Source organism: Azolla caroliniana, unplaced genomic scaffold, assembly GCF_043228905.1.
Source record: "Azolla caroliniana isolate FFs.n. ecotype wild unplaced genomic scaffold, voAzoCaro1.0.p SCAF_3, whole genome shotgun sequence".
NCBI classification, from domain to species: domain Eukaryota; kingdom Viridiplantae; phylum Streptophyta; class Polypodiopsida; order Salviniales; family Salviniaceae; genus Azolla; species Azolla caroliniana.
The window spans coordinates 21,037,218-21,180,434 of record NW_028230438.1 but is presented as its reverse complement, the minus strand read 5'-3'; the positions used below and the strand labels follow the sequence as shown (position 1 = coordinate 21,180,434).

The 143,217-nt window shown below is 37.9% G+C and overlaps 13 protein-coding genes and 1 pseudogene across 21 annotated transcripts in view; 7 read left to right on the top strand and 7 right to left on the bottom strand.

Moving 5' to 3' along the window:
- LOC147866533 (inositol-pentakisphosphate 2-kinase-like) overlaps positions 1-9,381 on the bottom strand; it is a 9,626-nt pseudogene extending 245 nt beyond the window's left edge. The window contains exons 1-7 of the transcript XR_015529481.1: positions 9,322-9,381; positions 3,145-3,243; positions 2,913-3,066; positions 2,185-2,289; positions 633-676; positions 287-397; positions 1-181 (exon numbers count right to left, since the gene is read on the bottom strand). The exon at positions 1-181 is cut by the window's left edge and continues 245 nt beyond it. The product of XR_015529481.1 is annotated as an inositol-pentakisphosphate 2-kinase-like (transcript). The remainder of the gene's footprint in view (positions 182-286; positions 398-632; positions 677-2,184; positions 2,290-2,912; positions 3,067-3,144; positions 3,244-9,321) is intronic.
- LOC147866532 (inositol-pentakisphosphate 2-kinase-like) lies at positions 9,188-16,922 on the top strand. 3 transcript variants are annotated; one of them, XM_087316985.1, is made up of 8 exons: positions 9,188-9,286; positions 10,272-10,412; positions 12,160-12,378; positions 12,457-12,610; positions 14,847-14,890; positions 15,126-15,236; positions 15,342-16,043; positions 16,525-16,922. In XM_087316985.1, exons 2-8 carry the CDS (start codon positions 10,299-10,301, stop codon positions 16,648-16,650), a joined length of 1,470 nt encoding a protein of 489 aa, XP_087173111.1. In that variant the 5' UTR covers positions 9,188-9,286; positions 10,272-10,298; the 3' UTR covers positions 16,651-16,922. The 3 variants fall into 3 exon arrangements, with proteins under 3 accessions (XP_087173111.1, XP_087173113.1, XP_087173110.1); XM_087316987.1 differs by lacking the exon at positions 9,188-9,286 and adding an exon at positions 9,470-9,578; XM_087316984.1 differs by lacking the exon at positions 9,188-9,286 and adding an exon at positions 9,683-10,008.
- A 5,998-nt stretch (positions 16,923-22,920) lies between these two features.
- On the bottom strand, positions 22,921-31,882 carry LOC147866531 (inositol-pentakisphosphate 2-kinase-like; the record flags this gene model as incomplete). The annotated part of the gene is made up of 6 exons (XM_087316762.1): positions 31,863-31,882; positions 26,310-26,343; positions 26,078-26,231; positions 23,798-23,841; positions 23,452-23,562; positions 22,921-23,346 (listed from the first exon to the last, which is right to left on the bottom strand). Coding segments are annotated over exons 1-6 (789 nt in total), but the record flags the coding sequence as incomplete, so codon positions are not given.
- Positions 31,883-32,367: 485 nt separating this feature from the next.
- On the top strand, positions 32,368-40,103 carry LOC147866530 (inositol-pentakisphosphate 2-kinase-like). 3 transcript variants are annotated; one of them, XM_087316989.1, is made up of 8 exons: positions 32,368-32,467; positions 33,453-33,593; positions 35,341-35,559; positions 35,638-35,791; positions 38,028-38,071; positions 38,307-38,417; positions 38,523-39,224; positions 39,706-40,103. In XM_087316989.1, the coding sequence occupies exons 2-8, from the start codon at positions 33,480-33,482 to the stop codon at positions 39,829-39,831; spliced, it is 1,470 nt and encodes a 489-aa protein (XP_087173115.1). In that variant the 5' UTR covers positions 32,368-32,467; positions 33,453-33,479; the 3' UTR covers positions 39,832-40,103. The 3 variants fall into 3 exon arrangements, with proteins under 3 accessions (XP_087173115.1, XP_087173116.1, XP_087173114.1); XM_087316990.1 differs by lacking the exon at positions 32,368-32,467 and adding an exon at positions 32,651-32,759; XM_087316988.1 differs by lacking the exon at positions 32,368-32,467 and adding an exon at positions 32,864-33,189.
- Positions 40,104-46,008: 5,905 nt separating this feature from the next.
- On the top strand, positions 46,009-53,578 carry LOC147866529 (adagio protein 1-like). Its single transcript, XM_087316983.1, has 3 exons — positions 46,009-46,088; positions 46,184-46,562; positions 51,368-53,578. Exons 2-3 carry the CDS (start codon positions 46,255-46,257, stop codon positions 52,968-52,970), a joined length of 1,911 nt encoding a protein of 636 aa, XP_087173109.1. The 5' UTR covers positions 46,009-46,088; positions 46,184-46,254; the 3' UTR covers positions 52,971-53,578.
- Positions 53,579-60,030: 6,452 nt separating this feature from the next.
- LOC147866528 (uncharacterized) lies at positions 60,031-63,714 on the top strand. The gene has a single exon (XM_087316982.1). It carries the CDS (start codon positions 60,138-60,140, stop codon positions 62,940-62,942), a length of 2,805 nt encoding a protein of 934 aa, XP_087173108.1. The 5' UTR covers positions 60,031-60,137; the 3' UTR covers positions 62,943-63,714.
- A 3,934-nt stretch (positions 63,715-67,648) lies between these two features.
- Positions 67,649-75,963, top strand: DET3 (vacuolar ATP synthase subunit C (VATC) / V-ATPase C subunit / vacuolar proton pump C subunit (DET3)). Its single transcript, XM_087316981.1, has 11 exons — positions 67,649-67,834; positions 67,964-68,032; positions 68,359-68,486; positions 68,582-68,681; positions 68,764-68,831; positions 68,931-69,072; positions 73,017-73,133; positions 74,746-74,871; positions 75,334-75,417; positions 75,503-75,582; positions 75,668-75,963. Exons 1-11 carry the CDS (start codon positions 67,727-67,729, stop codon positions 75,768-75,770), a joined length of 1,125 nt encoding a protein of 374 aa, XP_087173107.1. The 5' UTR covers positions 67,649-67,726; the 3' UTR covers positions 75,771-75,963.
- Positions 75,964-77,591: 1,628 nt separating this feature from the next.
- Positions 77,592-79,748, bottom strand: LOC147866526 (uncharacterized). Of its 2 annotated transcripts, none has more exons than XM_087316980.1 (3): positions 79,478-79,723; positions 78,307-78,646; positions 77,592-77,821 (listed from the first exon to the last, which is right to left on the bottom strand). In XM_087316980.1, the coding sequence occupies exons 1-3, from the start codon at positions 79,630-79,632 to the stop codon at positions 77,765-77,767; spliced, it is 552 nt and encodes a 183-aa protein (XP_087173106.1). In that variant the 5' UTR covers positions 79,633-79,723; the 3' UTR covers positions 77,592-77,764. The 2 variants fall into 2 exon arrangements, with proteins under 2 accessions (XP_087173106.1, XP_087173105.1); XM_087316979.1 differs by lacking the exon at positions 77,592-77,821 and adding an exon at positions 77,837-78,103 and having other exon boundaries at positions 79,478-79,748.
- A 3,594-nt stretch (positions 79,749-83,342) lies between these two features.
- On the top strand, positions 83,343-90,962 carry LOC147866525 (uncharacterized). 2 transcript variants are annotated; one of them, XM_087316977.1, is made up of 9 exons: positions 83,344-83,833; positions 86,672-86,916; positions 87,067-87,151; positions 87,611-87,796; positions 88,263-88,433; positions 89,740-89,895; positions 90,003-90,174; positions 90,283-90,454; positions 90,550-90,962. In XM_087316977.1, exons 1-9 carry the CDS (start codon positions 83,372-83,374, stop codon positions 90,653-90,655), a joined length of 1,755 nt encoding a protein of 584 aa, XP_087173103.1. In that variant the 5' UTR covers positions 83,344-83,371; the 3' UTR covers positions 90,656-90,962. The 2 variants fall into 2 exon arrangements, with proteins under 2 accessions (XP_087173104.1, XP_087173103.1); XM_087316978.1 differs by lacking the exon at positions 90,283-90,454 and having other exon boundaries at positions 83,343-83,833.
- Positions 90,963-92,345: 1,383 nt separating this feature from the next.
- LOC147866524 (putative potassium transporter 2) lies at positions 92,346-100,224 on the bottom strand. Its single transcript, XM_087316976.1, has 9 exons — positions 100,094-100,224; positions 96,754-96,997; positions 96,176-96,421; positions 96,044-96,094; positions 94,533-94,793; positions 94,400-94,452; positions 94,184-94,298; positions 93,708-93,962; positions 92,346-93,630 (listed from the first exon to the last, which is right to left on the bottom strand). The coding sequence occupies exons 1-9, from the start codon at positions 100,124-100,126 to the stop codon at positions 92,546-92,548; spliced, it is 2,343 nt and encodes a 780-aa protein (XP_087173102.1). The 5' UTR covers positions 100,127-100,224; the 3' UTR covers positions 92,346-92,545.
- A 6,140-nt stretch (positions 100,225-106,364) lies between these two features.
- On the bottom strand, positions 106,365-109,328 carry LOC147866523 (pentatricopeptide repeat-containing protein At1g79490, mitochondrial-like). Its single transcript, XM_087316975.1, has one exon. The coding sequence runs from the start codon at positions 109,181-109,183 to the stop codon at positions 106,397-106,399; it is 2,787 nt and encodes a 928-aa protein (XP_087173101.1). The 5' UTR covers positions 109,184-109,328; the 3' UTR covers positions 106,365-106,396.
- Positions 109,329-112,097: 2,769 nt separating this feature from the next.
- On the top strand, positions 112,098-119,591 carry LOC147866522 (putative prolyl 4-hydroxylase 3). Of its 2 annotated transcripts, none has more exons than XM_087316974.1 (7): positions 112,098-112,402; positions 114,774-114,855; positions 117,188-117,285; positions 117,396-117,493; positions 117,617-117,740; positions 118,906-119,093; positions 119,164-119,591. In XM_087316974.1, exons 1-7 carry the CDS (start codon positions 112,161-112,163, stop codon positions 119,235-119,237), a joined length of 906 nt encoding a protein of 301 aa, XP_087173100.1. In that variant the 5' UTR covers positions 112,098-112,160; the 3' UTR covers positions 119,238-119,591. The 2 variants fall into 2 exon arrangements, with proteins under 2 accessions (XP_087173100.1, XP_087173099.1); XM_087316973.1 differs by having other exon boundaries at positions 117,617-117,746.
- Positions 119,592-120,397: 806 nt separating this feature from the next.
- PSB28 (photosystem II reaction center PSB28 protein) lies at positions 120,398-122,490 on the bottom strand. The gene is made up of 2 exons (XM_087316972.1): positions 122,344-122,490; positions 120,398-121,152 (listed from the first exon to the last, which is right to left on the bottom strand). Exons 1-2 carry the CDS (start codon positions 122,441-122,443, stop codon positions 120,674-120,676), a joined length of 579 nt encoding a protein of 192 aa, XP_087173098.1. The 5' UTR covers positions 122,444-122,490; the 3' UTR covers positions 120,398-120,673.
- A 3,969-nt stretch (positions 122,491-126,459) lies between these two features.
- Positions 126,460-130,684, bottom strand: LOC147866520 (uncharacterized). The gene is made up of 5 exons (XM_087316971.1): positions 130,439-130,684; positions 128,339-128,497; positions 127,942-128,205; positions 126,805-127,551; positions 126,460-126,692 (listed from the first exon to the last, which is right to left on the bottom strand). The coding sequence occupies exons 1-5, from the start codon at positions 130,646-130,648 to the stop codon at positions 126,597-126,599; spliced, it is 1,476 nt and encodes a 491-aa protein (XP_087173097.1). The 5' UTR covers positions 130,649-130,684; the 3' UTR covers positions 126,460-126,596.
- Positions 130,685-143,217: the final 12,533 nt, after the last annotated feature.

Genomic DNA, 143,217 nt, shown 5'->3' with positions numbered 1-143,217 from the left:
CCATTAAAGCTTCATTCATCGGTTGTGAGTTTGGAAACTCAATGTGTTCAATGATTTTTCCTTCAATAAAAACACGCAAGTTGTTTTGCGGATTCTCAAACAAATCATTGACAGCTTGGCTTATCCTCTCCAGATTTCCAGAGAATAAGTCTAATGGGGAATACTAGCTAATCTTCTTTATCTACATAAAAAAAAAGAAGAGTTTGAAAGCATGTATTTCAACTGGTTATTTTTCAATATGAGTTATTTGATTTTTCTTTTTTGAAAAATGCATATTTGGAAATACCTGTCCTTTCGAATGTTTCAATGTCTGATGCATTGAAAAGCGAGAAACCTTCTTCTTGATGATGTTTTTGGCTGCGATGAGGTCTGAATCTGGTAAGAAGCCACATTTCGGCTGGGTGGCATTTAAAACATTTTATGCAATTTCAGGGCATTCTCAAAGTTCTTTGACTTACTCAACAAAAAAGATCAATGTGGATAAATGTTTTCTTTTTTTACTACTAAATATTCACCTTACTTTATTCAATAATTTTTGACATATGCATAATGACCTTAATTCATTTATTATTTTTAAAGGCATGAATAGTTATCTTAATTTATTTGTAAATTCTAAAAGTTAGCATAATGACCTTGATTTCTACTGAAATGCTTGGAGGAGCTTTGTTCCCAGGCTCTGTAAAACAATTAAGCAATGATAATAGTAAGCACCATCCAAACAAACAGCAAGTAACATACTCTCTCTCTCTCTCTCAAATACTATATGGCAAATGTCAATCCTGAATGTTGGTGTCAATATAAAGCAAGAATGCCTATTGATCGTATCCAACCTTATCTCATTACCAATATGAGTAGTAATGCTCGTAGAGCCCTTACACTACTTTGCACTCGATCTCACAAGTTAGGTATTGAAGTTGCATCATGGTATCAAAATGTAACTAATTTGAAGACATGCAAAGTATGCAATGGAGGCATGGTAGAGGATGAATGTCACTTGCTCTTCACATGCTTGACATATAGTGCAATTTGTTCAAGATATGCTGACATACTAAGAGGGAGTGATAACTTAAGTTCCATACTTAAGACACCACCGAGAAGGTTGAGCTGTTGAGCTCATATGTGTATGCTTTATTCACACATAGAGACTTTGTGCTTCAATGTATGAATACCCCTTCTTAGGAAGGAGACACATATCAAGAACACATGTATACTCTGGTTCCATAGGTCAAAATTGGCTTCTTTATGGATGATAAAAATTCAAATTCTCTCTTTCTACCTGCATAATATAATAGTATATGTATAGAGAGAATAAGCCATATCTATATCTGTGTCTACTAGAAAGAAAGAGTAATGTAACCATTTGGCATAACCCAACATGATCAATGAGACCAAGTCATTTTTCCAAATGTATAAAATTGACAAAACTGTATCTCATCATAAATACGCTACACTTTGCAGAAATTAAAAGCCGAGATTGAGGTGAGTCTTCAATATGTCCCTAACTGAATATTTTAGATCGAAGGGGTTAAAATAATATGACAACCAAGACTCCTAAGAATGGCAATGATGGTTACTATCATTTTGAGGTTGTGAGGTTCTGGAAGAGGTCCCAAGGTCATGACCTTTTTACACAGAGAGCCAGTCCATGCTCCATTGTCTATTGATGCTGGAGGGGAAGACATGGGTGGAGTTGTAGTTATGAAGAAGTTAGTGATGGTTCTTTCTGGCTGAATTGATTTGTATCTCTTCTCCTGGAAAGTGTATTCTATTGCGGCAGTGCTATCTTTCTCGGATTTTGTAATTTACAATGCAGGAAGTGCTTCTCTATTTCAATCTGTAGACAGCAAATTTAGCAGAGGCAGTCAATTCATTCCAGGCATTTATACCTTCTTGTCTCCATATGCAGTTGATGTGACGACGTATGGAAATAATGCTTTATATGTATATGTTGTGCCGAAGGTGAGTGTTCATGTGGTTGGGACAGGTGATAAACCCATCTGGTGGCATGTGTAGGAAGTTACTCTGTTAAAGTTTCATCCTGCATGAAGGTGAGTGGTGGGTTCAACCAAGCTGGTTCGGTATCCAGCTTCACAATGATCATTTGATTACTCAATTCAATTCAGTGCAATGGAGATCCAAAAAGGTTCAGTCAATGATGTATCGGAAGGGGGGGTTCATGAGTACCTTTGTGTGAGAAGTTCCCATAATCTGCATAAAGCTGATCACTTGAATAGAGGGCTCTACTGACCACTACTAATGTAGTTCCTAGTTCTGCTCTAGTAGTTTCATGTTAGGGGATTCCATCCAAGATAAAGTTCCTCTGGCCTATAATTATGTCCAACCAGTGATTCCTTCCCTGGACGGTAGAAACTGGCTCCCCACACTTGTGTGTGTTCAGTTCTTGGATCCTGAATGTAGATAATGTTAGAAATATTGAGAATCGATTAGATAGGCATATAGAGTTACAAGCACAAAGATGAATATCTGAAAACAAACTTTCTATTACAAATGAGAGTAGCTCACAATGGTAGTCCACCCATGCACTCACACACCTTAGAGCTTAGATGGACTACAAAATTAGTGGGGACAGATAATAGTCACAGACACTGTGTAAGAGGTACAAAAATTGTAATAATTTGAAATGCCCATATCATGTATTCATTTTTTTTCTCTTCCAGAAAACAATATAATCATCTATAATGCAGCTCCCACTTCTATCCTCACTTCTGTGAAGTGCCTTTCCCTAAACCTAAACCCTCACATTCGTATGTTTTATTCAGAAATTTGGTAGTAACAAAAGTTTCCAAGCATTTATTCAGCACGTATGAAAAACATATACATGTGTTAAAAACAAGTAACCTCTTATGTACCCCTCAGATAACTCAATAGATGAGTATCTATATAAAAAATACCTTTGGTGGACCAGAACACTGAATGATCTGACATCAGCAATGCATGGTGACTGCAAGGGTCAATTTGACTAACTTCTGCTCTCCAACTAGGCCGTGCATTCTCTACACGAGATGCTAAAATTTCCAAGAATTCTGAAGACACACAAACAATGACCTGAAATAAAACCCCAAATCAAAAAACCAAACATGACACTACTCGCTTTACAAAAATATAGAAATGAGATATCCATACCCCAGGATCAACAAGTTCATGACCCAAAAGTGGCCTTATCACATTCTGTGCATATGTTTGAACTAGGATTTCGATACTAGTTGCAATTGCAACAGATGGCTAGTCAGCCCAAAGAACATTCTAGGTCTAGAACATTCTAGAACATTCTAGAACATTCTAGAATAATCTAGAGTTTTTACAATAATCAATGTAATACAAGAAGTAGCTTTATTGTTTCATATAACAATAAGCTATCTTAATGGTTGAGGTTTTCAAGTATGAATTACAAGGTTCGAGGTTCAAGTCCGAGTGACGCCATAATGGTCATGTGTTCATGACAGTGAGCACGAGGTCGTTGCCTCTGTGAACTCACTGTTTGTACATTACTACATAGTGACAGTTTGCAGCCTGTGGGCTGCCGTGGTTTTTCCCCTAGTTTGGGGTTTTCCACATAAACCTTCTGTGTAATTTCTCTCCTTCGTGTCGAGCATTTGTTTCCCGTTTTTCTATGTATGAAAAGACGCTCGGTTGTGGCCAAGCGTTGGACATAAGGAGCGTTTGAGTTCCCGTCAAGTGGTATCAGAGCAGGTTACACAGAAAATGGACGAATCGTTTGGCGGCATGTTCAAGCTCACCGGCTCCAACTACTCAGTGTGGAAGTCGAAGATGAGGGACATGCTCGTGGTTAAAGACCTCTGGCTGCCGGTTCAGTTCGGGGACAAGAGACCGGACAAAATCGATGCCGCGATATGGGAGGTGATGCACATGAAGACAACGACGTACATATGGTGCTTCATCGACATGAGCCTGTACAACAACTTCAATGAAGAGAGCAAGGCTCATGAGCTCTAGGAGAAGATCGGTATAATGTTTCAAAACAAAAATGTTGTTAACCAGGTTTCGGTATTCCGGAAGCTCGTAAGACTCCGGTACCAAGATGGCTCCAGCATGGCGGAGCACATGAATGCCTTCCAGGGGCTAATCCACCAGGCAACTTCATTAGAAGTACCTCTTGCAGATGAGGTACTTGCGCTACTCCTGCTCGGTTCCCTCCCGGATAACTGGGAGATGTTGGTTGTCACTTTGGGCAACGCCGGGCCGGAAGGAAAGAGGTTATCCCTAGCAAGAGTAAAGTCGAGCCTGCTAGATGAGGAGGCGCGTCGGAAAGATAAGGATACGAGCTCCGACTCCAAAGCGCTCCTTACCGAATCGGAACGCAGAAGACATAGAAACCGTAGTCCCCAGAACCGGGAGAAGTCGGGGACACGGTCAAAGTCAAGGGGGAGGCCCACTTGCTTCTATTGCGGCAAGCCGGGTCACTTCCAAAAGAATTGTCGGCATTTCCGTAAAGATAAGGAGAACGACGGTATCGATTCGAAGCAAACCCCGAACCGAAACGGTAAAGACCGGAGGGGGACGGACCGGAAGGGAACGACGGCAATCGCGGCAAGTGAGGAAGAGTTGATGCTCATCATCGAGGAGAGTGAGATAAACCTTTCCGGCGACGAGATGACCTGGGTGGTAGACTCTGGAGTGTCGTTCCACCTTACCCCGGACCGGAAATGCTTCTCATCCTATTTAGCCGGTGATCACGGTTGTGTCCGGATAGGGAATGAAGGAACATGCCGAATTGTCGGCATAGGAGACGTGTGGCTGACAACACCAACCGGATGCAAGTTGCTGCTGAAGGATGTCCGACACGTTCCGGAAGTTCGTCTAAACCTGATATCAGTCGGTCGGCTAGATGATGAAGGCTACACGGGTAGCATCCGGAACGGTGTCATGAAGTTCAGCAAAGGGAGCGTTATTGTGGCTCGGGCCCGGAAGGTAAACACACTATACCTGATGAATGCCCGGTTATGTCCGGAAGAAGTGAACGTGGCATCCGACACTGCCGGTGAGCTGTGGCACAAGAGGCTATGTCATATGAGTGAGAAGGGGATGAAGAGGCTTGCAGACGACAACCTCATTCCAGTGAAGAACGTGCACTTAGAGAAGTGCACTGATTGTCTGACCGGTAAGCAGAACCGGACCTCCTTCCGACCAAGACCACCGATGAGACGTAATGCACCATTGGAGTTGGTGCATACGGATGTGTGTCAAGTAGACACGAAGTCACATGCCGGAGCGTAGTACTTCGTGACGTTCATAGATGACCACAGCTGGAAGTTGTGGGCCACACCGTTGAAGACAAAGGATCAGGTGTTATCCGTCTTCAAAGAGCTCCACGCGAGAGTGGAAAGAGAAACCGGCCGGAAGCTGAAGGCGGTTCGAGCAGATAACGGAGGAGAGTACCGGGGGCAGTTCGAGGAGTACTGCCGCTCGAAGGGAATCCGGCTCGAATTTACCGTGCCGAAGACGCCGGAACTAAACGGACTGGCCGAGAGGATGAACCGAACCATAATGGAGAGGGTCCGGAGTATGCTAGCGCATTCAAAACTACCCAAGAAGTTTTGGGCTGAGGCACTGTCGACGGCGACATATGTGATAAATAGATCACCCTCAGTACCCTTGGACGGAGACACGCCACAAAGAGTGTGGACCGGTAAGGAAGTATCCTACCGGCATCTGAAGGTGTTCGGGTGTCTCGCGTACGTGCATGTAGCTAAGGACCGGAGAGGTAAGTTAGATCCAAAGACCCGGCCATGCATATTCCTCGGTTACGGTGACGATGAGTTCGGCTACCGAGTGTGGGACCTGGTCGACAAGAAGGTATTCCGGATTCGAGATATTATCTTCATGGAGAACAAGACGCTCGCCGACTGGGAGTCGGAGAAGAAGATAATGAACTCCGAGTCGACCGGTAAGGATAGACTCTACGATGAGCAGACCCAACCGGCAAGAGACCGGTTAGCATTCGAGGAACCAGCCGGTTACGGTGAGGATACCGAACCGGTATAAGAAGAAGTAGAGGAAGCTGAAACCGGAACCGGCCAAGACCCCGAATCGGATTCGGATGAAGAGCAGATGGATGAGCCGGTCACCAAAGCCCAGAGACGGAGATATCCTCTCAGAGAGAGAAGGGCCCCCTGGAGATTTCCGGATGCAGAGCATGTTCTACTGATCGATTAGGGGGAGCCGGAAAGCTTCGAAGAAGCGAAGGAAGACACCCACAGCCGAAAATGGTTAAGTGCCATGCAGGATGAGATGGATTCCCTGCATGAAAACCATATGTACGAATTGGTGGAGTTGCTGAAAGGAAAGCGGGCACTCCCAAACAAGTGGGTGTACAAGTTGAAATCGGGAGATGCCGGCAACCCCCCGAGATACAAAGCCAGGATCGTGGTGAAGGGGTTCCAGCAGAAGAAGGGCGTGGACTTCGACGAGATATTTGCCCCGGTAGTAAAGATGACCTCCATCCGGACGGTGTTGAGTATAGCAGCAAGCATGGACCTCGAGGTAGAGCAGCTAGACGTGAAGACGACATTCCTTCACGGCGACCTCGAAGAGGAGATCTACATGCAGCAACCGGAAGGATTCGTGGAGAAAGGGAAGGAGCACCTGGTATGCCGGTTGAAGAAGAGTTTGTACGGACTGAAGCAGGCTCCCCGACAATGGTACCGGAAGTTCGACTCCTTCATGACCGATCAAGGGTACCACAAGACGTAGGCCGATCACTGCGTGTTTGTGAAGAAGTTCGAAGGAGGCGACTTCCTGATACTCCTTCTGTACGTGGATGACATGTTGATCGTTGGACGGGATCAAGTCAAAATACGGATGCTGAAGAAGGCCCTCAACCAGACCTTCTCAATGAAAGACTTGGGTTCGGCAAGACAGATGTTGGGGATGCACATCATCCGGAACCGGTCAGCGAAGGAATTATGGTTGTCACAGGAGAAGTACGTGACAAAGGTGCTTCACCGGTTCAACATGTCAGATGCGAAACCGGTCGGATCGACACTTCCGGCAAACTGCAAGCTATCCGGTAAGCAAAACCCGAAGACAAAAGCAGAGAAGGCGGATATGATGAAGATTCCATATGCCTCTGCCGTCGGGAGCTTGATGTACGCAATGGTTTGTACCCGACCGGACATTGGATACACAGTCGGAGTAGTGAGCCGGTTCTTGAGTAATCCCGGCAAGGAGCACTGGAACGCGGTCAAATGGATACTCCGGTATTTGAAGGGCACTTCAAATATGTGTCTCCGATTCGGCTCCGGAAAACCTCAACTGGACGGTTTCACCGATTCGGACATGTCGGCTGATGTGGATACCAGCCGGTCTACATCCGGGTATGTAATGACATATGCAGGGGAGCTGTTTCGTGGCAGTCGAGACTGTAGAAGACGGTTGCATTGTCAACCACGGAGGCGGAGTACATGGCAGCTGTGGAAGCCGGCAAGGAAATATTGTGGATAAAGGACTTCATCGGAGAGCTCGGTATCCGGCAAGATGAATACCGACTCTATTGCGACAGTCAAAGTGCCATCCACCTTGCTAAGAATGTGGCCTACCATTCCCGGACGAAGCATATCCAGCGGAGGTACCACTGGATCCGGGAAAGAGTAGATGACCAGGAGTTCGCGCTGATGAAGATCCACACGGCCAAGAACGGGTCAGATATGCTGACCAAAGTGCTGATACCCGACAAGCTGGATGCATGCCGGAAGAGAATCAGACTGGTAAGACACCCCATGCCGGAGTGAAGGGGGAGTTTGTTGGGAGACAGGTCCCTCCGGATGGGAAGGGAGAAGAACAGTGTCGATGAACAAACTCGGCCTCGGCCGAAACCGCTACGGAGAGCCGGATGATGCAGACCCGGTATGAACCGGATGAGGAGTGCCTGGCTACGGAGGGCCGGATGGTGCAGACCCGGTATGAACCGGATGACGAGTACCCGGCTACGGAGAGCCGGATGATGCAGACCCGGTGAAGACCGGATGAGGAGTACCCGGCTACGGAGAACCGGATGAAGAGACATATTCGTAAATATGTTTCTGATAGTCCATCGAGGCTATATTTGTAAATAGCCGAAAAGTCATATTAGTATAAATATGACTTAGGGCAAACTTTTAGTTATGGTTGTTGTCATTTCTGTTTTGCATGAGATCAGTGTGCATAACTGTACAGAGAGAGAGAGAGAGAGAGAGAGAGAGAGAGAAGAGGTCGCTGCCTCTGTTGTAATCGCCGCCTGTGGCGAAGATCGTGAGCACGAGGTCGTTGCCTCCGTGAACTCACTGTTTTGTACATTACTACATACCCTTAAGCCTCACCCGATCGAAGATGAAGAAGAAAGACAATAGGAGACCCGCAACACGTGTAGAGTATGTATATGCCGACAACACACGGTTCTTTGTTTCTATCAGCGCTACCAATACAGAGCACCAATTTAAACTTGCTATATATATCATTACAAAGGTCTAACCGAGGGCTTTCCAACGCTTGCTTGTCTTCGTGTGAAATTCCGTCACCAACAGAGAGACCGCAACTTAAGAGCAAAAACAAAGTCTCGTCTTCTTTTTCTTCCTTTCTCTATTTCTATTTATTGTAATTGTAAATTTGTAAGTTATTACACTCTATTAATCCTAAGGTTTTAGGTTCGAATCACAATTTCTTACCTTTCTATTGCTCCATACATAATATCCTCTTCATTCCTCCCATCTCTGTCTCTGTCTCTGTCTCTCTTTTGGGTGTTTTGTCACATCCATCCTCTTCTTTTCCTCTTGTCTGTCTCCTCTTCATCCCTGCATGTCCTTGTCTCCATAGCTACGCGAAGAAACTTCTCCTTCATGTGATTCCAAGGTAAGTATCTCCCCTTCTCTCTCTTTAACTCTCAACAACATCATACACAACTCCGTCGTGCTTCTGATATCTGAGTTTCCTATCAACTTTTTTAAGGTCTCTGTAGAAAAATCAAAAGCGTCTTCTCCTATGTGTAAATGGTGTCAAATTTAGGGTTTTCAAACTATCCTAATGTGGATAGGCTGCAAGTGGACTGTGTTAGGAAGGCAATACTCACGAATTGTGTTGTAAGTTGTAACCTCACAAATGCTTCCTGGTGGAAGAAAGCTCAGGAGGGATTATGAAATGCCATGTCTGCTCTTATGGAGTACACCCATGTTGGTATTCATCTCTCGGGAATGGCGCTTCTCATTCCTATGTTTGGGGGAGAAGAAAGAACCCCAGCTGAAAGGTTATTGGATGGCAAATATTTCATCGCAAAGTAAGATAGAGATTCGTATCGGAGAGCTTTTTTACTTGTAGGCTCTGATAGAGAGTGCCCCACGTATAATCTATGCCCAGCAATGGCATTGCCATTGCTTGATGCTAATTGTCTTTGATACTTCAAGACTGGCAATTCAAGTTTGTACACTCGAGGAAAAAGTCAGGCAAACCTATAAGCTTTTGCTCCTGGAGTAAGCCACAATGGGCTTCTTGTTGTTCCCAAATACTGAGCTCTTCTATACCCTCGGCAAGGTCCTGGTGAAGATCTCTCACAAATTGTGAACATATGGGTGGGTTTGGCTTATTAAATTATTTGTACTGTTCCTAAGAGCCAGGAAATGTATTACTCATTTGGGCTCGTGCCCTTTCACCTTTTCTTGTGATTTTTCCCCTTGATTTTTTCGTCATAGTTCATAAACGCAACAAACTCACAGCATTATATATCAACGGCAGTGTTCACCCATCCGCTTGGCTTTAAGGCTACACAAGTGAGTCTGTGAAGGGTTGCCAAACTCTAGGTTTAATTTTCTGACGCACTGTCTCTCTCTGATTCAAGACTTGTAATAGGCTTATGTCTTGGACCTTCCTGGCCAATGAACGGAGCTGATCATCTGAAAAGTGTTTAAAAATCGTGTATATTTGGAAGAAGAAATTTCAAGGATTCTTCTTGTTCATGATTGTATCATCCAACATAATATGTCTTATTGTCCTGTATTTATGGTGCTGCTCTTTTATCAGACTTAAATAAAATTCATATGGATTGAACTTTTGGTCTCATAGGTCACTTTGGCCTTTTGAAGATGTTAATAGACTGATCGTTTCTTGCTGTGATCCATGTCTTTTGGGTATAGAGTTGCAATAGGTTTTGCCGCAATACCTTGTTCTGTTCATAATTTGGGTGAGTTATAGATATCAGTTTGGAGGGAGAGATGTTATCTCCATTAGTGTGTATTGCTGAATCCATGAATCGTGTTCACATGCAGATTTTGTGCTCAAGTTTTTTGATAATCATGGAGGAGGATATTGCATTGCGATTGACTGCTGAAGATGCCTTGGAATGGTACTACAGAGGAGAAGGAGCCGGCAACATCGTGCTCTATCACCTCAACTCTAATCCACTTCTAGTAAGTTTCTTCTCGCATGGCTACTAATTAGAATGGTCACTACGCTCTATTTTAAATTCTATATACTTGTTTTCCTAAAAACAAATGCCTTTTCTTTCCTGCACTTCTAGGTTTTAGCAAAACTAGGTTTCTTTTCATGTTGTCTTTTGATATTGGCCTCCTGTAGATGAATATGTATAACTACACATGTGCCTTTTCTTTCCTGCACTTCTAGGTTTTAGCAAAACTAGGTTTCTTTTCATGTTTTGTCTTTTGATATTGGCCTCCTGTAGATGAATATGTATAACTACACATGTGCCTTTTCTTTCCTGCACTTCTAGGTTTTAGCAAAACTAGGTTTCTTTTCATGTTTTGTCTTTTGATATTGGCCTCCTGTAGATGAATATGTATAACTACACATGTGCATGCGTGCTTTTGCATATTTCTTTGTGTTAAAGAAAGAGAACATTTATTAATGTTTTTTAAGAGGCCAAAATGGCCTACAAAACTGAACTAGGGATTATATCTTAAAAGATTCTCTCTTATTTTATGTTTTCTCATCTTTAAAGAAGAGTGGAATGGGAAAAATATATCTATGCTATCCCACAGAAAAAGGTAGCGTACTTGTTCAGTGTGGAGAAATGAAGATTGGAAAATTGTTTGAACAGAGTTTATGGAGATTCAATGAGTGTTCTAGCTTTCCTTTTCAAGAAAATGTAGGAGGATTATAATGTGGTTGAGTGTGACAAAAGACTATTCAATGCATTATTGTACTTAATGTTGGCATTGACTAGAGGCATTGTAAGTGAGTGGAAGACATGTGGGTTTCATATCGTTTTTAGTTTTTTTTGTGTGAAATGAAATTAATTTAACTTGCATGTCTCAAAGTGATGCTCATGACCTGAAAGTCGATTTATATTACAAATGAAGACAAATTGGTTATCCATTCACTTGGTAACTGCAAGCCATAGATGCCGCCATCAAGAGATGCGTGCTAGGTTCAGACCTTTACCGACATTCATCTGATGTTTTTTGTATGGACTCTATAGAGCATCTTTTGTTATACACATTTATAGGGGTTATCCATCCACTAGTATCAATGGATATGCTGCAACTTGAGCGAATATCAAAACATGTAGAAGGCAAGTTCCACAGTATTTATCTCTCAAGAGGGTATTCATCCCAATCAACACCTACTATGGTTAAGACAATGGAGAACTCACAAGGAACTTTCCTAAAGGGATAGAAAATAGACAATATTCTTTGGTGACAAAAGCAATCTTTCATTTTAATGGGCCTTCCACTGTGCTAAGTAGAAAACAGAAACAAAACTTGTGATGTTCGATATCACACCAATCATAATATCTGGGTTGGTATGATCTATTAATGCTTTGCTTGTGTGCTTGGAAGGCGTCCATGTTCATTTTGCTCCTCTAATTGTTGGGCATTTTTCTCTGCTTTCCATATGCGAGCAACAATATCATGTTCCACAGGTAGCATGTAAGCCACTGGTTTCGATATTCATATGGTAATCCTCTTAAGACGTTTTTATAAAGAGTTTCTTCTTATAGGTTGTCTATATCATATCATTTTTGTTTAATCAAATGCCACACCTATTTTTGAACATTTTGATTTTCCAATTAGTGTCTAAAGTTATTGAGGATTCACATTGATGCCAATGCAGGATTTAGCTTATAACTTGAAGTTTATTTAATCTTTTCCATACAACTGTGATGTTTACTCACTAGAGACATCTATGCCTTTCAAGGTAGGAAAAGTACTTCGGCTAAAGAAGGTATCCTTTAATTCAAATCATTTGAAGAAGAGACTGCATGTGCGTGGAAAGCCTGTTTTGTCAAAACAAGAGCAGATTCTTTGGGCTGACTGGCCATCTGTTGCAATTGCAACTAGTATCGAAATCCTAGTTCAAACATATGCACAGAATGTGATAAGGCCACTTTTGGGTCATGAACTTGTTGATCCTGGGGTATGGATATCTCATTTCTATATTTTTGTAAAGCGAGTAGTGTCATGTTTGGTTTTTTGATTTGGGGTTTTATTTCAGGTCATTGTTTGTGTGTCTTCAGAATTCTTGGAAATTTTAGCATCTCGTGTAGAGAATGCACGGCCTAGTTGGAGAGCAGAAGTTAGTCAAATTGACCCTTGCAGTCACCATGCATTGCTGATGTCAGATCATTCAGTGTTCTGGTCCACCAAAGGTATTTTTTATATAGATACTCATCTATTGAGTTATCTGAGGGGTACATAAGAGGTTACTTGTTTTTAACACATGTATATGTTTTTCATACGTGCTGAATAAATGCTTGGAAACTTTTGTTACTACCAAATTTCTGAATAAAACATACGAATGTGAGGGTTTAGGTTTAGGGAAAGGCACTTCACAGAAGTGAGGATAGAAGTGGGAGCTGCATTATAGATGATTATATTGTTTTCTGGAAGAGAAAAAAAATGAATACATGATATGGGCATTTCAAATTATTACAATTTTTGTACCTCTTACACAGTGTCTGTGACTATTATCTGTCCCCACTAATTTTGTAGTCCATCTAAGCTCTAAGGTGTGTGAGTGCATGGGTGGACTACCATTGTGAGCTACTCTCATTTGTAATAGAAAGTTTGTTTTCAGATATTCATCTTTGTGCTTGTAACTCTATATGCCTATCTAATCGATTCTCAATATTTCTAACATTATCTACATTCAGGATCCAAGAACTGAACACACACAAGTGTGGGGAGCCAGTTTCTACCGTCCAGGGAAGGAATCACTGGTTGGACATAATTATAGGCCAGAGGAACTTTATCTTGGATGGAATCCCCTAACATGAAACTACTAGAGCAGAACTAGGAACTACATTAGTAGTGGTCAGTAGAGCCCTCTATTCAAGTGATCAGCTTTATGCAGATTATGGGAACTTCTCACACAAAGGTACTCATGAACCCCCCCTTCCGATACATCATTGACTGAACCTTTTTGGATCTCCATTGCACTGAATTGAATTGAGTAATCAAATGATCATTGTGAAGCTGGATACCGAACCAGCTTGGTTGAACCCACCACTCACCTTCATGCAGGATGAAACTTTAACAGAGTAACTTCCTACACATGCCACCAGATGGGTTTATCACCTGTCCCAACCACATGAACACTCACCTTCGGCACAACATATACATATAAAGCATTATTTCCATACGTCGTCACATCAACTGCATATGGAGACAAGAAGGTATAAATGCCTGGAATGAATTGACTGCCTCTGCTAAATTTGCTGTCTACAGATTGAAATAGAGAAGCACTTCCTGCATTGTAAATTACAAAATCCGAGAAAGATAGCACTGCCGCAATAGAATACACTTTCCAGGAGAAGAGATACAAATCAATTCAGCCAGAAAGAACCATCACTAACTTCTTCATAACTACAACTCCACCCATGTCTTCCCCTCCAGCATCAATAGACAATGGAGCATGGACTGGCTCTCTGTGTAAAAAGGTCATGACCTTGGGACCTCTTCCAGAACCTCACAACCTCAAAATGATAGTAACCATCATTGCCATTCTTAGGAGTCTTGGTTGTCATATTATTTTAACCCCTTCGATCTAAAATATTCAGTTAGGGACATATTGAAGACTCACCTCAATCTCGGCTTTTAATTTCTGCAAAGTGTAGCGTATTTATGATGAGATACAGTTTTGTCAATTTTATACATTTGGAAAAATGACTTGGTCTCATTGATCATGTTGGGTTATGCCAAATGGTTACATTACTCTTTCTTTCTAGTAGACACAGATATAGATATGGCTTATTCTCTCTATACATATACTATTATATTATGCAGGTAGAAAGAGAGAATTTGAATTTTTATCATCCATAAAGAAGCCAATTTTGACCTATGGAACCAGAGTATACATGTGTTCTTGATATGTGTCTCCTTCCTAAGAAGGGGTATTCATACATTGAAGCACAAAGTCTCTATGTGTGAATAAAGCATACACATATGAGCTCAACAGCTCAACCTTCTCGGTGGTGTCTTAAGTATGGAACTTAAGTTATCACTCCCTCTTAGTATGTCAGCATATCTTGAACAAATTGCACTATATGTCAAGCATGTGAAGAGCAAGTGACATTCATCCTCTACCATGCCTCCATTGCATACTTTGCATGTCTTCAAATTAGTTACATTTTGATACCATGATGCAACTTCAATACCTAACTTGTGAGATCGAGTGCAAAGTAGTGTAAGGGCTCTACGAGCATTACTACTCATATTGGTAATGAGATAAGGTTGGATACGATCAATAGGCATTCTTGCTTTATATTGACACCAACATTCAGGATTGACATTTGCCATATAGTATTTGAGAGAGAGAGAGAGAGTATGTTACTTGCTGTTTGTTTGGATGGTGCTTACTATTATCATTGCTTAATTGTTTTACAGAGCCTGGGAACAAAGCTCCTCCAAGCATTTCAGTAGAAATCAAGGTCATTATGCTAACTTTTAGAATTTACAAATAAATTAAGATAACTATTCATGCCTTTAAAAATAATAAATGAATTAAGGTCATTATGCATATGTCAAAAATTATTGAATAAAGTAAGGTGAATATTTAGTAGTAAAAAAAGAAAACATTTATCCACATTGATCTTTTTTGTTGAGTAAGTCAAAGAACTTTGAGAATGCCCTGAAATTGCATAAAATGTTTTAAATGCCACCCAGCCGAAATGTGGCTTCTTACCAGATTCAGACCTCATCGCAGCCAAAAACATCATCAAGAAGAAGGTTTCTCGCTTTTCAATGCATCAGACATTGAAACATTCGAAAGGACAGGTATTTCCAAATATGCATTTTTCAAAAAAGAAAAATCAAATAACTCATATTGAAAAATAACCAGTTGAAATACATGCTTTCAAACTCTTCTTTTTTTTTATGTAGATAAAGAAGATTAGCCAGTATTCCCCATTAGACTTATTCTCTGGAAATCTGGAGAGGATAAGCCAAGCTGTCAATGATTTGTTTGAGAATCCGCAAAACAACTTGCGTGTTTTTATTGAAGGAAAAATCATTGATAACATTGAGTTTCCAAACTCACAACCGATGAATGAAGCTTTAATGGATTGCTTTCCATCATGTGAGACACTGGAAGATGCGATCAAAGTCTTGAAATCTCTCATTTCACAGAGTCTATATGAAAATGATGTGTTAAAAAATCTACTGGCAGCCCAGAAGCTTGACAAATATGACATAGAAGGAGTGATGTGTGCCTACTGGAAAGCTTTTCCAGATGATCATGTTTCAAATGGAAATACCATGGATGATAAAAAAATCTTGGATGAGAAGGTGATCGAGGCTAGAAACAGTTTTCCTGGTGATGTATGGGATAGGATGGACGTGGCTGATGGGCGTGGAAGTGTGGATGAGGAGACAATGAAGAATAGAAAAACTTTTGTGGATAACCTCAGCCTCATGGATTGTATCAAAATTGTGAGGGACTATTTAATTGCTGCCACAACAAAGGATTGTAGTCTTATGCTCACATTCCAGCGATCACTTGATATGGTAACAATGAGTTCTGATAATCAGCAGCATTATAAGATGTTTCACTCGTCACTTACTGGAGAATGCTTCCATTTGAAGGTTGGTACAGCATTCAATCTTTGTGTAATATATTTAATCAACTGGAGAATGCTTCGATTTGAAGTTTGGTACACTTTCAATATTCCATAATATATTTGATATCTCTTACTCAAATTTTAATTTTCTTCATATAATTCATAAGGAAAAATAATCTGGAATACCATCGAACTTTTCATTATTTCTCCAACTACCCCTGAATTTTACAATTTCCCCAAACGCCCCTGGAGTCAACCCTTGAAAGAGAGAAGGGGATGAATTTTCTGTATAAACTTTTGTGTGAATAGCAAATCTGAGTTCACTTGGGGGTGTTTGGGGAAATAACACTTGTGACTTGGGGAAATAATAATATTGGGAATTTTCCCTAGAGAGTGATCATATTTGCTATTAGATGGTCTATCCATCCCAGTTTTCTTAAATATGTATATAACCTGTCATTATTTGCAGATCTCTCATTTTAATTTGTTTGATTTTATGCATGCAGATTCGTTTTGTAGATTTGGACTTGAAGCCATTGGGGAAAATGCAATATTATTATGATCTTGATCAACAGATTGTGAGAGCTTATTTATGTGCCAATCCAAACAAGGCTGTTTTTCATTCTTCATAGTTATTTTGAACATGAAGATTGTCTTGATTTTAAAGCATGCAAAATTATCAAGATTCTTACCCCAATATGTTGAAGGGTTTCTAAATAATAGAAATACATTTTTTAGAACCAGTGAACAGATGGATGTAACTATCTTGCTGAAGAAGGGACTATTTTTGCTCTTTTACTTTAGCAACATATTTTCAAGGTTCTTATATTGATATTGAAGGGTTTGTAAAGTATGTGTACCAATGATTGGAGAAATCATGCAAAGGATACTTGTATTAAGTTGAGTTAAATGGTAGAATTTGAAGAGTAAGATCAAGAGTATGATAAATTGGTCATTATCAACCCTTCTCATGTCTTCTTGGCAAGACACTCAATAACCATCAACTCCGTAAATTTGGTAGGGTATTGAACATTGATTGTTAGGGAATCTGAACTTTCCTTGGAGGCATATACAATGAGTATGATAAATCAATCATTGACAAGATACTTGATAACCACTAACTTCATAAATTTGCTAGGGTATGCATGTTGATTGCTATCAACTTTCTTTGAAAGCATAGTCAACAAGTACGACTAAGTGGTCATAGTCAATCCTACTCATGCCTTTGCAGCTCAATAACCACTAACTCCAAGGAAATTTGATGGAATATTAAACATTGATTTCTAGGGAATCTCAACTAGGAAGCATAGGCACAACCAACCTGCTCCTTTTGTAGATTGTTATGCTTGGTTCAAAGGATAGACAACTCTTAGCTTGGTTTGTAATTGCTTTACCATTTAACCCTTCTCTAAGGTCAATTGTAGGTGGCTCAAAGCTTTGAAGAAGTCACCCATCTTACTAATGTCTATCCATCTAGAACATGTAGGCATTTGAAAGATTTATTGGCCAAATAGAAGCAACTTCATCAATAGGTACATTAGAAATCCAAGTTCCTTTTCAACAATTTGCACGTGGTACATCCATTACCAATGGAACACTATTTCTTCAATTTTAATTCAATACTTGTAATTGGACAATGGGTGGTTTAATTAGCTACCTTGAACTTGATCTCACAAATGCACCAACAAAGTTCCAAAATACATGAATGATATCTGCAACAAGTACCTCTATTATATCCTTGTTGTTTATCTCTATCAAATATTTGGGTATTCCAATGACCTCATTGGATACACAAAGTACGTCTAGACACCTAGTCCTACTCTAACTCTGTTAACATGTCTTCTATGCAAAGCTCAACAAGTTTGAATTCAATTTCTTGGGCTTGTCATCTCTACTAGTGGAGTCTCTAAGAACTCAAAGAAGATAGATGCAATATTTGATTGGCCAACTCCATGGACAATCAAGGATATCCAATACTTCTAAATGAGGTTGTAACTTATTCTTGTATTAAAGCTTCTTATGTGACATGTAGAGTGGCAATTTTTGCATTCTCCCATCGATTTGATCGTCTTCCTGAAAGAAGACTTTGGGGTATAAAGGATGATATCATTATAAAATACATGTTGGGGTCAATACAATATGTGAAGTTGTTTTGATGATTGTTTTGCTTTTAGAAATAATATGGCATCCAAAATCGTCCTAATGCATGGAAAGAATTATCATTGTCCACTGAGTGCAAGGAACTTCTATAGATATTGTACGCCATATAATTCACAAATAGATGGAAATATCCACATGTAATTGACCTCATTATAAGGTGAGGGTTTCGTTGTCATAGCCAATGACTATTCACATTCAAAATATGCTCATTGAGTACAATAAAGAATATTATAGCTGAAATGCGCCTATTTGTATAAAAAATAAGAAAGTATGAATCGTTATTTTTGAAGTTATGTTATGTTATGTGTGTGTGTGCTTGGTCAAGGATAACTTTGAATCACTTGAAAATAAATAGTAAGTACGTAATTATAGCTTAAACAAATACATGTAAAACTATGATAATATGGAAATGTGTCTCGCTAATGACAATTTAAATGTCAGAAAATGAGTTATGTCTTTATTAGAAAAAATTGTTCATTAATGACTTTAGTTAGACACTAAATTGGTCAAGATTATTATGTGATTAAGCTAGTGCATAGTCTAATTGTATATGTTGTGCTTTAGGTTACACTATATTATGTCCTTAAGCTTAATTTTTCATTTCATGCCTTGACCAGCTTCACAGTGCACATATATTATAGCGTAGTTCTGAAAACATGCTAGCATACTTTTTGAATTTTTAATACATATAAAGGGCGTATGTTTTTTAATACATGTACATTTTTAATGTGTATAAAAGTTTTGCCCTTTCACAAGGTTATGACATAAGGCTAGGGATTGGATCCCTTGCACACATATTTCTTCCTTTATCGCCTCACTTGTTGCATAACATTTAATAGAACCAACTATGTCGATGCATATTTACGTTGATGTTGGTTGGCGTTAATTGACACGTGGCTAGGAAATTTGTATTTTTACTATGAGAATACACATTTTCCTCCTTGCATTAATTGGTTGGGGCGCATGGAGATGCCTAGTGAAAGAATCTATTTCACATGTCCATAAAGTGTCGTTAACGTCTTAAAGTAATGAAAACATTGAAACAGAATAACTTTAAGAAACCATTGAAGCTCCTTTTGAAGTTAAGAAGGTTGATGAGATGTAGAAATCTACAGAACAACGAGTGAAATCACATATAAACTTACACCTTCAAGTTTATATTATTATATGTGTCGAGAGGGTGGACTCTACCCATGAACAACAACAATTGAGACAACTACAACTAGACATTTAGGTTATAAAACACATTTACGCCACACCTTGAACTATAAATGTTTTTACAAATGCTACCGTATATATGTACCATATATATATATTACAGATGTTACCATACGTATGTACCTTTTTTGTTTTGTTTTGCATGTACGGGCAATTGCAACATAACCTTATGATGTCATGTGTACATACAACACAAGCCATTTCATATTATCATACAAAAACATTAATATAGATAAAGAGGGAGAAAGGAGGATTGGGTTTGTCGTTTGAGAATACAATCAAACCATCACAACGAATGCTTGAAGTGGTTCATTCCATACAATGAACAAATAAGTGCACAAGGGTAGCTACCTAACCCTTTTATGCATATACAACCTAGGTAGTTTCAGCGAGAACTTGTATATATACATCTACATGTGTTTATCATCACAAAATTTAAACTTCCTTTTCTTGTTTCATATGCAGTGTAAAGACATGCGGTAGAATAAATGTTTGCAGGCCCCTTTCAATGCTTGCAAGAAGATGTGTGCCATTCATTGCCCTATAGATCCCATGAACCCAAAAGGGGTGTATGTGATGAAGAAAGTAGTTGGATGTGATACTAAGGAATGAACGTGTATAAGAGCTTGTCACAGTCAAATGGTCCATCACCTTATGGTGTCCACCTATATGTTTTAATGCAATGATATGTGTAAAGCATTCATGGTTGAGGTAAGAGTAAAATTGTTATGACAAATTGTCATATATTTTGTCGATACAAATACAATACATAGGTCAGGAGGAAATCCACGTACAAATAATTCTAAGAAAAAACAAATTGTATTGAAATTACAAAATTACCATTTTGTGTCCTGGTGTTGTCTTCCCCCTCCCTTCACTCTTCTCTTAGTTTCTAGGTACTAAAAGTTTCTCTCTCTCAAGTTCCTCCATTTCTTTGCTTACCATTTCTAGATTCTCAATGAATTCCCTATATCTATTTGGCATCGCCAAATTCTAAAGTCTCCCTCACCCTCTATCTTTGTAACTCCATTTCTTAGGAAGGAGTGACATACAAGACGATATGTTGATTTGGTCCCATTGACATCATCGTGGACAATAAAACATCAATTCTATTCTCTCTTTCAAACCCCAAATTTCTCACCTCTCTATTACTTCATACATATCCTCTTCGTTTACTAGATGCCACTCTGGAATATAGGGGTTCAACCCAAGATCTCCTGGTCTCCATTGGGCAACCTTAACAACTAAGCTACATCCATATCGGCTCACACACACATGATTTTTGTTTCTCCATCAATTGACATTCCGAAAGTTCGCACAATGTATGAGGGGATATTTTAGTAACTCTCTTTGAATAACATTAAAAGGCTTTGACTTTTAACCATTGTGTACTATGAGGCTAAAGCTTAGATCTAATCCAAATGTCTTATCCTCGGGATTTTAACTTCAAATAGTTTTAAGACACATTGATAGTTTCTAAACTTCTTTATTAGCTCCCTTTCGGACCCAACTTAACTCATCACATGTGCTATTATGACGGATTTGTATCATAATGTGTTGGTGATAACAAGGAGAATGTGTCATTCATGTCTTGGTTTGGGCTTTGTCCCCAGTGCCCACCTAATACTGTTTCATGTAATGAGTTAAGTTACTCCTTACGTATGATGACGTACCCGTTCATCGCTCGAACAATGTTGTTCTCTCTCTCTCTCTTACTTTTGATGATTGGATAAATACCCAATTCTGTTGTACACCAATTGTCTCATGGGCCAATTTTGGCCTTAGAAGATGTTAATATCTCTCTCTCTCTCTCTCTCTCTCTCTCTCTCTCTCTCTTACTCATAGATTGCAATTCATCTCCCGTGGACCTTAAATATATATATCACCTGTTCGTAACGAGCATAATGATTGGGCACATGGAGCTTGCCGAACGAGAACGAAACTGCTCTCTATCAACGATAGCGTGGCAAGCAGGTGAAGATGGTCAATCGGGCGGACAAATGAGGGGGACAAAAAGTCCGAAAAAAGTGCTTCTCTCTCTATCTCTCTCTCTCAATGTGCATTTTTTTTTGTTGTATTTATTCCTTCTCTCTATATGTATTTGTGTTTGTATGTTTTGTTAAATTGGGGATTGGATTGGAGATATTTTCTCTTGTGCGTCTCAGAAAAAGTGCAAGCAAAAAGAAAAAGCGTGACATGGAGAAAAGCAGAAAAGCAAAAAGCAAAAAGCAAAAAGTGCCTCCCTCTATTCTCCCCCTTCCCCTTCCCCGTTCTTCTGTCTGTCTTTCTTTTCTTTTGATCTTTTGCCCTAAACCCATCTCTCTCTCTCTCTCTCTCTCTCCTCTTCTTTTCCCCCCTTTCTCTGCGCCATGGCTTCCTGATAAGAGATCCATATCCATAGCTCTCTCTCTCATCTCACTAACCACAGACGAAAAGCTCCCTCGGCTCTGCATCAATCGTCTTCGTCTTCATCATCGAGATACAACAGGTATGTGATCGTCTTCTTCTCCTTCTTATTCATGTTCATCTTCTTCATCACCATCATGATTCATCATCTTCATCATGTTCTTCTTCTTCGTCTCCATCATGATCATCAACATGTATTCCTCCTTCCTTCCTTCTTTTATCCTCATTGTACCAACATGTATTTCTGCTTACTTTTCTTCATTCTCCGCTTGGCTGATTTCGCAGTCCTATGAGTTTGTTTTCTTCTTTTCATGGTCGTTGAAGGACCTTCTCTCTCTTATGCGTTTCTCCTCCTCCTCCTCCTTCTTTGAAGAAACAACTTAGGCTTGTCCCCCACGTGTAACCTCGTTTCTGTGAGTCGTCCATATTTCACCATTTCCCCGCCATTCAGATTCATTCTTGAAATTGGGATATCGATAACCACAAATCTTACCTGATCTCTGCAGATATAAGAATACACAGAAGAACGATCTGCATCGGTTTTACATGAAGAAAATCCTTTCAACAGGTTAACATAGTATTTGCTAGCAAAACAAAACTCAAGTTGTGAAAGTTTTGCTCCACGTAGCCTTTTGTTCAAAGAGAAACAGCTTATAGATTTATCACTGTGAGCAGGATAAGGAAATAGGTCATCGTATTTCGCCAATCCATTATTCTACTAGAAGAACTTGCAGTCTTTTTGAGTTTCCAATCCTTAGCAGTTTCTTTCAAGGGATTATACACTAGCAATCATTTGGCACAAAAGCAAACAAAATTTATGTTTTTGTTCCAGATTCAGTTTTGTTCAAAGAAAGGACTATAGCTTAAGAATGAATGTCTTGCAATGAAAGTGGAATGAAGTTCTTTTGCTCAAAGTTATAAATTCATTCAAACCAAGAAAGGGTCAATCATTTGCAATCAACATAGCGGAACCAGTGCAAAGCAAAGCAAAAGCCAAGTTGTGTTTTGAAGGTATAGTTTTGGTCACTGAGGCAAACCTCTCTAAAGAGTCATCCACTTGCAAGCAAACCAAAAGTCAAGTTTCCCTGTTCAAGGGTGTAGTTTGGTACAGAGAGGAAACTATTTCTAGCCTCGATCACCTTCTCATCCAAGATTTTTTTATCATCCATGGTATTTCCATTTGAAACATGATCATCTGGAAAAGCTTTCCAGTAGGCACACATCACTCCTTCTATGTCATATTTGTCAAGCTTCTGGGCTGCCAGTAGATTTTTTAACACATCATTTTCATATAGACTCTGTGAAATGAGAGATTTCAAGACTTTGATCGCATCTTCCAGTGTCTCACATGATGGAAAGCAATCCATTAAAGCTTCATTCATCGGTTGTGAGTTTGGAAACTCAATGTGTTCAATGATTTTTCCTTCAATAAAAACACGCAAGTTGTTTTGCGGATTCTCAAACAAATCATTGACAGCTTGGCTTATCCTCTCCAGATTTCCAGAGAATAAGTCTAATGGGGAATACTGGCTAATCTTCTTTATCTACATAAAAAAAAAGAAGAGTTTGAAAGCATGTATTTCAACTGGTTATTTTTCAATATGAGTTATTTGATTTTTCTTTTTTGAAAAATGCATATTTGGAAATACCTGTCCTTTCGAATGTTTCAATGTCTGATGCATTGAAAAGCGAGAAACCTTCTTCTTGATGATGTTTTTGGCTGCGATGAGGTCTGAATCTGGTAAGAAGCCACATTTCGGCTGGGTGGCATTTAAAACATTTTATGCAATTTCAGGGCATTCTCAAAGTTCTTTGACTTACTCAACAAAAAAGATCAATGTGGATAAATGTTTTCTTTTTTTACTACTAAATATTCACCTTACTTTATTCAATAATTTTTGACATATGCATAATGACCTTAATTCATTTATTATTTTTAAAGGCATGAATAGTTATCTTAATTTATTTGTAAATTCTAAAAGTTAGCATAATGACCTTGATTTCTACTGAAATGCTTGGAGGAGCTTTGTTCCCAGGCTCTGTAAAACAATTAAGCAATGATAATAGTAAGCACCATCCAAACAAACAGCAAGTAACATACTCTCTCTCTCTCTCTCAAATACTATATGGCAAATGTCAATCCTGAATGTTGGTGTCAATATAAAGCAAGAATGCCTATTGATCGTATCCAACCTTATCTCATTACCAATATGAGTAGTAATGCTCGTAGAGCCCTTACACTACTTTGCACTCGATCTCACAAGTTAGGTATTGAAGTTGCATCATGGTATCAAAATGTAACTAATTTGAAGACATGCAAAGTATGCAATGGAGGCATGGTAGAGGATGAATGTCACTTGCTCTTCACATGCTTGACATATAGTGCAATTTGTTCAAGATATGCTGACATACTAAGAGGGAGTGATAACTTAAGTTCCATACTTAAGACACCACCGAGAAGGTTGAGCTGTTGAGCTCATATGTGTATGCTTTATTCACACATAGAGACTTTGTGCTTCAATGTATGAATACCCCTTCTTAGGAAGGAGACACATATCAAGAACACATGTATACTCTGGTTCCATAGGTCAAAATTGGCTTCTTTATGGATGATAAAAATTCAAATTCTCTCTTTCTACCTGCATAATATAATAGTATATGTATAGAGAGAATAAGCCATATCTATATCTGTGTCTACTAGAAAGAAAGAGTAATGTAACCATTTGGCATAACCCAACATGATCAATGAGACCAAGTCATTTTTCCAAATGTATAAAATTGACAAAACTGTATCTCATCATAAATACGCTACACTTTGCAGAAATTAAAAGCCGAGATTGAGGTGAGTCTTCAATATGTCCCTAACTGAATATTTTAGATCGAAGGGGTTAAAATAATATGACAACCAAGACTCCTAAGAATGGCAATGATGGTTACTATCATTTTGAGGTTGTGAGGTTCTGGAAGAGGTCCCAAGGTCATGACCTTTTTACACAGAGAGCCAGTCCATGCTCCATTGTCTATTGATGCTGGAGGGGAAGACATGGGTGGAGTTGTAGTTATGAAGAAGTTAGTGATGGTTCTTTCTGGCTGAATTGATTTGTATCTCTTCTCCTGGAAAGTGTATTCTATTGCGGCAGTGCTATCTTTCTCGGATTTTGTAATTTACAATGCAGGAAGTGCTTCTCTATTTCAATCTGTAGACAGCAAATTTAGCAGAGGCAGTCAATTCATTCCAGGCATTTATACCTTCTTGTCTCCATATGCAGTTGATGTGACGACGTATGGAAATAATGCTTTATATGTATATGTTGTGCCGAAGGTGAGTGTTCATGTGGTTGGGACAGGTGATAAACCCATCTGGTGGCATGTGTAGGAAGTTACTCTGTTAAAGTTTCATCCTGCATGAAGGTGAGTGGTGGGTTCAACCAAGCTGGTTCGGTATCCAGCTTCACAATGATCATTTGATTACTCAATTCAATTCAGTGCAATGGAGATCCAAAAAGGTTCAGTCAATGATGTATCGGAAGGGGGGGTTCATGAGTACCTTTGTGTGAGAAGTTCCCATAATCTGCATAAAGCTGATCACTTGAATAGAGGGCTCTACTGACCACTACTAATGTAGTTCCTAGTTCTGCTCTAGTAGTTTCATGTTAGGGGATTCCATCCAAGATAAAGTTCCTCTGGCCTATAATTATGTCCAACCAGTGATTCCTTCCCTGGACGGTAGAAACTGGCTCCCCACACTTGTGTGTGTTCAGTTCTTGGATCCTGAATGTAGATAATGTTAGAAATATTGAGAATCGATTAGATAGGCATATAGAGTTACAAGCACAAAGATGAATATCTGAAAACAAACTTTCTATTACAAATGAGAGTAGCTCACAATGGTAGTCCACCCATGCACTCACACACCTTAGAGCTTAGATGGACTACAAAATTAGTGGGGACAGATAATAGTCACAGACACTGTGTAAGAGGTACAAAAATTGTAATAATTTGAAATGCCCATATCATGTATTCATTTTTTTTCTCTTCCAGAAAACAATATAATCATCTATAATGCAGCTCCCACTTCTATCCTCACTTCTGTGAAGTGCCTTTCCCTAAACCTAAACCCTCACATTCGTATGTTTTATTCAGAAATTTGGTAGTAACAAAAGTTTCCAAGCATTTATTCAGCACGTATGAAAAACATATACATGTGTTAAAAACAAGTAACCTCTTATGTACCCCTCAGATAACTCAATAGATGAGTATCTATATAAAAAATACCTTTGGTGGACCAGAACACTGAATGATCTGACATCAGCAATGCATGGTGACTGCAAGGGTCAATTTGACTAACTTCTGCTCTCCAACTAGGCCGTGCATTCTCTACACGAGATGCTAAAATTTCCAAGAATTCTGAAGACACACAAACAATGACCTGAAATAAAACCCCAAATCAAAAAACCAAACATGACACTACTCGCTTTACAAAAATATAGAAATGAGATATCCATACCCCAGGATCAACAAGTTCATGACCCAAAAGTGGCCTTATCCAAAAGTGGCCTTATCACATTCTGTGCATATGTTTGAACTAGGATTTCGATACTAGTTGCAATTGCAACAGATGGCTAGTCAGCCCAAAGAACATTCTAGGTCTAGAACATTCTAGAACATTCTAGAACATTCTAGAATAATCTAGAGTTTTTACAATAATCAATGTAATACAAGAAGTAGCTTTATTGTTTCATATAACAATAAGCTATCTTAATGGTTGAGGTTTTCAAGTATGAATTACAAGGTTCGAGGTTCAAGTCCGAGTGACGCCATAATGGTCATGTGTTCATGACAGTGAGCACGAGGTCGTTGCCTCTGTGAACTCACTGTTTGTACATTACTACATAGTGACAGTTTGCAGCCTGTGGGCTGCCGTGGTTTTTCCCCTAGTTTGGGGTTTTCCACATAAACCTTCTGTGTAATTTCTCTCCTTCGTGTCGAGCATTTGTTTCCCGTTTTTCTATGTATGAAAAGACGCTCGGTTGTGGCCAAGCGTTGGACATAAGGAGCGTTTGAGTTCCCGTCAAGTGGTATCAGAGCAGGTTACACAGAAAATGGACGAATCGTTTGGCGGCATGTTCAAGCTCACCGGCTCCAACTACTCAGTGTGGAAGTCGAAGATGAGGGACATGCTCGTGGTTAAAGACCTCTGGCTGCCGGTTCAGTTCGGGGACAAGAGACCGGACAAAATCGATGCCGCGATATGGGAGGTGATGCACATGAAGACAACGACGTACATATGGTGCTTCATCGACATGAGCCTGTACAACAACTTCAATGAAGAGAGCAAGGCTCATGAGCTCTAGGAGAAGATCGGTATAATGTTTCAAAACAAAAATGTTGTTAACCAGGTTTCGGTATTCCGGAAGCTCGTAAGACTCCGGTACCAAGATGGCTCCAGCATGGCGGAGCACATGAATGCCTTCCAGGGGCTAATCCACCAGGCAACTTCATTAGAAGTACCTCTTGCAGATGAGGTACTTGCGCTACTCCTGCTCGGTTCCCTCCCGGATAACTGGGAGATGTTGGTTGTCACTTTGGGCAACGCCGGGCCGGAAGGAAAGAGGTTATCCCTAGCAAGAGTAAAGTCGAGCCTGCTAGATGAGGAGGCGCGTCGGAAAGATAAGGATACGAGCTCCGACTCCAAAGCGCTCCTTACCGAATCGGAACGCAGAAGACATAGAAACCGTAGTCCCCAGAACCGGGAGAAGTCGGGGACACGGTCAAAGTCAAGGGGGAGGCCCACTTGCTTCTATTGCGGCAAGCCGGGTCACTTCCAAAAGAATTGTCGGCATTTCCGTAAAGATAAGGAGAACGACGGTATCGATTCGAAGCAAACCCCGAACCGAAACGGTAAAGACCGGAGGGGGACGGACCGGAAGGGAACGACGGCAATCGCGGCAAGTGAGGAAGAGTTGATGCTCATCATCGAGGAGAGTGAGATAAACCTTTCCGGCGACGAGATGACCTGGGTGGTAGACTCTGGAGTGTCGTTCCACCTTACCCCGGACCGGAAATGCTTCTCATCCTATTTAGCCGGTGATCACGGTTGTGTCCGGATAGGGAATGAAGGAACATGCCGAATTGTCGGCATAGGAGACGTGTGGCTGACAACACCAACCGGATGCAAGTTGCTGCTGAAGGATGTCCGACACGTTCCGGAAGTTCGTCTAAACCTGATATCAGTCGGTCGGCTAGATGATGAAGGCTACACGGGTAGCATCCGGAACGGTGTCATGAAGTTCAGCAAAGGGAGCGTTATTGTGGCTCGGGCCCGGAAGGTAAACACACTATACCTGATGAATGCCCGGTTATGTCCGGAAGAAGTGAACGTGGCATCCGACACTGCCGGTGAGCTGTGGCACAAGAGGCTATGTCATATGAGTGAGAAGGGGATGAAGAGGCTTGCAGACGACAACCTCATTCCAGTGAAGAACGTGCACTTAGAGAAGTGCACTGATTGTCTGACCGGTAAGCAGAACCGGACCTCCTTCCGACCAAGACCACCGATGAGACGTAATGCACCATTGGAGTTGGTGCATACGGATGTGTGTCAAGTAGACACGAAGTCACATGCCGGAGCGTAGTACTTCGTGACGTTCATAGATGACCACAGCTGGAAGTTGTGGGCCACACCGTTGAAGACAAAGAATCAGGTGTTATCCGTCTTCAAAGAGCTCCACGCGAGAGTGGAAAGAGAAACCGGCCGGAAGCTGAAGGCGGTTCGAGCAGATAACGGAGGAGAGTACCGGGGGCAGTTCGAGGAGTACTGCCGCTCGAAGGGAATCCGGCTCGAATTTACCGTGCCGAAGACGCCGGAACTAAACGGACTGGCCGAGAGGATGAACCGAACCATAATGGAGAGGGTCCGGAGTATGCTAGCGCATTCAAAACTACCCAAGAAGTTTTGGGCTGAGGCACTGTCGACGGCGACATATGTGATAAATAGATCACCCTCAGTACCCTTGGACGGAGACACGCCACAAAGAGTGTGGACCGGTAAGGAAGTATCCTACCGGCATCTGAAGGTGTTCGGGTGTCTCGCGTACGTGCATGTAGCTAAGGACCGGAGAGGTAAGTTAGATCCAAAGACCCGGCCATGCATATTCCTCGGTTACGGTGACGATGAGTTCGGCTACCGAGTGTGGGACCTGGTCGACAAGAAGGTATTCCGGAGTCGAGATATTATCTTCATGGAGAACAAGACGCTCGCCGACTGGGAGTCGGAGAAGAAGATAATGAACTCCGAGTCGACCGGTAAGGATAGACTCTACGATGAGCAGACCCAACCGGCAAGAGACCGGTTAGCATTCGAGGAACCAGCCGGTTACGGTGAGGATACGAACCGGTATAAGAAGAAGTAGAGGAAGCTGAAACCGGAACCGGCCAAGACCCCGAATCGGATTCGGATGAAGAGCAGATGGATGAGCCGGTCACCAAAGCCCAGAGACGGAGATATCCTCTCAGAGAGAGAAGGGCCCCCTGGAGATTTCCGGATGCAGAGCATGTTCTACTGATCGATTAGGGGGAGCCGGAAAGCTTCGAAGAAGCGAAGGAAGACACCCACAGCCGAAAATGGTTAAGTGCCATGCAGGATGAGATGGATTCCCTGCATGAAAACCATATGTACGAATTGGTGGAGTTGCTGAAAGGAAAGCGGGCACTCCCAAACAAGTGGGTGTACAAGTTGAAATCGGGAGATGCCGGCAACCCCCCGAGATACAAAGCCAGGATCGTGGTGAAGGGGTTCCAGCAGAAGAAGGGCGTGGACTTCGACGAGATATTTGCCCCGGTAGTAAAGATGACCTCCATCCGGACGGTGTTGAGTATAGCAGCAAGCATGGACCTCGAGGTAGAGCAGCTAGACGTGAAGACGACATTCCTTCACGGCGACCTCGAAGAGGAGATCTACATGCAGCAACCGGAAGGATTCGTGGAGAAAGGGAAGGAGCACCTGGTATGCCGGTTGAAGAAGAGTTTGTACGGACTGAAGCAGGCTCCCCGACAATGGTACCGGAAGTTCGACTCCTTCATGACCGATCAAGGGTACCACAAGACGTAGGCCGATCACTGCGTGTTTGTGAAGAAGTTCGAAGGAGGCGACTTCCTGATACTCCTTCTGTACGTGGATGACATGTTGATCGTTGGACGGGATCAAGTCAAAATACGGATGCTGAAGAAGGCCCTCAACCAGACCTTCTCAATGAAAGACTTGGGTTCGGCAAGACAGATGTTGGGGATGCACATCATCCGGAACCGGTCAGCGAAGGAATTATGGTTGTCACAGGAGAAGTACGTGACAAAGGTGCTTCACCGGTTCAACATGTCAGATGCGAAACCGGTCGGATCGACACTTCCGGCAAACTGCAAGCTATCCGGTAAGCAAAACCCGAAGACAAAAGCAGAGAAGGCGGATATGATGAAGATTCCATATGCCTCTGCCGTCGGGAGCTTGATGTACGCAATGGTTTGTACCCGACCGGACATTGGATACGCAGTCGGAGTAGTGAGCCGGTTCATGAGTAATCCCGGCAAGGAGCACTGGAACGCGGTCAAATGGATACTCCGGTATTTGAAGGGCACTTCAAATATGTGTCTCCGATTCGGCTCCGGAAAACCTCAACTGGACGGTTTCACCGATTCGGACATGTCGGCTGATGTGGATACCAGCCGGTCTACATCCGGGTATGTAATGACATATGCAGGGGAGCTGTTTCGTGGCAGTCGAGACTGTAGAAGACGGTTGCATTGTCAACCACGGAGGCGGAGTACATGGCAGCTGTGGAAGCCGGCAAGGAAATATTGTGGATAAAGGACTTCATCGGAGAGCTCGGTATCCGGCAAGATGAATACCGACTCTATTGCGACAGTCAAAGTGCCATCCACCTTGCTAAGAATGTGGCCTACCATTCCCGGACGAAGCATATCCAGCGGAGGTACCACTGGATCCGGGAAAGAGTAGATGACCAGGAGTTCGCGCTGATGAAGATCCACACGGCCAAGAACGGGTCAGATATGCTGACCAAAGTGCTGATACCCGACAAGCTGGATGCATGCCGGAAGAGAATCAGACTGGTAAGACACCCCATGCCGGAGTGAAGGGGGAGTTTGTTGGGAGACAGGTCCCTCCGGATGGGAAGGGAGAAGAACAGTGTCGATGAACAAACTCGGCCTCGGCCGAAACCGCTACGGAGAGCCGGATGATGCAGACCCGGTATGAACCGGATGAGGAGTGCCTGGCTACGGAGGGCCGGATGGTGCAGACCCGGTATGAACCGGATGACGAGTACCCGGCTACGGAGAGCCGGATGATGCAGACCCGGTGAAGACCGGATGAGGAGTACCCGGCTACGGAGAACCGGATGAAGAGACATATTCGTAAATATGTTTCTGATAGTCCATCGAGGCTATATTTGTAAATAGCCGAAAAGTCATATTAGTATAAATATGACTTAGGGCAAACTTTTAGTTATGGTTGTTGTCATTTCTGTTTTGCATGAGATCAGTGTGCATAACTGTACAGAGAGAGAGAGAGAGAGAGAGAGAGAGAGAGAAAGAGGTCGCTGCCTCTGTTGTAATCGCCGCCTGTGGCGAAGATCGTGAGCACGAGGTCGTTGCCTCCGTGAACTCACTGTTTTGTACATTACTACATACCCTTAAGCCTCACCCGATCGAAGATGAAGAAGAAAGACAATAGGAGACCCGCAACACGTGTAGAGTATGTATATGCCGACAACACACGGTTCTTTGTTTCTATCAGCGCTACCAATACAGAGCACCAATTTAAACTTGCTATATATATCATTACAAAGGTCTAACCGAGGGCTTTCCAACGCTTGCTTGTCTTCGTGTGAAATTCCGTCACCAACAGAGAGACCGCAACTTAAGAGCAAAAACAAAGTCTCGTCTTCTTTTTCTTCCTTTCTCTATTTCTATTTATTGTAATTGTAAATTTGTAAGTTATTACACTCTATTAATCCTAAGGTTTTAGGTTCGAATCACAATTTCTTACCTTTCTATTGCTCCATACATAATATCCTCTTCATTCCTCCCATCTCTGTCTCTGTCTCTGTCTCTCTTTTGGGTGTTTTGTCACATCCATCCTCTTCTTTTCCTCTTGTCTGTCTCCTCTTCATCCCTGCATGTCCTTGTCTCCATAGCTACGCGAAGAAACTTCTCCTTCATGTGATTCCAAGGTAAGTATCTCCCCTTCTCTCTCTTTAACTCTCAACAACATCATACACAACTCCGTCGTGCTTCTGATATCTGAGTTTCCTATCAACTTTTTTAAGGTCTCTGTAGAAAAATCAAAAGCGTCTTCTCCTATGTGTAAATGGTGTCAAATTTAGGGTTTTCAAACTATCCTAATGTGGATAGGCTGCAAGTGGACTGTGTTAGGAAGGCAATACTCACGAATTGTGTTGTAAGTTGTAACCTCACAAATGCTTCCTGGTGGAAGAAAGCTCAGGAGGGATTATGAAATGCCATGTCTGCTCTTATGGAGTACACCCATGTTGGTATTCATCTCTCGGGAATGGCGCTTCTCATTCCTATGTTTGGGGGAGAAGAAAGAACCCCAGCTGAAAGGTTATTGGATGGCAAATATTTCATCGCAAAGTAAGATAGAGATTCGTATCGGAGAGCTTTTTTACTTGTAGGCTCTGATAGAGAGTGCCCCACGTATAATCTATGCCCAGCAATGGCATTGCCATTGCTTGATGCTAATTGTCTTTGATACTTCAAGACTGGCAATTCAAGTTTGTACACTCGAGGAAAAAGTCAGGCAAACCTATAAGCTTTTGCTCCTGGAGTAAGCCACAATGGGCTTCTTGTTGTTCCCAAATACTGAGCTCTTCTATACCCTCGGCAAGGTCCTGGTGAAGATCTCTCACAAATTGTGAACATATGGGTGGGTTTGGCTTATTAAATTATTTGTACTGTTCCTAAGAGCCAGGAAATGTATTACTCATTTGGGCTCGTGCCCTTTCACCTTTTCTTGTGATTTTTCCCCTTGATTTTTTCGTCATAGTTCATAAACGCAACAAACTCACAGCATTATATATCAACGGCAGTGTTCACCCATCCGCTTGGCTTTAAGGCTACACAAGTGAGTCTGTGAAGGGTTGCCAAACTCTAGGTTTAATTTTCTGACGCACTGTCTCTCTCTGATTCAAGACTTGTAATAGGCTTATGTCTTGGACCTTCCTGGCCAATGAACGGAGCTGATCATCTGAAAAGTGTTTAAAAATCGTGTATATTTGGAAGAAGAAATTTCAAGGATTCTTCTTGTTCATGATTGTATCATCCAACATAATATGTCTTATTGTCCTGTATTTATGGTGCTGCTCTTTTATCAGACTTAAATAAAATTCATATGGATTGAACTTTTGGTCTCATAGGTCACTTTGGCCTTTTGAAGATGTTAATAGACTGATCGTTTCTTGCTGTGATCCATGTCTTTTGGGTATAGAGTTGCAATAGGTTTTGCCGCAATACCTTGTTCTGTTCATAATTTGGGTGAGTTATAGATATCAGTTTGGAGGGAGAGATGTTATCTCCATTAGTGTGTATTGCTGAATCCATGAATCGTGTTCACATGCAGATTTTGTGCTCAAGTTTTTTGATAATCATGGAGGAGGATATTGCATTGCGATTGACTGCTGAAGATGCCTTGGAATGGTACTACAGAGGAGAAGGAGCCGGCAACATCGTGCTCTATCACCTCAACTCTAATCCACTTCTAGTAAGTTTCTTCTCGCATGGCTACTAATTAGAATGGTCACTACGCTCTATTTTAAATTCTATATACTTGTTTTCCTAAAAACAAATGCCTTTTCTTTCCTGCACTTCTAGGTTTTAGCAAAACTAGGTTTCTTTTCATGTTGTCTTTTGATATTGGCCTCCTGTAGATGAATATGTATAACTACACATGTGCCTTTTCTTTCCTGCACTTCTAGGTTTTAGCAAAACTAGGTTTCTTTTCATGTTTTGTCTTTTGATATTGGCCTCCTGTAGATGAATATGTATAACTACACATGTGCCTTTTCTTTCCTGCACTTCTAGGTTTTAGCAAAACTAGGTTTCTTTTCATGTTTTGTCTTTTGATATTGGCCTCCTGTAGATGAATATGTATAACTACACATGTGCATGCGTGCTTTTGCATATTTCTTTGTGTTAAAGAAAGAGAACATTTATTAATGTTTTTTAAGAGGCCAAAATGGCCTACAAAACTGAACTAGGGATTATATCTTAAAAGATTCTCTCTTATTTTATGTTTTCTCATCTTTAAAGAAGAGTGGAATGGGAAAAATATATCTATGCTATCCCACAGAAAAAGGTAGCGTACTTGTTCAGTGTGGAGAAATGAAGATTGGAAAATTGTTTGAACAGAGTTTATGGAGATTCAATGAGTGTTCTAGCTTTCCTTTTCAAGAAAATGTAGGAGGATTATAATGTGGTTGAGTGTGACAAAAGACTATTCAATGCATTATTGTACTTAATGTTGGCATTGACTAGAGGCATTGTAAGTGAGTGGAAGACATGTGGGTTTCATATCGTTTTTAGTTTTTTTTGTGTGAAATGAAATTAATTTAACTTGCATGTCTCAAAGTGATGCTCATGACCTGAAAGTCGATTTATATTACAAATGAAGACAAATTGGTTATCCATTCACTTGGTAACTGCAAGCCATAGATGCCGCCATCAAGAGATGCGTGCTAGGTTCAGACCTTTACCGACATTCATCTGATGTTTTTTGTATGGACTCTATAGAGCATCTTTTGTTATACACATTTATAGGGGTTATCCATCCACTAGTATCAATGGATATGCTGCAACTTGAGCGAATATCAAAACATGTAGAAGGCAAGTTCCACAGTATTTATCTCTCAAGAGGGTATTCATCCCAATCAACACCTACTATGGTTAAGACAATGGAGAACTCACAAGGAACTTTCCTAAAGGGATAGAAAATAGACAATATTCTTTGGTGACAAAAGCAATCTTTCATTTTAATGGGCCTTCCACTGTGCTAAGTAGAAAACAGAAACAAAACTTGTGATGTTCGATATCACACCAATCATAATATCTGGGTTGGTATGATCTATTAATGCTTTGCTTGTGTGCTTGGAAGGCGTCCATGTTCATTTTGCTCCTCTAATTGTTGGGCATTTTTCTCTGCTTTCCATATGCGAGCAACAATATCATGTTCCACAGGTAGCATGTAAGCCACTGGTTTCGATATTCATATGGTAATCCTCTTAAGACGTTTTTATAAAGAGTTTCTTCTTATAGGTTGTCTATATCATATCATTTTTGTTTAATCAAATGCCACACCTATTTTTGAACATTTTGATTTTCCAATTAGTGTCTAAAGTTATTGAGGATTCACATTGATGCCAATGCAGGATTTAGCTTATAACTTGAAGTTTATTTAATCTTTTCCATACAACTGTGATGTTTACTCACTAGAGACATCTATGCCTTTCAAGGTAGGAAAAGTACTTCGGCTAAAGAAGGTATCCTTTAATTCAAATCATTTGAAGAAGAGACTGCATGTGCGTGGAAAGCCTGTTTTGTCAAAACAAGAGCAGATTCTTTGGGCTGACTGGCCATCTGTTGCAATTGCAACTAGTATCGAAATCCTAGTTCAAACATATGCACAGAATGTGATAAGGCCACTTTTGGGTCATGAACTTGTTGATCCTGGGGTATGGATATCTCATTTCTATATTTTTGTAAAGCGAGTAGTGTCATGTTTGGTTTTTTGATTTGGGGTTTTATTTCAGGTCATTGTTTGTGTGTCTTCAGAATTCTTGGAAATTTTAGCATCTCGTGTAGAGAATGCACGGCCTAGTTGGAGAGCAGAAGTTAGTCAAATTGACCCTTGCAGTCACCATGCATTGCTGATGTCAGATCATTCAGTGTTCTGGTCCACCAAAGGTATTTTTTATATAGATACTCATCTATTGAGTTATCTGAGGGGTACATAAGAGGTTACTTGTTTTTAACACATGTATATGTTTTTCATACGTGCTGAATAAATGCTTGGAAACTTTTGTTACTACCAAATTTCTGAATAAAACATACGAATGTGAGGGTTTAGGTTTAGGGAAAGGCACTTCACAGAAGTGAGGATAGAAGTGGGAGCTGCATTATAGATGATTATATTGTTTTCTGGAAGAGAAAAAAAATGAATACATGATATGGGCATTTCAAATTATTACAATTTTTGTACCTCTTACACAGTGTCTGTGACTATTATCTGTCCCCACTAATTTTGTAGTCCATCTAAGCTCTAAGGTGTGTGAGTGCATGGGTGGACTACCATTGTGAGCTACTCTCATTTGTAATAGAAAGTTTGTTTTCAGATATTCATCTTTGTGCTTGTAACTCTATATGCCTATCTAATCGATTCTCAATATTTCTAACATTATCTACATTCAGGATCCAAGAACTGAACACACACAAGTGTGGGGAGCCAGTTTCTACCGTCCAGGGAAGGAATCACTGGTTGGACATAATTATAGGCCAGAGGAACTTTATCTTGGATGGAATCCCCTAACATGAAACTACTAGAGCAGAACTAGGAACTACATTAGTAGTGGTCAGTAGAGCCCTCTATTCAAGTGATCAGCTTTATGCAGATTATGGGAACTTCTCACACAAAGGTACTCATGAACCCCCCCTTCCGATACATCATTGACTGAACCTTTTTGGATCTCCATTGCACTGAATTGAATTGAGTAATCAAATGATCATTGTGAAGCTGGATACCGAACCAGCTTGGTTGAACCCACCACTCACCTTCATGCAGGATGAAACTTTAACAGAGTAACTTCCTACACATGCCACCAGATGGGTTTATCACCTGTCCCAACCACATGAACACTCACCTTCGGCACAACATATACATATAAAGCATTATTTCCATACGTCGTCACATCAACTGCATATGGAGACAAGAAGGTATAAATGCCTGGAATGAATTGACTGCCTCTGCTAAATTTGCTGTCTACAGATTGAAATAGAGAAGCACTTCCTGCATTGTAAATTACAAAATCCGAGAAAGATAGCACTGCCGCAATAGAATACACTTTCCAGGAGAAGAGATACAAATCAATTCAGCCAGAAAGAACCATCACTAACTTCTTCATAACTACAACTCCACCCATGTCTTCCCCTCCAGCATCAATAGACAATGGAGCATGGACTGGCTCTCTGTGTAAAAAGGTCATGACCTTGGGACCTCTTCCAGAACCTCACAACCTCAAAATGATAGTAACCATCATTGCCATTCTTAGGAGTCTTGGTTGTCATATTATTTTAACCCCTTCGATCTAAAATATTCAGTTAGGGACATATTGAAGACTCACCTCAATCTCGGCTTTTAATTTCTGCAAAGTGTAGCGTATTTATGATGAGATACAGTTTTGTCAATTTTATACATTTGGAAAAATGACTTGGTCTCATTGATCATGTTGGGTTATGCCAAATGGTTACATTACTCTTTCTTTCTAGTAGACACAGATATAGATATGGCTTATTCTCTCTATACATATACTATTATATTATGCAGGTAGAAAGAGAGAATTTGAATTTTTATCATCCATAAAGAAGCCAATTTTGACCTATGGAACCAGAGTATACATGTGTTCTTGATATGTGTCTCCTTCCTAAGAAGGGGTATTCATACATTGAAGCACAAAGTCTCTATGTGTGAATAAAGCATACACATATGAGCTCAACAGCTCAACCTTCTCGGTGGTGTCTTAAGTATGGAACTTAAGTTATCACTCCCTCTTAGTATGTCAGCATATCTTGAACAAATTGCACTATATGTCAAGCATGTGAAGAGCAAGTGACATTCATCCTCTACCATGCCTCCATTGCATACTTTGCATGTCTTCAAATTAGTTACATTTTGATACCATGATGCAACTTCAATACCTAACTTGTGAGATCGAGTGCAAAGTAGTGTAAGGGCTCTACGAGCATTACTACTCATATTGGTAATGAGATAAGGTTGGATACGATCAATAGGCATTCTTGCTTTATATTGACACCAACATTCAGGATTGACATTTGCCATATAGTATTTGAGAGAGAGAGAGAGAGTATGTTACTTGCTGTTTGTTTGGATGGTGCTTACTATTATCATTGCTTAATTGTTTTACAGAGCCTGGGAACAAAGCTCCTCCAAGCATTTCAGTAGAAATCAAGGTCATTATGCTAACTTTTAGAATTTACAAATAAATTAAGATAACTATTCATGCCTTTAAAAATAATAAATGAATTAAGGTCATTATGCATATGTCAAAAATTATTGAATAAAGTAAGGTGAATATTTAGTAGTAAAAAAAGAAAACATTTATCCACATTGATCTTTTTTGTTGAGTAAGTCAAAGAACTTTGAGAATGCCCTGAAATTGCATAAAATGTTTTAAATGCCACCCAGCCGAAATGTGGCTTCTTACCAGATTCAGACCTCATCGCAGCCAAAAACATCATCAAGAAGAAGGTTTCTCGCTTTTCAATGCATCAGACATTGAAACATTCGAAAGGACAGGTATTTCCAAATATGCATTTTTCAAAAAAGAAAAATCAAATAACTCATATTGAAAAATAACCAGTTGAAATACATGCTTTCAAACTCTTCTTTTTTTTTATGTAGATAAAGAAGATTAGCCAGTATTCCCCATTAGACTTATTCTCTGGAAATCTGGAGAGGATAAGCCAAGCTGTCAATGATTTGTTTGAGAATCCGCAAAACAACTTGCGTGTTTTTATTGAAGGAAAAATCATTGATAACATTGAGTTTCCAAACTCACAACCGATGAATGAAGCTTTAATGGATTGCTTTCCATCATGTGAGACACTGGAAGATGCGATCAAAGTCTTGAAATCTCTCATTTCACAGAGTCTATATGAAAATGATGTGTTAAAAAATCTACTGGCAGCCCAGAAGCTTGACAAATATGACATAGAAGGAGTGATGTGTGCCTACTGGAAAGCTTTTCCAGATGATCATGTTTCAAATGGAAATACCATGGATGATAAAAAAATCTTGGATGAGAAGGTGATCGAGGCTAGAAACAGTTTTCCTGGTGATGTATGGGATAGGATGGACGTGGCTGATGGGCGTGGAAGTGTGGATGAGGAGACAATGAAGAATAGAAAAACTTTTGTGGATAACCTCAGCCTCATGGATTGTATCAAAATTGTGAGGGACTATTTAATTGCTGCCACAACAAAGGATTGTAGTCTTATGCTCACATTCCAGCGATCACTTGATATGGTAACAATGAGTTCTGATAATCAGCAGCATTATAAGATGTTTCACTCGTCACTTACTGGAGAATGCTTCCATTTGAAGGTTGGTACAGCATTCAATCTTTGTGTAATATATTTAATCAACTGGAGAATGCTTCGATTTGAAGTTTGGTACACTTTCAATATTCCATAATATATTTGATATCTCTTACTCAAATTTTAATTTTCTTCATATAATTCATAAGGAAAAATAATCTGGAATACCATCGAACTTTTCATTATTTCTCCAACTACCCCTGAATTTTACAATTTCCCCAAACGCCCCTGGAGTCAACCCTTGAAAGAGAGAAGGGGATGAATTTTCTGTATAAACTTTTGTGTGAATAGCAAATCTGAGTTCACTTGGGGGTGTTTGGGGAAATAACACTTGTGACTTGGGGAAATAATAATATTGGGAATTTTCCCTAGAGAGTGATCATATTTGCTATTAGATGGTCTATCCATCCCAGTTTTCTTAAATATGTATATAACCTGTCATTATTTGCAGATCTCTCATTTTAATTTGTTTGATTTTATGCATGCAGATTCGTTTTGTAGATTTGGACTTGAAGCCATTGGGGAAAATGCAATATTATTATGATCTTGATCAACAGATTGTGAGAGCTTATTTATGTGCCAATCCAAACAAGGCTGTTTTTCATTCTTCATAGTTATTTTGAACATGAAGATTGTCTTGATTTTAAAGCATGCAAAATTATCAAGATTCTTACCCCAATATGTTGAAGGGTTTCTAAATAATAGAAATACATTTTTTAGAACCAGTGAACAGATGGATGTAACTATCTTGCTGAAGAAGGGACTATTTTTGCTCTTTTACTTTAGCAACATATTTTCAAGGTTCTTATATTGATATTGAAGGGTTTGTAAAGTATGTGTACCAATGATTGGAGAAATCATGCAAAGGATACTTGTATTAAGTTGAGTTAAATGGTAGAATTTGAAGAGTAAGATCAAGAGTATGATAAATTGGTCATTATCAACCCTTCTCATGTCTTCTTGGCAAGACACTCAATAACCATCAACTCCGTAAATTTGGTAGGGTATTGAACATTGATTGTTAGGGAATCTGAACTTTCCTTGGAGGCATATACAATGAGTATGATAAATCAATCATTGACAAGATACTTGATAACCACTAACTTCATAAATTTGCTAGGGTATGCATGTTGATTGCTATCAACTTTCTTTGAAAGCATAGTCAACAAGTACGACTAAGTGGTCATAGTCAATCCTACTCATGCCTTTGCAGCTCAATAACCACTAACTCCAAGGAAATTTGATGGAATATTAAACATTGATTTCTAGGGAATCTCAACTAGGAAGCATAGGCACAACCAACCTGCTCCTTTTGTAGATTGTTATGCTTGGTTCAAAGGATAGACAACTCTTAGCTTGGTTTGTAATTGCTTTACCATTTAACCCTTCTCTAAGGTCAATTGTAGGTGGCTCAAAGCTTTGAAGAAGTCACCCATCTTACTAATGTCTATCCATCTAGAACATGTAGGCATTTGAAAGATTTATTGGCCAAATAGAAGCAACTTCATCAATAGGTACATTAGAAATCCAAGTTCCTTTTCAACAATTTGCACGTGGTACATCCATTACCAATGGAACACTATTTCTTCAATTTTAATTCAATACTTGTAATTGGACAATGGGTGGTTTAATTAGCTACCTTGAACTTGATCTCACAAATGCACCAACAAAGTTCCAAAATACATGAATGATATCTGCAACAAGTACCTCTATTATATCCTTGTTGTTTATCTCTATCAAATATTTGGGTATTCCAATGACCTCATTGGATACACAAAGTACGTCTAGACACCTAGTCCTACTCTAACTCTGTTAACATGTCTTCTATGCAAAGCTCAACAAGTTTGAATTCAATTTCTTGGGCTTGTCATCTCTACTAGTGGAGTCTCTAAGAACTCAAAGAAGATAGATGCAATATTTGATTGGCCAACTCCATGGACAATCAAGGATATCCAATACTTCTAAATGAGGTTGTAACTTATTCTTGTATTAAAGCTTCTTATGTGACATGTAGAGTGGCAATTTTTGCATTCTCCCATCGATTTGATCGTCTTCCTGAAAGAAGACTTTGGGGTATAAAGGATGATATCATTATAAAATACATGTTGGGGTCAATACAATATGTGAAGTTGTTTTGATGATTGTTTTGCTTTTAGAAATAATATGGCATCCAAAATCGTCCTAATGCATGGAAAGAATTATCATTGTCCACTGAGTGCAAGGAACTTCTATAGATATTGTACGCCATATAATTCACAAATAGATGGAAATATCCACATGTAATTGACCTCATTATAAGGTGAGGGTTTCGTTGTCATAGCCAATGACTATTCACATTCAAAATATGCTCATTGAGTACAATAAAGAATATTATAGCTGAAATGCGCCTATTTGTATAAAAAATAAGAAAGTATGAATCGTTATTTTTGAAGTTATGTTATGTTATGTGTGTGTGTGCTTGGTCAAGGATAACTTTGAATCACTTGAAAATAAATAGTAAGTACGTAATTATAGCTTAAACAAATACATGTAAAACTATGATAATATGGAAATGTGTCTCGCTAATGACAATTTAAATGTCAGAAAATGAGTTATGTCTTTATTAGAAAAAATTGTTCATTAATGACTTTAGTTAGACACTAAATTGGTCAAGATTATTATGTGATTAAGCTAGTGCATAGTCTAATTGTATATGTTGTGCTTTAGGTTACACTATATTATGTCCTTAAGCTTAATTTTTCATTTCATGCCTTGACCAGCTTCACAGTGCACATATATTATAGCGTAGTTCTGAAAACATGCTAGCATACTTTTTGAATTTTTAATACATATAAAGGGCGTATGTTTTTTAATACATGTACATTTTTAATGTGTATAAAAGTTTTGCCCTTTCACAAGGTTATGACATAAGGCTAGGGATTGGATCCCTTGCACACATATTTCTTCCTTTATCGCCTCACTTGTTGCATAACATTTAATAGAACCAACTATGTCGATGCATATTTACGTTGATGTTGGTTGGCGTTAATTGACACGTGGCTAGGAAATTTGTATTTTTACTATGAGAATACACATTTTCCTCCTTGCATTAATTGGTTGGGGCGCATGGAGATGCCTAGTGAAAGAATCTATTTCACATGTCCATAAAGTGTCGTTAACGTCTTAAAGTAATGAAAACATTGAAACAGAATAACTTTAAGAAACCATTGAAGCTCCTTTTGAAGTTAAGAAGGTTGATGAGATGTAGAAATCTACAGAACAACGAGTGAAATCACATATAAACTTACACCTTCAAGTTTATATTATTATATGTGTCGAGAGGGTGGACTCTACCCATGAACAACAACAATTGAGACAACTACAACTAGACATTTAGGTTATAAAACACATTTACGCCACACCTTGAACTATAAATGTTTTTACAAATGCTACCGTATATATGTACCATATATATATATTACAGATGTTACCATACGTATGTACCTTTTTTGTTTTGTTTTGCATGTACGGGCAATTGCAACATAACCTTATGATGTCATGTGTACATACAACACAAGCCATTTCATATTATCATACAAAAACATTAATATAGATAAAGAGGGAGAAAGGAGGATTGGGTTTGTCGTTTGAGAATACAATCAAACCATCACAACGAATGCTTGAAGTGGTTCATTCCATACAATGAACAAATAAGTGCACAAGGGTAGCTACCTAACCCTTTTATGCATATACAACCTAGGTAGTTTCAGCGAGAACTTGTATATATACATCTACATGTGTTTATCATCACAAAATTTAAACTTCCTTTTCTTGTTTCATATGCAGTGTAAAGACATGCGGTAGAATAAATGTTTGCAGGCCCCTTTCAATGCTTGCAAGAAGATGTGTGCCATTCATTGCCCTATAGATCCCATGAACCCAAAAGGGGTGTATGTGATGAAGAAAGTAGTTGGATGTGATACTAAGGAATGAACGTGTATAAGAGCTTGTCACAGTCAAATGGTCCATCACCTTATGGTGTCCACCTATATGTTTTAATGCAATGATATGTGTAAAGCATTCATGGTTGAGGTAAGAGTAAAATTGTTATGACAAATTGTCATATATTTTGTCGATACAAATACAATACATAGGTCAGGAGGAAATCCACGTACAAATAATTCTAAGAAAAAACAAATTGTATTGAAATTACAAAATTACCATTTTGTGTCCTGGTGTTGTCTTCCCCCTCCCTTCACTCTTCTCTTAGTTTCTAGGTACTAAAAGTTTCTCTCTCTCAAGTTCCTCCATTTCTTTGCTTACCATTTCTAGATTCTCAATGAATTCCCTATATCTATTTGGCATCGCCAAATTCTAAAGTCTCCCTCACCCTCTATCTTTGTAACTCCATTTCTTAGGAAGGAGTGACATACAAGACGATATGTTGATTTGGTCCCATTGACATCATCGTGGACAATAAAACATCAATTCTATTCTCTCTTTCAAACCCCAAATTTCTCACCTCTCTATTACTTCATACATATCCTCTTCGTTTACTAGATGCCACTCTGGAATATAGGGGTTCAACCCAAGATCTCCTGGTCTCCATTGGGCAACCTTAACAACTAAGCTACATCCATATCGGCTCACACACACATGATTTTTGTTTCTCCATCAATTGACATTCCGAAAGTTCGCACAATGTATGAGGGGATATTTTAGTAACTCTCTTTGAATAACATTAAAAGGTTTTGACTTTTAACCATTGCGTACTATGAGGCTAAAGCTTAGATCTAATCCAAATGTCTTATCCTCGGGATTTTAACTTCGAATAGTTTTAAGACACATTGATAGTTTCTAAACTTCTTTATTAGCTCCCTTTCGGACCCAACTTCTTTACAAGAAAACATATCATGATTCATCACATGTGCTATTATGACGGATTTGTATCATCATGTGTTGTTGGTGATAACAAGGAGAATGTGTCATTCATGTCTTGGTTTGGGCTTTGTCCCCAGTGCCCACCTAATACTGTTTCATGTAACGAGTTAAGTTACTCCTTACGTATGATGACGTACCCGTTCATCGCTCGAACAATGTTGTTCTCTCTCTCTCTTAGAAGACGTTAATATATCTTTCTCTCTCTCTCTCTCTTACTTTTGATGATTGGATAAATACCCAATTTTGTTGTACACCAATTGTCTCATGGGCCAATTTTGGCCTTAGAAGATGTTAATCTCTCTCTCTCTCTCTCTCTCTCTCTCTCTCTCTCTCTCTCTCTCTTACTCATAGATTGCAATTCATCTCCCGTGGACCTTAAATATATATATCACCTGTTCGTAACGAGCATAATGATTGGGCACATGGAGCTTGCCGAACGAGAACGAAACTGCTCTCTATCAACGATAGCGTGGCAAGCAGGTGAAGATGGTCAATCGGGCGGACAAATGAGGGGGACAAAAAGTCCGAAAAAAGTGCTTCTCTCTCTATCTCTCTCTCTCAATGTGCATTTTTTTTTGTTGTATTTATTCCTTCTCTCTATATGTATTTGTGTTTGTATGTTTTGTTAAATTGGGGATTGGATTGGAGATATTTTCTCTTGTGCGTCTCAGAAAAAGTGCAAGCAAAAAGAAAAAGCGTGACATGGAGAAAAGCAGAAAAGCAAAAAGCAAAAAGCAAAAAGTGCCTCCCTCTATTCTCCCCCTTCCCCTTCCCCGTTCTTCTGTCTGTCTTTCTTTTCTTTTGATCTTTTGCCCTAAACCCATCTCTCTCTCTCTCTCTCTCTCTCCTCTTCTTTTCCCCCCTTTCTCTGCGCCATGGCTTCCTGATAAGAGATCCATATCCATAGCTCTCTCTCTCATCTCACTAACCACAGACGAAAAGCTCCCTCGGCTCTGCATCAATCGTCTTCGTCTTCATCATCGAGATACAACAGGTATGTGATCGTCTTCTTCTCCTTCTTATTCATGTTCATCTTCTTCATCACCATCATGATTCATCATCTTCATCATGTTCTTCTTCTTCGTCTCCATCATGATCATCAACATGTATTCCTCCTTCCTTCCTTCTTTTATCCTCATTGTACCAACATGTATTTCTGCTTACTTTTCTTCATTCTCCGCTTGGCTGATTTCGCAGTCCTATGAGTTTGTTTTCTTCTTTTCATGGTCGTTGAAGGACCTTCTCTCTCTTATGCGTTTCTCCTCCTCCTTCTTCTTCTTTGAAGAAACAACTTAGGCTTGTCCCCCACGTGTAACCTCGTTTCTGTGAGTCGTCCATATTTCACCATTTCCCCGCCATTCAGATTCATTCTTGAAATTGGGATATCGATAACCACAAATCTTACCTGATCTCTGCAGATATAAGAATACACAGAAGAACGATCTGTATCGGTTTTACATGAAGAAAATCCTTTCAACAGGTTAACATAGTATTTGCTAGCAAAACAAAACTCAAGTTGTGAAAGTTTTGCTCCACGTAGCCTTTTGTTCAAAGAGAAACAGCTTATAGATTTATCACTGTGAGCAGGATAAGGAAATAGGTCATCGTATTTCGCCAATCCATTATTCTACTAGAAGAACTTGCAGTCTTTTTGAGTTTCCAATCCTTAGCAGTTTCTTTCAAGGGATTATACACTAGCAATCATTTGGCACAAAAGCAAACAAAATTTATGTTTTTGTTCCAGATTCAGTTTTGTTCAAAGAAAGGACTATAGCTTAAGAATGAATGTCTTGCAATGAAAGTGGAATGAAGTTCTTTTGCTCAAAGTTATAAATTCATTCAAACCAAGAAAGGGTCAATCATTTGCAATCAACATAGCGGAACCAGTGCAAAGCAAAGCAAAAGCCAAGTTGTGTTTTGAAGGTATAGTTTTGGTCACTGAGGCAAACCTCTCTAAAGAGTCATCCACTTGCAAGCAAACCAAAAGTCAAGTTTCCCTGTTCAAGGGTGTAGTTTGGTACAGAGAGGAATCATCCACTTGCAAACAAACCAAAAGTCAAGTTTCTTTGTTCAAGGGTGTAGTTTGGTACAGAGAGGAACCAGCCAAAGGTTGTAATATGGCAAACAGAATTGAGGATGATTTGACCCCAGACTATAACAGTGATAGTAGCTCAGAATCAGGGCTCAGAGGTATGGAAGAATCCGATTCTTTCAAACAAGACATGTCTTCTAATGCCACCTCATCTTCTCTAGTTAGCTGTGAGACTGGGCAACCTAGTAGGCGCCTTGAAATGCTCCTTCATTCTAGCCCTTGTGGACTCATTGTCACCGATGCATTGGAGCCGGATCATCCCATCATCTATGTCAACACAATATTTGAGTTTATTACTGGATATAAAGCTGAGGAAATCCTTGGAAGGAACTGGTAAGCTTCTTTTTATGATTTATACAGCGACTTTTTGTTGTTTGTGTTTTTTGAGTTTATTAGTGGATTTTAAACCTCAGAAAACTTTTCATGAAACGTAAGTCTCTTTCTCATGATGTGCAATGATTCTTTTCTTTTCTTCTGTATATGGATTGTAATGTGGCATTTAAGCTTATGTAGTACAGTGTTAGATATGAATAATATTTCTTAAGTGAGGAAGGGACAATTTTAAGAGATTGTATATGATAATCTTCATGAACCACTTGTATGGGTATTGTTCAATCTACATTCCTCTCCTTCAACAGGAGAAACATTGAACATCTTGATGAACCTCTTGTAACTACAAAAGTTCTACAAGTATTTGTTAACTATAGTGCACATATACTGTGCTTTACTTGAATTGAAGAAATATGAACAGAGGATAGACAATCATGATGAACTGCCAATTGTAAAATGTTGTTCAACTATAGCTCAATCTGGTCTGCTTTATTGAAATTTGTTCAATATGACAGGTGAAATATTTATCAATCAAGCACTAGTGAATAACTTATTGTGCTATTGACCTTCATGAATATATATTGAGAATGTGTGTAGAATTGCTAAGCTTTTTCTTTTGGAAAGCTGAATCTTTGAGCTTTACAAGTTGATGTTGCAAGAAAAAAGATATGCACTGGAAATAAGGATTAGTAACAATTGAATGTATATACGACACAGTAGATGACATAATATTTTTATACAAAGAGATGGAAATACATGCTAATAACTACTACTGTCAACTGTTGTGCTCTGTAATTACAGCTTCCATGGTCATTGGATGTAGAGGCAGATATTAGATGACTGATTAGCTGAGTATCACATTGTACTCTAGGATTCTAGGATGCTTAATAAGTGTTTGGTATGCATGTTACCGAGGACATCTATTATACAGGAACTGATTTTTATCGGCACTCTTCTTATTTTGGACCCGAAGATTCATGCCTCTATCAGCATTTCTTATTGTAATCTAAGAAAGGAAGAAAGAATTAATGTCTCTTAAGAGACCAAAATGGTCAGAGTTTGAGTGGGAAATGATGTCAGAAATAATTGTCTCACAGAGAACAAACCAAAGTAATTTTATAATAAACTGTTGTAAACATCTTAAGATATGAGCTTCGATGGACTTAGACCTTCTCCAGCATGGGTCATTCCAAGGTCAAGAGATCTCTGAAGCAAAAGAACAAAGCCTTCAGCGTCTGGTGATAATGGGCTAGATTTGCTAATAACAACGGTGACAATTCCATCATCAAGATGGATGTGGCCTGTGTGAACAATAGATACTATTTACTGATCTATTGTAACCCATTTGAAATATTATGCTGGAGAATCCCACTTATGTACCTATGATTGACTTGGTGGGGCGATTATGTACCTGAAGTAGTCACATAATTGTATGCACACACATACCTGGCGGGCCTTGAGCTTAAGGCAAGATGTCACTCAAGGTGAAAACCTTCACAACACATATCTCAGCAAAAGGTATGCCTAGAAATTGATTTAGGATCCAAATTTAGCTCAACCTACTGAGACCTATAGTCTCCAATAGAGATGAAGAAATGTTAAGACATTTCCTTTTTAGACATTCGTAAGAGTTGATAGTAAGGAACACTAGTATTGTAAGAGATTTTTTAGGTAGAGATGTGAAGAGGTAAAAGGGTTTGAAGAAAAAGGGAATTACCAAACTACAAAACTCTCTATTTTTCGTCAGATTTGGAAGTTTCATCATCTTTGGAGGGGTGATTAACTCTTGAACCCTCATAGTGTATCATCATCACTGATATAAACAATTTAGCTTGGATGTATTATTTTTACCCTATAGGTCAAGCTATGCATTTGGAGGATATTCGTATTACTTTCTTTCTTTCTCATCTCTCTTTGTCATTTAGTTTTAGGTGCTTGATCCAAGTTACCTCTGCCAATCTAGATGATTTTTTTTGTCTTGATGAATTGTGATATACATATCTTTTTAATACTTGATCTGAATAATATAAGGGTTTCAGTGTTTGGTAATCCCAGTAAATAATATATCTGTAACTTCAAATGCGTATTTTAAAGGTTTAATAGATTTTAAAAGTTTAATGTGTAACTACAAATACATATATAAAACACTAGCTATTTGCAATATATTTCAAATGTTTGTCCTTGACATAGTGTGTTAGACATTTTACGATCACAATGGACTATCATGGCGTTGTATAGTCTCAATCAATACTGCATGTACTTGAAAAGATCAAGTGCCAAGATTGGGAATAAAGCTAGATTTGGTGAAACTGAATGTTACAAACATTATGCTAGAAAAAACTTGACTGGAAACATCAGAAATAACAAAAGAACTTGACTTGCTATCCTTCCAACTAAAGACAAAGAGTCTTCCATTATTTCAATTCCCTTGTTCAAAAGGACACTCTTTTTCCATCTTGTAGTGTAAAAATACTTATTCTTCTATCACATTCATGCTTAAATTCCACTTAGCCAAACTTGCAAAACCTCATTATTTATTTTGGCTTTCTCTTTTGAAAGGAAAATTGCTTTCGTTTCTATGCATGTAACCTGTACTCCTGTCTTTTATACTTAGGTAGATAGATTTTATTATCATCATCCTCGGAGCTCATATATGGCCTATGGGACAAAAGTAAATCATTTTGACATAATGTGTGGAATTGAGTTGCGAATCTTGGTGTTCATGAATTTTATTAATAACCGTTGCAATTGAGAGTGAAGATTGTGATTGTGAGAGGAATGTGTGTAGGGAGTGGGCAAGATTGACAATGATTGAAAAGCCTCAATTTCATCAAGGAATCTGATTAAACAAATCTGATGCATCCTATTTTCTTAATCATCCCTCATGTTTTGCATCACTTTGGAACTGAAATTTTTGCTTTTGTGTGTCTTTTAAATATTTTTACCTGCTTCCCATGTGATACTAGGACGTTAATGTGAGATTTTTTTTAACCTTAAGAATGTACTGAAAACCCCTTTCCATGGCAATGATCTCAATGAGAAGTGCTCCGGTCTCAAGTAGTAGGAGCACATCTGACGTTTTTTAGCTTGACGTGAAGAAACTTCATGAGAATGCCCATTTGGACATTTTGAAACTCTTTCTAAGTATACTTAGGGATGCAACAATTCTTAGAGAAGCATTGGTATCACCCTTGAGAACCCATCATTTAATTTCTCCACCATTGCTTATATTCCCTAATGCTTAGTAAGCCATTTTTCTTGCTTCTAAGTGATGGGTAACACGTTCATTCCATTTATGATTGGAAGGGATGTCAAGTCCGAGATATTTGAAGCTTTCTATAGTTTCAAGAGGCTAATTATTGTACACAATGATGGTTTGTCTTATTTTGAGGCTTCACAAGTATAACCTTTGCTTTGGAGCTATTGACACTAAACTTACTTTTCATACATTAGTTTTTCAATACGCTCATATGCTTTTCAGCATCTTTTAAAGTATTTGAAAAGACACTTAAGGTGGAAAGAAACCATAAGAGGAGAAATTGTTGGCATAATATCAGTTGCTAGGTTCATGTAGAGATTAGAGAGGCTCAGATTCTCAATAGATATGTAGTTAGGGATCTATGCAATACATGAATAAGTGTCAATGTGTGCTCTCAATGGGTTGTTAGAAGTAGTGACTAGCATGTCTGTGTACAGAAAGGAAACTTGGGGACAAGCCTTCATAATGCACATACCTGGAGAGATATATATTTTGTTTAGATGATTTCCAGCATGGTATAATCCAGACACAGTTGTGAATACCTTTAATTGGGATTGTGATAAAGTTCCGATCAATGACTAGTATCCCATGAATTCGGAGCTCCAAAAGCAAAGGTTCTAAGATTGGCACCAGTGTGCTCACAAATTTCTGATAATGTTCTTCCAAAACAGTTAAATAGCTTGAATCACATCTCATTTAAATGAATGCACCAGTCTGTTCTAATTAAGCTTAGGTCACCTATGCTTAGACATGACCAAAATGAAAAGGATTAGAGTGATCTGAACCAATATTATCATAGGGGTTGATAAATGGACATGGATTAGCCTCAGTTCACATTACCTAGAAATCGAGACAGGTGGATATGTAGGCAAAGATATAACGTAATCGAAATTTGGAAACAGTGGAACACTAAGTTTGCTGTACTGTTTATGAAATAAGGTTTACATATTGTTGTGTCATTACAGAAGGCTTTGGACAATCCTACAAGCTAATTTAATACAGAGACCAATGATGCTGACTTTTTTCTAGAGATAAAAAGATGTACAAATGAAATGTTATGCGAAGGTCTTCAAAAGACCAAATAAGGTTTGAGATCTGATAAAATATTGATAGTGAGACTAGAATGCTATGAGTTATGCTAAGAGAGATTGGCCAAGGAGACCTTCATTTCAAATAAGCACCCAATGTGAAATTATCTCAAAAATTCTACAGGTATCTCTTTAGAATAATGTGTATGTATCTTCCATAATAAGGGTGCCTAGTTGAATGGGAATTAATGAACTTTATACGGATATGTGGCCATCTGTCTTAGTTTTGCAGTTTTTGCTCAGGAGTGGCATGCCTAAATTGTTTCTCCTCATGGCTTCCTTCAAGATTTATTGTTGTCATTTTTCTGTTTTATTTCAGCTTTTATTTCCTATACTGTCCCTTTTAAGTGGCTAGTTAGGTGTGCTTGGTTCTTTCTGAATGATTTGTTTTAATTTTAGTTTCTTATGTTCTCCCTTTAATTTTGCTAACTTGGTGTGATTGCTCCTTTCTGGTTTTACAGTCGTTTTTTGCAGTACAGAGGTGCATTCGCTCAGAGGCGGCATCCGTCAGTGGATCCTGTAGTTGTATCTGAAATGAGGAGATGTATAAACGAAGGATTAGAATTTCGCGGGGAAATCTTGAATTTCAGAAAGGATGGAACTCCATTAATGAATTCGCTATGCTTGACACCTATTTTTGGAGATGATGGTGCGATGACGCATATCATTGGCATCCAGTCATTCACAGAAGCCAAAATTGAATTAGGCCCCTTACCAGGACCTCCATGGAGAGTAAGGTCTCATAGGCGAAAATTGAATATATCAGAGGAGTCAAGATATTTACCATGCCCTTCTGGAACAGAAGGATGTGACCTTCTTCGTTTAACTGATGAGGTTTTAGTCATAAGCATTTTGGCTCAATTGCCTCCACGAGATGTTGCTTCCTTTGGCATGGTTTGTAGGCGAATGTATAGGCTAACAAAGAATGATGATCTCTGGAAGCTTGTTTGTCAGAATGCTTGGGGCAAGGAAACAACTGCTCTATTGGAAAGTATGCCAGATACGACTAAACAAGGGTGGGGCAGACTTGCAAGGGAGTTAACAACGCTTGAAGTGTCTGAATGGAAGAAACGTACTGTGGGTGGTTCTGTCGAACCATCTCGATGTAATTTTAGTGCTTGTGCAGTTGGTAGTAAAGTAGTTCTCTTTGGAGGAGAGGGTGTGAATATGCAACCTATGAATGACACATTTGTGTTGGATCTAAGTGTATCAGATCCTGAGTGGAGAAATGTACAAGTAAGTTCTCCTCCGCCAGGCCGATGGGGCCATACTCTTTCATGCTTGGATGGGTCTTCGTTAGTGGTCTTTGGTGGATGTGGAAAGGCTGGCCTGTTAAATGATGTGTTTGTTCTCAACTTAGACGAACCATTACCAACTTGGCGTGAAGTAACCAGTGCCGCACCACCACTTCCAAGGTCATGGCACAGTTCGTGCACCCTTGATGGCACAACTCTTGTTGTATCTGGTGGATGTGCTGACTCCGGTGTCCTTTTGAGTGATACCTTTCTACTAGATTTGATGACAGAGAAGCCAATGTGGCAAGAAGTCACAGTTGCATATAGTCCTCCCTCGAGGCTAGGTCACACTTTATCAGTTTATGGGAATAAAAAGATCGTGATGTTTGGTGGTTTGGCAAAGAGTGGACCCTTGAAACTTAGATCAAGTGACGTGTTTAAAATTGATTTGAATGAGAAAGAACCAAAATGGCGATATGTAACTGGTAGTTCGATGCCAGGGGGCTCTACTCCTGGAGGAACAGTTCCTCCACCGAGGCTTGATCATGTTGATGTTGCATTGCCAGGAGGAAGAGTTATAGTTTTCGGTGGCTCCATAGCTGGGTTGCATTCAGCTTCAGAGTTGTTTATGATTGACCCGAGCGATGAAAAACCCACTTGGAGAATACTTGATGTTCCTGGTCAAAAGCCAAAATTCGCATGGGGACATAGTACATGTGTTGTGGGTGGAACAAGAGCAGTAGTACTTGGTGGTCATACAGGAGAAGAATGGGTTTTGAATGAGCTTCATGAGCTTTCTTTCACCGGTGGCACCCCGGAGCCTGACTAAGAAAGAAAATAGAGAGGGATTATCATGCGTTTCTAGATATTCAGTCTTTTTGCAAAGGTGCTATTGTACTAAAAATCTGGTATAATCTTTTGGTTCGATCTGAAGACGTTCCAAATGTAAAAGATGCATCTATTTGCCCAAGGCTCATATCGCAGTTTCATCGGTGTCTCAACATGGCCGGCGAAGATGTGAGTTATAGGGCGTATTACCGCGTGTATTGCAATTGACAGTACAAGCAAATATGTTAAACTGTGCATGCGGCTTGTGGTGCAGGGCTGTCGGATGTGCTATGCTTATATGTAATATTTTGAATGCTTTTAGATTGTAATAAATGAGAAGGCAACAACATTAATCATCAGTGATGGCATGTCAATGCCTTCCAAAAAGACCAGAGGTGAAATTACTAACTATACTTTATAGCTTCATCACCTTCAGAATATAATACCTTGATCTGAGTGAGGCATGCTGTTTGAAGTCTTTATCACTCTATATTTTTAAATGCAGCTGTTATTGTAATTTGTGATTATGCTTTTGCTTAAAAAGCTTGTTTTTGTATAATGATGAGAATGCTATTTTTTATTCATGATAATGTAAAAATGTTGCCTTTATATTACACTTTTTCTCATTGCTTATGTGAACAATTTATATTCCTCATAAGATATTCGTAGGATGCATAATGTATTCTCAGATTAGTGGATTGGCCAATACTTTTCTTTATTTGTCTGATTAATGAATTGGCCGAATTGGGTTCTGGAAGCAGATTATATTCTTATTAAATTGCTTGCATTGTTAGACTTGAATCAAACAGGTCTAGGGACTTGTCTTTTCAGACATTCAGGATGACATGATAGGAGATCAAACTGCACTTATTATATGAAGATTATTCAGTTTATGACTTGAATAGGCACCAAAACCATCCTTTAAGCCCTCATGATAGAATGATCCATCCTTGTGTGTGATAATAAAACGTACTAGAGTGTTTCAAGGAGGCAACGTTATTAATATGCTAGTATTGCTTTGGCATTGAACTATTCATATCGTGCAATATGCTATTGACTCGTGCATTAATGCATCCATTGTGTCTAAATATATTAGGTATTTGGATGGCCTTGAGGATGTAAGCAACAATACAATGGCTAGAAACTTGGTGCACCTATGAGAACATATTATCAAAGGATGTGTATGTCCATAACAAGTTAAAGCAATCATTGTTTGTATAGCAAAAAACGTTTTTATGCCTTGTCAAGTTGTCAATCTAAAGGGATGTATAGATAGATAGATAGATAGACATTTTTAGTGTCCATAGATAGGCCAATAGTGAGACCCATAGTACCTAACTACAAAAGTTATCTTAATGTGTGTCTCCTTCCTAAGAAGGGATATTCATACTTTGAAGCACCATGTCGATGTGTGAATAATGCATACACATATGAGCTCAACCTTCTAGGTGTTCCCTTTAGTGTGAAGGGAGAATTATGTTGTAGGACATCAATTACAATTCCAAGAAAATTCTCTTGCTCCGTACTAAAGTAGGTTCCAATTCGTGCGTACATTGTGTTGATTGTAATAGTCCACTTCTCCATGACTTGGGTTAGTTTAAGAACAATTAGGTAAAGTGATACTTCTTTATTTGCAATGTGCACGAGTGTTATGAGAGACTTGCATGATGTGAATCCATCTTAAATGTTAGAATGTTTCTGAATAGGTTTGGATAATATAATTGAGCCTAGTAGGTTGGTGAATTGAATTTGCCCAAATTTTTTGTCAACTAGTTTGATTAATGTTTCAAAGACTATTAGGTTGTAGCATCAACAAATTGAATTTGTCCAAAGATATTGGTAATAAACCCTAAACCCTAATCATAATAGTTCTAGACCATTGTAATTTTATGTGACTTTCGCGTGTACTTGGAAAGTTGGAATCATATGATACCAAAATACATCAATGATCTCAAACAAAGAAGCAAAACTCACAAAATAACTATTACATTGGCATGTTTTGTGTGATTGTGAAAGAAGTTTATAAGAGAGAGATAGATCAAAACTTTTAAAATTATAAAGTCAATATAATAAGCTTCTATTAGTACAAAATATGAATCTTCTCATGCTTACTTTTATAGCATACGTAATGTGTTTGTGTTTGTACATTGTGGACACTCTTGGTGTGTTCATCTAAATGAAATTTTAGATTACCGTTGGAATGATCACAAACTTAATCATGATATCCTTCTAAAATATAGAAAATAAAATCTTCACACATAATTTTTTAGATAGGCTGATAAATATGGTTGTGTAATGTCTAAAAGTTGGTTTGGAGTTTCACAACCTTGGTAATAAATCCTTTGAATATAAATTAGGGAAACTTGCATAATCAAGCCTACTATTACTCTAGACTCTAGATTGTATATATAGTTCTGAATGAACAATTCAACAAATGAGTATCATTCATTAAGGTTTCAATTGGATTCCTTTGCCCTTGGATAAATTGAGGTCAATCAAAATTTACTTTGGTCAGCACATTTGACCATTGATAGTTCAAACAATAAAGATATATGAATGAGAATTGCAAAGCGTTATGTGAATTGAACATTCAAATGCTTGAAGTGCAATTAAGCTTTTTGCAATGGCATTTGTTTCGTCATTTGATTTTTCATCTTTAAAGTTGAACTGGTGTGTGTGATACTTTGATTAAAGATGCACAAAATTACAAACATTAAGAATGAAAATGAGATCATAAATACTCCATTTGAGAATTTTGAAATGTCAACAATTCTGATTCGATCATTGTTCAAACAACACAATCTATAACATTATTGTTTTTTAGTTCCTCGCCAAGAACTTTGATTACTAATTAACTAGTTGATCAAACCTAAAGATGATTTTTTTTTCAAGAAATGACCCTCTCAATTTGCTAATCTCCAAGCTTAGTTTTACAAATTTTGGATTCTTGGTCTTCTTGATATACCTTGATTAGGGGCACATCCAATTGAGGCCACATTTGTAGCATCCTAATTGGGGATATGTGTTTTAGGTGGTTTGAATAGCATGTGTTTTAGTCCAAATGAATCCTTATCTGTTGATGACATAACTTGAATGGAACCCACCCTCAATTCTATGGGTGTACTTGAGTTCATATTTGATCTCTATAGAATGGGTTTACATATCAGTAATGAGTTTACAAAAATGCATTGAGAGTAAAGTAAATCCCATTTTCGAACAAGACATTACGTGCTCAATCACAATGTGGAAGCATCAAATTTATGTATCATAGTTTATTCTTCCAATGTTGCTTTAATGAATTCTAATATTTAAATACATAAGCATAATTGTGTGAGGTTCCAACGTTCATGTTAGGGGTTATTCGAGACTCCAACAAGTCCTCATAATACTAGTTTAAGTTCATACTAAATTTGTTGGTTCAAGTCTCCAACAATGGGATATTCAACGTAAAACCCTTCGTGCTTTTAGTTTGAGATCATGTGTACTAGCAATTCACTCTAGAAAACTTTGACTTTTCAGCATTGCCATATATAATGACATCAACATAAGGTCGGATGGTTGTCTACTAAAAGAAATACCTCCACATGATGGACTCAATAAGTTGCGACATGTAACGAAAAAGGACAATTGATTCTAAAAATGTACGACTACATTCGCCACATGTAATATAATACAACAATTGTAAAGTTTTCGGAGTAATACATTGTCACATGACATGAAGTTTCCTTGTTTCATGCACTATATCTTTTTGAATATCAAATGGTAAGAAGTTTTACACTATTGGTACATCATTGAGAAAAAAGGGAAAGGTCTAGCCTACTTTGCAAGAACATGTCATTTGTGTACAACATCTTATCATGAGACTTCACATATGGAGAAGGTAATATGTATCCCCTATGAAAGAAATTATGGGATTAAATATAGAGAAATGCGGAACATACTTGGAGCTTCAAATATACATACATTTTAGTTACACTTGTAAGCTTTTATTCTTCAACAATTTCATTAATGTAACATATAAATACTTTGGTCATTAGAATGAAATACAATACTTGTTGGCTTTAAGATTGCATTTCATTAAGGAAAATAATGCTTCTTTAGGAAACTAGATTAGATTCTTGTTAAGTCATTAGAACATGATTGCTAGGCATGAATATTCAACGTAACCAAATCCTACATTTTGTGTGTGCGAGGGCACACTTGAACTTCTTGTCTCTATCCAATAGTAAAATATTACCTTACCACTGGGGCACAACCTGTAATACGAATGACAATGAGAGGAGGCTAAGTGACGGTGAAGCTAAATTGAAAAGTAAAAGAAGGCAAAAATATTTGGTCAGAAGACAAACTTAATGATACACTAGATCATGTCATGAACCTATCTCCTAGAGTAATTTTAGACTTTTGCACACTTTACAAGAGATAACACCAAATGGACTACGCATGAGTTATTATTGGCACCATGGATGCTTCAAGCTTGTGTTTGAAATCCAACAAACATGTAAAGGTATGCGATTCTAGAAGCTAAATCAATGAGGTGCATTGACACTTCCAATGTCCGTTTGAAATTTCTTCGGATAATTATATCGCTTATTTGAGATTCAATTTGGCCTTGGTGAGTGCACATACGAAAATTGGAATTCCATTTTAAGGGGTGTGTATATGTACATGCCATTTTTTCCGAAGTTGTTACACATTGATATGGACGTGTGATCATATTTTGTAGATACATGATTTCTTATATACTTGGAATATTTCCTACTCATGAGGATGTAGAAATTATGTATGAGTATTCAAGTCTAATGGCAATGGTTGTGAGTTTCTAATAGTTGTGAATATTTATAACATGAAAACATGAAATATATTTGCATTATTACACCTCATTTTCGAAGAGCTTTATTATTTTATTTTTTCACGCTTGTTGTGAAAACATTTCAATGTCAAAGTTGAAAATCCATCCCTTTGGAGTAAAAGGTTAGTTTCCATGATCTCTAACTAACTACGAAGAGTTTTTATGATGAGCACGCATCAAGTGCAAGCTCAAGCTTTGAATTCACAACCGTGACTTGAATGTCAGTGTTGCAAGGTCATGTTTTTGGTTGAAATGATCGCTATACTAGAATTCAAACTCAATAATCTCGAACTAAACTTATGACCACAACTACAAAAGTAAGGTCAATTTTAAGAAACGATGGCAAGGGCTTCACTTATTTCAGAGACAACTTCTAGTCTGAGGTGGAATTATGCCATACATTCTTTTTTGTTGCATAGCTTGTAGTTTGTGCTCCACTTGTTTCTTACATGATATCATGAGTTTGATCAGATGTTGGTATTAGCCTTTGTATCACAAGAGAGGTGAGATTAAATGTCTCCTTCTATTTTCTATATGTACATTTCTCAAGTAATATACTAAGGTGTATCTTTCTTTGTCTTTTTCTTTTTTAAAGTAAGGTCAATTTTAACTCGAGCGGCTTTGTAAATTTGTTAGCAACAATTCATCAAAGACGTTGAGAATCTCTTCTTATATGGTTTGGAAAGATGTCTCTTTAACATCATGATTTAACATGTAATTTCTAATTCTACTTGCTACCTAACATAGAGAACATAATTTTACATAATGCAATAAATTGTCCGTTTCTTGGAAATTTTATAGATGAGATAAGATTGTTTCAACTCAAACTTATATCAAATTTTCTAATTCACCAAATCCCATTAAAACCTATATAAACATTCTACGGTTGGTTAATATAGTCTTTATTCATCCAAGAAATATTTGGTGGATATTCATTTGGCTTGTGGTCCACTATCATAGATGTTGTTCCAAACTTTGCTTTGTAATGGGCGAAACCACTAACATATTCCATAGGTACGTGTGTCTCTTTTTACCTTTTGAAAATATCTAAATGCAAATGTAATGACCACATTGGCTTCAATGAATAGATCCTCGTTTTGATGACATGATTCACAAAAAGAAACAATACACTATATTCGAAAAGCATAATGTGAAAGCATTGCCTTTACACATAATGAACGAGACGTTATATGGCTCGAAAATTCTAACTTAATACATTTTCTTATGATATGAATATGATAAAAAAATATTACAATTCTCTCTAATGAACTTAACAAAATAAATGTGGATGCGAGAATTTATAGGTTTCGAAACCCTAACAAGTATAGGAATTTGGTGCACTGTTATAAAGGTTTGTCCAATATTTAGTGTAAGCTAGGACAAACCCAGACAAGTGGCCTTGGGCCGAGACCCAAAAGGAGCCGAGCCATGGAGGGACACCCCCATAGCAATACATAGTTAGTAGTGTAAGTTAGGACGAACACAGACACGTGCACAAAATGGAAAACATACGGGCACAGACAGAGAGACCTCGGGCCGAGACCCGAAAGGAGCCGAGCCATCCATGGAGGCACATCCCCATAGCAATGCATAGTTATTAGTAGTGTAAGTTAAGACGAACTTAGACATGGGCGCAAAATGGAAAACATATAGGCACAAATAGAAGAAACCTCAGGTCGAGACCCGAAAGGAGCTGAGCCATCCATGGATGGAGGCAGGCACACCCCCCCCCTTAGCAATATATAGTTATTAGTAGTGTAAGCTAGGTCAAACCCAGACATGGGCACAAAATGGAAAACATACAGGGCAAAGACAGAGAGAGCTCAAGCCGAGACGTGTGGAAGGAGCCGAGCCATCCATAGAGGCACACCCCCATCCATAGCAATACATACATACATCCAAAGTTAGTGCCTGCCTATATATATATAGGATGGATGGGAATGATAGTAGAAAGGAGTTAGTTGGTGGTGTTGGTTGAGTTTTAGTTAACTTCATAACAATAATAATCATAATAACAATTAATAATAATAATTATTATTATTAAATAAATAATAATAATAATAATAATATTATTATTATTAATTAATTAATAATTAATAATAATAATAATAATGTTTAGTAGTTACTCTCTCTGTCTCTGCTTTTCATGCGAAGCTTCCATGGCTGCCTCTGTTCTTTCTCTTCCTCATCTTCTTGCCCACGCACAGGCCCATTCCCTGCACAGGAACAACAGCAGCACCAGAACCAGAAGGAGGAGAAGAAGAAGAAGAAGAAGGAGACGAAGAAGGTTGTCTTCCTCCTGAACGAAGGAGTGCAATGGCTCCCCCCAATTCTCATCCCTTGTCTCTGCAGCAGAATAGTGAGAAGCCCCTCCTTCCTCCTTCCTCTAATTCTTCTCTTTCCCACCTTCCTTCCAAGCTTATTCGATCGTTTTCTTCCAAACTGAGGAGCCGATGCCATAAGCCTCATGTCTGCACGGGTGAAGGAAGCTCTTCTCCTTTGCAGGCCGATGAAGCTCTCCATGGATTCTATGTGCATACCACTTCTGATGATGAATATGTCCATGCTTTCCATAGCTCAGGGTGCTTTGGAAATATTCTACAGCGACAAACTTCTGCAAGGAGAAACGAGAGAAGAGATGATTTTTCTATTTCTATTAAAAAAGATAAAGAAATGGATAATGCCCCCATATGCACAGAAGTGAATAGAAGAGAGCTTGTTAGAATGCATGATATCTCTCATCACGCAGAAGGAATGAAGATTTCACAAGATGAAGTATCATTTAGATGCAAGAAATGTGGTTTCTTTATGAATGAAGTACCTCATAAATGCCAGAATTGTGGCATCTGTATAAGTGAAGATGCACCGAGATGCCACAATCGTGATTGTTTCGTGAATAAAACATCATCAAGATGCAGGAAAGACGGCGTCCTTGTGAATGAAGTAGCCATTAGACGCCACAATTGTGGTTGCCTTGTGAATGAAGTAGCACCTGTGAAGGAAGAATCATCTGGATGCGACAATTGTAGTGATTTTGTACATGAAATCCCTCCATCGGGATGCCACGCCTGTGGTAGTTTTCCGAATGAAATATCATCATTTCTATGCCACAATTGCCGTTGCATTGTGAATGAAATACCACCCTCTGGATACCACCATTGTGGTGGTTTTGTGAATAAAGTACCACCATCTGGATGCTACAATGGCAATGGTTTTCTTAACGAAATAACACCATCCAGATGCCACACTTGCGGTTTCTTTGTGAATGAGGCAACATCTGGATGCCAGGAATGTCACATCTTTGTGAGTAAAGTGCCATCTAGATGTCAGAAATGTAGTTATTATTTGAAGGAAATAGCATCAGGATACCAGAAATCTGGTTTCATCGTTAACGAAGGAATATTTGAATGCCAGAAATGTGGTTGCTTAGCTTATGAAATACCATCTACATACCAGAAATGTGATTGTTTACCACGTAGATGCCAGAAATGCGGTGTCTTTGTGAATGATATCATTATCTCATCACACAACATCAGAAGAAGAATGGTTGAGCTTTCATGGAGTGATGAACAAAGAAAATGTTTGCCAAAAGATGGTAAAGAAGAGGTTATTGACTTTGATAGGAATAGAGGAAACATAGAAAATTTGGTGGGGTTCAAGGGAAGAAAACAATGTGGTTGTTTCTGGAATGGCATTGTGGATCAAATAAGAAATGGAGAAATGGAGAAATCTCATAGTGAAGAAGAAAGATCTCACATATACTCGCAAATGCAAGGATTGCCTGATGATGTGATTGAGATGTGTCTTGCAAGGGCATCATTCAGCACTCTAGCAAGAGCTCGTATGGTTTGCCGAAAGTGGAGAGATCTCACTATGTCCTCTCACTTGCAGGCTACTAGAGAAAAGCTCCGATCGAACAAACCGTGGCTTTTCCTTTTCGGTTTCTCGAGGGGGGGTGTCTCTAATGGAGAAATCCATGCCCTAGATACTTCCGTCAATGAATGGCATTCGACCCAAGCAAATATGCTCAAGGGGCGTTTTTTGTTCTCAGTCGTTTCTCTTGACAACTCAGTTTACATCCTTGGTGGTTGCTCTAGCTTGCCCGATGGTGATGATAAACATGAAAAAAATAGCATAAAGACCCATAGAGGGGTTCTAGCTTATAGTCCCTTCACGTCCTCATGGAAAAAATGCTGTTCTATGGGGATAGCTAGGGCTATGCCAATAGCTTCAGTTTTTGAGGTCAGAGATGGAGAGATTGTAAGCTCAAGTCTAAAGCTAGAAAGCCTTCAATGGGAAGATACAGTCGAAGGATTAGAATGTCATTCTAAGTGCTTGAACAATCTTTCCCATAGTTGTGGAGTCAAATGGTGTAATGATGAAAACAATTCAGGGACTTTAAACATCGAAACAAGAGGTGGAAAATCCCATGGACAAGATACATCCGAGATGTTACAGATAAAGAGCTATGGATTGATTGTGGTTGGAGGCCAAGGGATTTGGAAACAACCGTTATTCTCTGCAGAGATATATGACTCAATATCGGATACATGGAGGGAAATCGCTAAATTACCCGTAGATCATGGTGTTACTTGTGCAGGGGTTGTATGCAATGGAGTTTTCTATGCTTATTCCGAGACTGATAAGCTAGCTGCCTATGATTTTAAGCACAATTCATGGAGTAGCATACAAATATCTAACACTATCACACGCTTACATGAGTATGTTCCTAAGCTTGTGTGTTGTAAGGGAAAGCTCATATTGCTCGCAGTTGCATGGGGGTCACGTGAACAACAAAGATGCAATAATATCTCTCAAAGAAATGATGTGGAAGCAGCCACACGAATGCTTTGGGAATATAATTCAACTTTGCAAAGTTGGATTTTAATGCAAAAACATCCTGATGCTCCTTTGGATTGGAATGCAGTGTCTGTAGCTGAGGGTAACAAGATCTATGGAGTTGAAATGTTCAAGATTTTTGGCCAAGTTTTGGACTTCGTTACTGTTTGTGACTTCTCTTCTTCGGGGGGGACATGGAAAAGAATGTCGAGAATGAGACTTGGTAATGACTTAGATGTTACTTCTTGCTTTACCAAGACTGCAGTCATAGTCCAACTATGAGAATACAGTAAAGTGAGCAAGCTCTCTAACTGATTTTCTTTTCTATGCAAAATTGAAATTATCCCCTCATAACTTTGAATATGTGTTAAAGACTGATATGGTTGTCACTATATTCATTCGTTCAGATGCCATATCAAATTATGAGTCATACATATTTGTAGATTTTACAAGAGTGGCAAATTTTATGTTATTTGCCTTCCAGGGAACAATCTTTTCGTATGTGCAAGAGAACTTTCACCATTGACTTGCTCAACTTATGGGCGTTGTTAATAAAACATTATATGATTGCAAGTTAGACTGTTGGGACTTACAGAAAATCTCCTTCAACTGGCAAATAGCTTCAAGGTGGTCCTTCTCTTGTAATGTTGTTGTAATGTACTATGATTTCCTTTGCATTGAAGGAAACTTGTAAAAAGTTCATCAATAAATTTGGCATGAAAGAATACATTAGGGGGAGAGAGAATTCGTGGTGCTTGTTTCAAATTTTTATTTAGGGCTATGAGGTAAAGGTATTCTAACATCACCCGAGGTATACTAATCATCCACACTTTTCAATCAGTTTGCTTCTGAAAACATCTCTCCCATATTCTTGAGAGATCTTGGTCAATCTGCTTAAGATGATAATGCCTCAATTTAACTTGAGTTTGTTTTGGGCAATATTGGTATCCGTAATCATCCTCTCCTTCTTGATAATATCTGTGATTGCAAATGTACAACGTCCTTTGGAGTTACTTTATCTCCATGTTGTGAATTCATGATTATTTTTTGGAGCTTTTACTTAACACAGCTGTTATTGGAAGTTCGTTTAGTGGCAGCAATTACAAATCATAGTTATAGGCCCTCGAAATGCTGTTGGTATTATTATTTATTAATAACAATTCTACAAGTTGGAAATCACATGGCAATAACATTTGCCAACAATAGTTCTAGGAGCAGCATAAATTACTACTCACAACTCGGAAGTGAAAAACCAACCCAAAACACTTCGACATTGTGGCATGCACTCAACTCATGTGGCAACTAGAAGCCCTTCGTGTCCCTATAGATATGGAATGCGGAATTTACTCATTATATGAGCCTATGTCAATAAAAGTGTGGTCTCTCAGTGGGTTGTCAGAGGTTGCAGCTAATGCCATTGGAGTAAAATAAGGATGCCAATATCATCCAGTCTCATTGGTCTTGACTCTCTATATAGGTGAGGTATCACATTACATAGAGAGATTTAGCAATGTTGAGGCATGCCTAGCATGTATAACTATTATCACTATGTATTGATGATATTGTGTTGATCTCCAATGCTTTGGATTGATTACAAAGACATCAAAACACCTCAAAAGTATTTTGTAGGACAAACATTTAGTTTGAAAACCGAAACTGAACCACGAAACCGCGGTTTTTACGGTTTAATGGTTTAACGATTTGAAAAATGTTTAACGATTCAGTTCGGTTTGGTTCTGGTTTCAAAAAAATTATATGGTTCAGTTCCAAACCGGTTTAGTCTGGACCCTCTCAAACCGAACCGTTGTCGATTGTTAGAATGGAGGTCATGTTAATGCCAATGTGTCTATGTCATTACTTGGCTTGGTGAGATAGTGAAAAAGGAGGCCACGACAATGCCAAACTTTGTGCATGTGATTAAGCCAGGTATATTAATGTCGTTATATTGCCAATAGGCCAAAGGACATGCGTGTGCTTGTCATTGAGCCCATGTTTGTTTAACCCATGATCTCTATATCATCAGCAGGCCTAATGAGGACATGTTAATCGTGATGACAGTGTCATGCATAGGCATGATGTATGCCAAGCCAGGGCAAAGGAGACATTGTTGACAACAGGGCCGATCAAGTGCCCAATTGTGTATATGTAGGTTGTTCTCAATAGAATTAATTGAAAGAGAGAGAGAGAGAGAGAGAGAGAGAGAGAGAGAGAGAGAGCCTAGACGGATGTAGCTCAATTGGTAAGGTTGCCCAATGAAGACCAGGTGGTCATGGGTTCAACCCCTACATTCCACAGTGGCATTTAGTGAATTAAGGGATATATAAGAAGTATATAATAGAGAGGTGAGGAAGCTGGGTTTCGAACCCAAAACACAGTGCTTTTAGTGCTAAGAACTTACCACTTGGATAATGTAATTACGATAAAAGAGAAAGAGAGTGAGCCCATGCCAACTTAGACGGGGGGTGTTAGGGCACAAAGTGATGAGAGAGTGGTCAACTATGCACACTTTGCCCTAACACAAGTTCGAGAGTCCGAGTATCATACTCTGATACAATGCTCACTTTGCCTTTCATTAGATTCGACCATGCTTTTTCCACATATCTTCGACCAAGTCCAATCGTTGAGCATGAATTCTTCTCACAAACCACAATTGTGCACTCTCGATTGCAACATTCACATTATTCACATGTATCACGTACGTGAAATGTAATATTTTTGGTCTATGGGTCATACTTGACCTCCGAAGATTCTTTGATAATACAATCTCTCTCTCTCTCTCTTTGGTAAAAGCACACAATTATATTAATTGTATGTAAAATCCGCTTAGTTACAACACTTCTTAGTCTCCTCTACCTATCATATGCCTACGTAGGGAGAGGGCCGTTCTGTAATGCTATTAGAAAACCTGAATATGCATTTGAGGAAATGATCCCCACATGCTCTAAAGAAAACGTGAATATGGATTTGCGGAAACGATCCCCACATGAGAATACCTTTTAGCTTCTTTATATAGGCTTTCACCCCATCTCTATTATCAAACATGAAAGCATTACGCATATTCCAATTGTGTTGTAGACCCCAAATAACGTAAAAATTAGAATAATATCTCCATCTCATCATTTGAACCATATTTGAACATATTGAGAAAAAACCCATTGTTGAGTTCTCAAACAACAACGGATTAAAACTTGCCAAATGTCCAATAAGTACTTCCAAATGGTACACGCTATAGGACATTTAATAAACCTATGTGTACTATCCTCCAATGGAACGGTGCAAAAGAAACAAGTGTCGAACCCTAGTCCTCGTCTCTTTAAGGCTGAACTTAATGGGAACCCACCAATCATGACTCTCCATATGAATACCTTTGCACGAAAACGTTGTAATATTTTCCACCACCTTGCATCTAACTTACATACATTCCACAACTTCGCTGCTTTAGGAGATAGCCAAGCTAATGATGCCATCGCATGATGATACAATATATTTGTAGTGACTGTAACAAGCGTGTACCATCTTATAACCGCCAATCCACCCAAGGTGCAATTTTTGTTTTCAATGGCAAAGATCCTTGCAACAATAGTATATCTTGTAATTTCTCCCAAATAAATCCATAATTTGAGGGGATACGTAACCATTGTTTGGCATCTTCAAAATCCGACAACCTTTGAGATTCATTATCAACCACATCTTCCAAATGTACAATCCCCAATCGAAATAAACGATTTAATTGAGATCTCAACTTCTCTTTCCCATGCCAAAATAACACTCAAGAAGAAACAAGCAATTCATTTTGTAATGAATTACAATATTCTCGATCACTTGATGGTCGCCATTCAAAAAGAGATAATGCATCTTGCCATGATCTTACCAAATGTTGTCCACATACAGAATGTTGAATCTTTAGAGGAATACTTCCATTTAGTAATGACCACTAGGATGCTTGAATCTTTGTTGTCCTGTGCACCAATCCTTCATGCTCAATAAATATATTGCATCATAGATATCCATGGTTGATCTTGTTGACATATATCTAGTAATAATGCAAATCTACGAGCCATCAAATGTCTTTCTAAATCCAATATTACTGCACCACCTAACCCTTTAGGTGTAGCCAAATGGTCCCATGAAATCCATGTAACTCCCATCATTTCTCTCTTCCGCCACAACATGAACCGAATAGGTTGTAACATGTTTTGTAGTGCCTTCTTAGTCTAAGGTATCAAGATACATTGCACCACTTTGAGTCGTACATGAAAGGGCCATAATTGAGACTGCCAATACATAAATTTGTCCTTCAATTTACTACCAATCCAATCAATTAATTGAGCATTTGTAACATCAACACCCAATGGATAACCCAAAATGTCGATAAATTGATCCTCGTGTGATCACTGACCCTCGCCATCCCAAACATTCCAAATCACTCTCCGTACAAGAAATAAGACAAGACTTCCTCCAATTTATATACAACCCTAAAGCCAAAGCAATTTGATCCCAAACTTGCATGCTCCTTTCAAGATTATCTTTTAAGGCTTGTAAAAACATAAAAGAATCATCAGCCAATGCTTGTGCCACCAATTGTCCACCCGAAGGAAGATGCAAACCCGCAATATCACCGTTAGCTGCAAGATTTGACAACATTACAATCTCTCTCTCTATCTCTCTATCTATCTCACACGCACACAATTGGACCCCTTCTCTATTCCCTTTCTTTCTCTCTCTCTCTCACGCGCGCGCGCACACACAATTCAACCCCTTCTCTCTTCCCTTTCTCTCTCTCTCTCTCTCTCTCACACACACACACACACACACACACACACAATTCAACCCCTTCTCTCTTCTCTCTCTCTCTCTCTTACACACACACACACACACGTGTGTGTGTGTGTGTGTGTGTGTTTGTTTTGGTTTTACCTTGTTTTTAGAACACACCATCGGCCAGCTTCCTTCCTTCCTTCCTTCCTCTTCTTTCTCTTCTGTCTCAACACGAAGAACGAAGAAGCAAGAAGACGCAGAAGCAGCAGGAGGCAGAGACGGGAAGCGAGAGCATTCGTTAACCAAAGATGCGTTATCACCTGGTTTCTCTGCCTGTGCAGGACTCTGCAGCATCGATCTGGTCTTCTCTTCAACAGAGCCTCTCCAAATCGGCATTTGACACCCCTGCCTACAAGGTTTTTATATGCTTCACAATCTCTCTCTCTCTCTCTCTCTCTTTAGGTTTTTTCTGCACATTTTGTGTTTTTTAGGGTTTTCCAGTGTATTGTGATCTTTGGGAGTTTTGATCCTTCATTTTCTTGCAGTTGCACATACCTGATTTGAGAGTAGGAACGCTCGATTCACTGCTGGCACTTAGTGATGATCTGGTGAAGGTGAGGAATAATGTTGCTTAAATCTAGAAAAAAATCCTTGTTTTCTGTGTAGCATAGAGATGATCTGATGAAGATGAGGAATCGTGTGGCTTAACATTAGGCATTTTTTTTAATCTTATTTTAATTATGATACACTGAATAATGATCTCATGAAGACGAGGAATTGTGTTGCTTCAATATAAAGGATTTTCTCATGTATGTCCTGGTTCACATAACAATGTTTAGTTATGATCTGGTCAAGTTCAGGAATGATGTTTTACGTCAATATAGAAGTTGTTCTTGTTATTTTTGGTGTATTTTCTGGGTATCAATGGTTGGTTCATCAGGCCAACACAGTGGTGGAAGGGGTCACTCACAAGATCTGGCGTCAAGTGGAAGAGTTGGAGAGAATCCCAGGATCGGACTCAGGAACTCTGTCTGTAGATGGCGTCCCTGTTGACTCATATATCACAAGGTGGATGGCCATATATTTGACAAGTATTTAATGGAATTTACCGTATCTTACATTAGAAACTAACCATGGGTGGTGATGTTCTATTTTTCCCTCAGATTTACTTGGGATGAAGCCAAGTATCCTCTTATGAACCCCCTGAGGGAGACTGTAGATACAATACAAGGAAATGTAGCAAAACTGGAAGATGATCTGAAGGTTGACCAATGCAACTGTTCCTTTTTACTTAAGCTGTTACTTCTATTTCATTAGTTGATTATTTATTTATCTCAAACATCAGGTTAGAGTTGCGGAGTATAGCAATGTGAAGGGTCAGCTTAGTGCAATCAATCGAAAACAAACTGGGAGGTACCATTTTACATGTCTTCTTTTTATTTTTGAACTGTATATTTTAACTTGCTGAAAGCATTGTTTGTTCAACCATTATTGATACAATCGATTCTCCAGCATGGCAGTACGGGATCTTTCCAGTATAATTAAACCTGAAGATATTGTTAGTTCTGAACACCTGATAACACTTCTAGTGGTGGTTCCAAAGTACTCGCAAAAAGATTGGCTATCAAGCTATGAAACCCTCTCAACTTTTGTGGTATGTCTTTATCAAATGCATTTAATGCCAACCATATGAGTGACTGTACTTGTGTGAATCATTTGGATAATTGCTGTATATCTGCAATCTATCCTCAGTGAAATCTTCGTCTTGAGATTTTCAAATTCCTTCTTGTTTGCTAATTTTACTTCTCATAAATATTAATGCAAACATACTAATAACTTTTAATGTGCACACATTAGCAATTATCGCAACTTCTTTCCAGAATGGATAGATGGCATAAGATTGATAGTATTTCTTCCACAATAAATACCATCAAGCAATAATAGAAATAAGTGGAAATAAGGGCCTGAAAAAGTTTGTACATAGTGTTCACATGTTACAAATACATTCAGAAACCAGTTCCTCCAGACTAAGATATGGCCATGGAGTTTGTTATCTAGTAGTCAACTATCCTTATTCCTATGGTGCTTCCATAATCAAGCACTTCTCTATCATCAAATAAGAGATCCCCATTTCCAGAATCCAATATGATGTCTAGGGACTTGGACCTGGACTAACAACGATTGGCTTTTCATGCCTAACATTATCTTGATGGACAATTCCAGATACTCTGTTACGGGCATGACCATAAAATATCTTGTGGTGAGAATGTACCGTAGTATTCTATACACGTGGATAAAGTGTGATGGTTAAACGAGAGTGTAAAGAAGGGGAGGATTACTTTTAATCCTCGGGATTGAGACAACCCATTAGGCCAAGTGTGAACTTGCTTGGGGGCCTTGGGTTTGGCTATAAATATGAGGCCAAGCTACCCTCATTTCACCATCTCTTGACTACGTCAAGACTCCGTTCTTGTGGTGGGTCAACTCTTGTAGCGAGTGCGCCAGCACCATGTACGACTCGACGCCACAACGGTGATATGTGACACCGATTGAGGCTCAAGTCCTTCTCGATCCCTTCGTTCGAGGGTGGTCGGGTGGATCGGCACCCTTCTTTCTCTCTCTTCTTTCTTATTAATCTATCTTTGTTATCCTTATCATATGCTTACTTTAGAACATAGCTCTAACATACTCCTTTGCCATGTGTGGGAATAAAGCAACTAGAAAGAAAAATAAACTGATTACAACATAGGCTGTAACCAGGAGGTGCTATTTTTTTCCTATTTTATGGGATTATTTAATAATTACTTTACTTTTTATTTTCTTACAGACTCTTTGAAACTCTTGAAACTGATAAAAAAGACAGTGCATGGCCAGTGTGTAACAACCCAGGGCCAATGGTCCGTAGACTGGATTAACCCAGGCCGGTAACCTGTTGGAATTGATACACAATCAATTCTGTTAGCATTGGGTTCTGATGTGTGGGGATGAATGCACCTCATAGTAAAATTGTGCCTATAAAGTCTCTTTAGGTTTGGCCCAACATGAAGTCACTTAATAGTTATAAGTGAGTAGGCTAAGACATTTTTCTGAAGAGGTAATATTGGGGTACACAAGCAAGACTTGCCTTATTTGGCTTTAGAGCTGATGAAGACTCATTTTTGGAGTGCAAAAATCTTTAGGTCTGAGTCCTAACAGTGGATTTGCTCTTTTTGCTACGATGCCCAGTGAAGAGTACAGTGGGTTTTAGTTTCTAAAATAGGTGTAAACAGGTGGCAATGTTTTTAAGGTTGGGCTATCTTGCTGTATATTCAATAAAAACAATACTGAAAGAGGAGCTGATACAGAAGAAATTCGTTCATGTGTGCATGCATGTGCCAACCAATTCTCAAAAGGAAACATAGTCTCTGGAGTCTTGTGAACACAAAGGAAAGAGGCCAATCCAGAAAAAGATGTTTCATCCAGTTTCCTGAAAACAAATGCATCTCAACCTTCTTTGCATTGACACAACAATACTTCATTGAACCGTCAAAAGTTATAATGCATATCTGTAAAACTTTAAGGTTCTGATCAGAGCTAATAGTGCATCATTTTTATAGTGCCGAATTCTGCAGGTTCTATTACTGAACTGCTTCCATTTCTACTATGCTTAGTGGACATTACCTTGGAATCTTTATATGCAGCTGAAATTGGCTTAAACAGGCTGTTATTGTATCTTCATTATCAATAAAGAAATACCAAAAGAGATGCTGATCTTTATTCTTTGGAACAATGAGATGTCAACTTGTTCAGGTGCAATCTAGCTTCCTGGATGTGAAATTAAGTCTTCATGTCCAAATTCGTAAGTAGGTGAAATCAAGTCTCAGTGAGTCCAAAATCATGTTAAATTCTGGCTAAATTGGAGTTTTATAGTCCTCTAACGTCCTATACATAAGGAGAGAGAAACAGGAGGATTGTTCCCTGGGTTTGGCAGAGTGTAGTTGTAGCTTACCAGCTAAGGAGTTCCAAATATATAATCATAAGGGACAAATTGAAAAAAATGACCCTTGTAAGGTTTTGAGTGTATTTGGATTAGTGCTAAAGCCAAAGATGCAACCATATAATTTTGAGTGCATTAATTGTACTTTGCCAACTTCTTCCGTAGTCGTCATTGTGACAGTAGAGACTGATTACAAATTCATGAAATTTTGCCCTGGCATATGGATACAAATTCCATGATAGCAATTTCAAAAAATGTTTGTGTGAGGAATTTCAATGCAAATGCATTGCTATATATTAAAAATATCTGGCATAGCTTAGTGGTGCCCTGAGCCTTACTACCCAATGATGCAATTGCATTGTGTTTAACAAGTGGTTTTAAAAAGAAATTGATTCTATTTGCAATGGTATTTGACATTAGTAAATAATACATTTGATTTTATGTTGAGTTCCATCCTCTTAAAGTTTTATTGATAAAGTGCCTTCTTGAGCAATTAAATCCCCTCTTTCTCAATATGTATGCTACTTAAATAACTATATGCTCAACTCATCTCTTTCCTTTTTTTCAAGGGTTGACTCTGTGTTTTTGGGGTAATAACATAAATTAATTGGCTTTATTCTGGTAATAAGGCAACATTTACATATGTTAATTGGCACTTTATCGTCATTTTCTTTGGCTCATTCAACCTCCTTCGCACCGGTGTCTTCCTGTTCGTAGTTGGGCTCTTTCCAGAATCTTTGGGTATTTCACATTTTCATTGAAGTGTGCTTATATTGGGTCATTATCCTTAGCCCTAGTCATATATTTTCTTATTGTACGGATGGTTTCAGATTGTCTCTCCTCATTTTGTAACAAATATTTTGGTGTTATCTTGTCTTTTCCCTATTTGTATTCAAACCATCATCAAAAGATAGTTGAAGCCTGAAACTCATACACAAGTATAAATGGACCATATTAGGGAGAAGAGTCCGTGGCATGTTCACATTAAAATTCTGCTGTTGGTGATTACTTGTGGGCCAATCTACATGACATATTTAACTAGCTCCTCAAATTTAACTAGCTCCTCAAATTTGAACTTTCTCCCTCTACTTGACATTACACCATTTTCTGTAGCAGTCTTTTTTTCCAAGTACTCTTGGTGTAAGTGGATTTCATATAGTTTTGTGTGCTGCTGCACTTAAGATTGATGTAGTCTTTTTCCTTGGGACATGAAATGGAGGTGTTGCATTCTCTAAAATGCGGATTCTTTACAATCATGTATCAAATTATTTTCAATCTTACTGTGATCCTAACATATGACATCGCAATACAGTTCTGCTAGCTAGAAGAAGAACCTTATTAATTTGCCAATATAAGATTCTGTTGGTGCATATCTCTAAGCTTATTATACTTCAATAGTCTACAGCTCTTTTACTAATAATTGAGCAGAAGGTGACACATATTCTGTTTAATGTGGAGCATATTCAATGGTGAAATCAATAGATACGTCTTCTCTAATAATGATATATTCCTGAAAAGCATGTCTCAACATTATGATAAAGGTGTTTGTATCCGTTGAGACATTCTCCAAGCACATAAGTCTCTCTTTGTATTATATTTCAGATTTTGTTTGTGGTTTTCAGGTACCAAGATCATCAAATAAGCTACATGAAGACAATGAGTATGCATTATACACAGTCGTACTATTTAGAAAAGTTTCTGACACTTTCAAAACAGCAGCTCGTGAGAATGGTTTCCAGGTATATTTCTTTCTCTTTTCATGGTTGTATTTTCGCAGACAATTATTGGGTTACTATTTTAATTTTAGCAATTAGTTGTTTATGATTGTAAGTTTATGAACATATGATTTAGTCACACAATCCTCTATAATATCTTTTTCATTTTCCATGATTCAACAGAAATTCCCACACCCAGCCTGAACTTTTAGATATATGTACTTTAATATGCAATTGGCTTCCATTTCATATGGGTAGCATACGTACATTGGCACATATTTTGTCTTTGTTTTGAGTAATTTCATCTGCTTTATATATTGCCATTTAGGATGTTTCATGTGGCATCTTCTAAAATGTATTGTTGTGTGTATGATTGTATTGGACACCGTCATTTGTGGATGTCTGAAATCCTTGACTGCAGAATGGAAGTTTCAAACTTGGCAAACTTTGTGCCACTCAATAAGTAGAAAGTAAGTTGTCTAGTGAGTGGGGAGAGCAATAATAGAGAGTTTCATAAATCTAAGCCTTGTTGAAGGCTTAATCGTTTAGAAACATTACTTTATTTGGACCCCTAACTTCATAATAGCTGCATCAAGTTTTTCATTAGGCTTCCCCGAGCGGATTGTATAGGTGGTCTCCAAGGCATTCTCTGGGTATTTTAATCTAGCTATGCTCATTGCTCTTGGATTTATGGAAGTATTATGCAATTCATTACTTATTGTTAAGGATGATTTCTGTTTCAAAAGAGATAAAAAAAAAACTTTTGTGCAAAGAGAGCTCTTGTGTGGTCAATCTTTAGATGTTCTGGATAGGGAGCTCTGGTCTGACATGCATTGTTATCTATGTGAAATGTTTCACATAAGGAATATTTTCCACATCTTCTTGCCACTCTTTTCTAGTGAGCATCTAGCTAAACGGCCTGCCTGTCTGGGTAGCACACAGAAAATTTACAGAATCTGGTTTTCTGTAGGATTATGAGTTTCAAGAGGCATTCCTGCAGGTTTGTGCTTCTCAGCATTTATCTCGTGCTAGATATGATTCCTAAAGCTTTGCATGTTATTTTGAGGAATTACACTTAAACTATAAAGAAATTATTGCAAATTATTCCTTACAATGAAGTATTTCAAGGACTGGTTCAGTCTGTATATCATAATATTGTACATGTTTGATTTCACCTATCTCCATATTATCATGGAACAAATCTTAACAAAATGAATAGTAGAACAAAACATCAATTAACTTGGATTTAGTTTTATTGTTCACAGTAAAAGTAGACAATACCCTGATCAGCCCCAAGCATGGGTATGTCTTTATATTATTCCTTCAAAAGATGTACTACATCTACTGGCCTTTGTGATACTGTTCTTTGTTTATGATGAGGGATTTTGAGGGTTTATCAGAAACCCCGAAAATCTCTCATCATGATAGTCCCATAAGTTTGTGTAGGTGTTCACTGTTCAATTCGTTTTGGCTTATGGAATACTCTTATGCACACCTGTAGAATAAAATCTCACTTATTTAGTTTTTGAAGTTAAATTTATTTACATCTTGTTAATGGAAAAAAATACATTGTAAAAGCCTCTTTGTTTATTGCTCTGTGGTGTTAATTCTTCTTTTTGTTTAAAATGTGCTGTAGGTTCGAGAGTTTGAGTATGATCCAGAAGCTCAATCCAAAAGAGAGGAAGAGATAAAACAACTCACATTTGATCAGGAGAGCATGCGAACAGCCTTACAGCAATGGTGTTATGCCAGCTATGGAGAGGTAATATTTATTACAATGTGAGGTTATCCAATAGTCTATCAAAACTACCCTTCAAGTAATCAAAAAGCGTCATCATGCATGGATCACCTTTTATCTGGCAGCCATGCCACCATATCATAGATCATGGATTGGACATAAACAGGTTGCCAGCTTGTAAGGAACTATTGTCTGCAATACCTGTGTTGGATGATGAGTTCTCTGTCAGAGGAGATTTGGAATTATGAGCTATATTGCAAACTGGAGTAAACTAACAGATTTTACTTCTTTCTATTCTCTCAATGTTATGTTTTTGAAACAACTGACTACCTTTGATCAGCAACATCATAGCTAACTACTGCTATGTGTGGATTAAATACTCATGCTTGGGGATAAAATCTTATGGCACATGCTGAATTAATCTACAAACTTGCATGAAATCAGCAAGTGCTTGCTAATGCTGTATTTGGTTTTGCATGTTTACAGGTTTTCAGTGCTTGGATGCACCTCTGTGCAGTTCGGCTTTTCACTGAAAGTATCTTGAGATATGGACTTCCACCATCTTTTTTGGTAATGTACATATGATACTTTTGCAAAGATTCCCATTTTCTGATTTTACAAATTCTCATGAGGATACCTTTGAATTTATCTTCAGGCAGCTGTGCTGGCACCACCATTAAAAAGTGAAAAAAAAGTTCGTTCTGTTCTTGATCGTCTTGTTGGGGAGAAGGACAAGTATGTTTTACTAATCAAAATGCTGATTTTGATTTCAGAGATTTGTTGAGAATAACTATTCATGTCTAGGCATTTTCCTTTTCAGCTCATTTTGGAAAGCAGATGATGACGTTGCCATGGCAGGTTTAACTGGTGGTGACACTGAACTTCATCCATATGTCTCACTAACAATAAATCTTTCAGGATAGCATATGAAGGTGCAATGGTGAAGCTTTTTGCGAGTAGTGGAATCATAAAATGGACTCGCTAGTATATTGGTCTAGCAGAACGTGGTACCGACATTATTTCTATTATTTGTATTATAGCACTGTTAAGGAGATTATATAAATCTTAACCACTATGGCTCAAGGTGTTACACAATAAAGGGTAATTCTTTCATTATCCAGCATTTAAATGAGAATACCGTGTCTTGGTTTTTCATGAATACATGTATTTGTAAGCATATTGCAAATATCTTTTTGTGAGCATACCTGTGAACATAGAAATATTCCTTGGAAATTCACAAAGTGCTTTTTTGCCACTGAATAAAAGGAAGTTATGAATACAATCAGACTAAAGGTTATGTGAACAAAACTCGTTTGTAGGGATGAGTGTATATATTATCCAGTGCCATAAAGGACAAGCTGTACTTTGTGTAGAATGGCCATAGCATGGTCATTGTGTCATGAAAGCATGTAAAGTGCTTTTTGGCCACTGAATAAAAGGAAGTTATGAATACAATCAGACTAAAGGTTATGTGAACAAAACTCGTCTGTAGGCATGAGTGTATATATTATCCAGTGCTATAAAGGACAAGCTGTACTTTGTGTAGAATGACCATAGCATGGTCATTGTGTCATGAAAGCATGTAAAGTGCTTTTTTGCCACTGAATAAAAGGAAGTTATGAATACAATCATAGCATGGTCATTGTGTCATGAAAGTATAATGACCATACCTTAAGATTGTGAAGGCTGCATGCATAGATGTGACCATTCCTAGAGTGCACCAAATTATTACTTCTAAACTGCTGCACTAAATTATGATAAATGTACAGAAATTTTAGTGTACGTTAGAGTAATTATTGCTGGCTCCAATTGTACTACATACAATACATCTTCGGTCAACCTTTGAAAGCTACTAAGAAGCTGATTAGAAGGAATTGTGGTTGCTCCAATTGTACTAGTATGACATATCTGGAATCAACCTTCAAAAACTAGTGAAAGACTGATTTAGACTTTTATGCATGTTTCACGATCTTTGGCCATGGTACTGAACAGAAAATCCCATTACAATATACGTTTGTTATGAATCTTATTCAGTATTGTTGACTATGACAGTCCCTCTCAAAAAGCATCTATATAGTGAATAGCGTGCAACCACAATGACTTTTCAATTGCATCTCAAGTTTATGATTTTCCATGAGACTGTTCACTCTCAAAGACCATTCAGTAGTTTAGAATGTCATCATTTAGTTCTAAACTGCTGCACTAAACTGCATAGTATGTCATGATTCTGAGGACATTCAAGCATGTGCAGGATTGTAGGGTTTGAATTGTGGAAAGCAAGCTGATACGTCCATATATTCATTGAGTTGCGCCACATCACTAGTAGTGATATAACTCTTTCCATAAGTATGAATTGTTTGCATAAACCACAATGGGTCTACCACGATTTAGCAATCTAATGGTAGTTGATTAAGCTAGTTTGTAGGAGGTTTCTTCATCACATCATGGTTGATATGTATACGCTCATGGCTTACATAGATCTTTACCTCAATATGCAACTTTCTGAGAGCTGTTATTTCTACTCTACATAAAGTTTAATTTTCTACTTTTATTGTAGTGTCCAACAAAGCACATGACAAATGATGCTAACTGTGAGAGTTCACAACACTCACAGGCCAAATAATGCCAATTGGAAGAGTTCAAAACATCGATTCTGTCCATACAATAATGGCTTCGCCACATTGAGAGTCTGCTGTCACATTTACAGGCATGAAAACAGGTAACTAAAAAATAGCTCTAACATTGCAATAATTATTACAAATAGTTGACAATGTATAAATAATGACCATGTGCATTTTTGGCCCACTTATTGCAACATAAACCAAATACTTTTAACCCCTTTTCAGCAAAGAACCTCAAGGCAGTTTAAATAATACACAACGGGAAAGAAATATCTTATAGCTATTCTCATCGCTATTTAGTCATCAATCACAAATGTAACATTGTCAAATTTGTGGGTTGTATGATCTACCACCTGCAAAATAGCAAATTGGTTTAATTCCATAAGCAAACAAACATCTATAAAATAATTTTAAAATGATCAATCATTAGAAATATCAGCATGTATGGAAGGATTGCAAAGAAGCATTAGCCTTCACTCAATTGTGTAAGATGTAGTTCATTGTCGCCCATGTGGAGCTCAACAGAAAATGCCAGAGCTTCTACACATAGCACCTCATATCTCCGTTCTTTTTGCTTCATCATCAGGCTTCAAGCTTTTTTCAATTAACCATTTTATGCTTCTCAGACTGCAGCACTATAGTCAGTGCAGTGTTGTCAAACTTGATTGAGGATCAAGAAGATGAAAGACATAAAACATAACATGCTATGCTTCTAGGACCAAAATGCTATACACATTAATACAAATCTGATCTATATAAATATAATCAAACATTCATGGAACATATGGACACCAAGACAAACTAATGAAAGAAAGGTCCAGCATATATAGAAACTTACATTCGTATCAGAGAGCTCCAAGTTGTAAAAGTCCATTGTCTTCTCTTTGAAATAAGGACCGGAATGCCAAGTTCCTACCTCAAATTTCAAAAATGTTGGTCCCTCAACTCTGAAGACCTGGATGTCTTCTGGAGAAGGAGGAATGTAATAATGCCCAGCAGGAGACCTAACCACTCCTTTGCTTTCATTAATTTCATCATCATTTTTGAGAATGCTGGGTCTGGCCACTCCAATATACCATGGTAAAGCACCAACAGATCCCAAACATTGTGTTACACTCGCATGATGAGTTATATTACGAAAGGAGAGTGGTCTATCTTCCAATCTCATAATATAGAACCTGCAAACTGCAAGAGAAAGTTTATAAAACAGAAGGATAAACATGTGGAGGTTTTCTAGGAACACGGAAATCCAATTATCCATCCATCCACATAATATCATATGGATAGGTTAAAAACTTCAGTTTAGCGCAAATGCACTCTAAAAGCTTAAATGCACATGCTTCATAGACTATTCAGCAAAATAGAGAATCCTAAATACACCAGCAGAACGTTTATTGATGAATGTGATTAAAGATAAAGTGGAACGTCTGTTTTTGTCACTAGCAAACAAAGCATGCAAAAATATCATTTTTTGCATAAACGGGAGAGGAAGTGATAGAGTTATGTTTCACTAAACTGTGATCGATGTGAAAGAAGATGTGGTGGAAATGTTGTAGAAATAACCAAAACCATGAAAAACTGAAATTTAAGCAGAAATAAACGACATTGTAGCAGAAGTGTTTCATTTAGCAACAAAGGGATGGTCAAAATAGAAATTTCTGCGCAGAAAGAAGAGAAGATGTGAAAGACAATGTGGAACAAATGTATGACTGAGAAAAGTAAACAGGAATTTGCAAGGAGTGGAAAAAAAATCAGGAAACAAAGATTGAAACGTGTATACATTTTAACTTCTTCCGTTTAAAGACAAGGGGTTGTAAATTCATGTAACAAAGATTCACAATAAAGGGGAAGTAGAAGGAGACGAGAAAGCAAAGAAACTGCTGGAAAACCCTAACCTGAGAAACAGCAAGGCTAAAAGATGCACGAAAAAATAAAGAGAAAGTAGGGGGATGAAGAGATAAAGAGAGAGAATGGGAGGGGGGAAGGCTTGAGAAACCATAAACTCATACCTGGGAATTCCCGCAGACAGGTGAAGCTGCGCATCATCGTTTCCAAAGGAAGCGCCATCAGAAGAAGGAGAGATGACTTGGCCGAAAGGTCGGAATGCGGGAGAAGAGGAGGAAGCGAGGAGGGGAACGATGCTCTTCACAACTGTCGCCGCCATGGCCGTACTAATCTTTCTCTTTCTCTTTCTCTTTCCGCTTGTGCTTCTGCTTCTGTTTCTGTTTCTGTTTCTGGTTCTGTCAGCTGTGGGGGAAGGAGAGGTTAGGGTTTCTGTTTCCACGAGACTCTCTCTCTTCTCTTTCTCTGAGAGAACCTTTCTCGCTATTCCCCTGTTCCTCTGTTTCCTCCCTACCGTATACACCGTACACGCATATACATATATACACATCATAGTTCTAGCATTACGTCTCAAACGTGTCATACTCATACGTGAATATTCGTGTCATACTCATACGTGAATATTCGTATCATACTCATACGTGAATATTCGTATCACACGTGTCATACTCATACGTGAATATTCGTATCATACTCATACGTGAAATGGCTCCAAGTATGATTGGAATCCATTCGTCTATATTTATTTTTTATTTTTACTTTTATTACTCTAAATTATTATTTTTTTAATATGAAAAATAAAAAATAATCAAGATTTTTATAGACAAAAATCAAGACCATAAATTCATTGAAAACTAACAAAATAGCATCCAAATTTCTAAACATGAACCAAAATTTATCCAAATTTCAAACTTCAAACATGAACATTAACCTAGAAAGTAGCTCTAAATTCATAGTACTAATAATTAATCTCATCTCTCTACTCTTGAGGTGCAGCACTAATAGTTATGTACATTTGTTTTGGAAGATGAGGAATAACTTTCTTGAGAGCCCTCAAAATTAGTTGTGGGGATTTTATCCATAATGATACTTCAATGCATTTTGCTTCCTATTGATCTATAAAGGAAAAATTCTCTATCAATACTGTAACGCATTTTGCTTCCTATTCATTTGTAAATGCATTCACGTATATGCTTTACATGTGTTATAATTCAATGCATTTTGCTACCTATTGACAAGCTAAAATGCATTTTACTTGGTAGTGATATGCAAATGAAATCCGATGATTCAATTCATTTTATCCTTCCTATTGTTACATAATGGTGTTTTATTTCCAATCAATGCTCTAGTACATTATCCGTTGTATCGATACTTCATATTGATACTCCATTGCATTGGACTTCATTTTGATACTCTAATGCATCTTTCTTCTGATCAGTACTTACATCCATTGCACTTTCTGTTGATATAATTGCGCGTCGTAGTTACCTACCCTAAATCTTATTTTCACAATTTTCTCCTCACAAAAATCTGATTTTCACTCAGAGCTCTCGATTCTCTACAGTCGACTCTCAGTTACAACTCACAAACACTTAGAGCTCTCGATTCTCAGTTCAGATTCACGATCACTCAGAGCTCTCGACTCTCTGACTCGTCACTCCTCACAACGCGACGATGCGTCAGAACCCCCCCCCCCCCCCAAAAAAAAACACCCAAAAAAACCCCAAATTAAATAAATAAAAAACCAAAAACCAAACAAATATCGCGTATCATACGCGTACGTTTGCAAACGTTCGCGTACGTCCAATAAATTGGACGTACACGAATATTAGGAACTATGATACACATACATACACAAATGTACATATACTCATCGTATACACATAGATACACAAAATGTACGTATACATATCATATACGTATACACATACACATATGTACATAAAACTATATACACATACACCATTTTTTGTTGTAAACCAATTGTCTCGTGGGCCAATTTTGGTCTTAGAAGACGTTACTATATCTTTCTTTTCTTTCTTTCTTTACACTTTTGAGTTAAATGAATGGTTCCAACGATCGGTTGGAAAGATACGCGTGGACCCTCTTTGAACGGGGAATTCGCTTGCAGTTGGTTGCCTCCATCTACACGGTTTCGCCCAAATGCCCATTGTAGCCCCCACTAAAAACTCCCCAAAGTAGCACCTCTCGCACTTGCCTTTGCGAGAGAAGTTGCGTGTATTTGGTACATGAGATTATGAATAAACCATTGTTGTTGTCCCTACTACAAGAAGCCATGAGAATCATATGGAACTATAAACCCTTTCAAGTGGTGTACAACTAGTTGACATCGAAGGCAACTCCTTTGAGGACAAGGTTCCGGAAGGAGTTGTACAAACTACCGAGTCAAATATCATTTTACACTATGTATAGGTTTGTGGTAGTTTGTGGAAAATTATAAAACAATAGGTTGTTTTTTATTCTCCAACTGTACCCTAGATCCCAATACATGAGGTAGTCAAACTTAACCTTTTTACGTTGAAAGGGAAAAGCTTGGGCTCCTTGAGTGAAACACAAAAGTTAAACGTCATTTTCCCAGTTAATGATGCGAAAAGTTGTGGGGAGGTCATGACTCTATGTGGGTTGTTGGTTATTGACATATACTATAAAACATAGAAACAAAATGTAATTTTGATCACCAATTCATTGACGAGTTATTATGATTTTATGGGTTATCAATTGATTGTAGTCAACGACATTGAATGGCTTTAGCAACTAGGTATTTGAGGAATTGTACAATATCAAGGATGTTGAAGTGAAGAGATAAACACTCTAGGAAGTCTTATGAGCTAAGCGAGAATAAGACAACTCATTCGAGGACAACGTGCATGGAATAGCTTGGATACAAAAACTACCAAATCGAAAATCCTTTCAACTTGTGCACCTATGTAGAGTAGCGACACAACAATGTACAATGGGGACTATAAAGAAGATTTTTGGCTAAGCACTTTCACGGTACATATATGGCCCCTTGAAACCCAAGTCTCGACGCTCTCTTCGACAATATATATATTAGCGAGTGAGCTAAATGATAAAGTGATTTCTTTGTCCATGGTAGAAATGGAGAAAATAAGAAACCACGTGAATCCTTAATGCGTATGTTATTTTGAGTTGAGTAGAAAATGACCATGCTCAAGGCTTTTAATATATATATATATATAAGGTTATGAAAATATTGTACTCGATATCCAAGTCAAACTTTGAGAATGTGAAATATCAACAAAAGTAGAGTAACCTAAATGGTGACAAACCTCATCTTGGTTCCATATGTTCCAAACCATCCAAGGCTTCTACATTTTCCATAGCTTTTAGCTATATCTATATTGTTGGATAGAGTTTTAGGAAACAAGTATGAATCACTTGCCAATGCATGAGTTATCAAATAGTTCCCCAATGGTAGAGCAAGCCCCCACAAATTCCCCACATCCCGCCAAGGCATGCATCATATAACAGGAATCAGGTGGGTAGCAACGACAAAAAGAATGGGTTCAATCGGACACACATCCTCATCATACAGGCAGTGTGCAAAAAAAGGCATGGCCCAAGGGTGACTCCACCGTTCGAGATAACACGTGAACCTATGATGTATCGAGATAGAAAGGCGGGGGCGACAAGTGACCGATGGAAATGGGCGGGCATGAAGGAGAGGAGGCCTTTCTCGTGAGATCTCTACGTAGAGTTCGATCGAAGAATCATTCACAACGAAATGCGTTGGTTTGGATTCGTGAGCATATATGAGAGGGAGTGTCGAGGGAGTATGGACACGCGAAAACATATCTATATGTATATCCATATATCTATTTGTCTATTGGTTATTGTCTCTTCTCTTATATGACATGGGAAAAATGCATTTTGTATATGTATGTATGTATGTATATGTTTGTATTATGTACATATTTAGAAGAGAGAGTAGGCAGGTCTGGGGTTCGATTCCCTCCCACAACAGAAAACAAAATTTGGAGCTTGCGCTTCTCCTCTCTTCTCCTCTCTGCTCAGCAGCGATGAAGCGACCGCGCGACGACGAAGACGCTCGCGAAGCAGCAGAAGCAGAAGCAGCAGCAGAAGGAGAGCCCTTGGAGACGCATCAGGCAGAAGAAGTACAGAAGAAAAAAGAGCTCCGGCAGCAGCAGCAGCAGGAAGAAGAAGAAGAAGGAGAGCAGACGACGACGATGAAAGAAGATCAGAAGATTGAAGAGAAAAAGGAGGAGGAACAGGCGAAGGAAGAGTACCGGAATGGCGATGAGGAGAAGAACGGGGACGGTGATAATAGCAATGGACACGCAGAGCCTGTTCATTCCTTGCCTGGTTTCGCTTATACAGACGTCGATGATGACGAAGAAGATGATGACGTCAAGCTCGAAGAAGATAATTCCATGGAAGATAGTAGATCTCCTCGAACGCTGAAACGCAGAGATACAGAGCTGCGCAGAGACTGTCCTTACCTGGATACTGTTAACAGACAGGTACGTAACCTTAAATCTTTACCTATATTCATTCACCTTCCAGCATAGGAAACTTAAGTATCTAGCATACGGTTCTCCCTAAGTGGCGATGATGTCTCTTTTGGTTGCGTGAGAAGCATAGTTTCAATACGTACAAATTAAGGAGCGAGAGAGGAAAAATAACCTCTTTTGTTAATTGGAGTGAAGCTACATTCAAACTCGGGAGATGCGAGTCTTTGTTCTTTGTTCCGAGGAGAAGCATAGACCCTGCTGTAGTTTCAAATGTTACATTACATGTAAAGGAGGATTTGTGAGGGGTCTAGTTTTGCACATTAACCCCCAGGAGTGAGCAAGAAAATCTCAATTTTCTGCTGAAAAAATTCCTGAATTTAGAAACACTAACTTCTGACAGATGTAAACAGTAGATCAGAAACTCTAAACTTTTGAAAGCTAGAAAACAACACATTAGAAGCCCTTCTTTCGGAAACATAAAAACAAAGAATGAAAACCTAATTTATGTGTTATAAAAGGAGAACCACGAGATAATCCAAGAAATAACTCAGTAAAGGTCTTTATGAGACATTTTCCTTGTTTGGGGGAAAAATTCTTAATTGAGTCCCTGAAAATAACTTTACTTTTCTAGCATGTACTACTAGCAGGAAGTGTTTAACTTCTATTGTTTTTTTAACGCTTCATTATTATTAATGTGAACACACTTGATGTTGTACTTCTCCACTTCAAAATTTAACCATATCTTGAAAATATGACATGCTAGACCCAGATTTCAGTTCAGGCTACCAGCCTCCAGGAGTTGACTCAACTCCAGAGTGAATTGTGAATTCACTTCACTCATTCGCATGAGTATCCATGATAAACCCAGGTTGCAGGTGTTTCACACTAGACATATACAATCATCACAGTCGTTGTTATTGAGAATGCTTGACAAGTAGACACAAGTAGCACAAGTAATTTATGTTGCAGTAGAGTTAATCCATCATAGATGGGTTCAAATTGAGGGATGATACACCTCTAGAAGATGTATGGGCATGCTCTTCATGACAACTGCACACATTTGGATGGGTAGAAAAAGGACATGCGAGAAAAATGAAGTGACAAAATAGAATAGATAGAGTAAGACCCTAAACTTTAAATCCTAACACGTAAAGAAAAAGCCTATACTAATGGGGTATTAATGCATCCATGGAGGCCACGCACAATCCACCTAACAAAGCTATTAGCACAAGCTTAATCCATCTTCAATCAGAAAGTTAGCCCAAGCATGGGGAGTCCTAGTCTCTGACTGCAGTGAACATAACTTCAATTGCCAGCTTTAAACCACACCTTCAATGATGCACTAGACGAAGTGCCAAAATATACCAAATGCATTACAATATTGTGAAATTTGATCCACGCTTGGAAAATTATCTTTACAGAGCCTTTAAGATTGTTTTCAGACCTAGTTTGCATATTTGCACATAGGGATGTTTTTACAGCAGAATGATACCTCGTATGGGACATGAAGACCTGGAACTGGCCCACAAGCACCAACGCAGTGAGGTCTAGGACAAAGACCAAAGTATTATGACAACTCGATCAGCAAGTTGTTTCACTATGTTCCACATAATAAAAATGAAGTTATTTCATCACGCCTATCCCAAATTTCCAATTGTCAATCATAATATTGCCCTACACATCCTTATCATATAACAAACATTGGTAGAAGCATGGATGGGTCACTAAACCAATCTGCTCTTTGAATTCTGATCTCAATTCACATAATGATCGAATCTTATGAATCAAATAAGAATCAAGACAGTGAAAATGTTTAGAAATGTGAATGATAGAGAAATCGTATATTCATGTATGTTATTTCAAATGATTGGAGTTTTACTTCCCTTGGCGTAGTAAAGGTTGTCTATCAAAGACTATCTAATGCAGTCCATGAACTCATAGACATTTCCCAATGTGCTTTCTCCATGCACACTGTTTGTGTAAGGATGTGCTAGGTTTGATGGCTTGTGCAGTGTCTTTTTGAATGGGACAATTAGTCCTATCATCCTCTGAACTCTCAATTAGCAGAAATCATTGAACTCCCACAAACCTCTCAAGCATGAGGAACATGTAAAAAGTTCCTTTGTCAGAGTCTTGTATTTAGTGTTTTGGTAAAAAGGATCTCTCTCATAAGTTTGTGCAGTGAACTCCTTCATGCATGAGAAATGTGTAAGAAATTTCGTTGTCAGAGGATTTCAGCAGCTCCAATAAATTGTTTACCTGAGTATAAACAGTGCGTTGTCTTTTGGGAAAAAAAGACCACCCTCGTAAGTTTGTGCCAAGAGCTTATTTCCAGGAGAATGATAAGCCAGTCTCACATCCCCTCCATATGAGATTGTTGAACTCATACATGTACCTCCACAATGAACATGTAAGCAATTCCAGACCCAGAGGTCTCCAACAGTTCCAAAGTACCCTATTCCCTGAAATTAAATAGGGTATTTGGTCTCTTAATCGTTAATTAAAAAAGAGACATCCTCCTATGTGAAGATAGCATTTTCACGGGGGAGGACATCCTGGTCTTTATTAAAAATTTCAAAGTCTCCTTGGGGTTGGCTTTATTCATATTCAATCTATACTGTGTGTTTATGAATATTTGTAAAACTAAGCATGTAAAACCTAGGGTAGCATTGCTAAATGCGACAACTTTTTCTTTTGCTCTAAAACAACTAAGATGCTATAACTTATGGATGCTCATATCGGCTAATTGTTATTGCTATTTTAATGTGTTATTCTGAAAGAAGTCAAGGCAAAAGATAATTAATTGCTGCATTCCATTGGCACTGAGCACGTTTCGTACCCATGCAGGTTTTGGATTTTGATTTTGAGAAGTTCTGCTCAGTTTCCCTGTCAAATCTGAATGTTTATGCTTGTTTGGTTTGTGGAAAATATTTTCAAGGAAGAGGCCGCAATTCACATGCCTATACTCATAGCCTTGAGGCCAGTCATCATGTCTTTATTAACCTTCTCACAGAGAAAGTCTACTGTCTGCCAGATGGATATGAAGTAAATGATCCGTCATTGGATGACATTCGCCATGTTCTGAACCCAAGGTAAGCATCTTTCTAAGATTTATTTCAATGTACTCATATCCTTTAAGATGAGTTCAAGTTTTAGACAAGTCACAAGTTTTCTTAAAGCTATTGGTGAATGCATTGTTGGGTTGCCATAATCTCATACAATGAATCCTCGTTGTATTGAAGGTTTACAAGGGAACAAGTGGAGCAACTAGACAAAAATAAACAATGGGCAAGGGCATTGGATAGTTCAGACTATCTACCTGGAATGGTCTGTATATTAAGGCTGAAGAAATGTTCACTTAAAAAAACAAAATATGAGTCTTTTCCCAATGCTAACTCAGTCCTCGAGTATGCATCATTTAAATACTGCAGGCTTGTATGTTTATATGTGCTGAAAGCTCTCACAGCTCTAGTCTTGACGAGGTCGAATGTTGTAAATTTGTGTATGTCTTCCCTCACCGTAGAGTTCCTGGAAGTGAAACTCTGTACATCAATCACACACTCAGTAGGATTCCCATATCTTAAATCCACTCACTATCATTGCAATTGCATTATCTGCATAGCAACAACCCATTTACATTTTAGCTTGTCTCTGTGTCAGTTTCGTTTTCTGTAGCCACCCCTCTAATTTCTTTTAATTGCAAAATTTTATTGTTATCCACGTTCTTATTATCTGTACCTGATGTTGCTACTAGTATCTAAAGTTCAGAACCTGTTCTGGAATTAGGTGGGCCTTAACAACATAAATGAAACAGACTTTGTGAATGTTACCATACAGTCATTGATGAGAGTTACTCCACTTAGAGATTTTTTTCTGATCCCCGAAAACTACAAACATTGCAAGTCTACACTTGTTCATCGGTTTGGAGAGTTGACGAAGAAGATATGGCATCCAAGAAATTTCAAAGGACAGGTATACTATATCATTCCTGTTCAATCTAGAGAAAACCGTCTGTTCTTATGTAAGAAGAATTTGGCAGAGTCTGCAGTGGTGCATTTTTATTTCTTGGTTTAATGCTATTAAATCTTCCTGTTATTGTGAGGAAGTTGAGATTCTTGATGGGAACTTCATTATGTCATGTGATGTTATTATGTACTGGTTAGGATAGGTTTGATGATCTCTCTTATAAAATATAGGATAGAGTTTTGATTACTAGTGAGCCATTTTATTAGAGCATGTAGCATTTGATTGAAGATACTAGGAGTTTGCAAGCTTGTAAAATTTTTGAAGTTGGATTATAATCTTCAAAGGGTTATGGACCCTTCATCCTTGAAAACAAAAAAAAAGTACCGCACATAATTTTAAAAAGGCCAATGAATATAAATATTAATCATGATTCATCAATTCCTCAAATTGAGATCTTAGTTTGTGTATCCAGGTTAGTCCACATGAGTTTCTACAGGCAGTGATGGTTGCAAGTAAGAAGCGCTTCAGAATTGGAGCACAATCAGATCCAGTGGAATTTATATCATGGCTCCTTAATACTTTGCATACTGACCTTGGAGGAACCAAAAAACCAAACAGCAGTGTTATTTACAAGTGTTTTCAAGTGAGTATTGGAATTTCCCAACCCCGATTTTCTCAAATGTTAGCACGTATTTCTCTAATCAATGTATGGGTACACAAATTTAAATGCTAGTTTCAAACTAAGAACATTATCAACACAGTAAGCAAGGTAGTATTAGTTAATATTGCAACTCCAAATCAGCTCAATTACAAGTCGAAGTCAAAAGTGACCATAGGCTAGATTAACATCCTCTAATGTTGTGTGGCCCTTAAGAATAAATAGGTTCTATATATATCTCATGAATGTTGATGTATGATGTGTGGCATTACTGTGGATATTTGATTAAGAAACTTTGAACAGTTTGTTCTGAAAACTTAATATTTCAGGGTGCCTGAAACTTCTGGCCCTGCTGGGAAATGCATAAAGTTTTTCCATTAATAGAGGATCTGTTTCATGCAACTTAGATGCTATGCATCTTGTAGTAACAGGGAAAATGTGGCATGCCCTATTTTCATAGATATTTGCTGAGTATGTCACACCATAATTAAGTATGTGTCTCAGCTTGGGGTTCTTTTATCTCTAAATTAAGATGAATCATTTAGGAAATTCCTGATCATTTGCAAGATGTTGGATCAGGATGAGACAGACTACCACAGTGTTTCAAGGGTTAGAAATCTTTTATCTCCACGAACGAAGTCCAGTAGCATAGGCCTTTGAGAATAAATAGGCTCTCTCTATATGTCTTGTGAATGTTTTTGTATGAGTTGTGCTATTGGGAAAGGTTGTGCCCCATTGATGTGGACATCTGTTTAAGAAACTTTGAACAGTTTGCTATGAATTTTTAACATTTTAAGCTATTTTCAGTGTGCCTGAAATGGCTGCCTATGCTGGGAACACAGGATCTGTTTCCATGAATAGGAAATCCATTTCCTGCAACTTAGATGCTATGCAATTTGCAATAAGAGAAAAAATCTTGATGCATTTGTTTTTTGGTAATTCCTGCAGTATGTGCCACACTATAATTATATGTCTCATCAAGGCTCAATGGTTCTTTGTTTACTAAATTTCTGAGCCAAAACAAAATTTAAGAGGAGTTCATCTCTGAATTAAGATGATGCTTTCAGGAAATGTCTGATCATTTGCAAGCTGGTGGTTCATGGTAACACTGTCTACTACAGTGTTTCAGGGTTAGGAGCATTTTATCTCCACCATAAAAGTTCGTTGATAATGCACTTATAGGGTTTAAGATGATTTGTGATATACAATCATGTAAAGCACATCTTTGGCTGCATTCAGAGTGGTAACATGGAAAGTTGTTTTAATGCAATTTGTTCCGACTGTTTTGCAGGGTGAACTAGAGGTTATAAAAGAATTTCAAAATGGAGAAGGAATTTCTGGCAATATGAATAGGGAGATCAACAGGATGCCATTTTTGATGCTCGGACTGGATTTACCTCCACCTCCCCTGTTCAAGGATGTCATGGAGAAAAATATTATCCCCCAGGTTATAATTTAGTCACTAGTATCTCGTGATTGTTTTGAAATTGTATTTCTATAATCTAACTATGAATGTGGAGACAGTGAACATGCTAAAATGTTCTTTTCCTGCAGGTCCCATTGTTTAACATTTTGAAGAAGTTTGATGGTGAGTCTATAACAGAAGTTGTAAGACCACAACTTGCTAGAATGCGTTATCGAGTCACGAGACTACCTCAATACATGATTTTGCACATGAGAAGATTCACTAAAAACAACTTCTTTGTTGAGAAAAATCCAACCTTAGGTCAGTGCTCTATTTTTCAGTACAAATTTTCTGTAATTATATATATATATATTATAGTGCGCACCTTGGAAACCTGTAGTGATTAGATGGTTATTTTGTCCATATCAGTCAATTTTCCTGTGAAGAATTTGGAGTTGAAAGATTATCTCCCTCTTCCGGTACCCAAAAGAAATGAAAAGTTGCGATCCAAGTATGATCTTATTGCAAATATAGTCCATGATGGCAAGCCTGGTGAAGGCTCCTACAGAGTTTTTGTGCAACGAAAGTCTGAAGAGATTTGGTTATAATCTAAAATCTTCTCATGTGTTGCTTTTATACTCTCCATCCAATAAGACCTGGGAAGTTTCTAATGAGATTAATTTTCGTTGTGACCAGGTATGAAATGCAAGACTTGCATGTAGCAGAGACTCTACCTCAAATGGTTGCGCTTTCCGAAACATACATGCAAATCTATGAGCAGCAACAAAGTGGTGGTCAATGACCAACATCGCTTAAAGTAAGACAATGTAACATGATGATGTGGGTTTTCATGATTCTGAAAGGTATATTTGAGATTGGGGTATATCTAATGTAGGGGGCCCAGATTTTCCATAGCGGATAACTGGAAGAAACATTGGAGTAGTTTTGTTCATTCAGAGCCATATTTTCTTTATCCAGATTACAGCATTTTGTAGCTGTGAGTGGCCCATAAGAATTTGGGCCTTCAGAATGTATGCCACAAAAGGGTGGGGATCATCAAAAGTTTGTTTGATTCTCCCTATAAATACATTACCGAATAGTTTGTTTGATCATCGCTTAAAGTTTTTTCTGATGGAAATGTGTCCTCAATAGCAATGACATTGTAAAATATTTGTAAACAAGTTCAGTATTGAACTTTTGTACCATGTGCTATGGCAGGTGTTTACCATGAAAATGTTAGCCTCAAACTTGTATCTTACCATATTTGTGAGTAAAGTAGAATCAGGAATGCTCCGTCAAAAATGAAGTCCTGGATATGAACTGAAGCTGGGTTCCCAAAAGACCTATAAATCGTTATCATAATTATTAGAAACTTTGTACATTGAAAGAGTAAGGCAAGGTCTATGTAGTTTTGTGTTTAACTAGTACATATTGTTTACCTAGAAGTTTTAGATTTCAGTCTCTCACCTTCCCTCTCACATCTGTGGCTGTTGTATAACATGCTGTTAGTAAGAATGAACCATCTGATTGTGGTTATAAAAGTGTGGAGATGTTTCTTGCAATGCACATGGTGAACATGCATATGGAGATGTTTCTATTTGAAATTAAGAAGGCTTTTTTGTCAACATCTTTATCTACGTATGTGCATCTCCATGGTATGTACAAGCAGTAAAGCAATGTTGAAATTGGTATGTGTACGAGCAATAGAGACGCTTAACACAACAATTTAGTGACACAATTTAAGGATCCCAATTCTGAACAATCCAATAATGGAGTTAGTACATTAGGACAATTATGAAATTAATTGATGCTCTTAATAAGACAGTAGTAAATTGAAACTCTTAATTGATACACACCAAGAAAACTCTATCAGTAAATTCTATTCATGATACACACCAAGGCATTAAAGAAAACAAATTGATTCATGGAACTAACTCCCTGATTATGGAACTCATTAATATCAGGAGTGTCTTAAAACATCATTACTGGATAGCCTCATATATATAATTTTGAAATGCATATATTATAGAGGTCCAAGAGGAAGATGTAGTTGCTCAAGTTGCTTGGCATAAAAAACAATTCATATTCTTGCAGTATACATACTGTATTGTTGTTGCCCATCTCCAACCTGCTTTCCAAAAGATTGGTTTGTTCCAATTTGTCGGTTCAACAAAATGATTATAATTTAGAATGTATTTTAATTCACGCATTGCATTACATGAAATATGTTTTAATAGGGTACTGTCGTCTCTTACTCCATTATAGAGCAACTACACTAATCTCATGGACTACCCAAAATCATACGAAAATAAAATCTTTAATATGGATTGAATTCACAGAATATCTCACGGTTTTTTATAATATGGAGTGAATGAACAATCACAACAAAAGCTATGATGTAAGAAAAAAACGCATATGTTCTGTAAAACCTTTCATGCTGTTTTTCTATATATATACGAACTGCCCGGGAAGTTTCGGGAATACGCTTTCAATTCTCAAAACTGTAGATGCTTGTAATTGATGGAAAACATATAAAATCAAAAAGCTCTTGTGAATGTGGAATAAATTGGACCACCATTAAATTGATAAGGGTGTAAGGAAAACAAATTAACATTTGGAAAATCAATAAAGACAATGCAGGCAGAAAACCTACATATACATGAGATAGGATGATAAGGACCACCATCGTATGTCATACAAGATATATCATACCCACTTCGATCAGGCAAATATGAGGAATGCTCAAGGCAACAGCTGGTCCCCGACAATTCTTTCTGAGGAAAGAGTAGCCGACATCAATCGCAAACTTCTTTAAGATCGTTGACGACGTCTTGGCTTTCACATAAGAGTGGCCTAAAATGTACGCAACCCCAGCTTCCTTAGCATTAATGAGCTCCATCATTTCATCTCTCACAGATGGCGAAATATCTGGACTCTTTGGCAATTCAAACCTAACCCTTCTCCTCCTCAACTGTGGCGATTCCATTTCTGATACAGCTTGGAAGCTCTGCAATGTAGCTGACTTGCTGCTTGAAGCATTAGTTATGGCCATTGAGTCATCAGTATCTTCTGTAGTAACTAATTGCATACCTGTAAGCCCAGGTGCACCCACCACAGCCATTCCACCAGTATACTCGAAGGATTGTTCATTGGCCAACTGCTGATCTACTTCTCTCTGAATGAACTCACCTATGTGTAGGATCAATTGATTCTCAAAATCGTAATCTTCTTTCCGGATATCTTTGTACCCATACCTCACTATACACCTATACATGCGATACTCTCTGGGGCCAATCCTTCCAACTATGTATCTTTCCTCGACTGGAACATATGGAACATGAACTGATTTTATACATACAAACACCAGAATTTGGTGGAATGCTGGCAAGTTTGTTAGAAAATGAGAGAAAATTGCTGGTACCCCAGTTGCTAACTCTGTATATATGAGACCAATTCCAGGAACACGTACAATCCCCAAGCTCGGACCCAAATTAATTATCCACTTCATGCTAACCTTGTTCTGGAGATCGAAATCATATTTCCTTTCTGTGCCATAGTGCCAAATATACATTATCAGCATGAACAGAATGGCCAACACTAATGGGACCCAACCACCTTCAGCCACTTTCATAATCGACGCAGAGAAGTAAAGCCCTTCCATCAGCCCAAAGAAAAGGAAGAAGCATAAAGCTATGACTGTATTCATTCGCCACACAATTATCATAATGAGTGTCATAAGGCATGTCGTAACCAACATTACAATAACCGCAGCAAAACCTGTAAATATCAAATTTGTATTGTCAATAATGGAGCTTCTGGTAACAATTTCCAATTAGTAAATAAAGACCAAGTACCATATGCATTTCCAATAGCTGTTGTATCCCTGAACCCCAGAGTTACTGCCAGACAGAGGATCATGAGGATCCAGTTAATCTCAGGGATGTATATTTGGCCCATTATTTGTTTGGAAGTGTGTACAACTTTTACTCTAGGGAAGCAATTGAGTGCATGACATTGCTTTATTATAGAAAATGTTGCACTTATTACAGCCTGACTTCCAACAATTGAAGCCAATGTACCCACCAAAAACACGGGCCAAAACACTGGACCTGCAATCAATAAACATTCACTCCATCAGCCAGACTACTTAAAAGAAATCAAAACACAAACTGGACTTCACTATTCTGAATTTCTTATCTATAATTTTATCCCCATAACATTTACCAAAAAAAGATAATATATTGTTTCGTCTGAGTACTTAAAATAAAGCAAATGCCAACAAAATATTGGGAATCTATCTAAGGTTTTAATGAAAGTTTTGAGAAATTACTTGGAACGGACTGATAGAAGCTGCCTTCAACATCCAATATATTCTCTGAAAGATATGCCGCATGGCCTATGTAGCCCAAAAGAAGACAAGGATAGACTATGCAAAGGAATGCAGCCTGCATTTGCAGAAACCAGGAGCCTAATCAATACTTAACTCCTGATGTCCCATTATAAATTTCCTGACACAACATGTAATTTACAAAAGCAAACTGCACACCCGTATTGATGATTTTGTAAAATGCCCAAGATCTGCAAACATGGCCTCAGAACCTGCAGAGAAAATCCAGATTTTACAAGAAGGTAACTTAGGAAACTAAAAAGGATTGCAATGTAAGTAGCATTTCAAATACCTGTGACACATAGAACAATGCCACCAAGTGAAATCCAACCTTCTCTGCCTGCTACTTGAAAGAATTGATACAAGTAATAAGGAGATAGTGCATACAGAATGCTTGGATTCCAATAGATTGTGTTGTAAACACCAACTGCGGCAATGGAAATAAGCCAAACAAGGACTATTGGAGCGAAAAGGAAGCCAACTTTGTGTGTACCAAAATATTGCAGAGTGAAGAGACCAACCAAGATGATACAGGCCAGAATGAGAACAACATCTGCATTAAGAAAGTTTATCAGATTTCCAAAAAACTACTTCAATAAATATATTGGTGTAGAATACTCAGCATACAATACATGTAGAATACGTATGCTAAGTATTCTAACTTTTTAAAGAATATGTATTATACAGATAAAATAAGTTAAATACTTAGAATACGTGTAAAATACATTAAATACATCTTAAATTTTAAAGGTTTTTTTCAAAATGTTTTTAACCATTTTTAAATTTTTTAAGTTCTTTTGAAATGTTAAATACATTGAATACATTGAATACTTAGAATATGTCAAATTCTTAAAATATGTGAAAATTTGAAAAATGGCAGTTCTAAAACATAGAATACATGTAGAATATACTTCAGAGTATTGTAAAATGTATTCTAAACGTAGAATGCACTTTTTTTTAACAACTATGAATAAATATCAGAACAAAAATAAGGGTTATTCAAGAGTTCTTTAGATGGCACCACCAAGAGCTAGCAAAAATCTTACAATTTTTTCATATTCAGAAACCTATATAGTATTGACATTCAAATCCTGGAGCTGTACATTTTATAGATAATTTCCCATAAATAGGTCAATATAACTGGGTATAAAACAAAAGCATATTTAAAAATATGTAATTTTGGATATCATATTGTGTGTTGAAAGGCATCAAATCTCCTGTTCATAAAATAAATAAATCATTGACTTATCTATCTATTCAAATTCCAACAGCGTCCACGCTGCAACAATTTGGCAATGAAATTTATGTGAATTTAATATCTGTGTTTTATAATAGATGATGCAAATTCGTTCCAAATAAGATTATCAGCACTAGTACAGATTTTTCACATGATTTACACACTTTATGAAACATAAAAAACTGATGTAATCTGAAATAGCGAACAAAACATGACAATGCATATTTTGTGAAGCTAAAGAAGAAAATAGAGATCTAGCCAAATGCTCATAATCACTGGAGAAAAATGTTTTAACAGATTAAAAGTATTCTTTGGGATTCATATATGATTGCTAGTTCTATTTGTTTCCCAAAATTTTCGACACTTTTAACAGTAAATCATAAATTGCTTGAACAAATTCCTACATTACACAACACCTTCTCAAATAACACTGACTATTAAATGTTCTCCAGATATATGGTAAAGCTTTCTAACGATTAAATGTACATATAGAATTCTATCAGCAGTATTACACAGTGAGCATGACAATCACTTACTTTAAATCACGTAAAGGGCTTACAACTTACAAGATGGAAGTCCAGAGAATGCAACATGTAGCCCTTGAACTGATGAAAGAACTACAAAAACAGTTCTTGAGTTTCAGTTATATTACTGTCATTCACACTTTATTAACAAAAGCAGCAGAGAGATGCATTTACCAGAAATGGCAGGTGTTAGTATCCCATCTCCTATGACCATGCTTGATCCAAGTAGAACCAGAACAAGAAGGCTTGTGCGGACATTCCTATGTTTCTCCAGAAAAGATTTAAGACATGGATCCCTTTGGCTCTGATCTGATTCCTTGCGTGTATAAGTTGATAACTCTGCATCAATTGCCTGTTGAGCTGGAAGTAAGCTGACCTTTGCATGTCTACATAGCAATGAATACAAAGCAAAAGGTCCACCTGCTTCAACCAAACTTCCATAAATTAATAAACCACCACAAAGGTAACTCGAATGAACAACTCCAACTAGAACCCTTAAACTGAGTGCTGAAAAAGGTCATGATTAATGATAATCAAGATTTAGGGGTTAAATGTTCCATTCAACTTTGATGTACTTGAAAATAGCATTAAGACATACATTTCTATGCAGTAGTTGTATTACATTATGCTATTAAAAATAATCAAGGTGAATTTAAACTTTAAGACTTCCTTCAATCAAGCATAATTTATTTACAGGTAGACTAATATCTCAGGGCCTTTCACACTAAAAGAATTATTAGACAGGATCTTACCTTCACCATTGTCATCAGCACTCAGCACAATGAATACATACTTCAAGACAGGAATCAATGTCAATGTCCAGAATATGAACGAGAGTACTCCATAAACAGCGAGTTCGTTCTCATGATAGTGGAGTTTTCTCACAAATGTACTCTTGAACACATATAGAGGAGATATGCTTAGATCACCATATACTACGCCAAGGCTCTGATATGCCAGAAGTAAAAGACCTCGATAACCATTTGCATAAGAGCCCTGGAATATCTCATACAACCAACAATAACATCAAAGATTTGAGAAATACGTTTACATTGCAGAATAACACCATGAAGCAATAAACAAGGTTTCTTAAGAAGAAATTTAAAAAAATTGTCAGCTTTGTCAATGGTTAATACTGTTAATACAGAATGAGAATCAAAACAAGTTATTAACAACTCATTTTCATAGTCATCAAGACATCTTCATAGGAAATATGTTAATCGAAAAAGAAAGTTGGTGTAATATCAACATAAAGAATTGGATTGACAGTATCCAAATAGAAATAGTGAGAAAATGTGGATCACATGTACCCTCTTTCAGCTTTTTATTTAGGGTTTCATTTTCTGCAAAGAATTACAATTTCGTTTCTGTGCAGTATCAGCATTTCATTTTTCTTTATTTCTTTCTTTCCAAGATCACAATTGTAATATGACACAACATTGAGCAAGGAAACCCATAGGTCACACCTCTCTTTTTTTCTCTTCAATGAACTGTTTCTCAGCTTCCATTTCCAACAAAAAGGTGCTATCCAACCAGTAAAAGAACCTATATAAAACCCATAAGACTTAAAAAATAGGAAAAAACATCAAGCCGCGAGGGGGTGGATGCTCTTTTCCTTCCAAGAATGCCAGGAGGACCAAATCAAATCATTCGTCTGAGCCAATCACTCAGACACAAATTCGAGCGTCGAGAACTAAAATATGCTCAACTCGAAGAAAATCATAACGACTATCACACACACAAAAGTAATAAATAGCTAACCTAGAGAACAAGACGATCTCCCAAGCTATCTTCCTTGTGAATGAGGAGATATTAAGATGGCTACTAGGAATTGAGAAATTGAAGAGTTGAAACAGTAAATGTCTAACCCATCGTATCCGCAAGCAACTAAGCACAAGAATGTGCATGTGGATCTTGTAAGTTCCAGATGTAAATCCTCAAGCCCGAAAATTGGATAGGGAGCAGGCTAAAAAGTTTTAGAGCTCTTGTTATACGTAGAATACCAGAGAAGGGCCAAACCAAGATTTTGGTGGAGAACTTTAGGATGACAAGCATCATTATTTATGGCATAGTTTGTTGATCACAGAGCTTGCCTACACCATTCTGGAAGATAGCTGAGAGTTTGTACCAAACTAATTGTTCCCTTACATGGAATCCTACAGAGAACCAACAACTTTAAGTTGGAGTACCCTTCGTCATTTTCTATCTAGCTTTCATTCAGTTTTCACTGACTAACTCAACCTATTTAGACTTTTTCTCTTGTACACTCATTTGGGCTCGTTTCAGCATGCACTCATGAGGCTCAGCTTTTCTTTTGTTCTTTTAATGCAAAGCTCCTCCCTGAGCACTATGATCTTTGCATTACTACACAAGGTTACAGTATATAACAACATGTCTTCAGTCTTCCTAACACTTCATTGGATCTTCTCATATAGGGTTCCCAAGCTGCAATCTTCTCATGATGTAGTGATGATGAGCAGACCCTAGACACTCATTAGCTTGCATGGCCTAGCTTTAATGCGCAGTTCAATCCCTTGATTGGTGCATGAACTTCCTCAGTCTGCTTCTCCTCATAAGCACACACACTAACTTCCATGTGTCCTTATATTTACCTCCTTGTGTTCACATATTGCTGAGAAGTTGTTCCTTCTTCGTCCCATACATCTTGCTTTTCTGGTGCCCATTAATCCGACATACAATAGTGTAAACAAGTAAACATGTACTGTATCTGTATTTGTAGCAATCTTTGGGATGTTAGTAGTACATCCTTATTGTCCTTTGTCTACATGTATGTGTGTGTACATGTGCGTGAAAAATGATGCATTGGATCAGTCTTTAGATAGGTTTGAAAATATTCAACAAAAAATTCCAATTCTCTTCACTCTTTTTCCTTCTCCACCTTTCCAATATGTTACACCTAGATGCAATAGTTTCTAAGATCTAGAAGTATAGCATGCTCCTCTTTTCATATGTTCTTTTTCCAAATATCAATTATTTACTTGGCACATTTAATTGCCCTCATAATTTTGAATTCATACACATGTATATGCATGTATAAACTGGAACCTAAGAAAAACATACAACCCTCCTTTTTCTACATGTACTTGCATGCTTGAACAATTACAGCATCAATGCGTACATATAGCAATGTGTGGAGCATGAGAAGTATGCCATCCTCTTTCTAAATGAATATGTATGTGTAAATGTGAATGCATACACATGCATATGTGAAGACATAGCAACCTTTCCTCTTTCTATAGGAATCTGTATGCACGGACACACACATGAATACATATGTAATGTAGAGATCTCAAGAACCTAGATCACATTATTCTTACAATTGGCTATCTTCGCAAAGATTCAACCAACATGAGACCAAATTGATGTTATTATGTTTAGAAACCTGATCTACTTTTATCGGTATGCTATCACTAAAACTCGAAAGACGTTTCTGTGAACACTGTTTGCTGCACTGTGCAAAGACTAGAAGAATGAGTGTTGATTTGCTATGAATGTGGCTATGAAAAGACAATTCTTTGTAAACCAATTCTGGTGGAAAAGAAGAGACTGTGCAATGATTTATCATTCTTAGCTTTCTAACAATATTTCTGCGTATACCATTCCTGTACTCCTGAGAAGAAGTTGTAGAAGAAGGAAAGGATTCTGCATACATCATTTCCTCCAGAATGCGCATAGGAAGAGGAAGAATTTTAGGCATGCAACGTTCCTTGTAATGTGCAATCAACAGAAGAAGAAGAAGAAGAAGGCGAAGATGATGATGTTCCTACATTTCTCGTGATTTGCAAAGAAGGAGAAAAGAAGAAGCGTGTCCTGTGTCGTGCCATCTTCTGTACGGTGCGAAAAGAAGATGATGATGACAACATTTCTCCGTATATCAATTCCTGTGTTGTGCAAGAAAGAAGAAGAAGAAGAAGAAACCAGAAGAGACGTTCCATTCCGCATATAGGAATCAAGACGAGGAAGAAACAGAAGGAAGAAGACGAGATGTTCGCCGTGCAGTTTAACAACAATCTCCTGGTACTGAGCGATCAAAAGGAGCAGGAGGAGGAAGAGGAGAGAGGAGACTCTTACCTTGAAAGAAGAAGCTGGAAGCTCAGGATCCATGGCCAGAAGAAGGAGAAGAAGAAGTAGACACGGCAGCAGCAGCAGCAGCAGAAAGAGGAGGTCCGTAGGAGGAGGAGGAGAAATAGCAGTGCCTGCGTCTCTCTCTCTCTCTCTCTCTCTCTCTCTCTCTCTCTCTCTCTAGCTGTGTCTCACAGTCCCTCTTCTCTGTGTGGACCATAGTATGAACCATACGTGTCATACGTACATTCGCATTCGCGAATGTTTATACCATTCGAGTATGGTAAAATAGCATACCTCTGTATTCATTTAGGGTTTAGGGCAACAATGATTATTGTACCACGGGTGCAGCAGCAGGGTCTAGGGCTTGTCATGATTGGAACATGTCGTTAGTTGCATCAGAAGAACCCCAGACGTAATGCATTTGCTTCACCCATTGATCATGAAATCAATCGTAATCTTGAGGATGTATGTATGTGATTGCGATTGGAATTTTGCGCCTCTCTTTGCACAGTAGTACGTGAACCTACTTCGCTCTCTCTTAATTCCGACAGAAGTTATATTTACCCTTGTCCACTGAGACGAAACTTCCACCTCTTATTATCTTCACATGGAAACATCTTTGGTATATCCAATACTCATCTTGAATTATATATGTGGGTTTTCTATATCTCCTTGGCCATCGAAAATGATAACTAAAGAAGTTTCAAAGAGAAATAAAAAGGAGACACAAGCATCATATATGGTTTGTCATCAACAATGGGATGCATAGATTTGAGGGATCATAACACATACCATCCAAAGATTGCCAAAATGATGTTATATCCCATACTTGCTATTGGTGTTGACTTCTTTGTGGTCATCTCTATTTTTTGTTTGATCAACTTTGCCCAATACTGGATATCATGTAAGTTTTGTAGATTTTTAGGTGTTTAGGGAACATTCAAATGGTAAACCCCTGCTTACAACCTAATAGACTATATTATCAACTATCCTCATAATTCGAGAGAAAGATGGAGTTAAATAAAAGGAAAAAAAACAAATAAGGGATGAGACAAGATTATAAGAATCATACTATTATTTTTCTCTACTGGTTCCCACCTCCAACAACACTAACATACCAACTTGATATAATTACGCATATTTTTTAACTTTTATTGAATTTGAACGAGCTTGAATTCATTGTTTTTTTTAAATTTAGAAATTATCTCGTGGTTTAACCTATTGTGGGGCCAACCATCCACGAGAACCTACCCTAAGTTTTTTTCCTTCCTCCATGTCACATTCATACCCCAGGTGCGATGCTTAAAATTTGGATGTTTTAGTTGCTTTATTAAGTTTGCATATATGTTTTTATTCTCTCTTATATGCAAGCCACATGCCTCAAGATGTTGATTTTTCCTTGATCAAGCTTTAATTTTGCACTACATATTACCGATGACATGTATTGTGTACTTGATCATTGGTTGGGTCCATATGTTAGCATCATAAATTTTGTAGGTTTTCAACGAAGCGCTAATGTATGAGAATCCACAAAGCGACCACCTGATGTGAACACAAAGATGTTGTCATGTAATCTACTAGAATCTTAGTTAAACCAAGTTGGTATGCTACGAAAGTTGCAATTCAAAATATTGAAGTCTGAATCATTTCATATCATAGAGTTGTCTAGTAATACTTATGGTCGATTATGAGGTGATGTATATCAATAAGTGGTGAGTTTGTTAGCAAATTCTTCCACGTCCTAAAAGTTATTGATGTGGTGGCATATTAATATACTCATTTTGTGGATGAGTGATTTTATGATTAAAATATCCTTGCGCTAATGTGCTCATCGAATTACCTAGAATGGATACTTTGGATTTCCTACAACCATTTTCTTTCCTCTTGATATTGTAATAAGGTTGAAGGAAAATTTTGAGGTTTAGATTGGGTAAGAATTATTAACTCATAAATATTGTTGAGAGAAACAAATTTTAAGTTTTCCAATTGGAATTCCAATATTATTAAGACGTAATATTGGGAAATAAGAAGCATTGTGGTGGTATATGTGAGTGATGTTATGGTTGTGACACTTTGTTATCAAGGATAATGATGTACATGCCATGCTAAACAATCATGAATATTCACATGAATGAAGGAAACAATTGTTCCCCATGAAAAAAATCATAATGCAATATATAATAACATGATTAAATCATGACTCATGAAGTGAGATGATTGTATTTTCATTAAAAGAATAACGAAGAAAGACCAGGCATGAAACAAGGAGGGAACATTATCACCATCTCTAGAAGAAATATGATGAGAGAGGCCCAAGGGTATAAGGCAAAGACACTTGGAGACAAACTTTGACGACAACCTTAAATGATTAGAAATTTGATGTGATATTGAGATTGTTGATTCTAGAGAATGATGATACGTGGAGACATAAGCATGTCATAGAAGAAATAAAGAGAGTTGTGGATACATTGTACCACAAAGACAACGATGAATGGGAGATTGGGGGATAAATAAACGTTATTCGAAGAAAAATAGTTCTTAAACCTAGAGGTCATTAGCATATGACATACAAATTTGCATTTCATAGGTTGTGTTCACATGACATGGATGCTTCATGAAGACTAGAATATTGAACTCAATGCCAACATGTGCCAAAGTTGATGGCAAAATATGCCCATTCAATCCTAAACAACCTATCTTGGGTGCATGTTTGAGTAAGTACCACCCCATTGTTTTGCACTTTTGTGTATTGAAGGGCAAGGGAAGGTGGAGATTATTTCATCTAGTTTCATGTGCATTAAGGTGGATTTCCTTTTCATTATCAAGGGTAGAATAACCTTGGAAGACCTACGTAAATGGGAGGGAAATGGACAAGAAACCACCATCATCAATGATCCCCTTCACAATTGTGTTATATCACGTTTCCCCATTTATTTATATAAAGCAAATGAAGTGAGTTGGCAAGCAAAGAAACTAGGGTTAACTCTTTTGAAACACTATCCATGTGTCAGACTATTATTAACCATTCCAAAACATTGTGACACCACAAAAAGTTTGAATATATAAAAGTAGAATTGTAGTTTGTATCATTGCACATTTTATATTCCAATGATGGTTTTGATTCTTTATCATCTTCCTTAACCACACACACGCACACCCAAACACATACATCTGTCTCGTCTTTGTTCCCCCACTTACCATACGGTGCTTTTCTTTTGGCCTCTTGACTTGACAACAATATATGATATCGTCTGTATATGGTTGTCACACGTATTGCCTAGTTATCCCACAAACATTAGGTACGAAAGGGATGAGTCTATGAAAAATGTTCAAGATCCTTTTGCCTAATTATTTAACCTCCATTTCTAGGAAACAAGTAGTTATTACATTGTGCCTTTAGGCTTCTCTCAAGCATTCCAATTCAATGCCCATAGCGAATCGTTATTGTTCGGTTTCCCCATTTATTTTTTTATTTTTTATTTTTCCAAAAAAGGTTTCCCCATTTATTTGTACACCATCATGACATTGTGATTGTAGTGATAATATCTTCAATAAAAAATGTCAAAATTTTAACCATTATTTTTCCTATTGTTTGTGAGTTGTAACTTGTAACCTTCTAGTATTAACTTTTTCAATATGGAGAATATTGTATCGAGCAATTAGGTTGCGTCAATCTTGGGCATAGATGTGGATCCCCTAAAATGTTAGAGAATGTCTTCTTTCTTAATTAATCCACACGTAATAGCAGGAAAGTCATGGTTTCATTTAGAATGTTTCGAAAAATACTTTTGCTTTATCATTCCACATGCGCTACCAAGAAAGAGACTCTTCTCACACTGCATGTGGGGGGGGGGGTTGGTGGTTTATTTAGCATCTTTGATTCTCAAGCCAATACTAGTACCAATTCTTCCTTGAGTTTTCCCACTCTATCATGTCTTTAATGGCAATGGACATTTCATCATTCGTTGGTGGTTTATTTAGCATCTTTGATTCTCAAGCCAATACTAGTACCAATTCTTCCTTGAGTTTTCCCACTCTATCATGTCTTTAATGGCAATGGACATTTCATCATTCCTTTTCACCTTCAATCAAGCATTGGCTATCCTTCCAGTTGAACGCCAATTCTAATTGATCTTTGTAGGTGTGCCCTTCATGGTATTGTTGTACATATCGTGTTTGCATTATTGTTGCTTTATTCTTTATCAGATTTGGGTATTGGTCTACCATTCATTGTGATGGCAAACCATTTGTAGAGAGGAGGCATAGTTTAAATTACAAAAAAATATATAGTGGTTGAAGAACAAGAAAGAATTCTCGAAGAAATGAAGTGTGACATTGTGAGGTCACTTTTTGAGAGACATGGAAAGTGTGACAAAAAGAGATCATGATGTGGGCCTATGTGGCCAACAATCCTAAAACATTCTCACTAATATGCCAAGGATGTATCAAGTCCCATAGATTGGGACAACTTGGTTCATATGGCAAAATGGGGAATCACCCAATTATACAATTACATTCCTTTTAGAAGGGAATTGGAGATGTTAACCCAATCAAACTTAAAGAAGCAAAACATGTTGTAGGTGTATCATCGTCCCAACAACATGGGTATGTGACTCTAAAAAATATTAAAGTTGAAAGTATAGCCAATTTTTTGTGCAAAATTATGGTTATGTTAGTGCAGAGGTAACCAAAACACATGCTAGTCCACAAAATATTATAGTGCATTACCATCCACAAGCAAATGGATAGGTTAAAAGCATCGATAAGGTTACAGGAAGATTTCTAAGGTTGAAATTAGAGCATATTTAGATAACAAATTATAAGCCATATGGGGTCTCAAAACAACCATTAATGTGGTTATAAATATGAAGTTCATTAAATTAGTATATGTTCCAAGGTTAGATGCCCCCAAGGAATGTGTTATGAGATATGCCTACCAACTTTGAGGATAGTCAAGTTCCCATTTTGCATAGACTATCATCTGATCACTTGTTATTGAATAGACAACAAACACTTAGAGTTGAGATAATCTAGATGTTGTACCTTCTCTAAGTATATCGCACTGCTCTAAGGTTCTCATAACTGGGAATTGTTATTGGTGTGATTGTTTATCTTGTGATGACATTTGGTTGAACAAACTCCACCTTCTTAGGGTAGGGATATGATGCGTGGAAGTTGTTGATATAGACATTGTTGCTAATTGTGTTAGTGTATTGCATGTGTAGGGGTTCCACAATAATAGGTATTATATGTGGCATTGAAGTTATGATGGTTTCTTCTATTGTTGGTACTCAAATGACCTTTGATTGTGTTTTTTATGTCGTCAAACTCCTTAAAGAGTGTGCTTGGATGTTCTTTATTGTCCATCCAATGTGCAAATATGAGATTTGGCATAATTTGCATTGAAACCTTTGCTACACTAGGCCTACATTGACCTAATAGAAGTCATGTCATGCTCATGCAAAAACAACACTCAAATACAAGGGGAGCTATTAGCTACAACAAGGTAATCAAATGTCCTCAACCGCAAAGTGGGATGACAACAATAATGTACTTGAAAATGATATTTAGAGCATAAATTAATGTCATGTGCCTTGGCTATATTGTACTTGAGAGGATATTCCAATAATCCATTTAGGAGTTGCACTATATTACACTACTTGACCTAAGAGAAGTTGTGTCGAAACTCAATACAAAGGGAGCTATCAACCATGATAAAGGAATAAAATGTTCTCGGTGCAATGTGGGAAGACAACAACAATGTACTTGTGAGGGATATTTAGAGCTACAAATTAAAGTCATGTGCATCATCTGTTGTACTTGAGAGTGTTCCAATAATCTGGCAACAATTCTTTTGACTCTTTCATCTTTATCATGTAATCGACAAAATTATTTCACCATGCTATGCCACATACATGCACCTAGCATCATCTTTTGTTACCACAAAGTTTTCATCTGTATATTTGCCATTGGATTTGTTACTAACAAAGTAACAAATTTTACATATACTCTCAGCATTTGTACCAATGGTATAGGATCCCTGGTTCAAAAAATAAATTTACTGAGTAAAGTAATAAACCTTAATACAATCAAACATGTTGAATTGTATTTTTGTGTATTGCAAGTGAAACTTACACTAAACTAGGGGATTGTTTTCCAAACTTTTGCTTGAGCCAAGCAAATTACGCAAGGATTCAAGCAAGACATAGAGGCTTGATAATAGAGTAAACCCCCGCAACAACTATTCACAAAGTACGTCTTCATTTACCTCGTTGAGAGAAATAAACTCATGTGACAATGAATTAAATATCAAAAACTTGTTGCCGAGTTCACAATTAACATGTATGGTTCAGGTTTAGGCCTCGGAAAGAGCATGTTGATTTTTTGCATTACTAATTCATCTCTTGAAGGTAACTCGTTTTCAAGGAATTTCTCGACAATAGGCTTGTTAAACCATTGTGCAACATATGCTCCTCGGCATCGAAGAGCTCCTCCATGATTCTCAAAAGGCGAATCTAATGGCTTAAGCAAATCTTGAATAGGATCATTCAAAGTGCTTCCTGTAACAATTTTAATTCTTCTTGGTATTGTGTGGTAATGAATCATACGTTTCCGAAACCTATGCAATGTATGCACGATGGCGGTCAACGCAGCCCCTATAGAAAGAGCTCTGACATCTAGCGACCACACGAGCTCTTGATCAAATAAGATCCGATTAGGAAAGAGTTTCTTTTCATAAGCGACTTTCCAAACGCATCGCGCACGCTTGATTTGCCCCATTAGGACAAGATAGTTCAAAAGCACACATGTGAACCATCTAGCAAGCTTCTCATCCACCTCATGCTCAAGACTCTCAAAATATGATCTAACAAAGTTTAACGCTGAATCATTCCTTTGCTCGGGACTAGTGAGCAAACCACATAAAAACTTATGAGCACTGTGGTTTGTCGAGCTCAACATGGACATAATCAAAGCTTCTTTATCCATCACTTCACATCTCGAGAAACAACTCAGAATGAGGGTATACATCCTAAGGTCAGCTGTGAACCCGGACTTCATTAAACGTTCCACAGCCATATTTGCCACATCATAAAGCCCATCTTTCAACGATGCTTCCATTATATGCCGGCTCACTCTGGAGTTTATCTCAACACTCATAGACATGAATACTTTGTAGCATTCGCATGCCGGAATCGTATGACCATCGAGCAATATACCCATCAAAGCATTACTTGCAAGGCCATCAACAGGGTAATGGTTTGCCTTCATTTCTTGCATAAAGCTCATAAGATGATCTTGTGGAGATTGTTTCATGAGAAGAGGAAGGACCAATGCATATGTTCCTTCACCATGTCTAAATCCAAGCTTATGCATACTTTGAAAAAGCTTCATTGTAGTTTGAAGATCACCAGTTAAGGCAGAAGAATGTACCAGAGCGGTACAAACTGGAGGGGTAGGCAAAACCCCAGCATCTTGCATACTAGCAAATAGCTTTATAGCCGTATTAAGCTCTCTAGCTTTTAAATGAGCATCGATAAAAGATGAATAAAGTGCCCGACTAGGCAAATGTCCAATTTTCATCATATTCCCAAGCAATTGCATCGCCTTATCAAGTTGCCTTGCTTTTAGATGGGCGTCGATGAGACAAGTGAATACTGAAGATGTAGGTATATGTTCGGCCTTTTGCATTAATCCCAAGATTTTCAGAGCCATTTCAAGCTTCCCTGCCTTTGCAAATGACTCTATAAGAGACACATGCATGCCAGCAGATGGTGTCTTTCCAAAATCTTTGATCTCACTAAATAGCTTCATAGCAAAATCAAGTCTTCCTGCCCTTCCAAGACTATCAATAAGACATGCATAAAGAGAAAGACTCCCTTGATTTCCTTTAGATCTCATTTCCTCAAACAATTTGCCTGCCTTTTCCAGGTTTCCTGCCTTCACAAATACAGGTATCATAGTCTCGTACACATGTTTTTCAGGAACTGATCCAAATTCTTCCATGGTGTTGAAGATTTCAATCGCTTTTTGATGTAGCCCACCATCAACACACGATCCGATCAAAGTGTTGAAAGTCATCATATCAGGTTGAAGATCTTTTGATTTCGTGTTCTCTGCAAAGCAAGAGAGAGCTTCTTCAAGCTTCGAGGCTCGAAGATAGCACTTTATAAGGATGTTTAGAGTGACAGAAGTGGGGGGACAATTATCTTCTTTCATTGTATTCTGCAGCCATAGAACACCATCAAAATCTCTATTAAGTCCTGTTCTGTCTATGAGTAAATTGAATACTGAAATACTTGGGGAATACCATTTTTGGCCTCGAGACCATCGGAAAAACCCCATCAAAATATCCAAATCCCGGAATTGTTTCAAAACCTCGATGATATGATAAGAAGTGGGTCGAAATGTCATGTTCTCAAGCTCATTTTCAGCAAGTGATCCCCAACCCCATCTTCGAATAATATTGCAAATATTCTCTACTATTTGCTCGTCAGTAAGAGCTTTCTTCTTCTTTTCCCCGACATATACAAAATCATCTAATCCTGGCATAGCTTCTCGGTAGCCTTTGTATGAATCTAAGACTTCCCCTTGCTCACTCAGCTGAACAACTTCTTCTATCCATTCGGGAACTGAATCCTGATCTGAAGGAGAAGATGTCGAAAAAGGTCGAAAGGCAAAAGACCCATCCTTTCTGGTATAAACTGAACCTGAAGATGATGACGAAAATGGTCGAAAAGCTGAAGGTTCATATTTTCCATGATATATTGAACACAAAGATGGTGATGGAAAAGCTCGAAATGCATCAGGTCTGTCAATTCCAGTATATATGGAACCCAGAGATGACGAAGGAGAAGTTCGAAAAGCAAAAGGCCTCTCAATTCGATGACATATTAAATCTGATGATGAAGAAGAAGAGATCCATGAAATGGCCCGAATAGCAAAACGCTTCTCATTTCCGATATACATTAACCCTGAAGGAGAAGAAGGTGAGGAAAAAGCTCGAAACGCAAAAATCTTCTCTTTTCCAGCGTATATGAAATCAGAAGAAGAAGAAAGTTCTTGAAACGCAAGACTCTTCGCCTTTCCACGATGCATTAAATCCTGTCTTCTGTTAAGGAGATGATGGGAATTCGGGTTTTCTGGAAAGGAACAAGAAGAGCCCGCCACTTCTCCCGAGTTCCAACTGCGATAAAGAGAATGAGGAGGAAGAAACGTTTGACTTCTTCTTAGGAAGCAGGGTCTGCCATAACCTAAGGAGGGAGTCATGGGGGGGGGGGGGGGGAGGGGGGAGCTTCTCTTCTTCTACATGAGCTTCTGATACAGATTCTCTGAGTGATCCATGGTCGAGACTCGACCTCTGTATGAGGGAGCTTCTCTTCTTCTACATGAGCTTCTGATACAGATTCTCTGAGTGATCCATGGTGGAGACTCGAGCTCTGTATGGGGGAGCTTCTCTTCTTCTACATGAGTTTCGGATACAGATTCTCTGAGTGATCCATGGCCGAAACTGGAGCTCTGTTCCTTGTCTGTGTGTCCGCCCTGTTCCTGGCTGTCGCTCTGTGCGTGCGTATCAATTTTTAGGGCAAAAAGGAAGAAGAAGAAGAAAAGACTGCGCCTTTCTCTTCGCAGACATTTTTATGTGAGAGTTGCAGAGTGGCACGCTTTTGTGTGTGTAGTTTGGTCAAATTCCACCAAATGCCCTTCTCTCATTTATGAATATTATTTTTATCACATGACATGCCCTTGCCCAATGATTTTAACATTTTTTTTTATAACTAATGTAAGGAGTTTTTTTTTTGGAAAAAGAAGAAGAAGAAAAGATTTTATCATTTTTATGTGAGAATCGGAGTTGTGGTCTTCTTAGTCTTATCATTTATGTGTGTATGTATTTTCATAACATCGACATGTCTATTTGCAACAAAAATCATAACGAGGGAACCACAATCATGAACAGTGGAGAGTTCATTTCCGAGGGTGTGTGCAATCTACACCATCTTATCTCTTTATCCAAGAAAAAGTGCACCATTCTAAAATCTTTTTTTTTTTGGCAGCCTGAGTAACTCGTCCCTTTCCAATCTTAGTTGCCCGGCTTAAATCAGTAGCCCAACTTGACTCATCTCATTAGCCCAACTTATTTTCGTAGCCCGATTCATCCACAGTAGCCCAACTCACAACAATAGCCTTGACTCTAAATGGTAGCTAGACTCAAAATGGTAACCTGACTCAAAGCAGTAGCTTGATTGTGCAGTAGCACGACTCAAAGGAGTACCTTGGATCATTGCAATAGCTCGACTAAAAGTTTAATTGTAGTCGACAAAAACCTTGATGTTTTGTCATTTTCCCCACTTTTTGAAACAACAACATGCTTGTTGCAGTTGGGTTTTAGGATGGAAGAACTCAAACCACTTGCAACACCACATGCATATTTGCATGGTTTCTTATTTGTTTGCTACTTTTTTAATGATTTATGGGCATGCCTACATGTTTGTGAATGTTCGGAAAATGTTCTTGAAAATGGATAAAATGTTTGTCGAATTATGGTATTAGGTTTTAGATTCTTTTGGATGCATGCATTTGATGTTTCTGAAAAAAGCGTATATGTTGGTGAGTGAAAAGAAAATGTTGGGTTGGCTAAAATGGACCGTCATATGTGGTATTAGGTTTTAGAATCTTGTGAATGCATGCATTGGATGATTGTTGACATATGTTATCTGTCTGCTTTTGATCGCATGTTTTGTGATGTTATTTGGGTATGCTTGCAGCTTTGTGAGTGAAAGGAAAATATTGAGTTGGGTAAACTGTGGATGGATAAAACATTCTTGAAAGTTGGTATTAGGGTTTAGATTATTGTGGTGGAGTTCGTCATTATTTTTCAATCTGCCTTGCGTGCATATATGGTTGCCAGGTCCAAAGAGTTATTTGAATTTGATTATGATCGGGGTGAAAGAAGCCCCGATGAAGGGAGGTATGGCACCATGCATTATTCAACAATGTACACGAGACTATAATAGTAGTGCATGTGTGCTAATTGTGGTTATGGTTGCAGGGTTTTTGTAGGAAGGGATATCAAAAGCAACGTATCCGCCAAGTTGGAGGTTGAAAACAACATGGAGGCTACAAACGCATAGAATAATGAGCTTGCGGACCTCATACTAGAACATAATCGTAATTGCCAAAGTGTACATGGTGAAATCCTAAGCAAATATGGTGTATTTGAATTCTGAAGTGAAATCCTAATTGTCAAAGTGTAGATGTTGAAATCCTAAATGTCAAAGCTTATATGATGAAATCCGAAGTGTATATGGTGTATTTGAAATCCTAAGTGAAATCCTATTTGTCAAAGTGTATATGTACGGTGAAATCCTAATTTTCAATTGGGTTTTGAGTTAGTCCAATCACCCAAGTTACGCGGGCTACTGGAGAGAGCTAGGTTACTCAGGTTATGTATAAGAATTGGGTTATTGGTGGTAGAGGCTAGTTAGAGCCAGGTCACTAGCAAGACACGCGCTTTTCTAGACAAAGATTTATTGTCGGTGCAGATTCGCACGCGCCTTGAACCTCTTCGGGTTACTCGGCCTGCGCAAAAAGAGCCCGGGTTACTGGTGGTAGAGGCTACAGTTAGAGCCGGTCGGGGTTACTAACAAGGGGCACACACTTTTTTTGTGGACAAAGATCTGACGACGCAGATCGCATGCGCCGGCCATTCGAAACACGCCGTGCACCATCCGTCCGATTTATGATTTTAGTGGCAAATTAGTCACGAGCATAACATATGATACATATGTACATACAATACATACATACATAACATAAGACTCAAAAGGTGAAGGAAGACACAGGAATGCAGCCTGAAGGCAAAGGTAGCGATGGGCCCGGTTCGGTTTCGGTTTCGGTTCGGTCCGGTTTCTTGGCTTTGAAACCAAACCAAACCAAACCAAAACCAAACCAAAACCAAACCATTTGGCGCGAAGGTTCGTTTGGAAAGGAAGAGGGGGAAGGAAAGCAGGAAGGAAGATTGAAAGGATTCTTCTCTGCTGTGTACATATCTCGATCGCTCGCTCGCTAGCTAGCTATGTCCAGAGGAGCACGCGCTCTTCCTCGTCTTCAACCTCACGCTCAAAAGGTTCCATCATATGGATTATACCTCCTCATCCTGTCCCTGTCCCTCTCAGTTATTGGTCTCGTCTTGTTTGGCTTCATCGCCCTTCCTAATGGATCCTCTTCTTCCTCTTCTCCTTCTGGAGAAATCTCTAATGGAGCTTCCGTCTCCCTGAGTTTACCTGCAATCTCTCTCTCTCGTCCACACTTGCCCAGGTACAATATGCGTTTGTTTTTGTTTTTTTACCCTCAACTTACACTCCATGTTTGTTCCATAAAATCGACAGTGAAAAAAGTAGGTTCTTTTTTATGTTTTCTTCCAAAATCTCATTCTTTCTATCTTTGTTTCATTTACTCAATTGTGAAGAAGTCAGTTTTTTTCTTTCTTAGTGTCTTCCTTATTTTTGTTCTGACTTGTATTCAGGTTTTCAAAATTTGGGCTACTATGTATTGAATAGATCTAGTAATTACATATTTGGGTACATGGTGTTTTTAATTGTATTCTTCTTCTTCTGCTTAATTGTAATAAGCCTTGTTTGAAGTGAGGTTTGGGTTAGTTTGTATTGGATAGATCTAGTAAGCACATTTTTTGTCTTCATTATTATTTTTCATTCCACCAGAAGCCTTGTCTGGCTTTGGGGTTATGGCTAGCATGTGCCAAAGATACAATACCACCACATTTCTAGTGCCGTTCTTTCTCTTCCTCTTTGTAAGAAATTTTGTTTTTGAGAATTTTAGTACCTTCACCTTTAATATTTTTCCCTTCAAAATTTCACACACAATATGCAATATGAATTAAAAATATCACATTAAGTTGAGACAACCTGAAGCACATGGACTCCACACTATAGTTTGGAAGACCCATCTGCCTACACACATCCTCTTGTTGCATATAGACACAATTTCTTGCTGTCACACATATTTTCAAGATGCAAACCTTAAACAAAATACTTCAAGTCTCTAGATATCAGACTCAATATCACAACCTCCGAATTTGTGCTCCAACATGTATTTGCTGATCTTTTGTGCTTTCCAATTCTACTTTCCAGAAATCTCTGTTTAACTTCTTTCATCGATTCTGTTGAAAATTTGTAAGTCTCAGTCCATTTATACTCCACAGTCCACTTGTTGCTTCTCGTTTGTGGTGCTCATGTTAAGTTTTACAAAAGTTAGGACCTGCACTTGGATAAAATGACACAAAGACACAGAAGCAACAAAGTCTCTAAATATACTAGAGTGCTTAAGAAAAACTACTTAATGTGCTTCTGTGCTCCTGAAATTTGCAATCTCTGTCTATTTGTACTCATCCCTAAAGTTTTTCTCTCATGTGGCAGTCCTTTCTTTCTCGTTGTATCCTCCATCTCCTGTTGAGGCTGAACTGCTACTGCATTTCTCCTTCTATGTTGCCCCTCTATTTTTATTGAAGCTTATTAATTTTTCTTGATTTACCAAGGTTTCATTGGGGGCTTTGTATATACTCATCTTCTCATATCCACACTATGGGCATTGTACTCTGAATCCAATAATCTACTTTCACATTTCATATATGGTCATATGCAATTCGGAAATCCTGATCAAGACTTTTTGCACAAGGCCTCTTCCCACAATGCGGATGGGGGGCCATGAAAAGATGACCCACAACCACCTCAATTGGTTGTGAAAATATGGCCAAATAAGGTCAGATGATGGTTGAATATCAAACAGGGGAAAACAAACTGGGAGGGAGGATGATTTTTAAAGTTAAGAATCCTAATTAACCAAGCCAGCTAAATATCACATGATTCTCTAATATTAAGAATATAGAAGGATTCATCCAAACCAATCTCTTGAGCTGAGCTCATTCTCTTGCAACATGCTCAACTATATCCTACACTAGCGCACACTACGTAACTCAAGTGAACCACGTGCAATGATGAAAGGCAGCACTCTCTAAAGAGAGGAATACCAATAGATTAAGGGGAGAAGAAGTAATGTACATACAATAGGGTAACTAGTCTTATATATAAAAATTCCTAAAACAGTGTGTCAGGCCATAGCCATCCACATGATATGCCACATGAATGTATCTCTAACCTTTATTCAGGGTTGTTCACACACACCCTACAACTGCAAAGTACGTGGACATTGTATAGATTTAATTTTACTTACTAAATTCGTGGATTTTCTTATTAATGTAATCTATCAAATCTTAATGTTTGGATAGTTTTATGCTTCAATTAGTGATTGAATATGGTTTTCACTAATTTATCATATTGTATAGTGTAAATAGTAAAATACCATAATTATAGAGCTTAAACTAGATTTATCTTAGGCTTTAATAGAGGCTGATACACATTTCTTTCTTTCTGTGTGGAATATGCTCTTTCTTGATTTCTTTTTCATCACTTATTCTGATTGATTGTGAATATTTATTCCCTGCTCTTATTTATCTAAGAGGTACAAAGAATCTAGTTTTTATAGCGAACATGGATCTTGATGCTCATTGTTGGACATGCAAATCCTTATAGGGAATTTTGTTTGATTTCAATGATACTAAAAACAGGAATTTTTGTTTGTGTCTATTTGATGCTATCGAATGTGTTGATAGGGATGGGGAACTCTTGCACAGAAAAGCTTGGGTGGAAATGATCTCTTGGGAACCGCGGGCTTTTGTTTACCACAACTTCTTGGTATTATATTCTGATTGCATGTTGGACATACTTAATGCTGACAATTTTCACATGTTTTCAATGTTGAACTATATGGTAAAACTACAAGAAATGAAAAGAAAGGTGTAGGTTCGATAAAAAAATAGTGATGTTCCCATTGCCTTTTGAATCTTGTAAGAATTGGCTTGTTTCATGGAACATGCAGTTTAAAATTGCAAATTAAATCTAATAAACAAAATTTGTGAAACTACTAGATATGTTAGATTTCATTATTGTCCATGGAGGTCAAATATGACATATGGGACCAAAAATGTAATGTTTTCATGTAATACAAATGAAATTGAGTAGCGTCTCTCGATGTTCAAGAGCTTTACCAATGAATGTCACAATTGACATTGCACATTGTGATTGTGAGATAAATTCGCACAAGGATTGGGTTTGGTCAAAGATGTGTTTAAAGCTTAGTTATCAATGCTCTGCCTTTGTTCAAACTCCTGAACTTGTTTAAGGCAAAGTATGCATAGTCGACTACTCTCATCACTTGTGCCCCAATGCCTTGTCTAGCATCGTAGTGAGTGAAGTAAGTCACATGGAAACAATGGTTCAGATGACAGGCAATAAATAGGATGGATTCTAATATGTATTGATGTGTGTGGTTTCCTTGGTCAACGAAGAATATGGTTTTGTAGTTAGGTGCAACAGACGTAGTAAAATGTGTGAGGTGTGAGCTTCCACATTTTTTCCCATGTCATGATACATTGGCATTACAAAAAGGCCTCATTTACAGAGGAATATATTGATGCATTGTAAAGCAAGTGTGTTGCATCCCATCTTTCAAACTATTTTTCAATATCTTGCATCTAATTGGAACAGGAAATTTTTCCAATTGTGTTGTTGAAAAAATCTGAAACTCCATCTCCCATACGTACACATCATATAGCCTTTTCATAGATTTGGGAAATTGCAAGCTTACATTCACCTGGCACCTTTAGTTCTCCCATCACCTCCAAAGATGCTCATGAGGTACCATATCAAAGCTTCTTGAAGTTTATGAAGCAACAATATAAACCCTTACCTCTCAAGCAACTTTCCTCCATTAATACTTGAAGCGTGACAAGGTGATCCATGGTGCTATGGTGTTTTCAGAAGCTAGCTTGCCCATAAGCTCTCTTACCATTTTTTTGACCCCATGCACTTACCTTGGATTCCATATACATCAAATTGTTTTGTCATTAGGGAGCCAACCATGATAGTTTGAAAAATGGAAAAACCCCTCAATGAGCTCTCCTCTCCCCATTTTATAGTGAGAGAGGCACCTACCAACCACATTTAATGGTCGCCTATGATATGCGTTGACAAGTATTTGAACTCTGCCCGTTTTTCCCACAATCTATAGTCTTAATCACTTGCTATATAAACCTTTCCTTTTTATAGTGAGTGAGAGATATAGTCCCTTGTAAGAACTCACTGCAATCAAATTGTGACCTCTTCAACATGTTGTGCAGAAGAAGGATAAGATGGGAATTACAAGGATTTCTTGGAACCATTTAGCAATTCCAGGAGATTAGGTGGTGCTGCCGTACATTTGGACATGTATTTGATGCCTTGTTTATTCTCTTTAGTGTGAGATACGTGTTTGCAAACTCAATCATGGTATGCATGTTGAAATATTTCATCAAATAGGATGGATTAATGCATTGGAGAACTAAGCTTAAGGCATCACGGCGGCAAATGATCAATGGAAATATTCCACTTGAAGTTTGGCATGCATAACAGTTGATCTTCTCTTGGCAAGAAGCTTTGTCATATTTTGAGTGGGCGTCACTAACTAGTCAAGATCAGTGTGATTCATTGCAACAGGAATTGCGTTTTTCTTCTTGATTGTTATATTGGCAGGGATGAGAGATTGAGATGTCTGTTTAATTGGTTATCTCAGTTAGGGATTGTAGAGGTGGGTGGTGTTAATTCTGAGTCTCAAAGGTTAATAGAGTTTGAAGAAGTCAAATGCTTATCATGTATTCTGTCACATTATGGATTTATGTGGCAAAAAGAGCCGAGCATATTATTGCTTCAAGGATATTTACATGTGCTGTCAGATGAGCAACCTTACTTGGATTGGTGCTTGAATAGTATTTCTTACTGGTCAATATTAACATATTGTACCATCATTTTGTGGCATCACTTGGTTGACTCAACGTGGTTGGCATTCCTGGTTGCAAATTTTATCAAGGTTTTATTTGGAGAGTGATAGTTGGGGGCTTCCCTTTAGGTTTAGCTCTAAGGAGGCAAGGCTTGGGAACATCCACACGCTTGAGAGAGAGAGAGAGAGAGAGAGAGAGAGAGAGGTTTGCAGTTGGAGGACGAATGCAATTACTTAATAAGTTTAGCAAAGCCTCACATGGTGAAGTCAACTGTAGTGGACAGTGAAACTGGCAAGAGCAAAGATAGCAGGTAGTTATTCTAGATATTGTTTTATTCAAATTATAATTCATTGCGTATTTTAGATTGTCTAGTTAATCCTTCCATCATATCTATATATCAGCCTGATTGTTTATATGTAGGGTGCGTACAAGTTCAGGAACATTCTTAAGCAGAGGTCAAGATAAGATCATCAGATCGATAGAGAAGAGGATTGCTGATTTCTCATTCATTCCTGTAGGTATGGCAACTCTATTTTTCATCATGTTTCTGGTAAAATCAACTTTCAAGACAAACACATTCTATCCATTGTTGCTTAGCATAGTATCTGAAAGAGACATTGTTTTATCTTTTGAGGAAATAGAGCATGGCGAAGGACTCCAAGTTTTGCATTATGAAGTTGGGCAGAAGTATGAAGCGCATTATGATTACTTCCAAGATACTATTAATATAAAGAATGGCGGGCAACGTATGGCGACATTGTTAATGTATCTGTATGTATCTTCTTCTTCCCTTCATGTTCAAAATTTTTCTTGCATAATGTGCAACATGTTTGTTGTGGGGATTTTGTTGCACATGTGATGATTTTTTTTGTTTCATGTGCGATGATTTTCATAGCATTACTTCTTGAGCACATCTGGGTGGAAGAAATCCACCTTTCTTGGACCCACCCTGTACATATCACATACTTACAGTAGCAAATAACCATACTTGCTTTATGCCCAGCGATATGCAACTTTTTTACTAACCTATGCACACCCGGGCTCAAAAGCTCAACATATGTACTACTAGATCCCACTGCAGAATATAGGGGTCGAACGCATGGCCTTCATGTTTTCGTCAAATAACCTTACCAATTGGGTTCGTTCTGTCTGTCTTTATCATAATTAGCATATTCTAGTGGCAAGTTGTTAAGACTGCTTATCGTAGGCCTTGGGTTCAAGGTTCTTCTTTCACACTTTTCTATAACACCATATGTATTAATTTAATAGGATGCTAGTGTTGAATGGAGGGTTTGAACACAAGATCATCTGGTCTCTGCCAAACAACCTTAACAACTGAGCTACATCCATCTGGCCAACTCTCTCTCTCTCTCTCTCTCTCAACAGCCAATCAAAACTAAAAGTGGTACCTCCTTCTGCAAGGTAGTGAAAAACATTCTCTCTGCGTCTTCTCTCAAGTCATGGAGGACCCAAATAGTGAAAAACATTCTGTCTATCTGTCTATCTCTCACTCTCTCTCTCAATGGGATAGGAAAACAACTAATCAAAACAAAAAGTCATACCTCTTCTACCGAAAAGCTTTTTCTACCAAGGGTGGTGTAACCACTAGACAAAATGTTGGGGGCACATGTAGAAGAATAAAGAAAGATATATACATGGCGTCTGAGACTTGACAAAAATTTCAAAATGAATAAAATAAGAAAAAGAAAAACGCTTTGTACTGTAGCTTGCTAAAACTAAACGTCTGGAACATATATATAGAGAAAATGTATAGAGAAAAAATAAGTGTTGTATCTCCATCACCTAGTGTGAAATGTTTTGGATTACAATACTTCTGTATTGACAAACATGTTATGTTTTCTTGTTGTCTTCTAGCATAATGTGAAGGGATCTTAAGCATGCCAATTAGATATGTTTTTCATGTATGTAGTTCAGATGTAGAAGATGGTGGTGAGACGGTTTTCCCATCAGCTAATATGAATTACAGTAGAATTCTTACACAAAGCGGTCTATCTGAATGTGCAAAAGATGGGTTATCTATACAGCCCAAACTTGGTGATGCACTGTTATTTTGGAGCACGAGGCCAGATGCATCCTTAGATCCATCTAGTCTTCATGGTAATACAATTCTTTTCGCGTATTAATGAAGTCCTTGAATCTTTCTATTAGACTAATTTGCTTTTGATAGGTGGATGTCCGGTCATAAGTGGCAACAAGTGGTCAGCTACAAAGTGGATGCATGTTAATGAATACAAGATTTAATGATCATCTCTCTCTCTCTCTCTCTCTCTCTTTCGTCTTCATACACATATACATGACATATTATACATGATGGGCCACATATGAGAGCGTGGATGGTGCAAACGGGATCTAAACTTATCTCCCCAGTACCAAAACCACTTCTTAAGTAGCAGAAGGTTGTCTAAAATTATCCCCTTACCATTAATTCCGTTTACATATCGTGTGCATAATAGAATATTCTTGCATTTATATTGAGCAAATAGAACCGGATTCAGTTACAATCTCTGTATGAAAGTCTCCCAGTAGAACAATTTGTAATATTTTTACATTGAAAAACAGAAATTTTGAGAGTAAAATGAAGTGGAAAGATGCTCGTTTTCAATGATATGTAGTATTAGAGATGTATAATGTTATATGGCAAGTGAATATAATTTTGCAAGTTCACAGCAATCTATGTGCAAATTTAAATGGGTTGCGCAAAACCCTGAAAAGTCATCTCAGTGATTCGTCTGTATTGCAACAAGATTGTTTCTTGGTAAATTTGGGTTTCGATCTTTATCTAAATGTGATATACAGTAGTCCTTTTGATCTTTGATATTTTTTGCTCAATTTCTATATCTTTGATGGTTTTGAAGCTTTAAATCACAATTGTGGGTGTAAAATAGATTGCAATTGTGGATGTAAAATAGCTATATGTGGATGGATACTAGGGTGTCCACTAGCAATGCCAAATCTTGCTTGAGCTTGAAAACAGTAGAGAATCAGCCCTCAGTATTAGTATATTAGATGCAACAGTAATCATGCATTGCAAACTTCCATAAGCCACGAGTGTGCAGAGGAATGTTGACAACAATAAAGGTCATGAACATGATCCCCAGGATATAAGGCATGGCCATATGATTATGAGCATGGAGATCATTGCTTGCTATGACTGATTCACACAAAGCACTTGGTGACCACGCCAACCAACCAACCTCAAGTTGATGTCCCCTCAACATATTAGTTATGTATTTCATGAGCGCAACCATCTCTAAAATCATTCCACCCACCTCATGCATTATTAAACCAGTGGCATAAATAAAATGATCTTAAATTATTCCACCCACACAGATGCATTCTCCACATTTGACTAAATAAAATAAATGGTCTTACTGGAGTTCAAACCAAAAAAATAAAACATCACCAGAAAGCTCAAATGATTACAAGGATGATGTGTGATATTATTATTAGTGTTACAATTCGGTATGCTTTTGAGCATATTCTCATGTAGAAAAAAGGAAAGCAAAGGTTTAACCTCCAACTAGAAATAGGATACAACATCCACAAGCCAATGAACTAATTGTTCATTTTCTTGGCAAAAGCAGAGGCAAATACCCTCCCCCCTGATGTTCATTTTCTTCACAAAATCCAAAGGCCATTTTCAGTACACAAACACTGCTCATTATGTTTATCATTCATCATTTCTTCACAAATCCAAGGTTATTTGCCTCAGCATAGCGCTCCATGAAGCGCATGAATCGATCCCAATCCTTTATAGTTCTCATGACATATCTCGCCTCAATCTTTGCAGGTTTGCCATTGACGAACTTTGCACTGACGTCAACAGTTTGCATTACTCCCTCTTCGTCTTCCATGTAGAGACCAGTTATATCTCCTAGCTCTCGAGATGAATCAAACACAGATGGTTGGTCGAACAAGAAAGTTGCGACACCATTGCTTCCATCTTTTGATCTGGTAAGAGAAACATCGGGGACAGTTTGTTCATCAATTCCTTTAATGAATTGGATAACTGGTTTTGCCATGGAAACTATTAGGGTTCGAACGTTGCTCGATCCTGCAGTTGAGATGGTATGCCCCTCAAACACACACTGGCTTCTTCCTACAAAAGAGGACTTTGAACTACTACATCGATGGAGTTTAGGGCACATTGCTAGACCTGCAAAAAATGATCGAAAGTTTGTATCAAGAACGATATATGTCATCAACCATCAATCATCAATATGTGGTCTTTTAAAAATGATGATAAGGGAAAAGCAGCCTATCGCACGAACTAATGAATGCAACGTAAGGTTTCTAATAGGGTAAGCCATTTACCTTTCGCAATATGGGTCCAGGCTTTCTTTACAGAAAATGATAGTTCATATTTATCACATATTCATGATGCAATCAATTCCACATTTTTCAAATATTGACGGGTATTGAAAGAAATATTCAATAATACATACTACAATTCTACAAACCTAATGTAAGGAACACCTTCCGTATCCTCACCATTAGGACTATCGATGTGATGGTTTATGCATTAAAGTTCTTCTAAATTGCTACTCTTATGTCTAAATCAGTACAAAAATTGGTTCTCATCCATAAACAAAACTACAGAAAATCTTTTAACAAATTTATATCAGGAACAAAAGCGATACCTCCCATTACATATGATATACCAAGCTCCAATGAAAACGGAAAACCACAACGCTTATCTTCTCTCTTCTTGCAACACACACTTGTGGACTTGATGTAACTCAGAAGAAAAACACAGGTATTTTTTACAATAAATGGCTACTTCTGTGTGAGAAGACGCAAGAACAAACGAGAGAGATCCAATTAAGAAGTAACAACAAATTATTTAGTCTCCCAGAAATTACAGTTCAAAAGAGGGATACATGAAGAAAGCAAGAGAATTCAGGAACTAGTAGTAGTATAAACGAGAAAAAACTAAGCTTTTCTTTTAATCCGAAACAAAATGCAAGAACTGGTCTTGTGTCCCATGAGTTGAAAGGACTAGTCTTTAGCTCGGATGGGAAACACAAGAGCTATGGTCATCTTCTTGTCTCCTCTTAACTAATCTTCGTAGGTCTTCTTACAGGAATGCAGATAACAAATTCATATGAGAGCTAGCAAACAGAAACAATCTTAGTTCCAATGGGAAAAGCTAGACCTAATTGTAGCAGAAAAAGAGAGAGACAAGAGCTGATCTTCCCTCTTCCCTCTTTTTCTTCTTCTTCTTCTTAGAAATGAAGACCAAAAAGACAAAGCGCTCCAACTAACAAAGAAAGAAATCAAAGCAAAAAGAAAGAAGTATTCCATGCAGAAAACGGCGAAGAGAAGCGACAAGGATTCCCTGACGAACCTGAAGAGCCATTGCGAGCTAGAAAGGCGATGCTCTGTTGATGGTGATGGTGATGCTGAGAGCAGATGGAGGGACGAAGGTTCACCACAGAGGAGGCCATTTTAGGGTTACAGTTAATGGCGATAATGGAGGAGGAAGAAGGATCTTCAAGAGAGAGAGAGAGAGAGAGAGAGAGAGAGGGCCCTGGGCTTAGTTATTGTTTGTGTGGCCTTCAAATGCCCACAATTCTTGCTTTCTTATTCCATCTCCCATCTCACACACACGTCTTCTTCTCCACTCCACTCCACTCCACTCCACTCCATGGAGAAGCACTAGTTAGTGGTAGTTAATAGTAGTTAGTAGTAGTCAGTAGTAGTTAGTGGTAGTCAGTAGTAGTTAGTGGTAGTCAATAGTAGTTAGTGGTAGTTAATAGTAGTTAGTAGTCTAGTTAGTGGTAGTCAGTAGTAGTTAGTAGTCTAGTTAGTGGTAGTTAGTAGTAGTTAGTAGTAGTTAATAGTAGTTAGTAGTCTGTTAGTGGTAGTCAATAGTAGTTAGTAGTCTAGTTAGCGGTAGTCAATTGTAGTTAGTCGTCTAGTTAGTGGTAGTTAGTAGTAGTTAGTAGTAGTTAGTAGTCTAGTTAGCGGTAGTCAATTGTAGTTAGTCGTCTAGTTAGTGGTAGTTAGTAGTAGTTAGTAGTCTAGTTAGCGGTAGTCAATTGTAGTTAGTCGTCTAGTTAGTGGTAGTCAATAGTAGTTTAGTAGTCTAGTTAGTGGTAGTTAATAGTAGTTAGTAGTCTAGTTAGTGGTAGTCAATAGTAGTTAGTAGTCTAGCTAGTGGTAGTCAATAGTAGTTAGTAGTCTAGTTACTGGTAGTTAATAGTAGTTAGTGGCAGTCACTAATAGTAGTAGTCTAGTTAGTGGTAGTCAATAGTAGTTAGTAGTCTAGTTAGTGGTGGTGGTGGTAGTAGTAGTAGTAGTAGTAGTTACATTTGTTGCACGGGGGCTCGATGCGGACGACCATGAGACATGCGCCTGGCCAATGTTGTACAGATCGCTGTCCTTGCTCATGCCTTTGAAAACACCCGCATGTTTCATGCGCCAGTATCACCGCTTTGTGGAGCTGCCCGAACCGCTTTTATCCCTAGTATGAGGTTCAACAAGGTTCCCATGCAAATAAGTGACTTTGGGATCACGTCGATAGTACAATGTAGCTAGTAATATAATGTGCCATTTTTGGTAAAATCGTTTGCTTGGAGAGCGGTGATTTGGAGGGGGTTCAACCTTTAATGGTTATCATTTGATGTTAAACTTTGAACAAGAATGGCATTTAAATAAGACTTGACATGGATGGTGTCAGTGTAGGTTGCATTCTAAATTGCCATTTCTAGCAAAAATCTTTACTTGGAAATAGGTGGTTTAGAGTCTACTTGTAGGATAAGCTGTAAAAAGGCATGGATTGGCAATAATACAACAACTCAATTAGGGTGTCCTCATTGTTTCATATTTTAAGTGTAAGATTTGCGACTATATTTCTCAGGTTTGGGAGACAATTGTCACCTTCTTACTTGACACCAAGATAGTTGTCACCTCTTTTTAGCTTATTGAGGTAGGGATTGTGTCATAATTGAAATATGCAAAATGCTTGCAGTTTAATATAGACATGGAGTTCAAGGAATGCAATGGAAGTTTAAGGGAAAATTGATTTGGGAATTCTACACATGAGGAAGTGGAGATTCTCTCCTTGACCATGTGTTCTTCATATCTATTAGCGCCTCAACATGTCCCACCACCAATATCACGATGGCATTAAATTAATTGTTGCAACAATGTAGTGGTTTTCAAGTGTATTAATATTACCAATGTTCTAGAGAGACAAAGAACAACCCATTCCACTTAGAAAATCATCGAGTCAAGGGTGCCTAGTAATTCTCTTACTGTTTGCGATTGCTTTGCATCCTATTTGATAATGTTGCATCAATGCATACTATGGCAAAGGTGGAAGAATTTTGTTGGGTTATTACTACCTTTAAGAGATCCTTGCGTTGGCGAGAGACTTTGGCAAATGACCATTTTTTGTTTTAGGGCAGAACGTAGGAAGATATTAGGAAAGCTATGAAAGTTTGGAACTTGTTTGCCGTAATGTATGAAGAGGAATTTGCATGGGCTTGGTTGGGTAGGATTATGGTATCCAACTTGTATGAAAGTTGCTAATATGAAATGCTCATTTAGTGGATATCCCAAAAAATCAAGGAAAAAATTAGCATGTGAAGAAACACCCATGCTTGCTCTATATGCGAGTTAAAATTCTGTGATAAGAATGCTTCCTAAGGTGTCACATTATTTGTTGCTATTACCATGGTCTATGAAGGCTATTGATAGCTTCATAACTTCAACATTGTTTTGGTAATGGCAAAGGAAGGAAAGACTAGGCCTCACTTGAGTTCCATGGACGCACGCATGTACTCCAAAAATACTTAATGGAAGCTTATTGAGTTCCAATCATGGAGAGTTGGTAGCTTATTGAGTTTGAAAGTTGGGATCAAAATTGGAAAAAGAAAGATAATAGCTTTGTAGTGGAATGTAGGGAAGAGTGATAAATAAGTGACATGTTCTGGGTCAATGATAGCCAATCATTTGACAACTGCTTTGGTAGAGAGTGTCGGATTGTGTAATACAATCAAAGATTGTATTATCGTTTGGAATGGGCAGTCCAATCAGTTATTGATTCTTCACTTGAGGTATGTCGATCATTTAAAGGACATAAGAGCCTTGTCAACGTGAAAACATGTTATGTCTATCACAAATGAGTCCATATGCATGAATGGATAGTTTATGAGATGTCGAGTGTTAGAAAAGTTGACTTTATTGCAAGAAGTCACTAGAACATAGTAGACACCGTTTCCTAATTCCTAGATCTATTTGGACATTCAATGTGTAGTGGGCTTTCATTATGGGCGTCTCACAAATTGCTTTCTAAATGGGTTTTCCAAGCTTGAATATTTTTACCACATTTTTAGACAAAGCTTCATTTCTCCAAACAATCTTGTAGGTGACAATTCCCTTGGAATGCACACATCAAACAGTATAGACAATTTCCAACTTGCATTGAGAAGCCAACCCCTTATATTTAACTCCAGCTTTGGCACAATAATCTCATCATGTTAGGGGACAATTGATATCTCATGGCAGAAGATAGGGTTTCTGCTGTTCTTGGATAGAATACTTGATCTTCAATACAAAAAGTTGTTCCCATCATCAGTGGAAATTTCATACATCAATGCACAAATAAAAGGTGACACTTATCCAATAATTGCTAAACAAATGTAATGTTGGATTAGTGTCCCCAATAAATGATATATTATTGGTTATGACAAGTTGACAATTGTTAACAAATGTAGCGTGACCGATGTCCTTTCCAACTAATGATGCATTATTTTTGTTTAACTATGTTACCTTGGTAAAAGCTCTAGATAAAACTATCTTGAACATTGGGACAAAACTACAAATCAATGTCATCCTATATTTCAATGGTTTTAGGTGACATAATAGCAGAAGTTAGAATTGCTTGATCAATACAGAAAACAGAAGAAACTTGAATTGCTTGATCAACACAAAAAGCATTTTGTGCTGAGAACATATATATATTGTTTGTTTACCTGATTGACCACACTCAATATAGCCCAACCTTCTGAGCATGCCATACATATATACCATATATACCACACACAAAATATACATATCCTCGCTTAGATTAACTAATGCAGTTTAAAACATTTAAATGAAAAGAAAAGAAGCTTTTGTTTCAAAAGTAGATCATAATACTCGGTAATCATGTAAAAGCGGTTAGCATAACTGAAATCGATGGAAACGGCATCATCACATCAAATACATCGCGGCAAAAGATTTCAATTATAAACCAACATACTACGGAACAAATATTAACTAAATATATTATATATTTGTAATGTTGTAGCAAAGGATAGAACTCACTTTGATGATAATGACCGTATGCATAATACTAGAATCCCGGTGTTCCATTCAATGAGTGAACCTAAACCTTGTGAGAACAATTTAAATAGAAAAAAGTAGATTTTGAGACTAGATTATATAAAACCAAAAGTATAAGAGATCACTAAGAGACCAATAAAAATCAATTCAGATTCAGTGAATATGAGCTCTTTAAGTATAAATTTCATGGCATCAAGAAAATACTTCACAACATTGATGGAGTACCTCTGATAAACAAACTAAAATTATACAATGAGATGTATGGATTTATTGCTCATTCAAACGCGCTCGTTTCCTCTTCAAATTGTCGAAGAAGCCATAGATATCGGCACTCGTTATTGCTTTCCCAGCTTCGCGTGATGCCTGAATATACATAAACCCATTCATTCTATTATGTTATCATTACAAACCTACAACATTATAAATAAAGCCTACTAATTCATGAGAAAACGAAAAAGAAAAAAGATACACATACAAAGAAAGCTGAAAGTTCGGTTGTCATGTCATTAAGCCCGTGTAAAAATTCGATCTGTCCTGTGTGACCAAGGCCATTAAGAAATGATAGATCATGCCCATTGGTTGCCTCCATCTTTTCTTTCCTTTTCAGCTTTGCTGTCTCCTCATATTTTATTAGTGTATCATTGTGGTCTATCAAAAAGCTTACACCCTTCTTCGAATACATCCCACAACAAACATCACATTGGCACAATTCAGATCGCCAATTTCTCTTCAGAAATAAAGCTCTACCAGAACTAGTGTGGATGCTGCTCGATTCTCCATTGTTATTATCTTTTGAATACTTCTCATCAAATATTGTACAGTTTCCCTTTGTGTAAGACAAATCCTCTCTTGGTCTTAATTTGCAACCCAGTCGATTTATGTCAGTTTGAGTTCCTGGTTCATCAAAGCCATCTCTTTCATGACCCAGGTTTATATTCCCTTCTAGAGTAGGATTGGGATGACTCTTCGAATCTAAAGAAGAAGGTTCTTTCAATGAATTTGCAGGGGAAGTCTGACAACCATCTATATCTACAATACTATGTGCAAAATCTGTTGTCTCTCCACAAATTGTTCCTATTAATTCACCCTCTTTATGGTTACTGCTTACACCAGTAAATGGCACCAAGACTTCATCATAGTATGACAAAAAGTCTAGAGAAGATGCACATGATTGACATATGAGCTCCTCAAACAAGGGTCCCCCTTCATTATCTCGTGGAACCTGAAAGAAAATTTTCAACAATCTATGTTATATATGGAATATGGAAACACTATGTAGGGGAAAAAACAAGGAGACTTGCCAAAATATCCATCAAATTCCTAAAAATAACTCTTGTATTTTCACAGATTCTAAACAAAATCTGATTTTTTAAAACTCAGAGAATAAAAACTCTTCATTTCTCATAAATTTCCCAAAATAACCCTCTCATATTTTCAAATTCACTCCCAGAAGATTTCTCTCTCAATGATTCTTGTCAGACTTTTTTAGGGATTTTGAAAATATTATGGTAATTTTTGGGAATTTCATGCAGTGAAGATAAGAGTATTGACAAGACCTCTCCCCCCCAAAATAAAAATAAATGAAAGCAAGTGCATTGCATGTTCTGTGCACCTCATCAGCTGATGCTAGACCAAGATGGATTTCATGAAACCAATCCTCACACACACAACACTGTAGCATCTCTCCTACATCCTCTGTACAATCGGGGTCTGGATATGGTCGTTTACAAGTACAATATACACCAGTGAAGTTCTGATTGTACACATTTTCACTGTTTTCCGTATCCTTGCTGCTGAAAAGCTTACATATCCCTACACCGAACTTGGAATTACCACAATCACATCGGAAGTGCCTCCTTGTCCAGATTTCTATGACCTTAAAAAAAGCATAATTCCAGAATTCCATTTATGTATGGGCAGATATATCTATAACTCCAGAGAAAATTAAGACACGAATATAAATGATCAATAACATAAGAATCAATGTGTGTTAGAAGATAAAATCATACCTCGTGACCATCATGGCATGCCATAGAACAAGCAACGCAAACGCCTGCATTGCCCTCAGGACAGCAGGTAATGCAGGAGAATACAGCTTGCCTTGGTAGGTAACCTTTTGGATAGGTGCATTCCTTCCCATCATCTCCACCAAGGATCATGTCTACTTCCTTCATCAAAATTAATGATCCAGCCAGGTTAGGACTCATATATAGTTTAGCTTGAAACTTTAAACACAAATAGTTTTCTCCTACATGAATGAGAAACACCAGATCTGGGTTATGCTTACTTACTTTATAAATGCAAAATCTAGTTATGTTAAGACATTACAAAATTTTTACACCTGATGCATGAAAATTACATAGCTTTAAGCATGAAACTCTAATAAAAACATTAACTATGAATCATGTAAGAGTTTCGCACATAATGCATGCAAGGCTGTGAAGACACATACCATTAAACATGAAATTATCATACAATATGAATGAGAAAATCCTTTATAAATAAAAATCTGTCCAAGTTATAAATATCATGCATGAAAGATGCACATTCTTTAAGCATCATGAAAGAGAACATCGGACACATAGCAATCATGTATGCATTCATATGACTTTCAAGACAAAGGTTCTGTTCAACAAATGAGTGATGCATTATAGGCTGTAGGGTGTACGCATGTCATGGATTGTGTAAATGTTCTTTATGGAGTAAGCTGATTCATGAACAATCTGAGCAATGCCATTTATGCTGACTTGAGATCCACCAATGAGCTGTGCATTAATCTCTGTATCACTGCCCTAGACAGTGTCCTCTATGCAGCAATTTGACTTATGAACAGAATCTAAACTTGAGCCTGAATTAGTTCCTCAAATGCAGCATTTTAATTATACAGTGAAAATCCATAGATAACACCTACAATGAATGGGGACGCAGAATCCTCCCAATAAAAACAAAATGTCCTATGGACTGGAAGCAAATGTACCCACAAATAATGTGTACCCAGTCTTTGAAATTCCATATAGTCTAAATTCACCAATCATTACTTCTTTAGTGTATTCTTGAATTACACTAGTCCATACGGATTACAAATTCTACAATAGTAGAACAGGATGTGGCTATATGACAGCAGTAAAGGTTGCGAGTTGCCTTAACAAAGATTCAAATTGCAAATAAGAAGAGATGGGATAGAGGAAGGTAGAAACGGAGATTAAGAGAGTGTGCATGTAATATGTATGTGATAAGTTCAAGTTGTAAGAGTGAAAAAAATGAAACTTGTGCAATAAGAAGAGATGGAGGGAAATAAAGAAAACAGAAAACAAACCAAACTATAAAAAGATTTCGCAGAAACACCATTTTACAGTTAAAGAAAAGATTGATTCCTGCTTCTTTTTTGTCTCCCACTTTGTACAACTATGCTTTCCAGTGGATCCATTTGCACTATTTGATGGCATCTGCTTCATTTATACAGAATTGGACAGGGTTTATTGACCATCCATTATGCCTTTGGCAAGGACCAGATGGAAGAAGAACTAAAGATCCCAAAAGGTAAACGTAGTGTACATGCTTATTCTATGTTGCCGCCAACCATGTGATAAAAGGTGCAGAATACACTGATGGATAAATCCACACCACAATTACCTGAAACGACCTGATGAAACGTTGTTTGGAGAAAACCTGTAGACCTAATCAAAGAGGTGCCTTTGGTCGATCAATCCGGGAGATGTTGAGAAAGAAAGACAAAGATTGATGCATTATGAGCATCCGCAGGGAGATTGATTGGATCATCCTACTTGGGTTCTATAGGATTTACGGTTATTATGTTATGATATGGGTGTAAAACCGTGAAGACAACGGCCAGAGAGTGAGGTAAGATCCGGGGAAGAGTCATGAATAAGAATCACGATGGATTTGTGCATAAAAAATTCAAATGCAGAGAGAGAGAGAGAGAGTATTTTTTTTTTCTATCACGAAATCATGATTCATAGAGAGGAAACGACGTATGAATTCCAGTCCCGCCGAATGCGGACTGGAAATTCAGTGGTGAACAAAGATCCACTTTAACGGAATTTGAGAAGAAGAAGAAGAAGAAGAAGAGTAAAAGATTTCGTTCTTACCAGTTCTTGCTCTTCGAGACTGTCGACGTATTCTTTGATAGTAACAACATTTTCTTCTTCTTCTTCCTCCTCCTCCTCCTGCTCTTCTTCTTCTCCTATTCTTCTTCTTCCTCCTTCTCCTCCTTCTTCTTCTTCTTCTTCTTCAGTCCCTGTCTGCTGCTGCTGCTGCTGAACAGAAGAGGAGCCATTCGAAGCGGGAAAGCCTTCCATGTCTGTCCTCACTTCCTGTGAAATTCCACCGACCCGAACAAACAGAGGAGGAGGAAGGAAATGGCGGGAGAAATCGCAATCAGACAGAAAAGAAACAGAGAAGACAGAGATATGTACACACAGAGAGGTATACATGTACACAGTACATACATACATACATCATACATGCATACATATACATACAGATGTACATACATACAGATGTACACAGAGAGGCATACATACGTGTACGTACATACATATATGTATACACACATGCATACATAGACATACACAAAGAGGTATACATGTACATACATACATACATACATACATATATACATATAGAGGTATACATGTACATACATACATGCATACATATACATAAATACATACATATTTTCTTACATACATACATACATGCATACATATACATAAATACATACATATTTTCTTACATACATACATACATGCATACATATACATAAATACATACATATTTTCTTACATACATACATACATGCATACATATACATAAATACATACATATTTTCTTACATACATACATACATGCATACATATACATAAATACATACATATTTTCTTACATACATACATACATGCATACATTTACATAAATACATACATATTTTCTTACATACATACATACATGCATGCATACGTATATACATAGACATACATACATACATTTCACAAATACATGCATACATACATACATACATTCATACATACATGCATGCATGCATACATACACACACATACATATGGATGGGATTAATGGGTGTGTTTGCTTGATTCTTGTGCCTCATTTCCTTCTCTTCTTCCTTTTCTTGGTTTGGTTGGTGGTGGTGGGTGTTTGTAGCAGCATTGCTTGGTCCAAAAGATATGCTTCCTTTTGTCTCTTCGAACCCAAGTATAGCATCACATTCCCTCGCCAAACCCACCCCCCCCCCCCCCCCCCGGGCCCCACCTCCCTTTACCACGATCATTTGAGCCTTGCCATATTTGCCACCACTGTCTACACCTTGTTTAAAGTTGAGGAGTCGTCTCGATGCCTTCAACATGGACATGCGGGAACATAAGGAGAAAGAAAGAAAGGAAGAAAGATATATTAACTTCTTCTAAGGCCAAATTTGGCCCATGAGAGCACTCACGTATGTGGTAGGCACACACTTGGTTGCCCCTATCCTTACACACATGTTCCATAGGGCCTTGGTGGAGGTCCTTCCCAACAAAGACCATGTGCATGATTTTGCCCAACCATAAGTCCATGTGCATGATTTTGCCTAACCATAAGTCATAGGACCCTCATCAACAAAAATATTGCCAGATTATCATGGTTGATTGATTACACATTCACCAAACGTAATAGGGCGATGATTGAGGCAAAACTCACATTTGCGCTTTAAAGGTATGGAAGAGCTTTCTCTACCACCAACCATATCCTCCCGTTTTGTAGATTTCCACGAGGCCTTTGATAGTGTACCAAGGGAACATATCTCACAACGACTATGCAGTTAAAATCCCTTATGACAAGATGTGGATGATACATGCACTGTACGAACAAGTGTATGGACAAGTTTAGTGTGCAATAGAGGGGAGGGAGGTCAAAGGTAATCACAAGCACAACAAGGATGCTCCCTAATTACCCTCATTGAACTATACATTGACGAGTTAGCGAACTACATTGCACATGACGATGGGAGGTTGCTAAACTTATTACATGCACTAATTAGTCTACATTCTTCTTTATGTCGACGACATGGCCGTCTTCTTTCAATCACACTTATGCAAATGTACGACATCATTATATTAATGTCCTCAATGATTTTTTGTTCGAAAAAGCCTTCATAGTAAAGTGAACCTAGGATAGATTATGCCATGATCTTTCAATACACCTATGCCATCTCAATGACAATTTGTCTTCACCCTTTTAATAGGGAAAGTTTAAGTAGTGGATTCCTATGTATATATAGGAGTCACACTCACAAGCAAGAATGCGCTCTTCTCTACGATCCAAGCCACCAAGGATGACTTGCTCGAGGATATGCAACTCTAACCATGTTGGAACAAGAAGGCCACCAAGAACACTTCAAGTAGCTCCATGTCATAGTGCCAAGCTTGCTAGGTGCAATTTCTAGGACATTTCAATTTCTTCATCTCGAATCACCTAGGGGTACAACAAGGAAAGATAGACACACTATGTCGACGATCCTCTGTACCACCTTGGGTGGAAGAAACTACATTTGACCATCAAAAGCAAGTGCTATTGGGTCTCGATTAGTTATTAGTGGAGTGTTAATAACTAGAGTTTTTGCTGTCCCATAGATTGGAGCCTTATTTGATTTCCATCCATATAGATTGTAGTATCGATATATTCGCCTAAAATGTCTTCAATCATATTGGACTAGATTGTGATTCCGGTTTGAGGTTCAAGAATTCTTGTAAATATTATAATTGCTACAATTGGCAAGATGTCTTATTCTTTTGGACCAATCTTCTTGATATTCCTGAGAGCTCTTCTCTACTCAAAGTATTGGAATACTACCATGATACACCAAAGGCTAGGCACATTAGAGTCTAAAAGACTTTAGAGTTGATTATTTAGAATTATTGGTGGCCTTAGATTTGTAAGATTACATTGAACACTATGTGATGTATATTGTATGTCCAAAATATGCCGCAACCCCGTCGATATGGATTGTTAAAACTTAAAACCATGACGAATTCTAGAGAATCGTGAAAATCTATTTACTTCGATGTCATTAATGATCTCTTGTCTTCTCATGGTTTTAAATATCAATTCATTGAGATGACACATTTCCTTCCTAGACAAAGACTCTAAAAAGTTAAGAGACAATTGGTCTAGTTATGCAATAAGTAATAAAGAATAATTGTTTCCCATATTACATTATTAGCAATCATTAGACATAGTTTGTTGGAATCATTTGCTCCACTTGGTGGCTCAAGTTTTCCTTTCTACGTGATGGTTCAAGTTTACTGTTGTGGGTCAACTCCATACAATGTGAGCACTTGGTGGTTGTGCAACTTGAGAGTTGTTAAAAACCTCAACACAATGGTTGTGCGTGAACCTCAATATGATGGTTGTAAGTGAGGTTTTCGCATTCAAATTTATTGTTCTAGTTGTCTTTACACACATTAGGAATTGTGTATGGGTTCCAAACAATAGCTCAACTTCACCTATCCACATGATGATTTAGGTGTGGTTGTCTAGACAACAAAAATAAGAAAGAGATTAGGAAAGTGAGCCAATATAATGGTTCTTGTTGATTGTTTTAACACAATTATTGAACATGACAAAAGTGAGTAGTAAGTTGGTCTAGTGGTTCATGTTGACTTTAGAAGAACTTTAAGAGAAATTTCTCCAGGGTACACTTTAGCTCTTAAATATACATATATAAGTATAATGTATGATCTCGTTTGCCCTCTATTTACTTGTGTATGGAGACGTACCACTATTTACCGTCTTGTTTGCGAGATGGGCAAGAGTGAGTGTTAATGAGCTACTTGCACATAGGTAACTAATAAAGCAGACACCAATCCTTTCCTACAACGTAATCACTTAAACAATATTAATTAATCACTTAACACGTTGTCGTGAAGACCCGTCACTACGCGCGGAACCACCGGGATCCTGGACCGGAAGGATTCGAAGTTTGCACTAACTTTAGCGAGAAAGTATTTAAGATAGATTGAGAGAGATTGATATGACGAAAGAGAGATATTGATATAAAGATTGAACTTTTAACTTTTAGATTTAAGAGAGAAGATACACCAACAATAGGATTACAAGTTTCTTATTTTTCCCAAATTTTTCATTAGTCCTTTCTTGCTTGATTCCTCCACTCTTTTTATAGATGCCCCCATGCATATGGTGCATGTGAGCGTGCAAGACATGCACGTAATGCATGCATGCTTGCCATGTCATCATCTAAGCTCTCATGTATGAGAATTTACATGTAAAATTATAATGATAAAAATATATCTTCTAAGGAAATGATTTGGCTTAGTGGTAAGTCTATTGTCTCCTATCTTGGAGGTGCAAGGTTCAAGCCTTGCTTATATCCCTATTAAAACACAAAATACTACTAGGCTTTTGGTCTTGTATTTACACTGAAAATCTTCAAAACACCATGCACCATGATCCGTCAGTCCCGACCGTTTCAATCCAATCTTGTTCGTCGCCATCCGGTCTTGGTCTCAATCACCGATTGCCATCTCGCCACCGACTCCGTCCGATCGACCAAATCCTTTACAAGTACCATTGATTTGGTTAGTTTAGCTCAAGTCACCTTGAACATTCTATGATCCACTCATAGACACAAAGTAATAGATTTTGGCCCGGTTATATACTCTAGGATCTATATTTGTCATGTATATGTGGGATATCTCATAGTTTTGTTTTTTCTCTTCTTGTTCGCAAACTTCATACCCACATAACTTGCCACTTAGTTGTTTGTTTCTTATGTGGTAAAGTGTATTCGAAAGCTCTTGAAGACCTCCATCTTTTTGTACCAAGATATTAAACTAGTATAAAATAGTATCTTCATTATTATTGTTTTATGTTGTGTGTGAAGAACCACACTTGATTTGGTACATTCCATTCAATTTTCACACCATTGCCGAAAGTCTTCATGACAACGTGAGACTTTACCACAATTGAAGTACTTGATAGAAGAGAGACAAGGCACTTATTACATTGCTACTCTCTCTCTCCCTCTCGCCTTTGTTTTGGTAAACCACACAATTATTGAATTGTATGTAAAAACCATATAATATTATTGCCCTCCCTCCATATGTGTCGAGAGGGACATTCCCTAGTGCCATAAAAAAGTTAAATATCCACACAAAGAAACAATCCCCACATTAGCTAGCATCCACATTTGCCATACGTGACATTACTAAGCCTTTCAACTTTTGAATGTATGCATTTACTCCATGTCTACCATCAAACATGAAAGCATTGGGTATATTCCAATTATGCTACAACCCCCGACACCTTAAAAAGTGGAATATGATTCCATCTCATCCTTTAGTCCATGTTGCTCATATTGGCTAAAGACACGTTGTCTAGGAATAAGATAACGTGAAGACAAAACTTGCCATATTTCCAAATATCATGTGCAATAGGGCACATGATCAATTGATGTATATTGTCTTCTAAATGAACAAGTTAAACCTAAAGGCCCCCGATTATCATTCTCCAAAAAACACTTTGGATCAAAATGACAATTGTGAACACCAACTACGTTGCAACATTTTCCACCACTAGGCACTAGACTTGTCTACACTACAGTCCTTTTGTGATTTAGATGAGAGCCGTGAAAGTTGGTTATAGAAGGACGATACAACATATTAGTACTTAGCATTGATAATCTCATTCCACCCTTTGAACACCAATCCACCCAAGGTTGATGGAATTGTCTTCATATGCAAACATCATTGCATAAATTTACATTTAAGAAGCTTTGCCAATATAAAGCCATAATTTGGGGGAATATATAACCATCTTTTAGCCTAATCAAACTCTAATAACCTTTAAGATTCGAGATCAACTACATGGCCCACATAAACAACCCTTAATCAAAACAAATGATTGAATTGAGATATCAATATTTCCTTTCCTTGCTAATGTAACAATAAAGAAGAAACAAATAAGTCCTTTTGTAATGAATCACATTGATTCTTGACTATTTGATGGTGCCCATTCAAAATATGGCAAAGCTTCTTGTCAAGATCTTACAAATCCTTAGTGCATATAGAGTGTCGAACTTGATGCCTTAATCTTAGTTTTCCCATGCATCAACCATTCTTTCTAAATAAAATGTTACAACATATATATCCATGGTTTTTTTTTTTCCATAAAAATATACTCCATTGGTATTAATAAAAAGCCAAAGGCAATATACAAATAGTACATAATATTGTTTCCTCTGCACAAATACATATTATCAAAAAACTACATTGTTGCCAATAACACCTTTGCTAGCAGAGCACATATAAACCTTGAGAAAATTCCATGGCTACGTCGAGCTATAAGACCACATATAAACCTTGAGAAGGCCTCCACTTTAGCACGAATAAGCCTCTTTATCACCTCTTTTCCATTCACCTTTGCTTGAACATGTGGGACATTGTCCAACTAGAACCATTCTCTGCCATTTAACTTCTTTGCCACTACCATTGATTTATATTCCATGGGATCATATGCTGAAAATGTACGATGTTTTGGAGACATCTCGATGACGCAGCCATGGAACAAATCAAACAGCCATAGAACAAATCAAAACCCATAATGAAAGCCACATAATACATCCACCTCCTTTTCCTTGAAAAAAATTGGGTATTCATCACAGACTCAACTAGTTTCTCTTTGGCATCCCATCTGCTTTTCTTCAATCTCCTACAGAAAATGGCTCAATCTCATACAGAATAAGACAGATTCAAATGGCTCAATCTCATACAAAATAACACTAAGTTTTGTGCCCGTTCCTTGGCCTTTAACTTTCCCATGTGATGTGTCTTTTTCTACAACTTTGGCAGTAAAAATCCCCTCTCTCCAATCAAGTTGTTGAGGTAATCTGTTGCTTCTTGGCTGTAGTCTTCTTCTAGCTCTGGCAATTTAAAGATAAACAAGGCTGTAAACATCGGCTTAAACATTGCCAAAAAACCTGGTTTCTCTTCATCCTGCCCATCTTCTCAGTCTTTATATACCTTTCTCTGCCTTTTTCCAATGCAAGATTCATAACCTATCCAACCTCTTGTACCTGTAAACATCAGCTTAAACATTGCCAAAAAACCTAGTTTCTCTTCAGCCTGCCCATCTTCTCAGTCTTTATATACCTTTCTCTGGCTTTTTCCAATGCAAGATTGAACCTATTAACATGGTTCTAATGTCCACGCATATCCTGTATTAAGCAACAAAAAATTAGTCTAAACATTTCCTCACCCACTCCTGATAATTGGCTTTGACCCTCCCCAACATCTTCACTCATACTTAACACAGAAAAATTTCTTCATTCAGTCGACATCAGCCATCTCACAGATTAACATGGTGCCAATGTCCACGCATATCCTATATTAATCAACAAAAAATTATTGTAAACGTTTCCTCACCCACTCGTGATAGTCGACTTCGACCTCCCCACCATCTTCACTCATCCTTATCACAGAAAAATATTCTTCGTTCAGTCCACATAAACCGTCTGGCCGATTAGCCTCATGCCAATGTCCACGAAAAGACCTATATAAATAACAAAACAATTAGTCTAAAAGTTTCATCACTCATGATAGACGGCTTCGAACCCCCCACCATCTTCCCTCGTCCTTATCACAAAAAAGAAATTCTTCATTCAATCCACATCAGCCATCTTGCCGATTAACATCTTGCAATGTTCACGAAAATCCTGCGTTAAAAAACAAAAATTAGTGTAAAAGTTTCCTCACCCACTCATGATAGTCGGCTATGACACCCCCAACATCTTCACTCATCCTTATCACAAACAAAATTTCTTCATTCAGTCCACATCAGCCATCTCGCGTATTAGCATCTTGCCAATGTCCACGAAATTCCCCATCAATCAACTCATTGTTATCGAGTATCCCCAATAGCTTAAACCTACATAAACAAAAATGAATGCATACACTCTTGTCCTTATGAAACAACCTTATCATTCATCCTATCTAAGGGATCAAGATCATCATCCCTATGTCAGGTAAAGATCATCATCCCTATGTAAGGTAAAGCATCTGCTTCACTATCTGCACCAAACATATCGGAGATTACCGCAAAAAACTTCTTTTATGAAAAAACTCTTACTATGTACCCCAATCACCTCTTCCATGTTGAGTCATGTTGTATGCTCTAAGGACGGTGCTGGTGGCGGGAACAACCAACGAGGCGGTATGTAATTCCACTTAACATTAGTCTCTGCATCCAACATGATAGGAATAGATGACCAAACTCTTCTAATTCTCCTTCTTTTTCGACTAGTTGTGTTTCCTGATCCCTTACAACTATCATAATCACCTTTAACCGTATGAACCAATAAGTCCCAAAAAGACTTAACTTGTTCTACAACATGAGTATTTTCATCCTTGTATAGCTTGGAACACCTAGCTTTCCAAAGAACCCATAAACCCAAAGAGGAAACAATTTGCCACACATAACTCCGCAAAAAGAACTTGATTCCCTGCAAGGAACTTGAGGTAGCATATACTTGGAATACTTGAAAACTTCTCACATGTAAAGACAAAGAAGAATGTTGATAATGATAAAAGGCCGTTTGTTGATCCAACATTCCCCAAAAGACTTACGACCTAAAAGTCTAAGAATTCGAAACCAAAACCGTTTAGCGAACACACATTCCCAAAATACATGATGCAATGACTCAGATGCAAACCCACACATAACACATGACCGATCACTCACAGGACCCCTCAATAGTTCACCTACTGGCAATGCATAGTGAATCATCAACCAACGAAAATGCAATATCTTATTCATACATTTAGTTACCCAAAACCTTTTCCAAAACATCCTCATATGAGACGAGGAGACATTACCTTCCTCCCAATACTTTTTTCCCGCTGGGACAGACTCGGTCTGAGTCAACATAAAGTTTCTACCCAATGCCACCGAATCTGAGAAGAATGGAAGGATCTTATTCGTTGCGTCAGACATGGACACTTTCCAACCATAATCTGATGGATCCCACTGCAGATCGACAAGTGGCCTAGAGTGTAAAACCCAAATATGAGATGCATAGTTAGCAATTAATGGACTAGGATCGGAAAATATTTTTTTATCTAATCTAGCAATTACTCTCACTGGCAACTGCTTTGCATTGGACATAATTGAAGACTCCTCTGCCACTAATATCAATCTACCATTGTCCAAAACTTCGTAACAATAAAAATTGCCATTATGATGATATAAACGAGCTCCTATTAGTATATTAAATGTCGAAAACATACCATACCAACTTTGAACATAATCAAATTGCAAAGTTGGTAGTGTGACTTGATACACCATGGACAATTGAGAGAACATTATCCTTGCCCCTCTTAAATTAGACAACATACTCTTTTGGTTGTGTGCTGAAGTTTGTAGAAACTTTATCCAATCCGCAACTGTACGGGTTGGCCCACTATCCATTGCCGCCCAAGATAACCTCGGTCATAGACCCAAAACACATGCAGCTTCATCCGTAAATAAAGGATTCCATATCAAAGGTTGACACATGAATTGATGATAATTTTTCGGTGGCAAGAAAACAAGTGCTTGCCGTAGAGTTTCCCATGCCCGAAAAATTCCACTAAAGAAACGTAATGATCCAACATTGGACTTTGGAAAATCTGAATTAAAAAACCACCTAAGACTATCATGCCATTGCCCTCCTACTGAGGGCTTGACCTTATGTAAGTGCTGAATCCATAGCTTTTTCCATAACTCATCACCTGGCAATAAACTCCTAACGACATGTTTAGCAATTAAGGCTTTACTTTGCATAAAAGGGTCAATCAAACCTAGACCTCATTTCTGTTTAGATTGTATAAGAACCGACCAAGCTACCTTTGCTACAGAATTGTCTGCAATAGTGTTCCCCCAAATGAAATTACATATATATCCATGGTTGCTCTTCGCGACACATATCTCGCAATAATGAAGAACCACAAACCATCAAATCATATCCAATTTTAGTATCGTTGAACACCTAGGGGCATGGGAGCAGTAATATAACAAGAGAGGAGCCAAATGATTTCATGAAATACATGTAACTCCCATTTTTTATTTTTTTTTATTTTTGAAAGATACACCTTTAAAGTATATTACTTGAGAAATGTACATATAGAAAACAGAAGGAGACATTTCATCTCACCTCTATTGTAATACAAAAGCTAATACCAACATCTGATCAAACAAATGATATCATATAAGGAACAAATGGAGCACAATCTACAAGCTATGCAATAAAAAAGAAGGTATGGCATAATTCCACTTTATACCATAAGTCATATCTGAAAATAAGTGAAGCCCTCGCCACCGTTTCTTAAAGTCCACTTGACATTGCCTTTGAGCATCAGTTGAACCCTGCAGATCATCATATTGTCCACGTAAGGTATGGACAAATAACAACCAGAATTCAATAAGCATAGTATTGAGATGTATGTGAGCATTATTAAAAACAACCTTGCATCTCATTTTCCATATTGTCCAAAGAGCTAATGACGTAATAGTACGCCAAATAACCAAAATTTCAGTTCTAAACCGTGGAATAAAAAGATGGAAATGAAGTGAGATAAATGTACCCATTGGAAAAGTGAAAAACATGAGAAGCATGCATACTTTCATACTTCATAACATCTCCATGAAGGACACCCCATAATACTGCACCCCACGAGAAGATAGAACGAGCATAATGGTGTCTCAGTAATAAAAACAACTTACTCCAGAATTGCTTGATTTTGGGACATAACCAAAACAAGTGCAAAATAGATTCTGTAGATGCACCACAATGCATTCCACAAGCATATTGTTGATTTTGCCTCAACCAATCACCAACAAGAAGAGCATAATGCATCAACAACCAACGAAAACAAATCACTTTTTTCGGCAACTGCATATTCCACAACCATTTCCAAAATTTTGTAAGTTGCAATGCATTCACATTATTTGCAGTCCAATGCTTCATGGCAGCAGGGCATTTATACTTTGATTCCAATAATAAATTTCTACCTAGCTTAACTGAATACTGGAAAAACTCCAAGTGTTTACCATTTCCACTAGCATTTGGTTTTTTCCATTGGTAATCAGTTGGATCCCAATCCAAATTATAAAGCGGCTTTTTTTGAAAAACACACAATGAACAACACCATAAGCATTCTTGAAAGGGTGGATCCAAGAACCATTATTTTCCAGATCTTGCAACTACTTGAATCGCTAAAACATTGGCGGACATCCACACATCTGATTTAGAAAATACATGCCACAGCCTACCATCATCATCCACATTAAAGTATATTACGTCACCTGTAGTGTTAATTACTTTAGCTCCTAAAATAACTTTTAAAGTAACTCCCATATTTTCCATCTTTCACCACAACATAAGCAAAGAGGTTGCAACATCTCTTGTAATGCCTTTTAAGTCCAATGAAGCAATGGTAAAAAATTATATCCAAAATATGTTACATCACTTTGAGTGACATATGAAATGGCCACGATTGAGACTTCCAATACATATTGTTGATCCACTCAATGAATTAGAATTTGTCACATCAAATCCTAATGGATACCCTAAATGTCTAAAACTTATACCCGTATTTATTGTTGACCATTGCCATCCTAAGCGTTGTAAACGGATCTTAGTACTAACAATCGGCAATGGTTTGGTTTGGAACTGAACCATTTAAATTTTTTGAAACCTGAACCAAATTGCGAAACCGTTAACATTTTTCAAACCGTAAAAACCGCGGTTTCGGTTTTCAACATAGGTCAAAATTTTAATTTTTTAAAATTTATAATATTTCATTATTTAGAATTTTTAAGATGTTCCTAAAATGTGAGAATAAGGTGTAAAAATGAAAAGATTGTTAAAAAACAATTTTTAGAATTTTTTTTTAAAAAAATTAAAAAATTAAAAAAAGAAACTATTAAACCGTTTAAACCGCGGGTTTTTACTATTGAAACCGAACCGAACCATTAAAAAAAACTTGAACCTGAACCTGAATCGAACCGTTAAACTGCGGTTTCACGGTTCGGTTCGGTTCAAACCGAACCGTTGCCAATTGTTACTTAGTACAAGAGATCAAATGGGATTTTCTCCAATTTATATGCAACCCTAAAAACAAGGCAAACTCATTTTGAACTTGCATACTCTTCAAAAGATTTTCTTACCTGCAAAAAAATTACATCAGTGGTTGTCCTTTAGATAGAAGTTGTAACCCCAAAATAACACCGCCAATTGTAAGGTTTGATGACTTTACCAACAAAAGATGTGTAGCGATGACAAATAGCAAAGGATTGAGAGGTCACCATTGTTGCATTAATCCAATGAGTGGAATTTGTGGTGGCCACACAATTAAGCTTTGTATAAGTTGTTTCATTTTGCCCAATTATATCATATAAGTAGAGACATTCAAGGTTCAAAACCCATGCTAATTCAAGGTTCAAAACCCAAGCTATGCATCACTCTTGAGACAAAGGACAAATTGACATGATCATATGTCTTTTCCAAATCTAAAATAAACACTTCTTTATTTTTATGTTGAGCATAATTTGTTGTTATTTGAGCAGTCGATACATCATGCAATATAGTTGTAGATGTAATGAACCATATTAAGTTGGATGAATGAATAGCGGACAATCTTTCTTAAGTCAGTGTAATAATATCTTCGCAAACACATTGTATAAACCCCCCATCAACAAAATGGGTATCCATTGATGAAATGCCTCAAGAGATAGTACCTTTGACGATAATTAATTAGGCCCACCTTCCAACTTATTGGCCTAATCCTAACACTTGCGAAACATATGAGTGAATGAAATT

Bases quoted from the DNA above. Each gene is read 5' to 3' on its own strand.
- LOC147866528 (XM_087316982.1), top strand. From the start codon at position 60,138: ATGGCTCCCCCCAATTCTCATCCCTTGTCTCTGCAGCAGAATAGTGAG.
- LOC147866530 (XM_087316988.1), top strand. From the start codon at position 33,166: ATGTCTTATTGTCCTGTATTTATG. The intron at 38,072-38,306 runs GTCATTATGCTA...AATGCCACCCAG, and splicing joins GCATTTCAGTAGAAATCAAG to CCGAAATGTGGCTTCTTACC. The intron at 39,225-39,705 runs GTTGGTACAGCA...TTATGCATGCAG, and splicing joins GAGAATGCTTCCATTTGAAG to ATTCGTTTTGTAGATTTGGA.
- PSB28 (XM_087316972.1), bottom strand. From the start codon at position 122,443: ATGGCCTCCTCTGTGGTGAACCTTCGTCCCTCCATCTGCTCTCAGCAT. The intron at 121,153-122,343 runs GTTCGTCAGGGA...CATTTTTTGCAG, and splicing joins AGCTCGCAATGGCTCTTCAG to GTCTAGCAATGTGCCCTAAA.
- LOC147866526 (XM_087316979.1), bottom strand. From the start codon at position 79,632: ATGGCGGCGACAGTTGTGAAGAGCATCGTTCCCCTCCTCGCTTCCTCC. The intron at 78,647-79,477 runs GTATGAGTTTAT...TGCAGTTTGCAG, and splicing joins CTGTCTGCGGGAATTCCCAG to GTTCTATATTATGAGATTGG. The intron at 78,104-78,306 runs GTAAGTTTCTAT...CACTGACTATAG, and splicing joins TGGAGCTCTCTGATACGAAT to TGCTGCAGTCTGAGAAGCAT.
- LOC147866524 (XM_087316976.1), bottom strand. From the start codon at position 100,126: ATGGATCCTGAGCTTCCAGCTTCTTCTTTCAAG. The intron at 94,794-96,043 runs GTAAGTTGTAAG...TTCTTAATGCAG, and splicing joins ATTCTCTGGACTTCCATCTT to ATGTTGTTCTCATTCTGGCC. The intron at 93,963-94,183 runs GTAATTTCTCAA...TATTGATTGCAG, and splicing joins CTTCTATCAGTCCGTTCCAA to GTCCAGTGTTTTGGCCCGTG.
- LOC147866523 (XM_087316975.1), bottom strand. From the start codon at position 109,183: ATGCATCGTGGAAAGGCGAAGAGTCTTGCGTTTCAAGAACTTTCTTCT.
- LOC147866532 (XM_087316984.1), top strand. From the start codon at position 9,985: ATGTCTTATTGTCCTGTATTTATG. The intron at 10,009-10,271 runs GTGCTGCTCTTT...GTTCACATGCAG, and splicing joins CTTATTGTCCTGTATTTATG to ATTTTGTGCTCAAGTTTTTT. The intron at 12,379-12,456 runs GTATGGATATCT...GTTTTATTTCAG, and splicing joins ATGAACTTGTTGATCCTGGG to GTCATTGTTTGTGTGTCTTC.
- LOC147866520 (XM_087316971.1), bottom strand. From the start codon at position 130,648: ATGGAAGGCTTTCCCGCTTCGAATGGCTCCTCTTCTGTTCAGCAGCAG. The intron at 128,498-130,438 runs GTAAGAACGAAA...ATTTTGATGAAG, and splicing joins GTCTCGAAGAGCAAGAACTG to GAAGTAGACATGATCCTTGG. The intron at 126,693-126,804 runs GTATGTGTATCT...ATGTATATTCAG, and splicing joins CCGAACTTTCAGCTTTCTTT to GCATCACGCGAAGCTGGGAA.
- LOC147866529 (XM_087316983.1), top strand. From the start codon at position 46,255: ATGGCAAACAGAATTGAGGATGATTTGACCCCAGACTATAACAGTGAT. The intron at 46,563-51,367 runs GTAAGCTTCTTT...CTGGTTTTACAG, and splicing joins GAAATCCTTGGAAGGAACTG to TCGTTTTTTGCAGTACAGAG.
- LOC147866525 (XM_087316977.1), top strand. From the start codon at position 83,372: ATGAAGCGACCGCGCGACGACGAAGACGCTCGCGAAGCAGCAGAAGCA. The intron at 87,152-87,610 runs GTCTGTATATTA...TTCTGGAATTAG, and splicing joins CAGACTATCTACCTGGAATG to GTGGGCCTTAACAACATAAA. The intron at 88,434-89,739 runs GTGAGTATTGGA...ACTGTTTTGCAG, and splicing joins TTATTTACAAGTGTTTTCAA to GGTGAACTAGAGGTTATAAA.
- DET3 (XM_087316981.1), top strand. From the start codon at position 67,727: ATGCGTTATCACCTGGTTTCTCTGCCTGTGCAGGACTCTGCAGCATCG. The intron at 68,487-68,581 runs GTGGATGGCCAT...TTTTTCCCTCAG, and splicing joins GTTGACTCATATATCACAAG to ATTTACTTGGGATGAAGCCA. The intron at 75,418-75,502 runs GTAATGTACATA...ATTTATCTTCAG, and splicing joins GACTTCCACCATCTTTTTTG to GCAGCTGTGCTGGCACCACC.
- LOC147866522 (XM_087316973.1), top strand. From the start codon at position 112,161: ATGTCCAGAGGAGCACGCGCTCTTCCTCGTCTTCAACCTCACGCTCAA. The intron at 112,403-114,773 runs GTACAATATGCG...ATGTGTTGATAG, and splicing joins TCTCGTCCACACTTGCCCAG to GGATGGGGAACTCTTGCACA. The intron at 117,747-118,905 runs GTATGTATCTTC...TCATGTATGTAG, and splicing joins GCGACATTGTTAATGTATCT to TTCAGATGTAGAAGATGGTG.